At 34.7% G+C, this 118,262-nt stretch overlaps 4 protein-coding genes across 5 annotated transcripts; all 4 read right to left on the bottom strand.

Annotated features, from left to right (window-relative positions):
• Positions 1-8,912: 8,912 nt before the first annotated feature.
• On the bottom strand, positions 8,913-11,956 carry LOC126690910 (pyruvate kinase, cytosolic isozyme-like). The gene is made up of 3 exons (XM_050386022.1): positions 11,667-11,956; positions 10,230-10,691; positions 8,913-9,909 (listed from the first exon to the last, which is right to left on the bottom strand). The coding sequence occupies exons 1-3, from the start codon at positions 11,901-11,903 to the stop codon at positions 9,118-9,120; spliced, it is 1,491 nt and encodes a 496-aa protein (XP_050241979.1). The 5' UTR covers positions 11,904-11,956; the 3' UTR covers positions 8,913-9,117.
• A 35,691-nt stretch (positions 11,957-47,647) lies between these two features.
• LOC126693298 (G2/mitotic-specific cyclin S13-7-like) lies at positions 47,648-50,651 on the bottom strand. The gene is made up of 9 exons (XM_050389222.1): positions 50,478-50,651; positions 49,672-49,813; positions 49,525-49,585; positions 49,191-49,430; positions 48,979-49,104; positions 48,623-48,871; positions 48,382-48,540; positions 48,090-48,262; positions 47,648-47,988 (listed from the first exon to the last, which is right to left on the bottom strand). The coding sequence occupies exons 1-9, from the start codon at positions 50,512-50,514 to the stop codon at positions 47,856-47,858; spliced, it is 1,320 nt and encodes a 439-aa protein (XP_050245179.1). The 5' UTR covers positions 50,515-50,651; the 3' UTR covers positions 47,648-47,855.
• A 4,993-nt stretch (positions 50,652-55,644) lies between these two features.
• Positions 55,645-67,167, bottom strand: LOC126693299 (stomatal closure-related actin-binding protein 3-like). 2 transcript variants are annotated; one of them, XM_050389224.1, is made up of 14 exons: positions 66,884-67,167; positions 66,167-66,214; positions 64,770-65,072; positions 64,134-64,262; positions 62,298-62,390; positions 61,483-61,623; positions 61,250-61,318; positions 60,281-60,364; positions 59,265-59,445; positions 57,899-58,015; positions 57,657-57,715; positions 56,675-56,809; positions 56,316-56,465; positions 55,645-55,917 (listed from the first exon to the last, which is right to left on the bottom strand). In XM_050389224.1, exons 3-14 carry the CDS (start codon positions 65,052-65,054, stop codon positions 55,885-55,887), a joined length of 1,476 nt encoding a protein of 491 aa, XP_050245181.1. In that variant the 5' UTR covers positions 65,055-65,072; positions 66,167-66,214; positions 66,884-67,167; the 3' UTR covers positions 55,645-55,884. The 2 variants fall into 2 exon arrangements, with proteins under 2 accessions (XP_050245181.1, XP_050245180.1); XM_050389223.1 differs by lacking the exon at positions 66,167-66,214.
• Positions 67,168-78,673: 11,506 nt separating this feature from the next.
• On the bottom strand, positions 78,674-85,767 carry LOC126693300 (dihydroxy-acid dehydratase, chloroplastic-like). The gene is made up of 14 exons (XM_050389225.1): positions 85,152-85,767; positions 84,467-84,538; positions 83,881-83,928; positions 82,327-82,481; positions 82,039-82,233; positions 81,842-81,953; positions 81,604-81,673; positions 81,456-81,514; positions 81,164-81,287; positions 80,984-81,054; positions 80,045-80,146; positions 79,436-79,516; positions 79,112-79,270; positions 78,674-79,026 (listed from the first exon to the last, which is right to left on the bottom strand). Exons 1-14 carry the CDS (start codon positions 85,683-85,685, stop codon positions 78,976-78,978), a joined length of 1,833 nt encoding a protein of 610 aa, XP_050245182.1. The 5' UTR covers positions 85,686-85,767; the 3' UTR covers positions 78,674-78,975.
• Between the last annotated feature and the right edge of the window lie 32,495 nt (positions 85,768-118,262).

Raw genomic sequence — 118,262 nt, forward strand, 5'->3', positions numbered from 1 at the left:
AACTTGATTTGTTAATAACTTTTAATCTGATGCTCCGATTAAGGCTTATGATCAGTTACTTTAATCGTTACAATATGAAAATCATTTTCATGAAATGAAATTAAAGATCTAGTGGCCACAATTAAGATTCCTATTTCCAAGGAGAAATTACCATTTTACCCTCCATGTGAGGTTAAATGTGGATTGCAAAATTGGATGTCAACAATTCTTTATTTTTCTCCCAAAATGATAGTTGCTCCCTCACTAATCTAATAATAATTATAAAAAAAAAAAAAAAAAGGCCAGTCCTATGGTATTGTTCAATCTCAGGACAAAGTATCAATTTTAATAAGTTTGACCTCTTTTGCTATCCTAATATACCTCCTAATATACAAGAATTCCTAGCTCAGACCCTTTAGGTAAACATGGTGCAGAATCCTAGTATGTATTTGGGAATCAATTTTAAACTTAGAGGGAGGAAAATTGCAAATTTCCAGAATATAATTGATAGAGTTTATGCTAAACTCCAAGGTTGGAAAGCCAAGCTTTTATACTAAGCTGGTGGGACTACTCTTATTTCCTCAGTTTTATAGGCCATGCCTCTGTATACTTTCTTCTACTTTAGAGTTCTTGAAACAGTTTGTAACAAGCTAAACTCTATCACCAGAGCCTTCTGGTGGGGCCATGAGCCTGGAGTTAAGAAATTACATTTGACCAATTGGGATACAATATGTCAACCAAAAAATATGGGTGGACTTGGACTCAAAAAATTCAGTCTTATTAATCAAGCTATGATTTCTAAGCAATATTGGAGAATCCAAAACTCCCCCACTTCCCTATTAGCAAAAACTTTCAGGGCCAAATATTTCCCTAGATCTTCCTTTCAGGATTATAAACCAAAATCCCATCATTCTTGGATTTGGAAAAATGTTACAACACCACAGTTTTCTTCTTTAAACCATGGTCAATGGCTAATAGGAAATGGACATCAAATCCCTCTCACTCACCCATCTTGGTTCCATTATCCAAACCAGTGGAGAATGGACTCCCTGAAGGCACAGTGGATGACCTCATTGATGCAAATACAAAATCCTAGAAGTATGACCTCGTTCAAAAACTATACCCATACCCCATATGTATGGAAATCTTGCATCTTCCAATCTCAAAAACTAATGGCATTTTTAACAGAATCTTATGGAAGCATTCATCTTCAGGAGAATACAACGTTAGTGCAGCCTACTTTCTACTTCACCAAAATCATAGCTCCACTCAGTGGTGACTCCATGAATTTTTTCCAAGGTGTTCCTTAAGAAGCATAATTTTTCCCAATGGAGGCTCCAGGAATTTTTCCCAAATGCATTGTTGTTTAGTTGTTTCATTAATTTGTTTGTCTTTTATAAACCATAATTTGTTATATTGTTGTTTCATTAATTATAAAATTATTAATTGTTGTTTAGCCTAATATAATTTAATTTATTTGTCTTTTATAATGTATTGGTTAATTAAATTATTAATTATTGTTTATTAGTTGCTTTCCCCAATTAATTATTGGTTGATTAATATCCCAAACAAACAAAATTAATTAGTTTAACTAATTACCATGGTTGTTTGATACTTGGAATATCACACTATTACTTAACAAAAAAAAAAAAAAAGTCAATAAATTGTGCAACACAAAAATTTGTAGGCCGTATAGCTTAAGTCCAAGTCTAAAAAAGAGTGATTCATTATATATTTTATGACCATTAGTTGAACTAATTATTATTAGTTGCACACAACCATATTTATTAATTATTAGTTGCACACTAGCACTAGCACACAACACACTTGCACTAACCTGCCCCAATGCTCCATGGCCCCAATCACAAGACTAGAGTCAATCAGATAAAGCCAATTTATTGTATCTAACCAAAAGACACCAACACCAACACTAAAAGACAATTAATAATCTCACCAACACCTTACACCATCAATCTATCACCAACACCGGATAATTCAGCCAAAAAAAAAAAAAAAAAAACACCAACACTGGATAAAGCCAAAAACAGGGTAAATATTAATAAAAAGACCATCAGTCCATCACCAACACTGGATAATTCAGCCAAAAAAAAAAAACACCAACACCGGATAAAGCCAAAAACATTAAAACAGGGTAAATATTAATAAAGAGAAATTGAGATGAAGAGAGAGCGAGAGACTGAGAGACTGAGACAGAGAGAGAGAGACTAAGAAGTCTAAGAATGAAGAGAGAGAGATTGAGATAGAGATGAAATACTTGAGGTTGAGGGAGCAGGGAGGCCTAAGGCTGAGGGGCAGCGCCATTGGGACTCGGGCAGCACATCGAGGTGAGGAAGACCGATCCGATCTCCGATCTCCTTCTCCGATCTGGCGATCTCCTTCTTCGATCCGTTGGTTCTGTCGTTCTGGAGCTCAATATATTAGGTTTATGGGTTAGGTTTTTTTCTTTAGACTTTAGGTTAGGACTCTTTTTTTCTTTCAAGCACCGTTCGTTGGTTTCTGAGAATCTGATCAGTATATTGGGATTTGGTTTTTTTTTTTTTTTTTTTTTTTTTTAATTTTTTTATGAGAATCTGTGGGTTTGCTATTGTAATCTGTTGGGTTTGCTTTGTTTTTTTCTTTAGATTGGGTTTGCTTTACTGATTGATATTGGGCTTTTTTTCCTGATGGGCTTGCTCTGTTACAATTTTTTTTTTTTTTAGATTTTAGTTCAAATTTTTTTTGGGGCTTTTTTTTTTTTTTTTTTGGCTGCTTGAAAGTAGAACAAATAATTTTTTTTTTTGGTTTATTTGAGGGTTCCTAATTTTGATTGAGGGTGTTCCTATTTTTTTTTTTTTAAGGGTAAACAAATAAAAAAAAATTAATTATTATATATATATATATATATATATATATTTTCCACTCACTTGCTAAATCAGAGAATCTCTAATATCCCTCAAGTAGTTTGGAAGCTGATTTGGAAAGTCAAGCTACCTCTGAAAATAATCACTTTCATTTGGAAAATTTTATATGACAATATTCCTATTTTTGTAATCTTAAATAGCAGAGGAATCTCAGCTACTAACTAATGTCTTATGTGTAATGAGGTAGAAGAAACAATCACTCATCTTTTCTTTCATTGTCCCTTTGCAAGAGTTGTTTGGCATGGTTTTATCTTGGAAATTAGAACCTCTGATCTAAATCAGATTTCAGCTAAGCAATGGATAGTAGATTGTATCATTGCAAACAAATTCATGCAACAAAACAAGGTGAGTTTTCTACAATCCCTCTTTACCATTTTTTGGTCAATGTGGAACCACAGAAATCTAGTTCTACACCAAGGGAAACTACCTAACCCTATGGAAGTTATCCTCACCTCTTAAACTCTCATTTGCAGTTACCAAGAAGCCTCCCAAGAAAATCAAAAGCAGGATCACAACTCTAGACATCAACCATCGTAACTTCTTACTCACCATGACTGGCAAATTCTTATCAAGGTGGCAGCTTACAAGAATAGAAGATCCAAAAGAAGTGGCTATGCATATGAAGCTATAAAGCTGGATGGGAGAACTCTCCTCAAAGGAGGAGCTAGTTGTCGAAGGAAACTTTACTACCTTGCAGTCCAGGATGCTCTAGTTGAGGCCATCCTCAAGGCCAAAGAATTAGGATTCAGCAGAATACTAACTCCTAGCAATAGCAGAAGATTAGAGCATGTTTGCAATCACCTATGAACTCCCTCGTGGCAGGAACAAACCTTCACATTTGACCTTAATCAACTGCAACAACAAGGATTGGTCATGCACTCCATTTTTGTACCCAAAACAGTGGTCTCACGGCACGCAAAAAAAACAGTGGTCTCACATGTAATAAAACTATCTACTTTGACCACTAGTTTCCATGTTCACCACTGTAGACTAAATCCAGACCATATGTAAGTTAACTGGCTATATTTGGTACTCTCCTTTTATGAATATATGTTTATTTGGCATTAAAAAAAAAAAAAAACAAAAAAAGTAAAGGACTGTATGAGGATAGGTTTTTGGCTTTTTCCCCGCCAGTTTGGTTATACTAGAAATGCTTTCTTAAAAAAAAAAATTTCTCATGTTAAGAGGGTCAAGACCTTTACTTGCTCTTCATTGGTAAGAATTTAAAAGATTTTTAAGGGGGTGGGGGGGACTTGCCCCTCTCTTGCCCGCCTTGACTCTGCAAATAAATAAATATAAAAGTTGAGGCACCAAATTAGAAGGAAAAAAAAAAAAAAAATCAAAACTTTAGGGATGAAAAAAAAAAAAAAAAAAAAAAAAAACTTAGAGGGTGTAACTTGTAATTAAGCTTCTTTTTTTAATTAATCTAATTATTTCTTAAACCTGTTTCCAACAATTGGTTGAAATCATGTAATGATTTTCCTTTCTATCATGCAATAGTGTTATCATTTATCATGTAAGTTTGGCCTATCTTATTTTAACCATTTATCCTATAAAAAGTTAAGGGGATTTTTTGATTGAAAATTTTATGTATAGATAGGAAAAGAAAGAAGCATTATTTTGTTATCTCAAACGCATCACTTATATTGTAGATTAATTAGATGTTATATGTTTTTTTTTTTTTTTTTCCAAAATTAATTATTAAAAAATTGTGATATTGGTGGAAACTATATACATTATATATTGGATCCAAAAATCTTGGATCGGGTAGGGTTAGAATTCTTGAAATCATGAACAGTTCTTGTCATGTGAAATAGATTTAATTTTTCTAAGGTGTACAAGAAATGAGCAAGAGAAATAGTGACATATAAAAAGTACCCAAAAAAAAAAAAAAACATTTATCTTCAAATATAAGAATAAATAAAATAGTGAAGTTGTATGATAACATACAGACATTTTTCTTTTCATAATTTATTAGTGTTGTAAGTTATGATTGAATAACATTATTTTTACATGTGTATACCAATTATAATGAATATAAATTTTCCGTTATCACTTTTTTGTGTTTCATTTTATATTCCACTAATTATGGTATGTGATATGTTTAATTATTATTGTTCTCTTCTAAAAAAAAGTTATTATTACTATTATTATTATTATGATTATTTCCCATTTTAGAATTTATTTATATTAATAATGCAATGTTATTATTAAAAAAGATTAATGCAATATTGGTCTCTTTCAGATACAAGGCCAAGACATTTTTCTTGACATAGGTGAATTTAAATTAATGCATTTTGCACTAAACAATTTGTGGTAAAACTTTTCAAATACATGTTTTCAAAAAAAAAAAATATATATATATATATATATATATGAAAAAATGTACGTCGACCCACCGTCCTGATCTGTTTGTTGTGTCTAGCTGACATGTCAGCTCCTTAAAATCCATTTGTGTACTTGTTAAGCCATTTCTACCTTTATTTCGTATTTAAATTTCATGGACTTCTCAAATATATCTGCCTGTTTGGATTTTTAATTTTGGTAACTCAATTCTCAGTTTTCATAACTCATAACTCAAAAATGGTAGGACCTATAACTCAATATCCGTTTGGTAAATGATAACTCTGTTTCTATCACTCAATTCTATGATTTTTGAGTTATGAGTTATGAAAACTGAAAACACACAAAATGATGTGTTTTCAGTTTCCATAACTCATAACTCAATGACATTTCCATAAATAAACACACATTGAGAGATCTACAGTTGTAACTTTTGACCTTTTTTTTTTCCTTTCTTCTCCACTTTTCTTTCTTCTTTCAGTGCTGTCTCCGTTGGCTTTCTTCTTTCTTTCTTTTTCTTTTTTCTTTCTTCTTCTTTCACGTTGGCTGGGTTCTTTTTTTCTTTTCTTTTTTCTTCTTCTTTCACGTTGGATGGGTTCTTTTTTTCTTTTCTTTTTCTTCTTCTTTCACTGGTCTCCATTGGCTGTGTTTTTTTGTTTTTTTTTTTGTTTTTCCTTCTTCTTTCACTGGGTTCAGTTCTTTCTTTCTTTCTTTTTTTTTTTTTTTTTTTTGGTTTCGATTTCTGGGGTTTTTTTTTTTGGGTGCAGTTGTTCTTTCACTGGTTTTGATTTCTGGGTTCAGTTCTTCTTCTTTTTTTTTTTTTCTTTTTTTTTTTTATGGATTCGGTGAGTTTGGGTACTGAAAAAAAAAAAAAAAATCTGACAAAGTGACAGGTGTGGGGCTCATAAATAGTGTGAAAAATATTGAGTGATGGAAATTGGGTGATGATGCCAAACGGGTGTGAAAAATTGAGTGATGAGTGATGAGTGATCGGTGATGGGTGATGAGTGATAAGTGAGGGAAATTGAGTGAGGAGTGATAAGTGATTAAAAAAAAAATCCAAAAAATGCCTATATATTCATAGACTTGGGCCATGACTAATGAGCTACATTTTGTGTAAAGCAGTTTAAAGTGTCTGTTAGGTTGGTAGCACTAACAAATTAAGCATTCAGATGACCCATTGAGCTTTTGGGCATATAAGATAGTAAATGTAGTCTTGTAAATAGAGGCCCAATGTGGTTCGGCCCCAAAAATCATAAGATTCTTGAGCAATGCCAGTTACGATTGGCTCAATTTTATAACCCTTTTTTTCTTGTTCTTTCTATCCTTTTAGGCAATATGTTCTGTCAACTTGCTTTTTTCCAATTTTGAAGTCTAAGAGAAGTTTTGCAAAGATAGGTTAAATTTGAAAGAGATTTCTCATACTGGTACAGATTATTAAAGATTTTAAGTTCTCAAATCCCTGAGTTTATACTTCATAGCAGCCCATTCTTCTATCCATGCAATAGATATGTTAAAATTTTAATTAGTAATTAAATTGGGGTCAATGAGTAAAATTTTAAAATTTTAGACAATCCTATTGTATAATGTTAGTTAACTTTTTATATTAGCCTCATTTGCACGTAAGCACAAACCCAAATTTCTTAAGGGAATAATATTCAGGTAGAAACTTTAGAGTCAAGATCAATTAAAGCATCCTTAATATAATAAATATTTGGCTAAATTACAATGGCTAGAGTGCAAACTACACATCTAAAGTTATATCCCGTTTGCATCAATAAAACCCATTCGTCCACATTTTTCGTAAAAGACCACATAAGTTTGCTACGTGTGTTTAGTTTTTCTAATAAAATGATGCCACATGGCATAATGAAAATGATGTGACATCATCTTATTGGACGCACTAAACACATGCGTTAAGTTTATGTAGTACTTAGGCTATGTTTGTTTCGGGTGTAAAAAAAATATGGAAAATATTTTACACCATGATAAGTGTTTGGGTTGGCTAAAAAACTCAGTCAAACAGAAAATCTTTTTTGTTGACTGTAAAATATTAGCCCTTGAGATGTAAAATAAATTACGCTTCTAATTTACCTTCAAACCATTTACACCCATTTCCTCTTCTACCCAAACCGAGAGAGAGAGAGAGAGAGAGAGAGAGAGAGAGAGAGAGAGAGAGAGAGAGAGAGAGAGAGAGAGAGAGAGAGAGAGAGAGAGAGAGAGAGAGAGAGAGAGAGAGAGAGAGAGAGAGAGAGAGAGAGCACGGAGTAGGAGCCCCCAAAAAATGGATCGGACCACCATGTCGACCCAGTGAATGACTCACCCTGGAGCCAATCGAACCACCGTGAGCAACCCACTCTTGAGTTGATTTGACCACTGTGTGAACGACCCACTCCTAGATTGAACCACCGGGGGCGACCCACCCCTAAATTGAGCCGTAACCTTTAGATCGACCCACCATGTCCATGTCGCCACTACCGCCACCACTACCAAGTCACCCATGAATCGATCTCTCTCTATCACTCAGTCTCTCTCTCTCACAATCGGTCATGAGATTTTGATTCTTTTGTTTTGATTTTTGTTTCTTTTTGTGCTTATATATTGAGATTTTCTATAATAATATTTGTTTGGATCTTAGGAAATGTGAGAAACCTAATAAAAATGTCTTTTCTAGAGCATTTTCAAGAACACAACCAAATACCATAAAATATTTTTCAAAGCATTTTTTAGAATGCAACCAAACACCTGAAAATATTTTCCTTTTTAAAAAATATCTTACACTCGAAAAATATTTTAAATATTGCCAAACGCAGTCTTAATAGAAAATATAAATGGGGGGACTATAACTTTAGGGGGGTAAAATCTAAACTCTAAAATTTCAAGATATAATATCTAAGTACCCTCAAACTTTAGTGGTCTAGTTTGCACTTTAGCCAACTACAAACTACACTCTCAAATTTTGAGATGTTTTCTATTCAGTGTTTAACTTTATATGTTTTGTAATTTAGTCATTCCATATAGTCCCATCCAATTTCACCATTGGTGCAGTAATTTTCAACGTCCAAAATGACGTTGATTTGGTGGACCTAACAGTGCCGTTTAGATACAATGACTATATAGATTAAAAATAAAAAATAAAAAATTAATATAATGAGTTGAAATCAAATCAAACTTACATGGTGTAATTTGTAAATTTTCCCTAAAGTTTTTCAAATATTTTCAATAATTTCAAAATTTCATAACCCAGGGTTTTGAAATTTGGGAATTTTTTATAATTAGAAGGATTTAAGCCAATTGAATGTGTATAACTTCATACTTTGAGGAAATTTTGGGTTTTAGGATTAGACTATTGATTATAAGAGGTAAAAATATTTTCGGTTCCCTGTGTGTTTGTTAACTTTTCATGAGTCTTGAGAACCCAAAAAAGGATCATTAGAAAGAGATGGATGTCACCTGTTGCAAGTGACACCTAAATCTCACTGGTTTTGTGCTGAAAGAGGAAAATGTAAGTTATAACCTAGATAACCACAAATATACAAGCCTGGTTATTTAATCAATTCAAAAAAAAAAAAATTTTTTGAATGGCATGCACCTACACAAAGAAAATATTTATTGCACTTAAAATAAGGTTCATAGCATTGACAAAAATTATGTGACACTGCATTTGAAATCAGTTACACATTAATTCATCTCTAAAGTTCTCACCGAAATTCAATTACCATGTATGTCAAACTGTTTTTCTAACACAGGGAAGGAAAACCATAAAATGCCCAACAATAAAGATAACCAGAAGTAAAATAAAAAGAAACTTGGATAGAAATTCTACTGCTGCAAAATTTTAGTACCCTTAACCTGCAGACTTGCCTCCGAAACATCACTTAACAGTGCAGATCTTGATCATGGAATCAGTGTCAAGTCCATGCAACACAACAACCGAGTCTCCAGTCTTGCAAAGTGCCTGACCCTTTGCATTTTGAATGGCCAATTCTATAGCTTCTTTGTCTGCCAATTCTGGGCATAAATCAGGCACCAGACCCCTATAAATAAGGCTATGTGTTAGTGGAGCATTAACAGACCATGACAAGTCAATTACGTCCCTTGTTATCTGTGGAACCACCAGAGAAATTATTGGCACACTTGGCCTGTACTTAGCTACCAGCTTTGCTGTGTTTCCACCCTTGCTAATGACCAAAATCAGAGCTGCTTTCATTGAATGGGCTGTGTGCACTGCTGAAGCAGCCAAATTCTCTAATGAACTCATAAGCATTGGTGCAGCTTCCACTGTTCTCTTAAAAAGGTCTCCATAATTTATGAAATTCTCTGCTTCTGCACAGATTTTGGCCATAGTTTGAACAGCAATTTCAGGATAGGCACCAGCGGCAGTTTCTCCACTGAGCATCACACAGTCAGTTCCATCAAGAACAGCATTGGCAACATCAGTGGCTTCAGCACGCGTAGGCCTGGGAGATTTGGTCATGGACTCCAGCATCTGAGTGGCTGTTATTACCGGCTTTCCTTGTGTGTTGGCGCTTTGGATCATCATTTTCTGAGCCCAGAATATCTTTTCAATTGGAATTTCCATTCCTAGGTCACCCCTTGCCACCATGAATCCATCCGAGTTTGCAAGAATTTCATCAAAATTATCAATCCCTTCTTGATTTTCAACCTACCAGAATGCCAAAAATTAGTCAGTAGAAAGTTCAGAACTACCAAAAAATGCCTACTTGAAGTATTTGTCTTTGTCAAACAATGCCAGACTTGCAATTCAGCTTATATATGTGTGTGTCTGTGTGTGTGTCGAAGACATGATCAATCTCCAGAAAAGAAGTCATCCAGCTTATACAAAATCATGGGACAATTATAAAAGAAAACTAATTTTTTGTTTTGCTAACTTCAACAATTGACATAATATTATATGGGAAGACGAGTTTGTATTTAATTGGAGAACCTAATATGTACTAAGTTCTTTCATATCGGATAACATACCTTTGAAATGAGAAGGATATTGTTTGCATGCTTTCCCAGCAGTTTCCGAACCTCAACAAGGTCTGAACCTTTTCGAACGAAAGACAAAGCAATCATGTCAATCTTATTTGGAATTCCCCAGTTCAGTATATCATCTACATCCTTGTCTGTTAAGGTTGGGAGATCAACAACAACCCCAGGGAGATTGACATTCTTCTTTTCACCAAGAACTGCAGAGTTTTCACAACGACACCTAACCAAACCCGATTCCTTGTCACAATCAAGAACTGTGAGACTAATTGACCCATCAGCGCACAGAATAACGCTTTGTGGCTTCAAATCTTTAGCTAGCTTCTCATAGCTCATAGAGATCATAGTTTCATCACGCTTTATGTTGTAGTCTGTTGTGATGAGAATCTCCTGACCCTGCTGGAGTTCAATGGGCTTTGAATCTTTTAGAAACCCAGTTCGAATCTCTGGCCCCTGTTACATAATTCGTAATTTCCAAAATACAATTATCACTTATCAGTCAAAATCCTTATAATAGAGTAACATTCAAAACACTAAAAACTGATGACTTATTGAAGTGGGACTGGAGCTAATATATGGAATCATCATCATCAAACACAAATAAATTGGTGGGGAATTTTTGTTGCAGAATGAGAACTTTCAAGTGGAACCAAATAAAATTTGTTTATAGAATCCTGAAGAGCTTTTCTGCGCAACTCTCTATGATGTATCTTTATCAAAATAAAATTTGAGTGGTACTAGTACCACATCGGTTTTCATTTGAATTTCAGGTATTAAATTTGCTAGTGCATCTTGTTTCACTAATCTAGAAAAATTAATGATTTTGATTCATAAGAAAATATATATGATTTTGATCCAAAAGACAAGATCTATGAAAGCTTTTTGAAATTGAATTTTTTTTTTTTTTGGACAATCAAACCCTTTGTTTTTCTCAGAACCCATACAGTTGCTCTCCAAAGACCAGAAAAGTAGATAACTCGCCAAGAAGTAACAACCAACACTTTTTTTTTTTGGTCTGCTTCTCTTTCTCACAAAAAAAGCCAAGGTATCAATTGGTTTTGGAATAGGTGAAATTCAATTCAAGTCTCTTGTTCAAGAAGAAGGAACTCTAGCTAACAACCCAATTCTAAAACCAATATAAAACCCAACCTACTTTTACATGACATCGTTATTGAGCACAATCTACGTCAAGAAATTAAAAAGATCCAACCCTAGCACCAAGCACCAAATTACCTATTCCTAAACGCTAGTTTAAGATAAGAGATGACCGGAACAAAGACACAAACACACACAAAACACAGACTAAAGAACTAAGAAGAGTATAAGCTTCAATAAATAAAACCCTGCAAGATTTAGCCATAAAAAACTCAAAGACACAAACATTGTTGAACAAATAAGAAAGGTATATAGTGGTAGTCATGTATGTACCTTAGTGTCCAACATGACAGCACAGGGAATGCCAGTGTTGTGCATGGCAATCCTGAGATTATCAAGGGTACGTTGATGGTAAACATGAGTGCCATGAGAGAAGTTGAAGCGAGCAACATTCATCCCTGCCCTTAAAAGCTTCTCTAGCATGTCCACTGACCGTGATGATGGTCCCAAAGTGCACACAATCTTTGTCTTTGGCCTGCCCTGGGCTGCAACACCAAGTATCTTCTCCATTGCGCTGTTATACTACTGTTTTCACGTAACAGAAACAGAAAAACACACAGAGAGAGAATAGACTGGTTGAGAGTTGAGACAATGAAGCCGCTTGACCTATTGGGCTTTTATAGGGTTTTGAAAGTGTTATTTGTATTTTTATTTTCTCGTAAATTCAACCCTTTTCAACTTGTACTAGGAATACCACGTTCGGTGGTTTTCTACTTTTCTTGACACCCAAACGACAATTCGGAGTATCATGCAAGAAATTTGGCTCAGCCGTTGATCTAGGTGACCTATTGATAAAAGACTCACTTGATTAATTCAATCAGTCCTAGACTCCTAGTTGTCCTTGGCCAACATTATTGTTTTTTTTTTTTTTTTTGAAAAAACATTATTGTTATTCTTATTTGAGGAAGTGAATAAATAAATAAAAATAAGCACCAACAACAATGATAATATAAAAATATTAAATCATTCATATTATATTATGATATTATTTTTAAAATTAATCATAACTTTAGGTGATTACTGTTTTATAGCAATTTTAAATAAATGCTCTGAAAAGAATATTCCCTTAAAAGTATTTTTCCCCTTGTTTATCTAAGAATTGTACTTTTAAACCCACAACATCAGATCATCAAAGAATCCAAGTTAGGTTTTAATTGTACTCAAATTTCCTGCCTAGTGTCCTTTTAATTCTGTTATAATTTGATGTTTAAGTTCCTTTATATTCTAAATACTCTAATATTATGCTTCCTAATTGTATTATAATGTTGTATCAATTATATTTATATGCAAATTTATGCACCTAAGTTTATATTATTATTTTTTTTTAAAAAGTTAATTTTAATTTTTTTTTTTTTGAAGGGAAGTTAATTTTAATTGTGGTTCTTCTTACTTGCATCATGTGTATATGCAAGAGTTATTAGGTAGTTATCATTTATTTTGGAATTAGATACGTTGCACTTCTTAGAATTTAGAAAAATACTAGTTACTTAAGAAACTTTATTGCTTGACAAGCTTTAGCTTAAATCTGTATTATTGCTGCATGATTTTGGAGACTTCAATCATGCAGCAATACATTGTGAATGATAGGTTGAGCTTCATGCTTTATCCGTGGACCAATTCCTTTATGCTTCATGCTCGTCTAATCTTTGGTTAGTCCAATTGTGAGTGACTTAGGAACAAATGCTAGAGCCGTTGATGAAGAAGACCACTTTTTTTTTTTTTAATACAATATAGGTCTACTCTAGTTTAATTTAAGTGTACATATGTATGAAGTTCCCTCCTAGAAACTTAAACTCCAATCTTTGTCCCACCCCAACCCACAAGAATTTTGTAATTGTGAAGTAACCGTTATGCCAAGGATGTACGATGATCGAAGAAGAAGAAAACTACCTAGAACTAGGGCAACCAGTTTTCTTACTTTGCTCCCTATTAAATAAATAAATATGTATGTATGTATGTATGTATGTATAAACTTGGTATAACTTCATAAGAGTTATACATTTTTTAGACCATTGATTATTATTAGATTTAAGGGTGAAAAAACGTTTATGGTAATATTATTAATATTCTCTAGAAATTACCCAATTAGGCATTAACTCTTCTTAATAAAGGGGAATAAAACACTACTCCACCCTCCTCTTCTTCCTAGCTCTCTTCCTCTCTCACATCATCTATTTGCTCTCGTGCAAACAAATCGTAATTCATAAGGGAGCAAGACAGATGTTGGCTGTATTTTTAGCTACTTAGGTTTGCTGTGACTTTCACTGTAGAGCTTAGCAATTAAATTGTTATTTTGGAGTGTGTCAAGCATTGGAGGAGACTGTTGGGCCATATCATGAAGGACATTAAGCTTCAACTCCAAGGTAGTGGTCCTTGGAATGTTGCTACTGATTATCCAAAGACAAATAACGCCACGAAAGTACTAGTCTATTTTGCCATAAACCATGATGCTTTGCATATATTGATTGAAGAGAGCCCATCTTTTTAAAGATCTTTTAAAGACCATGGTGGGTGATGATGACATGGCTGAGAGATAACGTTATTATTGCACTAATTTTTTAAATGACTTTGGCCAGGGCGAAGCCATTAAAATTTTGAATTTTCATATATATATAATTATTTTAATGTTTTCAAATTTTAGTCTTCAAAAATAAGAGTTGGCTCTTCCAAATATTTGAATTAGTCCAATAATGATCTTAAAAAAAATATTTGGTATAATAGTTATAGAGATATAACTTTATTTTTCGCAATTTTATTTTTTATTGTAAAATGTGCTCTTATATCTATTAAATACTTGATAAAATTTGACACCAAACATGTTTAGATCTATTTTTTTCAACAAGTTATTGACTCATTAAAAAATTCTTATCACTAAAACTACATATGAAATGTCTCTTTAATTGCCACATGATGGATTAGAGTTAGATAGCTTCAAATATTTTTGAAGCCTAACTTATTCCTAAGTTTTGGATCATTTATGTTTTTGAAAATTTCATTAGTTCAATTGAAATATTTTTACGTACTTTAGTATAAAATTTGATAATTTGTATTGAAAATGAAACTTTTAGAGAATTTCACTATGAAATGGTAAAAATGTATTTTATTCTATGAAAGATCGCTATGAAACATAATTTTGATTGAAAATACTAAATTCTTTTTTTTGTTGGGTGTGTGTATATAATAAAAAAGTGTGTGTGTGTGTGTGTGTGTGTATATATATGTGTGTGTGGAGAGGGGTTGTCTTGATAAATATGTTAGTGCTTAGCCCCTCCAAATAAAAATTCATGGCTCCACCCTTGACTTTGGCCGTGAGTGTTTTTTATCTTTAGAAATACTCAACCTCAACAATCATTCTCTAAAAAAATTGTGACTTTGGCCATGTATTTCTAAAATTTTCCAGTACTTTAAAACAATATTATAAAAAAATCAATGGTGGGCCTAAATGTACATAGTGCAAAAAGAAAGATGCAAGTGAGGATGAGTGGAAGAAGACGATGACACATAGGAGAGTGGAGAGTTAATGCCGTATTTTCCCCCCTTTAATAAGAAGAGTTAATGCCTAAATCACTCGTTTCTAGAGAACAATAGTGACATTACTATAAAGGTTTTTTTACCCTTAAATCTAATAGTAATTGCTTTTGTATTTTTCACTTAGTCCTGTATAAGGGCTATTTATTGAGTAAAAGTATCATAAATGTGTACTCCCCCATTTCACATAATTATGAGTCCCACTAATTAAATTTATGGTGGAATTTACAATTCATGTGAGAGGGAAGAGTACACATTTATAGTACTTAGAATATACAATAATTTTCCCTGTATAAGAGCACACCCATGCATTCCCATGCAAAAGAACATATTGTCAGGTTTTGATTTGTGCCTTGTCACAAAATCTCCCAAACTTTACTTCCTAAGAAATTTTAGAAACTCAAAACATGTGACAATAAAATGTTTATTCCAACACAGATCTTATAAAGAAATTAGATCTTAGAATATAAAATAAAAATAAACTTTACGATGAATAAAATGAATATATGCATTGGTTTAGTGAGTTTTGAGAAACTTTTGCCAATTTGAATTGAGTTCTTTCTGAGTTATGAAATGATAGTTTTAGGATGCTGGGTTTTGAGAAAATTTTGGTGTATTTGTGGATTTCGATTGGTCAAATGATATTGCCTCAGTTAAAATTATAGGGTTTTTATTTATTTATTTATTTATATAAGATAGAATTTCTACTCTAGTCTAATCAAAGTGTATATGTGTGTGAAACTCCTTCCTAGAGACTTGAATTCCAGCCCTTACCCCCCACACCCCACAAGCATTCATATTTGTGAAATGACCACCGCACTAAGCGGTGACTAAAATTATAGGGTTGAAAATTAGTTAATGTGGTTACATTTGTTGTGGGGTTTGCCGAATTAGTGTCGTGGAGAAGCTTTGACCTAATTTTTTTTTTTTTTTGGGTATCTTGGGGTGGTTGATAGGTGCTCGATGCTTGAGTTTGAATCGAAGACATCACTAGTGATGAAAAAAAAAAAAAATATATATATATATATATATATATATATTTGACTGTAAAATGGAAAAGAAAAATAATAATTGGTTTAAGGAAAATTCACTAGATAAAAGTTAACGAAAGGACCACATTGAAACCAAAATAAAAGTTGAGGCACCAAATTGGAAGAAAAAAAAAATACTTTAGGGGTGAAAATGTAAACAACATAAACTTAGAACGTGTAATTTGTAACTAAGCCTCTTTTATTTTTTAATTAATCTAATTATTTATAAATTTGTCTCCAAGTTCCTGTTGGTTGAAATCATGTAATGATTTTCCTTTCTATCATGCAATAGTGGTATCAATTATCATGTAATTTTGGCCTATCTTATTTTTACAACGTACCTTATATAAAAAGTTAGGGATTTTGTGATTGAACATTATATGCAGAGAGGAAAAGAAATAAGCATTATTTTGATAGCCCAAAATTATCACTTATATTGTAGATTAGATGTTATATTTAATTTTTTTTTCTTCCAAAAACAATTAATAAAAAAATTGTGATATTGGTGGAAACTAAATTCATTATATAGAAGAGGGGTGGGTGCTTGCCAATTTAGTTGATAACCAGCAGTAGTGAAGTGTTAGGAATTTTATCAATTGGATTTTGGCGTCAAAAATTTTGTCTCGAACTCTCGGAATCACTAACAGTTCTGCTGTTTATATTCAGGGAAATAATAAAGAGATGTAGATTGAGAAAATAGAGATATGCAGATGCTACGGATGTATGCTAGTATTCGCCTTAACAATCATATTAAGAATAATTACATATCCTTATCTTGAAAAGATAAAAAAGATGTCTACAAATCTGACACATGTCTATTAATTCCCAAATTTATGCATTTTATTTTAGGATTGAGATCCTGTGCAATACCTAGAGTATTGCACGGTGTGCAATAGTACAAATCCCAGCCATCCATTTAATCCAATGACTCATTATTTTGACACCTCACCAGAACACGCTGGCAATCCATGTGCTCACTCAAGATTTCATTTCAGCTTCCCATTTTTGAATTTCACTAAAACTCTCTCTCCTCTCTCTCACTTCAACTGAGCTCTCTCTGTCAGTCTCCCTAACGCTCCACTCTCTCAACCCCGACTATGCCTCCACCACTCTCTCAACATCCACACTTGCTCTCTGCCTCTCCCTCAACCCTGTCGTCACCGCTTCCTACATACCCAACTCAAACCCATAAGCAAAAACAAAGAAAAAACGACAACTCACCATCTGAGATCCCAACCCCCAAACACTTGCACCCTTTTTAGACCCAGATTAGAGAGAGAGTAAGGGTTGGGGTTTAGAGAGAATCGAGTGTTTAAGTGAAAATTTGATCCTTTTCAAACCCAAATCAGAGAAAGTAAGGGTTTGGGTTTGGAGAGAATCAGACAAGAGAGAAGTTGATGCCTTTTTAGGTTTGATCTATGAGGGATATGAGATTGAGAGAGAAAGAAAGGGAGTTTGGTCGAAGGAAAGAAGAAGCCACCATCAGAGGTGGTGGTTGTGATGAAAATTATCCTTGCCAATTTGGGCTTGTTTCAGAGAGAGACCACCACTCGATATGGTTTTCTTTTATCTCTATTTTTTTTTAATAAACTTTGTTTGGTTGCTAGGAAAGGAAGGAAAGTAAATAATGGTGTCACAATTTTGTTGATTGATTTATTGGGGCCGAATTTAATTCTGTTTTCTCTCTTTTTGGTTTTTAGCTTAGGAATTGAAATCAAGTCCTATATTGCTTGCATTTTTGTCAATTGTTTAAAAATGCTTTATACAAAAATAGTGATTGTGGAATTAAACATGCTTTCCCTGGCATTAAAAATCTACCAACGTGATACAAAAACAGTATATTAGAACTGTACATCTTCCAAAAATAGTGATTGTGGTTGCTCAACTTAAGGACTCTGGAGGAATTTAGTGTAGATTTTACATAGCTTTATTATGCTTGATGAAAATTGTCGTGGATATTGAAAATATTCAAAGGTCAAACTCTTTTTCTCATTGGGGTTGAATTTAATTATGTTTTCTCTTTTTTGGGTTTTTAGCTTAGGAATTGAAATCAAGTCTTATATTGCTTGCATTTTTGTCAATTGTTTAAAAATGCTTGAATCCTTGTAATTTGTATTCAATGGGCTTATTATCAGGTTCCTAATGATGAAAGTTTGAACCTTTATGAGCTATTTAACCAAAGCTTGAATGTTCAATACACTAAAAGGCTTTCATAGAAAATTTTTGACAACACATAATTTCATTTGGAGTTAATTACATAAAATTGAATTTAAGGACTTCTTGTAGATGTGTTGTTAAAAAGGCATGCTTTTATTGTGTTGAATGATTCATATCAAGTGTCACTCCTTAGATATAGAAGAAACTAAATGGGTAGCAAATTCTTAATTATACAAATTTTACTTTTTCAGATTTTCAATTTTCCTGGCATCCTCAGAAATTGCTACAGATGCAGATCATTAGCCATGAAGTTTGTTAGTTATAATATCTATAATGAAATTGGTTCTTTAATCTTAGTCTTTTTGGATTTAAATTGGTTCTATAATGGCTAAATATGTTGTGATTGAATTTTTGTTTGATGGTGAAGTGTCACTCCTTAGATATAGAAGAAACTAAATGGGTAGCAAATTCTTAATTATACAAATTTTACTTTTTTAGATTTTCAATTTTCCTGGCATCCTCAGAAATTGCTACAGATGCAGATCATTAGCCATGAAGTTTGTTAGTTATAATATCTATAATGAAATTGGTTCTTTAATCTTAGTCTTTTTGGATTTAAATTGGTTCTATAATGGCTAAATATGTTGTGATTGAATTTTTGTTTGATGGTGAGCCTGTGTGTCCTTGGTGTAATGGTTATAGCTTTTGTTTGGATTTGAAACCAATGAATGGTGGTTGGATGGGCTTTGCATGTATTAGTATAAAAAAGTTGCAATGGGTGAGTGTATTAATCTTCTTGATGTTTTTTCCCTTTGCTTTGATTTTGTTATTCCCTTGCTTCTTGTGGTTGTTGTTATTGTTGTTGTTGTTGTTACCTCTTGAGCAATTTTAGGAGTTTTTCTTCTTCTTTGATTTAAACTAGAAATTCTATTGCTTGGTCATAAGCTATTCTAAAAATCCTTATGACATTTTTCTTTTTTTGTCCTAATTTTTCTTAAGTGCGTGTTATTTTCCTAAATTTGGATTGACCATGTATTATGCCGCAATGTATTATTCTGGAAGGATAATATGTTTGGCTAGTTGTAGTTCATTTTATACATTAAATCTATGGCTGTTGAAAGATGAACTTGAGAGGAATTTTTTTGCTATCTTGAATTGTTACTAGTTATACTTTATAAGTTCAACTCAAATTTTAGGTAATGAATTACACATTTTTATATGTTTGTTAGTGCATGCCCAAAATATTCTGGGTTCTTAGTTCAAAATCATCTTCCAAAATTTGGTGATTTTATTATTGACTGTAATGATTGTAACAAAAAAAAAATAGAAATAAAAATTCTATGGTTATTGAACTACTTGAAATTTGTTTTTCAACACTGCGAGATGACATAGAAGCCAAGTGGCCCAAGCCCCTACCATGAAGCCTATTCAACCTACTGTGAAGCTGGCTTTGTTCATGATTTTTATTTTTATTTTTCATATTTTTATTGTATCATCTTTCTATAGTTTTTAGTGTTTTGAGTGAGTTTTAAATGGGGAAAACACTTAGCTAGCTAAGTTTTTTGCTCTGTCAATCAGATCCTTTTTAGCTATTTAGATGGTTCTTAATGGAAATTTCAGTTCATGCATTTCCTTTTGTGGATAGAATAGTTCCGTCTAATAAACTACTACTTGATTGTAGTCAGATAATTTTCTCTCTACTTTAGAGATGGTTCTGTTTCTTAGTGCCTCAAATAATTAGTAGCAAACTTCATTTTGCCACAGTGATGAAAATGTGGTTTATTGCATGTCATCCCATATTGCTACTCTTTCTATTGTTAGAATTAAAAATCTACCAACATGATACAAAAACAATATATTAGAATTGTACATCTTCCAAAAATAGTGATAGTGGATTAAATCAAATATGTTTACAACAGGAATCTAAACTTGCTTAGTAGTACTTTAATGCCAGAGAAAGCATTCTTGCTAAAAAAAATTTATATATATCATATAGGGCTATAGATAATAAAAATTGAAAATAATAATATAATACTATTTTGGTCATCTATTATCTATGTCCTTGAATTTCTTTTCTATGCTAAATCGATGTACATTCAAAGAGTAATGTATAGATTCCCTGCCATATTCAGAGTTAGGAACTATCAAGTCCTGGATCAAACTTCTCCTATTATAGTTCTAGAGCTATGTTAGTTTATTTAACCAGCTTTGCCCTCAATAGCACCAGATCTAATATGAAATTGGAAATCTCTCATTCATTCTACCATGTACTAACAAATTTAGGGAACAAAAGTTAGGGTATGAAGAGATGCTGCATTCCACTGAGTAAGAGCATGTAAAAGAAATTGGTTATCCATCTCCTAAACAAGTTCTCTTCAAGGAGCTTCTAGAATCAAGCATGTATATGTGATGAAGCATAAAAATATTAATTACTTGCATTTAAAAAAATGAACAAGATTTAGTACATAACTGTTGGGTTCTAAGAATTTAGGTTTAAATGTATTAGAACTTCAATTTGTAATGTTGGCAAACCATGATCAAAACATTTAGTCTTATTTTAAACTTGCTCAAAGTGTGTTTAAGTGTAAAGTTGGAATCAAGTGTTCTGCAGGATTTACTGTGTAAATCTGCCTAGCTCAATCAATCAAGAATTAGATTCAATCGATCGAAGTTCATGCAAATTGTTTTTCTGCAAAATTTTCCAACTCAGCCCAAGCTCGTTTGACGTATAGGGTTTTATGTTTTGCCTTAAGTATAAAAGGGAAAACCCTAACCACGTTTTGAGGTTGCTCTTTATGCTGTGTATGTAAATCTTTTGTGAGATCTAGAGGTGTTTGCCTTCACATACACTTAGGGTTTCCAATCTCAAGATTGATGTCAAGAGTTTGGTGATCAATTCAATTGCTGATTCAAGAGCTTAAAGATACACAAGCAGGAGTGCTTGTACTTGCTGTGAATCTAAGAAAGAAGTAGTCCGTAGACTCAGAGCTGTCACGTGGTCATGGTAGTAAGTTTCCTACTCAAGGTAACAATAGGATGTTAATGGTCTAAGTCGCTATTGTGTAAACTTCAATTCTTTCATAGTGGATTTGTTTTACCTTGAAGATAACTAGGTTACATCCTCCACAGGTTTTTTACCGATTTGGTTTTCTTGAGTCATCATATCATTGTGTTCTTTATATTTTCGCTGCTTTGCATGATATGATATATTTGTGTTAACCTAGATCTAATAATTTGACTAAGTAATCACTTGGTTAATTAATTAGGTTAACCTGATTGTGTTTTAAGGGGTCTAAAAATGATCAATAAAATTGCATTTAAAAATATTAATCACTTGCATAGATAATTAATGTTTAACTAGAAGTTACTCAAACATTCACTTGTAAAATCTAACATATTTAACATGTTTGACTAACTTCTTTAGTTACAAAAAATTATCCAAAAAAATTGCTTCATGTGCAATCAGTTGTCTAAATAGTCAAATTGTTATCCAAAAAACTGTCGAAGACAAAGTTGTCCAAAAATGTTGTCCACTGTGCAATATACTATCAAACAAACTGTTCAAAAAATGTTATCCATCATACTGCAAAATCAATATTAGCCTAAAAATATGTCAAAAAAATCAAGTTACATTTTACTTAAACAAACATGAGAAAATTTCACTATAATTGAACTTACCATTTATTAGTTTTTTTACATACCAAAAAAGTGTTATGTTTGCAGGCAAGCATTTGTATTTACAACACATGGAGTTAGTCCATAATTGAACCTAACTTCATATCCTTGTGTGTATATATAAACAAATAAGTTTATTCATTTGGTGAGTAAAGAGGATATAAACACATGTATTTAATTTTTACTTGACCAATATTCATTTGATGAGTAAGAATTAAAACTAAATATTTTAAATTTGAGGGACCAAAGCCAAACTAGCTTCAACCAAAAATATAAGTCACTCACCAAATTGTTATAGGTGGAACTCACACAAAAGGCCAGTTAGGAATGACCTTTTAAAAAAGTCACTCACCACAGGCCAAGCCAAAACCCAAATCACCAATTGCTAGGTATGCATGGCCAAGAGACGATCAATAGTCAATCACACCTAAATCATCCATCACTATCAACCATCAAAGAGCCAACCCAAATCACTAGTCAACAAGACAACACACAGCCAAGTCATAACAATATCCCAACCCATCAACTACCTGACTGGCAACCAAGACCTACTTAAATCTTACGCATAAAGCCACTTCAACAGAAACTTTGTAATACAAATCAATCAGAAAAACAAACTTCAAATCCACCAATTCAAAAGTTTCTAGATAGTCACTTAAAACATGAATATACATCACACAAATCTACAAGTTCATGAAAAAAAAAGTAGGGAAGATTGGCAGAGCTTAACTAAGGGAAGATAGTCACTTAAAGCAATGTTTACATTTTACCTGACAAACAACTGCATCATTTGATACTTGAGACAATGATGGAGTTAATGGTGCCTATGTAATCACAATGATTATAAGAGAAATAATTTACGAAATTATCTAATTACTTATAATTGCAAAATAAGTAAACATGTAAGTTTTTTCAAAATTTCATGTATGAAAACATTTACATTTTACCTGACTAACATCCGCAGGATTTGATACTTGAGACAATAATGGTGCCTATGTAATCACAATAATTATAAAAGATTTTAAGAAATCATCTAATTACTTATAAGTGCAAAACATGTAAACAAGTATGTTTACCCTTAAGAATGACATGAAACTAGTTTGATAACTATGGATTGGTCCTAATTCAAATGTCATCATTGGTGTGGAAAAAGTGACAGGATAAGTCTGCTATATCACTAAAAGAAAACCTTATTAATAAATTCACAAATGAAAAGGCAAGTGTAATACGACCTCCAACTTCACAAATGATTAAGTTATTCCACTACGAATAAAAAAAATCTCTTACTTGATGCGAATAATGTTCTCCATGTGAGCCATAATTATTGTATTGTATGTTAGGAGCAAAACCAAGTTCCTATATGAGAATATATATATATATATATATATATATATAAATTTATATTATTAGTGATGACAACATAAAAGTTTACAAACAATGGAAACTTAGTAAGGGATAAAAATAAATAAATAAAATTTACTTTGGAAAACTATTGGCTAACCTCATCATTTAATTCAACTCTACCCCCCCCCCCTTTATTTTTTGCTTCTCAACCCAACTTTTCTTTCGTTTTTCACTCTTGCGAACTTCTGTTTTCTTAAGACCTTTTGCTCTTTCAACCAAATCTTCCAAATGTTGGTTAGGATCAAGATTTTATGCACCACTACATAATGGCATTTGATGGGGCAATTGATGACCAGCCACATTTTTTACTGCAATGTCTTCAACCTTTTTTTCATATTCCTCTATCATCTTCTCTATTAAAGCAAATGCCTCTTCATTGTCTACCGCTCAAGAAGCTAATCATACCAACTTGGGACATAATCTTCTATATCACTGTGTAACACTCAAGTTGACATCATTTTCCACATTTGTTCTCCTATTGTCCAAGATACATCCACTTTTTGCCTCTCTTGTCCATCTTTTCAAAATGTACATATCAAGAATTGTCTTCATATCAAGGAAGTTGAAGACTTCATGGTAACATAAATTCCCAACAATTTCAAACTTTCTACAACTAGATGAAAATGTCTTATTTGCAGTGTCATAAGAGACTATGAACTCACCAGGCTTATGTATAAACTCAATAGTGTATGTATGCACTAACAAATCCTCTTGGCAATTTGTTATCCTTGCTGTTGATGCAAGGTCATTTTGATCGTGAAGTATTCGAAATATTATAGGTGTGTACACTTGTACTGCTTGCTTCAACAATGGAGAATTTTTCAAGCCCAACTGGGGAAATTTTTGCCTAGCATTAAATTCAGCTTGTAACTCTCTTTCTCATTTTTGCTCAATCACCCGATCAAAATGTTCAAAAAATTCTGCCACATCCAAATCAGATTTCAAGTAATCTTTCAAATCTCCATTCAAACTTTCACTGAGTTGGGTATTTCATATTCCCAATGTAAATTCATTCTTCATGTAACATTTTACCCATTTTCCTTTCAATTTGTAGATAGTATCCAACCAACTACGATCATGTATGGCATATGTGTCAATCATGTCCTCCCAAGTTTTTTCAAATTTAATTTCATCATTAAACTCAAACATACAAGTTTTAAAAACTTGAAGAAAAGAAGACCATCCTTCATCAAATTCCCCAAATGTTTTATCCCATTTTGCATTATGTGTCAAGAACATAATCCATGGTAAGTGTTAGGCATTAACTCACTCAATGCCTTTGCCATTGCAGGATCTTGATCCATAAAAATTGTTTTAGGTCTTTTACCTGTATGTGCAACTAAGAAGCATTCAAACAACCACTTAAATGATTCTGCCGTTTCATCATATAAAAGAGTAGCCCCAAAAACCGTTAACCCTTTATGGTGATTGAAACCGGTAAACACCCCTAATGGTCTTAGCTCTTTATTAGTACCATATGTAGTGTCAAATGTCACCACATCACCAAAATTAGCATAATCAATAACCATTCTAGCATCAGCCCAAAAAATGTTAGTTATTTGCTCAATGTTATCTAATTGTACTCCATATTGAGATGATGGATTTTTAGTCAATCATTCCTGAAAAGTACCCTAATAAACATGCAGCTTGACCATATATCAAGTTTTTTTACCGTCTTGTTCTAAGGTAATTTTTCTGATCAAGCTCAGTGAATCCAAGATTAGCTCTCGCATCAGCCTCTCTATTCATCAACTCATGTATTGCTTTTGGCTTGATTCCAAAAGAGAATGCTAACTTAATCAATCCCGCATGAACTTCTAAAATTTTTTGTTGAGATCTCATCATATAAACTGTTTCTGATAGATGAAGAGTGTGATTATGTTCTCCAACAAAATCAAATGGTTTAAACTTTCCACTTTCTCGCACTAATGAAACATATAACCTTACAGGAAAATTAGTCCTTGTATCATCTTGGTTACGAGTGCAAATCATATATTCTTTTTCTTTACCTCGAATGCCCTGCTTTGCACATACAAATCCCCTTGATGTTACCTTACCATCATTCTTACTTTTATTTATGTAGTGTTTTCTAACATCAAAGCCCACTTGCCTTACATATTTTACCCAAAATTCTCATGCATCTTTTAATGTATCAAATTTCATACCAACTCTAGGATTCAAATTTGCATTGGCATCCATGTTTTGAGAGAATTCTCTCACCACACTATGCAATGAATTAAAGAATACTCCTGTAATTAACAAATGTACAAAATTATATACTATTATAAATATAGAAGAATGAATGTTTTTCATTGAAAATAAAAGCTGAAATTTTTTGTACCAGCATTGTGCTTATCATATATAAGAATTACAACAAACCAATATATGATCATGAGAGATGATGACCTAATTGATAAAGGACTGTTTCAAGCTAAAATTTCATAAGAAACTGTTTAAGATTATCATACCTAAAACACTACAGTTTAAACACGTCCAAGACCTAAAAGCATAGAATTCAACCAATGTAACATCTAACTAAGTAAAATAGGGATTTTAGCTATATCCCCTGTATCACTGACCATCCATTTCTATAATTTTGCTAGACCATATTTCACATATCCATTTGAAAATGTACAATATTTAAGTTGCAGCAAAAAAACTACCCAAAAATATTCGTCAAAATATAAACTAAATAATGATTCCATGGTGAAATATATATCACTAGTTGAACTAAAATCAAACCCCAACTATCCTGACCCTGGACCCAACTCTCTACTTACCCAAAAAAATAATTTTATTTTGATTCAATGTATACAAAAGAGAGAACTCACCTCCTTGAGTCATTTGATGTTGGAAGCAACCTAGGAATCAAAGATGGACCCGCGGTGACTTGGGGGATTTTCCAACGATACAATGGCCAAGAATCGTTGGAACCACCAATATGGCCATTGGTTGCGTTGCTTCAGAGAGAGCTTCATTCCTTGAGAGTTGAGACACTTGGGGACAAAGAAAGAGGGAGAGTGTGAGTGTGACTGTTTGGAGGTTAAGAAATTTCAAATGGTAAGATGCAGTATTTTCTTTGTTTTGGCTGATGGGTCTGAGTTAGGTGATGCTAGCAGCAGTGACGGCGGGTTGAGACACTTGGAGACAGAGAAAGAGGGAGTGTGAGTGTGAGTGTGAGTGTTTGGGGGTCAAAAAATTTCAGATGGTAAGATGCAATATTTTCTTTGTTTTGGCTAATGGGTCTGAGTTGGGTGATGCTGGCAGCAGTGACAACGGGTTGAGGGAGAGGCAGAGGAGCTCAAATGCAAGAGAGTGAGAAATTTGATTTTATCAAATATGAACACAGCTCACATGCATCAACAACGGTGGGACTCCAAAAAATTTTAAGGGTAAAAGCGACTTTTTAATTTTGGTGAGGTGTAAAAATAATGAGTCATTAGATTAAATGGATGATTGGGATTTATGCTATTGCACACCATGCAATACCTAGAGTATTGCACGGGATCTCAAACCTTTTATTTTACTTACCCTAAAAAAAAAGAAAAAAAAAAAAAAGAAAAAGAAAAGAAGGTTAAACTTGTCATCTACGCCACTACCAATCTCCGCCACACACTCTAAAAAAAAAAAAAAAGGTTAAACTTGTCATCTACGCCACTACCAATCTCCGCCACACACTCTCTCTTATTTAATATTTAATTTTTGAAACATATGCAAAAGATTGAAGATTGAAGCAGTTAGGTATACATCCTCTGGTTCTATCAAAAGCCGGGCCAAAAGCATTCGCAATCAAAGCAAAAAATTAGTCCAATTCTGCTCTATCACTTTTTCAAACTCTACATTAGATCTGGCAACATCGAATCCTTCTAAACTCTAGGCAAGGTCGGTATTTAGTAACAAACTATTCTTATTACTATAAAATATTATTAAATATTAAATTTTATTTTTTACCTAAACAAATATTTAATTTTATTTCTTTTTTTTTTTTTTTTTTTTTTTTTGGATATAGATCCCATTTTATTGTTTAAGGTTTTGTTGGAAGTTTGATTAGTCTAAGGTTGAACGTATTATTCGAACAACTTTTGAATCATCTCATAGTGCTGGTGAGGTTGGTGGTCGTCTCCTGTCAATGGCAATGGCAAATTAAGGTTGGTGTGGTGGTATTTGGCTAGTGATAAAGATAGAGGTTGGCAAATGGTATGAAAGATTTTGATTCCGTATAGCCCTTTGAAAGGGTACATTATGCATTCATGCAAGTTGGAAAAAGAATATATATATATATATATATAGAGAGAGAGAGACACTTCGCGTAAGTACAGTGTGTGTATATATATATATATATATATATATATGTAAATTTTATGATATTTAAAAATAATTATGATATAAAACCAAAATAAGTAAAATAAATACTAAATTTAGTTTACATTATTTGAAAGTTTTGGAAATAAAATTTTAATTGAAGTAGAATTTCAAATTTCTTAAAATTTAGGTAATACAATGTTTTAATAAGAGTCTAAACACTTGTTATAAAGTAAAGATGGTCACATAGCTTAACCACAAATTTTAGAACTCAACTTTTATTATATAGTATATGGTTTTTTTTTTTTTTTAAGATTCCTTCGTATATTATATATTCTTTATTATAGTGCATGTTAGGAGAAGAAGTATAAGGAAAGTCTTCAATCAATCTATTAATACTGTACATTGGTCAAGATTTAGTCTCCAATTAATCAATCTTTTTCGTACAAGGATCAATTAATCTAGAAGAATAGGGTATTTCTCAAAGTTTTCTCACTTGTCATTGTTATTTGAGAATCTCTTAATCCTTAATGCGAGATAGGTGAGGCGTGCAACTACCGTCGAATGGAGCAATGGAAAGATATGGGAAATAGGAATCAACCTTATGACTCAACTCCTATTTTTGTAGATTGTCAATCCATGAGAAGATGTTAGAGGTCAAAACTCAAAAGTGTATCCGATAACCAAAAGTTTTTTTTTAATATTGACAAACAACGATCCTTCCCAAATCCAATAAGTTTTTTTCATTTTACTTTATTTGGTTAATTAAAATTATCATCTCGACAGTAGCAGAGATGCCATATCCAGCTGTGCCAAGAATTTATATGTTCTTCAGTTTTCTAAAGAACATAAATTATATTGACCAGGACATCTAAGTAAAGTATTATGAATTTATTATTCATTTTGCTTGTTGGGAGAAATCGCCTTCCTACATATATTTGGATTTATATGTTCTCTTCACAATTAAACTATAAGCCATAATTTTCTTTTATAATATTCTAGATTTGTGTTCCTATTACTGCAATCCAAACTACCCATTGCTAACTAGAGCAATCCAAACTCATTGACTATCATATATTTCAATCCCTATATTTAAAGGCTGTTTGTTGAAAAAAAAAATGATGAGTAAAATTCTTTGAATTTGTGCTAGATTTCCCATGTTCTTGTGTAGGGGTTTATTTTGCTTTATGTTGGTCTTTGTGAAAATTGATACCATTTCGGTTAATCAGGAGAAGAAAGGCCTAAAGCTTTCAGATTGCTTTTTGAAAGTGTTGTCTGTGGATCTTGAATGTTTTGATAGTTAGGATGCAAATATGATAAGGCTTTTGGTAGATAGCTACAACAAGCCAATTTCTAGTTATTATGGAGATTCCTTCCAAAGACCATCCTTATGATCATGCACATAATTTTTTTCTTTTAGGAGTAAATTACATATTCTCTGTATAATCAATGGCATCTATGAGGTACTAGTCACAGATATTTGCTTGATGCATCACTGTCACATCATGTTTTATCCCTCTTCCTAAGTTGTACATTAAGATGTTGTCTTGAGTTACACCATGCCAATTATAAAATTTCAATTTACATTTCTAATAATTTGGATGCATGTTGTGATGCTTGTTCTAATAAATGATATTTTTTAAAAATTAGGAAGGGAGAGTTCTGTTTGTGTAAAGTCTAGAATGCTTATCATGATCAGATGTTCAATAAAAGGTACTTAAATGAAATGGACAAGATGGAATGCTAGTATGACTTTTAGGCCTGTCATTATTTTTAATGACGTGAAGCCTTGCCAAGGCAGTGTTTTGGACCCACCATTCCCTAATTTTAACCTTAATATGTTGCATTGCAAAATTGACACAATAAATATAAGGAATTAATAGTATTCATACTATGTAGCTTTTTGGCTACAAAATTAGCCCTCTTGTGCAGCGTTTTTCCTCTCAGTAGTTGATGTGCAAAACGACTGTTTTTCTATGCTTTGGTGATATTTCAGTCCTTTTAGAGATTTTTTTAGGGGTATTGTAGCCATTTTATATGTTTTTTTTTTTTTTTTTTTTTTTTGAGAAACCTCCCTACTCAAGGAAGGGAGAGAAAAACATAACTACTGCAAATCTTTTACAACAAAGCTGAGAATATTTGGAGGCACTTCCTCCATCCAATCTCTTAAAGGAAAAGAAAACCTAGCATCCCTAGCTAGCGCATGGGCAACATGATTACCCTGCCGCCTTACATGGATGATAGAGGAGGACTGAAAATACCCCCTTATAGACATAAAGTCTTTAACTAAGTGGCCTGTCACAGCATTTGAAACCGACCCCGACTGCAAGCATTTCACCACTAGCTCCGCATCCCCTTCAAAACAAACCCGGCTAAAACCAAGTTCCCTTGCAAACAGAGCTGCTCTTCGTGCCGCCAACATCTCAAGGACCTCAACTGATGCTGGCAGCCTCACCTTTTCCGACAATGCTGCCAGCACCTGCCCTTCACTGTCGCGTAGCACCACCCCGATACCGGCTGCCTGCTCCTCCCCGAAAACCGCACCGTCGAAGTTAGCTTTAATGGAGTTCTCTGCCGGAGGCTGCCATCGCACCAGGCCAACTTGCTTCTCTGCAACCCGCCCCTGTTTTCCTTGCTGAAACTCAGTCAACAGGGATGAGGCTAGCTGAGCGATTTTTGAACATGGCTGAGTAGCTTCATTTGAGCGCAACTTGTTTCTCCGCATCCAAATAAGCCAAGCCGACATCACGAACACCTCTATATTTTTACCTTCAGCCTTCATAATACTTACGAGGTCCCACATATTCTTCACAGACTGGTATTTGTTCCTCACATCAGCCCAGGAATGCTCCCACACCTCACGGACCTGCACACAGTCCCAAATGGCGTGGACCTCATCTTCATTCAAACATCCACACTGATCACACACTGGGGAATCTACCACTTTCCTCTTTTTCAGATTTTCCTTTGTTGGGAGACCTCTTGAACAAGCCCGCCAAGTGAACACCTTCACCTTGTTAGGAACCTTCAAATGCCAGATAAATTTCCAAAAACCTCTTACCCCATCAGAATCGAAGCAAGAAGGCAGTGAGCTCATTTCCTTTTCGCACAGCAGCTGGTAACCTGTTTTGACAGAGTATGACCCCGACCTGCACCTTGGCCATGATAAGCAGTCCTCTTGGTCTGTAACACACAAAGGAATGCTCTTAATTCTTTGAGCTTCAAAGGGCAGAAAAAGGGCATCCACAAGCTGCTCATTCCAACCTCCTCCCTCCGACTCAAGCAGATTTGCAACTACCCAATTTTTCGCCTCCTCAATTTTTGGAGAAACAACACAAGCCGAAGCCTCCCCAGGCAGCCACCTATCATTGTAGATACTGATCTTTGTGCCATTCCCCACTCGCCAAAGCAATCCCGATTGGACAAGCTTACTAGCCTTAACAATGCTTTACCACGCATACGACCCCGAAGCTACCTTTGCCTCGAAAATTGACCCACTTGGGAAGTACTTGGCACTAAAAACCCGGTAAAAGAGGGAAGAGTGGTCTACTAATAGCCTCCACACTTGCTTTGCGAGCATAGCCTCATTAAATTTTTCCAAATCCTTGAAGCCCATACCTCCTAACGCCTTTGGTTTGCACAAAGTTTCCCAATTCTTCCAATGAATCTTACGTTGGTTTCCCCGTTGACCCCACCAAAATTTCCTAATCATCATCTCTAGATCATTTAGGAGACCGGATGGGAGTTTGAAGCAACCCATCGCAAAGGTGGGTATAGCTTGAACTACCGCTTTTAGGAGCACCTCCCTACTCGCTTGAGAAAGGAGTTTTTCCTTCCAACCTTGAAGCTTATTCCAAACTCTCTCTTTGATGAAATTGAGGCTCGCCTTTTTATTTCTTCCAACAACCGCCGGAAGACCAAGATACTTCTCATATTCCTTCACTTCGCTTACCCCCAAAGCTTCGATTATCTCAAGCCTCTTCTCCTCCGAAGTAGCCTTACTAAAGAACACGGAGGTTTTTTCTCTATTAAGCTTTTGACCGGAGGCTTTCTCATAGAACACCAAAATACCTTGAATAACATCCAAATCACCCTTATTTGCTCGGCAAAATAGTAGCGTGTCGTCGGCAAAGAATAAATGAGAAACCTTTGAGCCATTTTTACATAGAGAGAATCCCCTAATGGCTTCGGACCTGGCTACCTGCTGCAATTGGCAATTTAAAGCTTCAGAACAAATTAAGAATAGGTAAGGAGAGAGAGGATCTCCTTGCCTAATACCCCTAGTCGGCCGGATATCACCCTTAGGGACTCCATTTACTAGGATTGAGTAGGACGCCGAAGTTATGCAACTCATTATCAAAGCCACCCAACTCGCATTAAAGCCCATCTTCAACATTGTTGCCTCCAAGAAATTCCACTCCACCCTATCATAAGCCTTGCTCATGTCGAGCTTCAAGGCCATGAAACCCCTTTTTTTTGATTTTTGGTTCTTCATGTGATGTAAACTCTCAAAAGCAACAAGTATGTTATCGGAGATTGCCTTGTCCGATTGGAAGGCACTTTGAGATTCCGAGATAATTGCTGGTAACGCCCTTTTAAGCCTGTTTGCTATCACCTTTGATGCAAGCTTATAGATTATATTACATAAAGAAATAGGACGATATTCAGAGACTTTTGTAGGACTTTTTACCTTTGGGATAAGGGTGATGAAAGTTCGGTTTATAGATGAGGGAATAGCACCCGAGGTAAGGCAGCCCAATACCGCTTCAGTCACATCTTCACCCACCGACGACCAATAATGCTGGAAAAAGAGGGGGGGGAGACCATCCGGTCCTGGAGCCTTCAAAGGGGCCATTTGATTTAAGGCCGTAACCACTTCTTCCTTGGAGAATTCGCCCAATAGCACATTATTCATCTCCTCAGTTATCGAACAAGGCACATCCGACACTACTTCCTCAATCCTACTCGGAATAGAAGAGGTAAAAAGGAGTTGGTAATAACTTACCAATGTTTGAGAGATCCCTTCCTCATCCGTGCACATCTCCCCCATAGAATCCTCAATGGCATCAATTCGATTTCTTCTAAACCTATGAGAGGCTCTACTATGAAAGTACTTTGTGTTGTTGTCTCCCTCTTGAAGCCATAGGGTTCGAGATCGTTGCTTCCACATTTGCTCTTCTGACACCAATAGCTTTGAAATCTCTTTTTTCAATCTTTGAACACAAGAAAAACTTCCACCCCTTATTGCCTCTACCTCGGCTAACCTTAGTAACTCCTTCTTCTTCCTAAGGTTTCGGGTCACATTACCAAAAGCCACTTTGCTCCACCACTTCAACCCTTTTCGGCACCTATCCACTTTCCCTTCCACTCTACTCATCGGGCTGCCATGATGAACATAGGACCATGCGTCCTCAATTACTTCTCTACAACCCTCATCCTTCATCCACATTTGTTCGAACCTCCAAGGTTTATTTATTCGCTTTGGTATCCCTAATAAGTGAATCATAATCGGCTTGTGATCCGATGTGCCACACTCCAAATGAACAACTTTTGTGGCCGGGAACATGGAGAGCCACTCTGCCGTACCAACCGCTCTATCGAGTCTTTCCCACACCGTATGCCCCTCCTCATGCCCATTGCACCAAGTGAATTTGTTCCCACAATAGCCTAAGTCTTGGAACCCACATTCATCCAATACATCCCTAAACTCCTCCATTTGCCTATTTGGTCTATGCTGCCCCCCCAATTTCTCATGGGCTCGAATAATTTCATTGAAATCACCCGCACATAACCAAGGTAATGAAAATTTAGAATTTAGTCTTCTCAAAGTAGCCCAAGAGATGCAATGGTTGTTTGTTTCGGGTTCCCCGTAGAAACCCGTAAATCTCCACACACCCTCCTGACCTTTATTAATGACCTCATCAATATGATTTGGCGAATAAGTATCCACCGCGAAATCCACTTCTTCTTTCCAAAAAACCACCACCCCTCCACCCCTCCCCTCTCTAGAGAATTCAATCATCCCATCAAACTTCCACTTGTCACGTAAGTAAATTAGCCTAGCTTTTTTCAACCATGTTTCGGCCACAAACACGATTGAGGGAGAATGAGCTCGTAATAAATCCCCAAGCTCCTGCTCTGTCTGAGGGTTCCCAAGTCCTCGACAGTTCCAACTTAAGATATTCATTGCTGTTGGCGGGGCTGCACCACAGCCTCCACCATTAAATAATCGTGTTCCTGACCAGAGTATGAAACCAATCTCTTTTTATTTGGTAACTCACTGTGATCCCCCTCAGATGCTAGCCGTTTAGCATTTTTTTTAACTACCCCAGGAGTAACATTCTCAACTAGCCGTGCACTATCTTTTTTCCTAATTCTTTTGACTTTTTCCACCCTAGCACAACTTTTCCTAGAGCTAATAACATTAGAAATGTCACATAAAGCAGATTGGGTGATAGGTACACTTACCAAGTTGCCCTCCTCTTCACGTGCATGTGTGGTCACCATCTCCTCTACTACTTTAGCTTCTACACTTTCCACTGCCCCTTGTGTAAATTCGGCCTTCCCTACTATACTAGCTTCCTTATTTCCCTCATACTTTCCTTCTATAGAAGCTCCTTCAGTCACGCCACTCTTCTTGTTAAATCTCGCCAGCTCCTTGTCAATCTCACCTAGCCTGTCCTCAAAGCTTTTCCCTGACACACGGCTTTCCATCACAACCCCATCAGAGTTCAAGTCTTCCCCTCCTGACACCATGTGAATCGCATTTAATGCACCCTGGAAAGAACCTCCTTCCTCTGTCTGCACCAGCTCCGCCACAGGAGGTTGATCATTGGCCTGAACAACCACCGGCTCCACCCCACTCTCACCGCTAACATCCTGTTTTTTCTGGGCTTTCTTTGCTGCATAGAACGCTGGCACTTTTAAGACTGAACTTCTTCCCTTCCTAACGGATGTTGCACGAATCCATGCACCGTAGGCTTGATTCTCCTTTGTAAGCTTCCCTTCGCTTTCTATCCACAAGTCACAGTCTCTATCCACATGATTCAGACACCCACACCAGTAACATATGTTAGGAAGTCTTTCATATATTGAAAGACACCCAACTTTGCTCGCCTTGTGACAGAGAAATCCTTCTTCCCCTGCACAGAGGTTTGCTTATATCTATAATGACCTTCATTCTTAAAAAACTCCCTCCATCCGTCTCACCCTCATCAATGTTCTTGCACACCTCCCCTACAACTTCGCAGAGCTTCTCCGCCACTGTTTTGTTCATAAATCTGATCGGAACATCATGTATTTGGACCCATATCGGAGTCTTGTTGAACTCAAGGGCCCGAAGAGAAACTTCCTTATCATACCACTGAAGCACAACAAGATGCTTATCAAAACTCCAGGGGGAATTGCTCATTATCCTCTCCACCTCTTCCTTTTTTTCAAACGTAAATAGCATAACATGGTCACTGATTTTTCGAACCTCAAACCCCTTAACCGATCGCCACAACGGACTGAAAGTTTTGGTCACTGCCTCCACATTTATTGCCCTTTTAGTAAGAAATTTTGCTGCTATTGTAAAGTTTTTGGTTGAGAGCTCATCGTCCAACCCCAGTTCTTCACCTTCCCTGGCATTCAGTGACAGACTTTGCCAATGTTTAGTAAGGTTTTCCATGTTCTAAGCCACCTCAAAGAGATTGCTCTCGTATCTCTCCAACCCCAAGGAACTAAGGGATTACAGTAATAAAATTTCAACAGAGTACCAACGTCAAACAACTCCAAGCAAAATAAATTTTACTTGAGATACAGTGACTCCCCACAACAGGAACAAACTATTCTACAGACAAAAGGGAGTTTTCCTGGAACCCTAGAGAAACTTCCTTAGGACAGAGAAACTTTTTTGGTGTCTACTTGGTTAAAGATTTTAGCTAAGTAGCCATTTTATATGTTAACGAGGGTATTTTGGTCATTTTTGAAGTTTTGTGGTATTTTCTCATTATATAGATTTTAAATATCATTTTTGGAGATCCTTAATTTTTCATGGTTATTTTCTTAATTTTCACGTTTTGACTATTTTGGGAGAATTTATTATTAAAATTATAATTATTACGAAGATTGTTCTAAATTAACTAATTATTATAATTATTTTATAAATAAATAAACAAATATTAGAATGATAGATTATAGGAATGGAATCTGATAAGAATGTGACTTACAAACCAATTACGCAGTAATTTTGTATCTTGCATTATTAGGGGATCATCAAATGTGATGTAAGTAATAAATTTGCATTACTAATGTGATATTAGTACTATTGAATGTGACAATAATATGAAGGGACCATTAAATGTGACAAAAGAACCTATCATTAAGTGTTATTTGTACTATCATTCAAAAAAAAAAAAAAATAGTACAAAATTTAATTGTTTAATTTAGGCTTAAAGTAGCATCCAGTAGACATCTGGATGAATATCAAATTTAATTGGATATCAAAATTATAGTCACGTAATACACAAGTTAATTAATAAAGAGTACCAAAAATCTTCAATTCAAGGAGTAACTAGATAATAGAAATCTTCTATCTTATCTTTATTTATTGTTTTGAATGCATCTTTTCAAATTGTAATAAAAATTCTGCAAAACTCTCTAAATAAAAATCTTTCTCTTATCGATTGAGAAAATTGGAATTCTGAGCAGTTGAAACTTGATTTCCCACACTACAAAAGCTTGTATCAATTTGTATAAATATATATCAAATAGAATCCCAAAATTTGTAGTGTGGGAAAAACCAAACAATTCCAAGTTTTTTTTTTTTTTTTGTTAACCTTCAATTATGAGAGATAATCCTTGAGATATGTTGGTTTCCCAATATTTCGCTTTTAACTTATGCCACGAATTGCCATCACTCAATTTATTCTCGTTGATTGCCAAATTTCCTCAGGCTTGCTACCGCAGAACACGTATTTCTTATGAGATGTCCCTACATCACCCTTACTAACTTTATGAATGTAAACTTGTTTATGAAACTAAAGTAACCAAACCCTAACTTAAATCCTACTCGGTGACAGCCTGAGGAATGGAGATTGTAAAGAAAAAAAAAATCAATTTGGCTTATTTTGGAAACATAGGTTTTTTTTTTTTTTTTTTTTTTTTTTTTTTTTTTTTTTTTTTTGGTGAAAGAGAGGTGTTTAGTGAGGGTGAATGGGAATGTAAGGAAGGTTAATCTATTTATAGGGTTTAAGTGTGGTTTTGGCGGGAGAGAAGTTTTTGTATAGAAATGAGTAAATGTTACCACATTCACACCACAGTATGTTACCAATTCATACTATAGAGTAACTAAATTTCCCAACCAATGTTGTTACCTAATGAGACATCTGATAAAATAACATGTGAAATAAGTAATGCAAAAATGGTGGATTTGAGATCAAGACTTAAAGGTAGATTCGCAAGATCAAGTCCAAGCATTCCACCTCTGTCTAGCTCTATGCAATTTGTTGCCCCATAATAATTACCAGGGCGGAGAAGAGAGCATTTTTCTTCCTCTTTGTTTCAAAAATGGGGAGTGATGAATAAGAAGGGCTTCTTATGCAAGTCTGAGTTTTTATTTTTACTATTATATATATACATACATACATACACACATATATAAATATATATATATATATATATATATATATATATATAATTAAAGCCAAAACTGAGAGAAAATCTAATTAGATTCTAAATTGGATTCCAATTGTTGTCTAATTAATTTTGCGCTACATGTCCTATTTAATTTTTTTTTTTTTTTAGGTTAGTTAAAGTTGTGCAAAAAATGAATTGTGTAATATAAATAAACCATCAAAAACTCAATAAATAAAAAAGAGTAAACTCATGTGTATATCAAAAAAACTAAATAAAAATGAGAGAGAGAGAGAGAGAGAGAGAGAGAGAGAGTAAAACTCATCTATAACTTAAAAAATGTGTAATTCTTACATGAGCAAGACTTAGGTACACTACTTAGGTGCGATTCTTTAGGTTCCCCTTTTAAGATTTTAGCACATGGATTTTTTCTTATGGGAAGAAAATGTATTTTTTAATTAAATAGCCACATGACTAAATCCTAAGAGAGGAACTTAAGGAACAACACCTAAAATACTGTATTTAAGTTTTGTCATTCTTACATTAAGTATAATTTGAACCCAGATATGTGTGTAATTGTAATTTTTTTAATTATAATGTGCATATACATGAGTTATACAATAATTGATATAATATATTACCATCTCAATTCTCAAGGAGCACTTTTTTTTTTTTTTTTTCTCTCTTATTATCGGAATTCTCAAGGAGTACTTGATTTGCCCCACTCCAAATATTTTTTAAATGAATTTAAAATCATCATGTTGTTAATGTTTTGTGACAGTGGTCAATTTGATTGAAAAAAAATTAGTTCTTCTTTCTTTCAGGATTCTTTGGTCTTGGTCCTTGAAAATTGGAAATCCAACATCAAGTTTTATCAGGGTTTGTTATAGTGGAGATATTTGTTTCAACAATGTATTTGGACAATTAAAATGGTCTTAAGTATTTGTTTGTTTACGATCGTATTTGGAAAATTTAAATAAATAAATAAATAAATAAAAATTCTACTAGAGACCCATCATAAATGTTTTGTTAGAAAATTTGCAAAAAAAATGTATGTTTGTTGGTATTTGGTTGTGTTTTTGAAAATGCTCTAAAAAAACACTTTTTGACATTTTGCTCGAATGAAAAATCACAAATTTTATTATATTTGTATATAGATATGAAACAAAACTTTAATTCACAACTTTAAAATATTAATACAAAATAATGAAAATCAACTTAGAAAGATAAGCAAATTAAGCCTCGCTAGTACTTACAAAGATTAGGCCTTTTTGTAAGTGCTAGTGTGGTAAGTCTTGTCTTCCCATTCCCTCCTTCCTCATTCCCTATATCTTTTGTCTATATTATCTCAAAAAAAAAAAAAAAAAAAAAAAAAAAAAAAAAAAAAAAAACTTAAAATGATAAGCACAATCAAAGTAAAATTATTGAAAATTACAATAATAAGCCTAATGAAAATAACAGTGAAATGACAAAAAGAATAAATAAGTTTTAAAAAAAAACTATTGTAAAGTGGTGGGCTATGCTAGTGGTGTTGGGCTACTTTCTATGGCACTAGGCCCAAGTTTTCTGGATAAGGGAGTTGGGACCGGTCCAGCTGCAACTCAAGTTGGTCCGGTTTGTGCGCAAATTAGGCCGGCTTTGCCAGGAACGTGTTTACAGCAGGCAGAACTGTTTCAGACAAGTTGTGACAGACAGACATAATAATAATAAAATAAATAAAATATCTGGCCACTCAGTGGGAAATGACCAAACAACCCTTGAACACAATTACAGCAGCAATAATAATCATTTTTACGGAAGGAAGAGAACAGAACAGAAGTGAACAAGTATTAATATGTATGGGTTGATCAGAATGTTAGGAAATCAACTAAAGTCCGGTCCGCAGGAGCAAAGCCAGAGAGGAAAGAACGTTCCTTCTCAATGCAATTAATCTCTCAGGGAAAAGCCTTGCCGTGGAGATTAACTCCCCTGAGGGAAACGGACCTGAGTGGTTTATGCATAGAGGCTCCTTGTGGTTTTCACAGAGAGCAGGACTTCATGAGGGAGAGAGGGAATCAATCTACCGGTGCATGCCTGTAGTTCTAATTCTCACTTTGTTTTCTTTCTGATTGTTTTCTTTCTTTCTTTCCCACTCTTTTTCTATTTCTTGGTTTCTCTTTTCAAATTCCTATTTCTTAGTCAAGGTCCCGTTGTTGCTCTGTTTTTCTGTTCACGGCAAGACCCTTTTTTTATAGTGCCTGCCATGATCGGATTTTATAGTTTTAGCCCTTAACCTCCTTTGTCTGGTCTGGGTGTACTGGCCAACCATCACTGTTCCGTCTGTATACCACCTCCCATCACCAGACAAAAAAGAGTATTTTGTTTGCTTATCTGCCGTGACACCCTTTTCCTGCTACGGTCTGAGTTCTTTCTCTCTCCCTATCCCTTATGGCATGCACCTAGTGGTTCCAACTCAACTTGACTCTTTTGGGTAGTAAGTCATCCCAGCAGGACACCTCCCCAAAAGAGCCTGAGTCGAAACCTCAAAAATAGATTTTTCCCCTCTCCCCACCACCAAACCATGCCCTCTGAATCTCTGACCCCCGACCTCACCATACTCTGTATTGGCGGGGTACAGGCTAGTGGTGCCTGGGCCTTATGCGTGCCTTCCCTCCATATGTGTCCAAAATCTGTCTGCTGCCCATTCGTCTGCCGTGGTTTGGAGGCTTGCCTGCATAGCTTGCAATCCGTTTTCTTTGACCTTTTATGTGGGCTGCCTTTTGATTTCCCACTCCTCTTAGGAGCTGGGCCTTATTTGATGATAGACCTTATATTTTTTTGGCCCACTTCTTGATTTCCCTCTGAATCTCTGACCCCCGACCTCACCATACTTTGTATTGGCTGGGTACAGGCTGGTGGTGCCTAAGCTTTGCGCGTGCCTTCCCTCCATATGTGTCCAAAATCTACCTGCTGCCCATTCGTCTGTCGTGGTCTGGAGGCTTGCCTGCATAGCCTGCCGTCCATTTTCTTTGACCTTTTATGTGGGCTGCTTTTTGATTTCCTGCTCCTCTTAGGAGCTAGGTCTTATTTGATGATGAACCTTATATTTCTTTGGCCCACTTCTTGATTTCCCTCATTTCCTACTATATTGTTCTGTTATTCCTGCTGTAATGACTCAATCCTGCTGGGCCTCTTTAGGCCAACTGTTTACTCTTTCCCCCAATGGCTTGGTATGGCCACTGGTTTTTTCTTACTTATGGGCTCATGTGTCCCTTTTGTCTTTCTCTTGGGCATCCTTGGCCCACTTGCTTTCTTTGGGTTTCTTTGGCCCTTTTACTAATTCAGCATTCTCATGGGCTTTTACTAACTTTATTGGGCTTACTTGGCCCAATTACCTTATTCTCATCTTTGGGGTTCATGGGTTTGTCACAAACTCCTTATTTTCTTAGTTTACATTACTTTGGACCTGCGGCAGCCCTTTCTCACTTTTCTACATCATACACTGCCCATGGGATGCTATTTCTCTCTTTCCGGGCTTCTTTAAGCCCACTTGCCTCTTCAAGACCCATTTGTTTATTTCATGGGCCTGTGACCCATTATCCCTGCCGCTTGGACCTAATGGTTTTGCTATCTGCTTGCCAATTCTTTGCTGCCTTTGTTATTGGGCTTTTCTTCTTTCTACCTTGATTCTCACAAATGACCCTCAACAACTATCAATTAAACTTATAAATTCACTTTTATACTTTTAAACACCCAAAACCTCCAAAATAAACCTTGAAAGTTTGTGTGCATGTGTGTGACTTTTAAAAGTTTTAAGGTGATTCCCGAAATTTTGAGGCATATTGTGGTTATTTAGAGATTTCAAGGATAATTTTCTACATTTTAATGCATTTGAGGTATTAATGTCATTTTTGTGGTTTTAGAGGGTATTTCAATCGTATTAGAGATTTTGAAGATATTTTTGTCGTTTTGGAGGTTAAGATGGTAATGTGATATTTTTTTAGATTTTAGGGTATTCTATCATTTTAGATTTATTACCTCCTTAATTGATTGTCTATAGATATAGTCATCCTTTTATTTTTATATAGGATTGGATTTGAATCTATTACATGTCTTACATGATGATTGCTCCTTATTAATATATATCTTAGTGGTGGAGAGATTCAATTCCAAATCCCTTATTAGAGGATAAAAAACTTAATCAGTTGAACTTACCGAAACCCACGTAGTAAGGTCAATTTTATTCCATTATTTTAACCAACAATTCAAACATAAACCTTATTATGAGAATTTTCTTCCCATATGATCTTGTACATTAGAGTTTTGCGAGGTAGTTGATGTCAAATGGATAAGCATCAATTGGGGACTGAGCTCCGTATGCCTTTCCCACTTAGAACTCATATTGGATGGGTTGCATCCCAAAAAATATATTGGCTCATGTTATTACATCCATTTCTGAAAGGAAAGCATTGGAACTGTCCAATTCCTGACAATTCACAGCAAGAAGCATCAGTAACCATGGAACATGTCACAAAATTCCATCTCAATCTCATAAGGAAAAGAAGAAAATCTATACCAATTGCAAAAGAGATGCAAAGACTGTTAGTATTTTACACAATCAACCTTAAAATCAAGAACATGTGTATCCAATACTAGTAGTATTTATGAAATTATTGAAATATGAAGATAAAATTAGCTTTCAATAGATTTTTGTTGAGGTCAGCCACTAGTGATATGAGCATATCATTGAATAGTTGGACCACTTTTTTTTTTTTTTTTTATTGGAAAATGATGTGATTTCATTCAACCAAGAAAAGGAATGCAACAAAGAGGATTACAAGTTTCGCAAGGAGTAGATTAGCTACAGTCAGCTTGAACAAGATGTTGCACAACAGGGGGAGAAATACCCTTCCAAACTTGTGAAACTCCAGCTTGCCTAGCAAATTGGGCTAGCTCATGCACGACTCTGTTGTAGTCCCTATTCAAGTGCTTAAACTTCCAGCTTTTGAATGAAATAAGGAGACCAAGGATGCTTTGAATCAAATGGCCAAGATAGCCTTTTGTTTCCATGGAGTTGATTCTTTGAATGACTAAAAGAGCATCAGACTCAACTATCACATTTGTCAACTTCAAGTCTTAGGCCTACAAGATACCACACTCAACAGCCAAGGCTTCTACCTCCAGAACAAAAAATTTACCTTGAAGGTATTTGCAACAAGCAGCTATAACTTCCCCAAAAGGGTCCCTTATTGCCACACTAGAGTTTCTTTCTCCTTCCGAAGTGGCCTTGTCTACATAGATTTTAAATACTCCGGGAGGGGGCACATTCCATTTCTTTCAGACACGAGCTGGTTTGGGGAGAAGAGGACTAAAGCTTCCTTTAGTCTTGTACATATCTTCTAACAAAGTTCCAAATTTTGGTAGGGAATTGGCAAGTGGATTCGAACACAGCGAGTTTCCTATTATACTAGATTGACCATGTTGTCCCAAAGAATATCTCTAGATCTTGGGAGGTTCCTTTTGCAAGGATCATTAGGGTCGTGTCAGCTATATCGAAAGGTTCAGGTTGAAAGACCACTAGGCATTCTATCCAATACTCCCAAACTTTCTTAGCAATGTCACATCTGAGAATCGTATGGGAGACGGACTCTGCTTTCCTACCACAACTGGGGCATGTTTCACAACAATTCACTCCTGTTCTTTGTAGGTTTAGCATTGTTGGTAATTCATTCATACATGTCCTCCAAGAAAAAATACGCATCTTCACTAGTATGGTTAGGTGCCACATTCACTTCCATAGTGGAGTTCTACAGTCTCCCGAAGAACTTTCTCCCTCCTCAGTAGATTCTACCACTTTAAGAGCTATATAATATGCGCTTTTCACAGTAAATACTCCTCTTGTATTGCCTACCCAAATAAGTTTATCCTCTGGAAGGTTATAACTAAGTAGAATATTGAGGATCGTGGATGCTTCAAAAGGGAGGAACAACGACCTGATCAAATTTGCTTTCCATCTTCTAGTATCACTGTCTATGAGTGCTAAGACTACTGGAAAATCATCAAAAGTGAAAGGAGGGGAGATAACTTTGTATGTTGTGGGGGTGGGCAACCATTTATTTTCCCAAATATGGATCAATCTTCCATTCCCAATTCTCCATCGGGTTCCTCTTTTAATTACCTCAAGTCCACTCATTATGCTCCTCGAAGTGTAGGAAGGACTGGATCCAAGATTGGCCTTGAGGACATCTCCATGGGGATTGTATCTAGCCCTATAAATTTGAGCTACTAAGGAGTGTGGATTCATCAGCAATCTCTAGCTAGGGGTGTGTATGGGTCGAGTTAAGAGGATTTTTTGACCCAACCCACCATGGTGGGTCAAAAAAAATTCAACCCATCACATAAGTCCAACCCAACCCACATGGGTCGGGTTGAACCCATGGGTTGGACAAATTTATTATTATTATTATTATTATTAAATTGAATAGAAAAAAATGTAAATATAAATATATTAAAAAAACTCAAAGATTAGTATCAATGTAACTCCTTAAAAGCAAACAACACTAATGACTAAATAACAATAGTAATTTACTAGGGTTTGTGTGAACTAATTGACTTTTATATAGAATAGGAAGAGCTAGTTATTTAAAAAAAATTATTAATTATATAATATATTTTAAATATATATATTAAATATATGGGTAGGTCAGGTTGGGTTGGGTTAGGTTTGGCGGGTTTGAAATTTTATGACCAAAACCAAACCCGACCCACTATCAAAAAAATTTTGTAATCCAACCCAACCCACCAAGCCTTAAAAACCGACCCAGCCCGATAGGTTGGGTTGGTTTTGGTGGGATGGCAGGTTGACTGCACACCCCTATCTCTAGCCTTGTTTAGCCATCATAGCCAAATTGAAGGCTTGGAGGTTTCGAAAACCCATACCACCCTTAAGCTTTGATTTGCACATTTTCTTCAAGCTGACTCAAGCAATCTTCGATTCCTCCCTTCATTGTCCCCACCAAAATCTTCTCATCATCCCCTCAATTTCTTCACACAAGCCCTTAAGGAGTTGGAAGCAGCTCATGGTGTAGGTTGGGATCATCTGAGCAACTGCCTTAATAAGCACCTCTTTTCCCCAATTGACAGCATATTTTCCTTCCACTCGGATAATTTTTTTCCCAACTCTTTCTTTAACCTCGGCATATACTTCAATTTTAGATCGACCAATAATGGATGGGAAATCAAGATATTTATTGTGTCGAGAGTCCTGCATGGGCCCTATGATACTTAGAACCTCATTCTTTTTTTCTTCTGGAGTATTAAGACTAAAGAAAACAAAAGACTTGTCCGCATTAATCTTTTGTCTCGATGCAACTTCATATAGATTAAGGATTTCAACCAGTTTTTAACCTTCTTGGTTTTTGGCCTTGCAAAATAAAATGCTATCATCAGCGAAGAAGAGATATGTGACCATGGGGCAGCCTCTGCAAATGGACATCTCATTGATCATATGGTTCCTGGCAACTTCATTTATGAGAGAGAAGAAGCCATCTGCACATAGTAAGAAGAGATAGGATGATAAGGGATCGCCTTGACGAAGACCCCTAGTTGGAATAACGCTATCATGTGCAACACCATTGATAATAATAGAATAAGAGACTGTGGTAATACAATGCATGATAAGATTTATCCACTTTTCATGGAAACCCATTTTTTCCATAACTTGTTCAATGAAGCCACATTCTACTATGTCATAGGCCTTGCTCATATCTAATTTTACTACCATATAACAATCCTTCCCATCTCTTTTATGTTCCAAATAGTGCATGAGTTCATAAGCAACTAGTACATTATCTATTATTAATCTCTTAGATAAAAAGGCACTCTAATTTTCTGTTATGATTTGAGGAAGAATCACCTTGAGGCGATTGGCCAAGACCTTTAAGATGAGCTTATAGACCACATTGCTTAGGCTTATTGGCCTAAACTTTGACATTTTGGTAGGACTGTTATTTTTTAGGACAAGGTGATATATGTTTTGTTGATTTCAAGCATAGACATATTAGAATTTAAAACATTTAATACCATTCGAGTAACATCACTACCATCCACATCCCAATACCTTTGGGAAAAAAGGGCAAACATACCATCGGGTCCTGGCGATTTTGTCAGGTGCATTTGCTTTAAGGCTTTTTCAACTTCCTCTATAGTGAACTTTTTGATCTTCCTCCTTAGTGAACTCTTTGATAAGGTCTTGGTTCATCTCCTCAGATACTCTAGTCAGAATTGCATTAGTGACTTCTGTTATGCGACTTAGGTGGGAGGTAGTATAGAGCTTTGTGAAATAAGAAACAGCCACATTTGCAACGCCTTCATTAGAATCACACCAGTTTCCATTCCCATCCATAATTCTAGAAATATTGTTCTTCTTTTTTCTTTGAGAGGCTTTTGAATGGAAATTTTTTGTATTTCGGTCCCCCAAGCCCATCCATTGCACCTTAGATCGCTGATGCCACATAATTTCCTTACTGTCCATAAGGTCATTGATCTCACTGCCCAAGCTCCCATCTCTATCTCTGAGCACCAAATTATTGAGGGCATTTTTTTTGCTCTGAATTTTCTTTGGGACTTGACTAAAAACAGCTTTGTTCCACCTTGATATATCATCAGCATAGTTCTTCAGTCTTGCAACTATATCATTCAGAGTTTTTAGGCCCGTACCTTCACCCCAGGCTGCTTTGATAATTTCTCTGCACTCTTCCCTTCTCGTCCACATGGCTTCAAAGTAAAATCTTCGCTTTCTAGGATGTTGCATAGCTATAGAATCAGCCACCAGGAAAGCACAATAGTCGGAAGTAGAATCTACCAGGTGGTGCACTCTCATATCCTTGTAGTGATTAGTCCATTCAGGGGTTACGAGAGCTCGGTCTAACCTTAGGTACACTCTGTTTTCCTCTCTTGCATATTGCACCATATGTAGTCAGGACCACAGTACCCAAGGTCTCTGAATTTGCAATGGTGAATGGCATCTCTAAAATCTTCCATTTACCTTTAGGGTCTTCGGGCTCCTCCCCACTTTTGTTCTACTGATAGGATTTCATTAAAGTCCCCAAAGCATAGCCAAGGGAGCTGATACTGCCTATTCAAGGCTCTGAGAAGGTCCCATGATTCCTTCCTCCAATGGGTCATAGGCTGCCCATAGAATCCAATAATACGCCATTTAGTCAGTTACAATCGCATCAATATGGCTACCAGAATAGCCTTGTACCTCCACTGTTATATCTCTGTTCCACATCAAAATTAACCCACCACTTCTACCTGAACTAGGGACAATCAAACCATTTGAGAAACCAACTTTTTCCTTTTCTTTCTTCATTGCTTTCAACTTCAACTTTGTTTCCAATAAGAAAACAATTTTGGGATCCCATCATTGCACAAATTGACACAACACTCTAACTGTTCGAAGGTTCCCAAGCCCTTAGCAGTTCCATCCTAGGGCGATCATTACTCTTGGCGGTGCTGCTTAACAACCACCGCCATTTCATCAATTGAGATTGTATCTCCATGGGTACCTTCCTCACACATACGTTTCTGAGCCTTACCTTCAGTCTTCAAAAGGGCTTCCATATTACCTGTTTGTGTATTCCACTCTCTAGGTCTTGGACTGCCTTATTCACATATCCTGGGCCTTCCTCTTTCACGAGCTATTTTCTTCCATTTGCCTCTTTTTTCTTTTTTTTTTGGGATAGATAAGCGTGCTTTTGGGCTTCATTGGGCTACCTCCATCTTCTTTATTGAGCCCATTTGTCTTACCAACTACTGATTGGGCATCCTGGTTCCATTGGACCACATAAAGAGAGTACAGCTGGAATACTACCTAAGATATATCCTGCAGCATGGTGGAATTGAAACATATGTTCAGCTAAAAAAAATATTAAAATAAGTTGTGGGGTGCAGTTGCTTTTTTTTTTTTCAATTTTTTTATCAAATGGGACCTATTAGTGCAACATTAACCAGCACAGTTCCCAAATCTCTGGTTTTTAAAAAACTGACCAAAAAAAAGGTCCAATCAAGAAAGAAAAATTAACATGTAAGAAGTCACCGATGTACTCTCGTCAAAATTATGAAATTCCAAATTTTAAATACAAGAGATCTCTGCAATGTATGATTAACTCTGCCTCCCGTGAATCAGATAACATAAGCAAAAAAAATTGCACAGGACGACGTTGGTTTCGATTAGGATATCAAAAACTCAGGAATTTTCATCTAGCGTTAGAGATTTCGATTAGGATATCAAAACTCAGGAATTGAGAAAGAGAGATTTTCATCTAGCGTTTGAGATGGGGTTAAAAACAGTTCATTTAATTAAGGACTAATTGGATTTTTTTGATCAGTGGAGACCATACATTTTAGAGGAAAACAATTTTGTTTCTTTCATTTCCAATTATCCAGTTCAGCTAACAATCAATTGAGAAAGAGATTTTCATCTAGCGTTTGAGATGGGGTTAAAAACAGTTCATTTAATTAAGGACTAATTGGATTTTTTTGATCAGTGGAGACCATACATTTTAGAGGAAAACAATTTTGTTTCTTTCATTTCCAATTATCCAGTTCAGCTAACAATCAATAAACTCTAGTAACTTGAAAGTCATAAACGAATGAATCTTTCTTTGGGCCTTTACAATGAGAGAATCTAAGAATCCAATACAATTTTGCAAAGTGAATGGTGCGACATCTCACATAAAGCAATGTGATTGATGAAACAATGTTCTGTTTACAGCAAAAGAGCAGCAGGTGGAAGCAACGAAACAGCTCCTCTTTCCGGATTTGAGTACTTCCTATACACAGCTTGAAGCTTGCTTTTCCCAGCCATCGCATGGAAGCTCACTAGTTGTTTAGCACAATCCCTGGTTTTAGAAACAAAATGGAAAGCCATATATAAATCATGAGCACACAAACTAGAAGGGACAAAGCAAAAATAAGTAAGGCATAGGCAAATTTAACTTACATCAATTGTGGTTCAGAGAAGCCAGTGTAAAGTTTAAGGGTCTCGTTCCAAGGAGTCTTCTTTAGAGTGCAACGAGCCGCATAGACTGCCGAGGCAGCAATCATCGAGGGGCAATACATTATGGTATAATGCATGATACCCAACTCAGCAAGAAAATAGACCATGCTTTCCAACTATACATACAATTGAAACAATAACATTTTTTAGCAAAATATAAGAAAACAAAGAAACAAACTTTTTAGGTTCACACAAAATTCAGAAGCATGTGCTAGAATTAGAAAAGAGTACTAACTTCTTTATCAGGAATGGATGCCTTGATGAAACGGGCAAGGAAAACATATGGTGTAGGCACAGTCAAGGTCCATTCTAGCTTGCCAAGAATAGTTTTCTCCATAGTCAGAACCTGTTCATGAGTGTAAGCTCTATCTGAAAGGTGTACAAAGTCATTGACCTGCACAAAACACAAGTATCAATTTACAGTCAAGCTTGACAATTTATATGCACATCTTATGAGTAATGAAATCCATTATTACCTCAGGGGGCCAGATTTCTTCATACTTAGAGGCCATGAGCATGGCACTGATGCCCACCAACTGCAATTCCCTCCTTGACACAATCTTAATTGCGAGGAACCGGTCAACTATATTGATGGTCAGATAAAGAGTTTCTGGCGAAAGTTCAAACTTTCTATGCACATCTATCAGCCAATCCACCAATATTGCTCTCATACTTTCATTAATCTCAGGCTGCGAGTCGATATAGTCATGAGGGCGATTCTCATTCTGCATTACATACATAATATATTAGAGGTTACGTACAATCAAACCAAATTGAGAGACATAGAATGAATTTAATTAAATGGGAAAATATGTATATAATTTATATATACCTCAACTAGTTTATAGAACTTGTAAATGTCCTCAATGTATTCCACAGCAGCCAAGTCATTACCAGCATCTTCTGCATCAATATCAATAATCTTCTCCTTCGGTTTGTTAGTCAGACCACAAGCAGCCTAACAAAATAGGATCAGATTTTTTTAGTACCCCAAATTTGAAGAACAGTCAAACAACAAAATAGAAAGAGGAATTGAAATTTCACCTTACTGCGGGCAGTGAGGACTGAAGAAAAAGCATGTGCTTTCTTTCCAGATCTTGCTTCTCCATCCTTTTTCTTGATGACAGGATTATTCTCTTGCTTAGGCTTAGCATCATCCTCCTGTGTATCCGGGCTTACATCAATCACTTCCACTGGCTTTGGTTTAACGGTGGCTTTCTTTTGAGGCGGCTTAGGTGCCCCACCAGCTTTTTTACCCGCATCCACATTCACACAAACCTGTTTCTGCAAATTCAGACAGACACAATATTCGAAATCAGATATTCTCTCAATTTCCAAAAAAGAAAACGAAGAAAGAAACGATGAATGGGAATGGGACCTTGTTGTTTTCAGCAGCTGCTGCAGCTTGTGCATTTGCAAGTAATTGGGCGCAGAAACTCCTGAAAAGGGCAACAGAAAAATTCAACAAGAAGAAAAGAAAAACAACAGCAATATTAAATTAAGAGAGATGAAGAGCGAGAGAAACCTTGTGATTGGACGATTAGGCTTGCCCTCAATTCCTCTAACTGTTGCCAAATTCCCAATATCTCCAAGTGCTCTACGGTTTCTTGCTTCGCCTGCAACATTCTTCTTCGGTTGTTGCTTAGCCCCTCCAACTCCTGCCTCTCCTATAAAAATTGAAAGGAAATTTCAATAAGAAAGAACATAACTTTCAACCTGGAAAGCAATTTGGTTATATCAGATAGCAAAAGATTGGTGATAGGAGTAGAGGAAAGAGACCCATCAGTCTTTTAATTGGTGATAGGAGTAGAGGAAAGAGACCCATCAGTCTTTTAATTTGTTCCTGAGTTAATTTTTTTTTTTTTTTTTTTAATTCCTGTCAGGTTTCTCAGCAGCCAAACAAAAATTTTAACAAACAACCATTAAAAAATGAAAAACGTTCCCTTTGGATCAAGATCAACAATTGGGAATAAAACTCAGTGAACCCAGATAAATCTGAATAAAAAGGCGAAAGAAAAACAAAGAAAGATGAATAAATATTTAAAAATCAAATCAAAGATTAGCCAACTCCCCAAAAAAAAAAAAAAATCAAAATCAAAACGGATAAATAAAGAAAATACTTTTAGATAGAAAGAAACCCACCGAGAATAATCAAATCCGTACTATTTTCCCCATAAGAGTTCGAATTAACAAATGGGTATCAAACAAAAATGAACTATACTACTAATCAAAAGACAAACCTTTAATCGAAAACCCAAAAAGAGTCTCATATTCACATAAGAAAAATCATTACCAATCTTCAAGAAAAAGAGAAAGAGAGCAAAGGAATACCTCTGGGTTGTTGTGGAACAATGGGTCTTGAAGCCATTTCAAAGTGCTTGAGAAATTATGTGTGTGTGTGTGTGTGTCTCTCTCTCTCTCTCTCTACGATCTTCTTTCTGGGTCACTTTTCTCTCTCTGACGAGTACAGAATGAGAAGAACCTCGAATGAATGAAACGGTTGCCTTTTTGTATTGTAAAGTGGAGGAGAGCTATGCCCAACGGTCGAATTTATTTTTGAATTATGACCGTTCGATCTGTTTTTAATCCAACGGCTGTAGATGGGGTATGGAATTTCTAGCCGTTGGAGGCTCATCGCTTTTCTTTATTTTACCGTTGGCGTGTTAGGGTTAAAATAAGGCGTGCGTCTTTGGGAGACGGGGTGGTATAAAAAATTATGTGCAATTAGTGTCAAATGGAGACACGTGGATTGGTGGAGCGGTATTTAATCTTGTAGGGTTATGTGGCAGGTTTGGAAAAGGATAGTATAGTGGTGTTATAACATTTTGACAGGGTTGGTGGGGTGAGCTTCGCTGGCATTGCCAATTCAATGTGAATATTATTTTTCCTATTAATAGAACATAGGCATGTGAAATTGGTCTATTCATGCTTAGCCAAATGGGCAAAATACTCTTATCAAAAAAAAAAAAAAAAAAAAAAAAGGGCAAAATACTATTTTATTCAAGAGGATTGGTGGGTCAAAACTTAGGATGGGTTTGAAAAGGGATTGAGTCATTGGGTTGAATATTTTAATAAAAAACCAGACCATTTAATTTGTAGAAAAATTGTTGGCCAATGGTATAAATAAGTTTAGAGCATTTAAAAAAAATTAGTGCATTTTCATTATGGTCTATTAATAAGTTTATTTATTTTTCAACTTGTTTACATACAACTTTTAGACAAAAAAAATAGGTATAATGTTTAAAACCCCAATTATTAAAATAAATTGGACTTAAAAAAAAATATTACTTTATAAACATTTACAAACGAACATATAATAAAATTTATTATCATCTCGTAAAAAATTTAAGATCATATCTTACCTATGCTAAAAATGTGAGAGTTTAAGAGAATAAACATCAACTCCCCTTCTCCCAATTGTTCTAATAATTAAATTATTATAAATAAATAAATAAAAACATTTTAGACATCAAAACAACCCTAACAAAAATTATAACAATGTTATATATACATAACAATTTTCATAATTTGTGTGGAGGTGACAAATTATGATTAGTGTACCACTTTCATATAGGAACATTATTGACATCACTTTTATTATCGAATAATAACAAAATGCCAACTTACCAGTTGTGAAAAATAGTATAAAATTTTATATATCGAAACTTACTTAAAAGATTAATAATAACAACAAAATTTCATTCAAGTTTTAGGATGACTTCTTATTCATTATAGCACAAGAAGAATGTAAGCAAGCTTTAACCTCCAAGGTATTTCTGTGAGTCCTCAAAAAGGATGATATTGGAAAGAATTTTTATACAAACATTAAACACATGAGAAGATTAGATCTTCTAAAGTTTTTGGAGTAACTCCACTATGAAATATCTAAAATCTTATCCATCCATTTCTAAAATAAGTGGATTGGATTAAATAAATACCAAAATGGTGATTGTCGATATTTGTTTAAATATTGATGAAGTGTCAAAATCAAATCCCCTTATTTCAATATGAATGAATAAAATTTTAGAAACTCCATGATAAAATTATTCTAAAATTTTTTTAGAATTTTAATCTCATAAGAGACATCCTAGGACCCACAAGACTATCAATTGGGTGTCTAATATATATATATTTGTTGAATACTCTAATTAGGTGTCTAATAATTTAACTTGTGTTCGTTATATGTTTCTCTAGAAAAAGCAACTAGGTGTTGGAAATTTAGACAATTGATAGCTGGATTTTACTGCATGTGCTAGGTGGACTTTGCTGTGAACACGTACCAATTTCAGCTTTGTATTATATAAATTTTAGCAGTAAAACTTCAACTCTTTTTTTATTTTTTGCTAAACAGTAAAACTTCAACCCTTAGTGCCACCAAAGTGATCCAATGATATTCCACTTGATTTAGTAAATATTTTAAAATCAACCGCATGCAAAAGGCTATAAATAAGAATTAAGAACATTGTTGTAAAGAAGGGTACTTAGGGTGTTTGGTCATTGATTTCAAAACATATTGTTTAGTGTTTAAACACTAAACAATATTGTTCAAAAACAAAAAAAATATGTTTGGTCATTGATTTCAAAAAGTATTGTTTAAAAAATATTGCTCAAAACATATGTTTCAAACAATAGTTTTTGAAACATGCTTGGGACTGATTTTGAACAATAAAAACCATTGCTGAGTGGCATTTTCGTAATTATGTTGAACAGTACCGGTCAGCTTTTTCACCCACAGTGAACAGTACCGGCAGCTTTTAAACAATATTTTATATTTTTTTTGTACTTTGCTGATTTAAAAAATATTTATTTTGTACTTTATTCAGCTTTTTTTTACCATCTAACACACACATACCAAACATATATTTTATGTTTTTGAACACTGAAACATGTTATTTAAACCATGATACCAAACACATTTTTTTGTTTTATAAACACTAAAAACATATATTTCAATAACACTTTTTAAACTACAATTTTCACATCTTTTTAAACAATAATTTTTGAACTCTATAACCAAACGGGCCTAACCTTCAAGAGAACAACTACTCATTGTACTTTCGGCAATAAAAAAGGAAAGTAGATGGCTACTTAAATACAAAAATCCTATTACTCCTTAATTTTATTTCTTGCAACTACTAGGTTCCATCTGAATGGGAGACTTCCCTTACAATTTAGAATACCCTCCAAAACCCAATATTTTCCGACCAATTACATGGGCTGAAAATCATCTGAATGGGAGCATATCATATGCAATCTCTTAATGTGCAAATCCTAAAATTATGTATAAGTTGGTTCAATCACACAAGGCTATGTCAATTAAAATGCCAACTAAACAATTAAAAAGTTGATTCAACAATTATTTTAATTTATTTTTTATTTTGTTAGAAAGAGGGGGTTTTATTTATGTAAAGAGATTTGTATGTCAATTTTGTCCAAAGACCATCCCAATCACCGCAGTTGACAACAATAGTTACCATTCCCTTAGCACCACAGTCATTCAATGCTTTAGGATCCCCTCTTAAGAAGGGAACCAAGATTTGAACTTGAGACAATGGCAAAGTATGAATCGAAAAAATTGGAAAAAATGCCCTAACATCTTCTAAACTTTCAACTACTGGCCAAGATACCCCTGAACTTTTATATTGGCTAATTTACTTCATAAACTATTCATAGTTGCCAAATCAATACATTAGTTAGTTTCTCATTAGAATACTAACAGAACAGTCATGTAAGACTCATGTTGACTTCAAAAAAACAAATCTAATCCATGAATCGGATGGTTGAGGAGAGAGAAACCTTAGGGTCAGGTTTAGAGAGAGAGAAACCAGCCATTTGTTGTCTCACCAGAGTTAAAGCCCATTGAACCAAACCAAATTTTAGTACACTCAACTCAACTCACCTCAAATACCAGCTTTGTTTAGTTGTTTTTATGAAAAACAAGTTCAATTAAAGAAGGGTTTGATAATATGGGTCATCCAAAAAAGATCTAATTATTTTCCTAATAATGAGTTGGATGGGAAAGTAGGGAAGAAGGGTTTGATAAGACACGGATGGGCACCACAGTTGTTGATACTGAGTCATCCATCAACAGGTGGATTTGTATCTCATTGTGGTTTGAACTCTACTGTAGAGCAATTGTGTGTGGGTCCCACTCTTGGCATGGCCCATTAGGGGTGACCAATACTATAATGCCATGTTAGTGGTGAATCATCTTAAGGTGAGGGCCATGGTCTTAGAGAAGTACCCAGTTGATATGGTAAACAATGATGAGATCAGAAGGTAGTCTAAGATACTTGGTGCCAAGTTTGAGCAAGGCTTTCCAGCAAGCTCATTGGCCTCCTTGGATGCTTTCAATGATTCTAGCATTGGATGCTTTCAATGATTCTAGCATTTGCAATTGAGCATTTCTTTTTTTCTTTTTCCTTTTTTTTTGGTGGCAAGACTTGGGTTTAATTGGTTGTAAGCTCTAAAGGAGACATTTATGTCGATTAGGGATTTGGTGTTTGATTTTTTTGTATTTTATTTGGAATTTCAAATATTACGTTAGATCTATGTTTGCTTCAATCATTACCTCTATTATGGTTTTCTTTCCTTTTAATTTTTTTCACTTTTTATTAGGTTTCTACTATTTAGTTGATGTTGTTTTGAATATGCAGATGGCTGATTTGATTATGCAAATGGGTGTGTTTTGTGTTGATATTGATTTGATTTTGCATTTTGTGTTGTGAGTTTTCTACTCTGGCCTAATTGACTTGCATGTTGTGAGTTTTCTACTCTGGCCTAATTGACTTGCATGGGAGTTGGACGGGGTGGGAAACAAACTCCAGCTCCGGTGAGACAAATGACTGGTCTAGTTTAATGGGCTTTCTCTCTCTCTCTAAACCTTATCTGACCCCAAGGTAACTAATGTATTGATTTGGCAATTGTGAATAGTTTATATAGTAAATTGACTAATTTAAAGGTCCAAGGGATGTCTTCACAAGTAATCGAAAGTTCAGGAGGTATGAGGCATTTTTCCCAAAAAAATTCATTGATTTATCACATTGATTAACATGGTAATCCCATATTTGTAGATGCAATTCTAGATCACACTTCAACGAACTAATATCAAGTTCAGTAATTTCAATTTAAATTTTAAAAAAATTGTTTTGAGAATTTTCAAATTTGGGATATCAACATCAGGAGTTCGCAATGCCGCCTTATCAACATTGGCTTCTGAATTATTTGCATTTTTTCTTTTGAAAAATCAAATAATGTAGTTGACTTTCTATTAATCTACAAATCAAATAAAAGTCATTTTCTCAATATATGTCCAATATTCATCTAATTAAAAAATTAATTACTGTTGCCAAATAAAAACGAGAAGGTAAAAAATTAAAAATAAAACAAAAAACAAAAACGAATTGATTAGGGGCTGTCAGACACCTAAACAGTTATTCTTCAAAAGAAATTGCCATCTCATGGTGCAAATGTGCCAACATATACACAACTGCCAATATATGCAAATCAGCCACAACGCACAAATGAAACCATTAATATTGAAATGGTAAATTGGTTACAACAAATGATTAGGCAAACAAAAAACCATGCCTAAAATGATTCAACCCTATTAGTGCAAGCCCAATTACTATAACAAAGATGGATCTTCTGACAAGACAAATGCACACATCTTACTCTCACACAGTGAAAATCTGATTGTACTTGCATATAAAAAAAACTCAGTCAGTAATGTTAACTTCTATACTTGATCATCCGGTCCAGCAAGCATGACCTGTCATCATTAAAGGTTTTCCCATTTCAAACTCCATATGAAGAAAAAAAACATAGCAGGACACTGGCAAATAATTTCCACTGAGCCCTTTTTTGAATTTGGTGATGCATACAGAAACGCAAAATATATAGGGCTAAGCACTTGATTGATCATGGTGATTAAAATCTGTAAAAATTCACAAGATATGATAACCTAAGCTAGAAGCACATCTTTTGGGTAGAACTTTTGGGGTGAAAGGGGGTGGGGCATAAACTTCAGCCAATCTTTCTGTGGGCTCTCAGTGGGGGCTTAAATTTCTCATGTCCTACTAAGTTTCACTTTCACATGTAAGAAATAGTTGACAACACCAATTATGAAAGTAGACATTAGTAAAACGCAAAAAGGAAAAAGATACATACATTGCAATCAAAAGCATATTTCCTGGCAAGCATAACAGCTGCATTTCTGTCTCGCTCTGATTCAAATGTTAATACATACGAGAGGCCCTTCCTTGCTTGCCAAAACAATGCCTTGGCTGAATTATTAATATCACCTCTACCTCCACATAGCTAGAGGTCAGGAAAGAATTAGTTTAAGATATTCCTCTACGCGAGAATACTTCATACAAATTACAATGGAAAGAAATAATGGTAAAAAGTTTCAATGGAAAATCTCAGTCTTAAAGGAAAGACCGTTAATAGTAGATCATTTCTCTAGCCAGCTATAAGGACTAGAAAATCCAGTGAAGACAAAAATAATTGCCAGCTATAAAGATTACCTGCATTGACGAGGAATAATTTTCTCTAGCCTTTGTAATCCATCCTCTACTGAGCTTTATTCTCATCTTTCCCACATGAAATACATGAACAGAGTGTGATGCGTGATCTTGTCCATTCATCTGGGAAATAACTACCTATAAAACAACAAATGTCAAAACTTGATAAGAACTAAATTGTGCAGACCAGTCCTAGCTGCGATACCATGGTTCTCTTTGTCCACATTTTCATGAATTAATTAGAACTAAAACAATGTACTCTGAAGAATTCATGGACAAATTTCTGTACAGTTTATGTTCAAGTTTTGATCATCCAAAAGGTGTTACAGAACCACATAATTCCAAGCAAATAACAATAGAGATGTCACATTATATACGTGACAGTCTTTGAGCCAAGATCTACTTTGCATCAGTTATGGTCCTGGAGCAGAACTCAGCATTCTAAATAACTTAACTACACAGAGACAATAATTTCCCCTTGCCAATTAATATCACAAATGGGAATAGAGTATCCCTAATCAAATCTGATTTTTTATATCTATGTGGAGATAACACTCCAAATAAGGGAGTGAAAACCACCTGTTGGGACCATGATTGGCCCCAAAATATATAGTACTGTCAAAGAAACTCCCCTTTCTTTTGGAGCAATTTCTGATGGGGAAGAGAGAGAGAGAGAGAGAGAGAGTCTTCAAATCTCCATCTTAAAAAACTGTCTTTAAAGAAATGAACACACATGCATGACATGAAACATAGAGATCAGAATATTACCATTGGCTCAATCACTAGCATACAAATCATAAGCATAAAAAGGATTAAAGGTGTGTAGTGGACAAATCAATTAGAAAGTAATTGAACAAGACACCATTGTTTTAGATTTTTTGGCATATTTTGTTTTTGTAGTAAACAATAAATACTCATTATTAGCTCAATAAGAATCATCACATATAAGGCACTAGAAGTAACTAAAAAGAGTAGGACAACATACATTGAATTCAGTGTTAGATTTTCGTAAAAGCGTCTCTACATAACTTCCAAGTCCTGCAGCTGTTAAAGGAAATTTTAGTTAGCCTCATTTTTCTCAACATCTCTAAGCATCAAATAGGATGTACCAAGCCAAAACCTATAAGAGCCCCTAATCAGACAATTTGATCCAGGTTACAAAATTAATACCAGAAATAAGTAAAAATATTTGCAGAAATTACATGAAGATTTATGATCAAAACCAACCTGGATCAATGGGACCAGAAGTTGTGACTGTCAATTTTTGGCCATTTGAAACAATTTCAGCTTGTAAGATTCGTCCAACATCAAAGGGTTCTGGAGCATAGATGGATTTGTTGGCACCTGATGAAGTGGAAAGATGAACCACTTAAGACAGAAAGATGTAAACCAACAAATATACAATCTATAGAACAAATCAAATTTGTGGAACCCAAATACCCAATTAACTGAAACTAAACTTTACCAGTTAGAAGTTGCAACTAGCATGCTGTGTCATTTGGTTTTTGCACTTTATTTTGTTTGTTTCTTTACCTCGTGATCAAATTAAGTGAATTTTAATTTTTACCCCTATTTCTGGTAATTTCTTCAATTCTACATTTGCATGGCCCATTATAGTTCAGGGTTATTTGGTGGGTTTGCACATGAGAAGCAGTGTTAGTGTATGTTTGTTATACATTTTTGGCTCACTTATTAATAATCTAAGTATTTGGGGCAAATGTTCCACCAATGGAGACATTTGATAAACATTTTCTCATAAAATTCACCTTTAACTCGTATAATTGGCCCATTATGCCATGGTATCATATTGAGATTGATTATTTCACAAGATTTGGTTCACTAGAAAAAGTTCTACTCTTTCATTTAAATGGTTACAGGTAATTAAGGGGGATGAGCTCATATCATAAAATATTGTGTTCTTTTATGGTAAACAGTCAACTTTACGAGTTATGAATAAACATTAGAATAACATCTACAAAATAATAAATGGTGTTATGAGCTCCAATAGATATTTAGAAAATTAGTAGCATAACTTACTAGCTGGATGCTAGAAACATTGGTGTGATATTATAATATGATACATATATAGCCTAGTTTGAGTTTTCAAATGAGAAGAATTGGATAAGACATTCCATAATAGATGGCTTTTAATTATAGGATCGTATTAGCAGCTGTGCAAATGAAATCTTCCTCCTTAAAGGGACAAGGAAATCCTAGATCTGTTAACACTTTGGATTATTTTTTTAATGCTGAAAATGGTAATGGGGTACTACCGGTGAAAGAATTTTTTTTTTTTTTTTTTCTTTCATTTTATAACGAGGGTGAGAAGGTCCAAACCCACAATTTTAGACAAATTGGTTTTTTCATTAAACCTTAACTCAAGCCACTATAAAGTGAATGTCAAAAGGAACAACATGCACTACATTATAATCATACAGATAACTAAAGCAGGAATAATTTACAGACAGGTAAGGATGTACCACAATGCTAAATATGTCAAATGTTTAATCATATGAACTGATTCTACTGAGAAAAATTCACATTGAGCACATGAGGTCAATCACAAGTTGGAGAAAAATTATTGCATAAATACCTGAAATAATTTCCCTCCAGGTGCCTTCAGATGACAGGCGGTACCACTGAATTGAACAATTTGGAAGTTGTGGAGCCTTGTCTGAGCAAGGCTTTAGTTTTAGATATGAACCTAAATTTTCAGAACCTTCTAAGACATATAAACGGAATTTGTTCTCCTCATCCCTCTTGCGTATTGCCAACTGGAAATGGAAAGGATATGAGATCTTTCATAAAACTATCTTGAAAAAATTTTCTTGCATTCCTAATTATTAAATAATATATTATGATTAAACAATTGAAAAAAGAGATCAGATGTCAAATGTAGTCATAATTGCACTCAGATTGACAAAATTAATCAGATGTCAAAACATAGTCTGGAACTACACAGCTAGAAAAATATACAGCTAGCATAATTTTCCTTCCCAATAATTAAGAAAAGAAGTTTTATATACATAATGACAGAGGTCTCACTCATATACTCCAACTCAATAATACCTAAAATATATAATTGGCCAACATGTAACTAAACTTAGGGTGAGAAAAGCTGGTAGGGAGGACCTGAACCCATTAGTTACATGTCAGTGTTTGATGTATGTAATGTTAGCACTAAGCTAGGTGACACTATTTTGTAAATTTTATTATCATTTTCTCCTCTGGTGTACAGTTTCCCAAAGCAAAAAAAAATTAGTCATTATCAGACCAAGTTCAATGTAACCAGTTGAAGTTGGGTCCATTACTCTTGTTGATCATAAGTTTGTTAGAACAATTAGACAAGACATTAGCAAAGCAGTACAGAACCATGTCATGAACTGAAGGTTTAGGAATTTATTTTTGAAAAAAAAATTCAGATAAATCTGAAAATAACTCAATTTGAACAAATACTATTCACCTTCATTTCAGCTTCAAGAAGCAAAAGAGGTGTTTGGATATATTAACCAAGTCAGTGATATAGCCAAACATAAACTCTCTTAGTTAAGGCTAGGAAAAAATATCAAATAAAATTTGTGAAAAGTAAAAACAAGATAGTTAACAAACCTCTTTTTGAAGCTTAACCGAAAATACAGATTTCTCCCAAACTTGAGCCCTTAGTGCACGAAGCTCATATTCCATGTCAACCACCTGCAAACATAACGCATTTCTTCATAATTTGAAAAGGTAAAATCTATCTCAAACTACATAAGTGAACCACAGATGAGTAACTAAAAAATTTCAGAAATTATGCAGAGTAAGGCATATCCTTATTATGTCAACAATAATGAAATATGTATAGAATAAAATTATTGCTAAGGAATGTGTAAAAAAATTTCAGTTAACAGCATACATCGTTATTACCTATTTAGTGTAAAATCATAATAAATGGTAGATATTGAGGGGAGCAAAATGCAGAAAATAAATTTTTTAAAATAAATAAATAAGCATTTGCACAAGCACTGACATTAGCCTGGAAGTAGCCACAATTTTTTGAAGGCAAACCTACAAACTCTGGAAGAAAAAGAGTAGGTTTATACTATTAATATAAAGTAACTAAGTTATAATACAATTATGATAACGAAATATATAAACTATTAAATAATTCTAACTTAATCAAATATATTAATGAATGAAAAATTCACTAATGTCAGTGTTTGTGCAAATGTTTTCATCCAATTGTGCGTTACTATGACAAAATCTGACCCTAATTGTGAGCATCAGCCAAAACCAAATCCAGTGTCTCTCAATTGTTAGAAGAGAGAGAGAGAGAGAGAGAGAAGGTCTGCAGACTAGTACATAATTGAGATGAGCATGCAAATGTTTTATTTCAAAACAAAACCACTTCTACCCTTTAGCACAATATCTTATGAAGAACATTGCACAAACTCTTGAAAAGTTTATTGTTTCACTCCTTAAGTAGACTTGCTATCAACTAAGTGTATAAATTAAGAAGTTGAACCATGATATTTGACTATATGTGTGTGCAAGCGTGCGTGCACGCAAAAACATAGCTTAGTAGAAAAAGTATTGCACCTTGCTTGGCTGATGCAACAATTTTATTCTTCTTGCCTCTTGAACCTCCTCTATTAGTTCCTCCACATCCTGATGGTATGGAAAAGAAAATACAAAACAAAATTATCCTCATCAAATCTAAACAACACGTTGTTGATTTGTCACCAATGTCCCTTTCATTATTAGAAATTTAGAATACATAAAAGGTAAGCAAAATTGAAGATACATATAAGTTTAAAACGACCCATTCAAACCTGCTTTTTAGAAGCCTGGGAGTTTCTTTCTTGTTCTTCAAGGGCCTCTCCAATTCTCTGCACTACGGACCTTGCACTCTCAATTTCAGCACAAGCAAAAGATTTCTCTTGATTAACTAACTTTTTTGCATCTTCAGAAGCCTGTAGAAGAAGGAATGAACTGAATTCAAGGACAAATATAAAATATCATATACATAAAAGAAAATAAAAATGAATAAGAAAAGCTATATTAAAAGTGTGCATCTGCGAAAAACTGTTCCATGAATAACAGTTATAATAACTTAGTAAAGTAAAAGGATGATGGTTGTTAAAGTCAATCCCTGAAGTATTCAATTCCTTTCTTGCCAATGGAAAAAGCTAGATGGAAAAGGAATCATTTGTAGAAGCTAACAATAGCATACTATTAAAGGAACACAAAAGATAGATGAACAAAAAAAATTGAATAAGAACTTTACATATTAAAATTTGATATTATGTCATAAAGATGGCTTCAGCAAATAGAAAATCATAATCTAAGATGGCTTCAGCAAATAGAAAATCAAATTTGGACCTAAGCAAAATTGGTTTTCTCAGACCATTGGGCATGGGTTGACTATCGACGCAACGTGCTCAAGTTATATCCAAGTCCACATGCACCAACCAACAAGTCTGAGTGTAATATCATATGAATATAAGACACTAACCAATCAGTAATTATTATCCTTATAGGCTCTAAATTCAATAAGATGAATCGCAGTAGAAACATAGGTTACGAAAAAGGATGGAGCTGTAATAACTATTATTCTATATGCATATATGGAACGTCATTAATTAACCTGTTTGAGGTAGCTTGCTAGCTTTTTTACTTCAAACTTCTCTTGAATCAATTCTCCTTCTTTCTGAGTCAACTTAACTGCTAAAGCTTCCACCTGCACAATGAGACTACAGTTGAAGACAATACCAGATTTTAATTATAGCATACACAATAATTGAGGATTACATCCTCATGTGCCAAAGGCACTCAGGAGCATGTCATTAGAAGAGGGGGGGGGGGGGGGGGAGGGAGAGAGAGAGAGAGAGAGAGAAGAAAAGAGAGTTTTTTTTTGGGGTTGGGAGGTGTGACATAGGACAGATTCAGGGAATCTACATACGCTTGTGGTGGCTTTAAGATAGGAAAAGTTATGATTTTGAGGTGCACAATTTTGCGACTGTTTAGGGGCTGTGTGAACAATTACAAAACATTAACAGGGGCAACAAAGCAGAAAAGAAAAAGAAATGGAGAGAAAACATTATAGGCACCAAAGCCTTCAAAAACACGAAACACTCATAATTCCATTATCAACATTCCTATTATTTGAGTACGTTGATCACACACACACATATATACAAGAACTATGTTTCTTTTACTAGGATTATAACTTCTAATTTGACTGCTAAGCTAAAATTAATAAAATCCAGATGAAAACAAACTTGCACTTGAAGAAAATAAACCCAAGACACTTAGAAACTCCTACAAAGTTCTAGGCTCAACTCAATTACCAAAAAAACACTTTCCTCATATGATTCATTTGGATAGAAGTATTTAAAAAGAGGGGTTGGTATTTCAATTTTTATTTTAAATGAAATGAATAAAGTACAAAAAAATAATTTTTTTACTTTTGATGAAATTTATAAAAGGATTTGAGCTTTCTTAATATGAGAATTTGAAATGATTAGATGTAAAATATCATGTCAAATTTATAACATCGCTAGTTTTTATTATTAAAGTCAAATTACCAAAGCTCAAATAATCTTTTGTTGTTAAATTTATATCATGCAATATATACTAGCAATTGTTCTTTAAATCCCTTGATTTTAAATCCTTATATTATGCAATCATATTGAAAATTGTTTGAATCCTAGACTCCTAATGACTTACTTTCAAAACCATATAAGACTCGACCTAATATGATGTAGCATGTGAGCCACAAAATAAATCTTGGAATCAATGAAGGTGCAAAGTAATAGCAAATGAATCTTCCATGCCTGCATCAAGGAGTCTGGTTATTTGAGCACTATGCTGACCCTCAAATAAACACAATATTCTCATTTCACACACATTAGTTAAAGTGACCGAATAAGTACTTGTTCCACTTGAACTGTCATGTGTCAGTAAGAATGACTGAAAAAGCACGAATATAATGTATAATTTAGGAATTTAGAAACACACACACTTTTAGTCTACTTAATCAACGTTATTGCGAATATGCATAAGAGCAAGCACTATATGGTTGAGATTTTAAGAATTCTAAGACGAATTTACTCTAGGAACTCTAGAGGATCTCAATCCCATAGGTTTGAGCCTTCAGAGTAGTCCCTTTACATTAAAATGTCAAAGGTCCAAAAAGTATCTAGCTCAACCCTTCCAAATGGAACCACCACTATGTATTGCTTGCTAGAATTTTAATAATGAAGAGACAATTAATATATCAATCAAACAAAATGGAAGGGCAAGCCCCATATATATCTACCATATACATCATTCAAAAACACACAAACAGATTGAACCAGAAAAATTTATCAATTATATCCAAGTTGAACCTCCAGGACAAATCACACAAAGCACCAATCTGAGTAAGAAAAAGTTCTTTTCTTAATAAGTAAAACAAACAGAGGAAAAAGTATGAACTAACCATAGAGATAGCTTTCTCCACATCCTCCTTGTTTCGTCCTGCCAAACGGCCTCTTAGAGACTCTAATGCATCTCTAAGCTTCTTCAAAAGAACATGTCCCTCCAAAGAAGCCACCTCCCTAAGCTTTGCCTGAATTTCATTAAAACCCATTGCAATTTATTTAGTATTATCAGAAGTTCATACTCTTCCACACCAGGGGAAAAGAGAACAAATGGACAAAGATATAAACTAGGCTTGAGTTGTGAGACTGAGGAAAAAAACAACACACATGCACAAAGCAAAACAAAATACAGTTCAAGAATATAATTGCAATTGATTATTCATCTTGCATTATCAGAAGTTGATATTCCACAAGAGAAATAGAAAGCTAAATGAACAAATACATAAACTAGAACAGATGCTTGATAGTTTAACATGCCGAAAAAAAAAAGGAAGGATGAAAGAAAGCCGGCCTTTGCCTTAACTCAGGAAAGGTCCGATATGGAGCTGAATGGGGCAAATTGAGTAGCTAATCACAAGAAGTTGGAAACAAGCTATGTTGAATGTCAGACTGATTATTATTTAATGTGCATATGTGTGTGGAAAGAAGCTTAAGATTACAATAAAACCCATAGTCAAGTGGCAAAGTTTGGGAACCTCATCAGACAACTTAGCAGCAGCAGACAAGTTTTTGTCAAATTTACTTGCAAGGTCACGAACTGAGAGACGCTTATGCTGCTCTGACAGACTGACAGTTTCCTGTTCAACAACCTCCTTCAAGGATGGACCATGGTTGTCCTCTTTCGGCTCTTCCAAAATTTGATTGTCAGCTCCTAATTTATACTTTGGAAAATGATTAGAAGCAAAGCTCACATCAACTGAAACCTGAAGGACTTCTTCTGTCTGCATCTCCTCTTCAAACTCAGGACTGATCTTCGTCATTGTTTCAGTTTAGATTCTCTGTTCATCAGAGCAAAATAAACAACAATATCATATGTCAGACTGTCAATTAAATTTGGAATCATCAAATGCTCTTAATCTAAAGTAAGAGCACATTCACACACACATACATGTTAAATTGTGAATGACAACATTACATTCTGCACCAAAATTTAACCACAAAAGTTATGCAAATGCCCATTTTTTCTAAACATGAAAATTTGAATCAGACATTAATTCATCACACATGGTCTCTCCTTTTTTTCTTTTTTTTTTTGAATGAGTCATGATTGGTTGATTTTGAATGACCAATGCTTACATACTAGTAACGGACCAATGCATGCATGATTCAAGAGATTTGGTCTTACAACAAAGGAATGATTCAAATGGCAGCAATACTTTCCATCCAAGTGAAAGCCAGAATCGTGATTTAAGGGATTTAACTTCACAAATAAGGAATGACTCTAGCAATAATACTTTCCATTCAAGTGAAGGCCAAATTCATGATCTAAGCTCTTTCCATTTTTTATGATTATTATAACCTTACTGTTCTACCCTTTATGTGTTGCATCATCAGTTTGCCTAAGACCCATTATTGTAATTATGTACATCATAGGGAGAATGGCAGACCAAACCGTACTGTTACTGGTGCTAGTGCATCTATTTCGTTTGCATACAAAACAAGAAAGAATATCACATCATGCTAATATGGAAAAGAACAAAGGCTATAAGAAACCAAGGAATTGAACAGAAAGAGAACTAGATAACTAAGAAGAAGGTCATATTGATAATTGAATAAGGAAGCTCACTCAACTTGGAGATAAATTAGTGAAAAAGAACATCGTGATGCAGTGAACTAACTGGTATTCATGATGGGGGTTGGAACCAAATAAAATTTCAATTAAACTGTTACCAGTAAAAAAATTTTATTTTTTTATTTTTTTTGGAAATTACAAAATTCTAAATCACGATATATATTACTTTTAGAACTAGAATGTTCATTAGATTAGAAAATTCATCAGAAAAATCACCCGTTCAAAACTTCAAAATCACTAATAATCTTAAATTTTATATTAAAAAAAAATTAAGAAGAAAATGAAAAGAAAAACACTGACCTTGGAGCTTCTTGGTAACAAGAAAATCCTAGAGCTCAAAATCACATCCTAATATAAACAAAGGAACCACAAATATACTTTTTTTTTTTTTTTAAAAAAGCTTATAATTACACCCCAATTAAAATTTATAAGAAATCAAATTAAAACCATTAGATGTTCACCCAATAAAAAGAAATAACAAAACAATGGTAAAAGCATTAATTGAAGTGATATCAGCATGAATGTGAAATACTAACAAGAAAGAGAATTTGGTACCCTCAACAAATTCTTACTTCTTACTCATGCATGCAACTATCAAATTTCATTTTCTCAACTACATTTCACCAAAATTACAAGTTTCTCCACACAACAAATTTTTAATCCATCTACAAAAATTTCATCAGTAGGAAAAAATGAAATAAAAAAAGGAGGAGGAGGAGAAGAAGAAGAAGAAGAAACCAGAGTTATTATCATAATTCTTTGATAAAGCATAACATAAATTTATTCAAAAGAACAACAACCCAGCACTAAAAAGTGAAAACAGAGAGAGAAAAACAAACAAAAAACAAACAAGAGTAAACAGAAAATCATAAAAAGAAGTTAAGCACAGATTCAAAAACCCCACTTTGACACCCCAAATGCTTCAAAGTTTTATGTACTAAACAAATGCTGAAAACCCAGATGAACAAAGGAAAAAATAAACACAATGCAATCAAAGAAAAAAGAAATAACACTTACCAAGATTATAAATAAAACAATGTTTCACAAGAACATAGAAATATATGTTAATGCTGGTCCATTGCTAACAAAGATTCTCCAAGCAGTCAGATAAGTAAGTATATATGTGAGAGAGAGAGAGTAAAGAGATAATAAGGTTGTAGTAGTAGTAGGACAAGTTGAAGAAGCAGCAGAAGAATCTAAAAGGGGTTGTTTCTTAACTTTGCTTTTTCAAAAGGAAAAGAAAAGCAAAGCAAAGGCCTTCTCGTCTCTGTCTCTGACCTCTCTGTCTCCTCTCCAACAACTTGAGGACAATGTCTCTTTTTTTTTTTTCTTGCTTTTTTTCTTTTATGGGTTTTACCTCATCATGCTCACTCTGTAAAAAGTTGCTGGTGAAACAGTAAAAAGCAAAAGCCTGTCATGCCCACGCGCTGTCCCCACCTCCCTCACTTGATTTTTTTTTTTTTTTTTTTGGTTAATGGGAATTCGATGGTTTATTGGTTTATACTTTATAGTAATGCTTAATATTTTTGGTAATAAATTTGGTTGGTTGAGATGATATGTTATTAATGTTTTTTTTTTTTTTTTGAGAGTTTCAACGTATAGTTTTCACTCTTGATAATCAAATCAAGACAACAATCAATTTTTGGTGTAAACAGAAATTGAACCTCAAATTTCTTATTTAATTATTAGAACTTTACCAATTAAACTAATTGAAACCTACTAATTCTTATCTAGACTCACGGAGTAACATGACTTTATTATTAAAAATTATTAACTTGCCACCTTAATTCTTGTGAAAAAATTATGGCAAATGATTCTTATTTAAATCTACCATCAATAGAAGTCATTTGAATTTTAATTAATCCTATAATATTTTGAGGCCTTATAGATATTAGATATTCTAATGTTGAATTTAAATTTCATTCTATATTTAAAACCTTTATTAGAATCTTAATACATCATTTTTTTTTTTTTTGGAAATAGTAGACCATATAGTTCCATATACTAGCAGGTCCAAGTCCAACATAATTATAATAAATGTATAATACTAAAATATATAATTTTTTTTTAAGAAAAAAAATTTTTTTTTTAAATAAGAAAGTTTCAACCTATGACGTCCAACACAATTATAATAAATGTATAATATTAGAATATATAATTCTTTTTTTAAGAGAGTTACAACATATATCATCAAACCAAGATACCAATCGGTTTTTGATGTAAGTGAGAATTGAACTTCAGATCTCTTATTCAATCATTAGAGATTTTATCGGTTGAACTAACTGGCAATTATCAAATTGTTTCTATAAAAAGAAAAAGAAAAAGATAATTATTAAATTTTAAATTTAGAAAAAAAGTTTAAAAAAATCATATTATGTTGAACTTTTTCCTACATTGTATGGATTTTTGACTAAACAGCACAATCATAATAAATGCTTAATACTAAAGTTTTTTTTTTTTTTTTTTTTGAGAAAGGTATAATCTTAATAAATTTTTATTAACAATCATCATAATTATTGAATTTCATATTTTAAAAAATAAATATTTTTATTTTATTTTATTTTCATGTGCATGCACCAATTATCAATTAGTTATAAAAAAAAAAATAGTCTCATTGATAATTACCCTTAAAGCATTTATTAATGAACTATTTTGAAAAAAAAATTGATACTACTTTTATGATAATTATTTGTTTATTTATTTATGAAAAGTATTTAAAAGTATTTCTTTTTTTTTTAGAAACAAACGCACACACAAAAGAGAAGAAAATAGGTTCTAACATAAAGGTACATCACAATTCCACTCAAAAATCATGATAATTTTTAATAGAAAGTAGGACAAGTTATACTACACATAACACACTTTCTTAAGTAATGTGGGACAATTACCCGTATATACAAGATAAAGGAAAATGGGTTCAAATACAGAGACATACCAATATTTCTCAAGAAAATGGTAACGAATGCCCTTAAAGTATTGATTAATAATCCATTTAAAAAAAATTATGGGAAATGAAAAGAAAAATAATATTTTAACAATTTTTTCATTTCTTATAAAAATAGTGTCAAAATTTTCTTAAAATTAATTATTAATTAATACTTTAAGTGCATTTATTAACATGACCATGTTTCTTAAACCAATATAGCGGTTAACTTTTTTAAATAAGAATGAGTGACTATAGTGGGCGCGTGCGGTAGTGCGCGTGGGTCAAGTAATTGGAAGGGTTTGGCGGAGCGTGCCCTTGGTTAAAGTGCGGTGTTTTATGTTACAACCCATAGTTATGTCGGAATTTACGAAAACAACATTTTGCATTGATTTGGATAGTCACAGTGTTATCAAATTGTTTGTTTTGTAGTCAGGTTATAAAAGAGTTTTGGTTGGACCAGAAAGAAAGAAAGAGATACGTGGGAATTTTACAGGCTACCTAACACTACAGCTATTAAACTATCTGATGGGTCCAAGGTAACATGCTCATAAGGTTCAGAAATTGCATGGAATTTTGTGGCATGTGGATATAGAGTATAAAGAGAGTAGTAACACAGCCTGTCTCTCTCAATCGGTGTAATTGGTCAATTCTTACAAAGTTTATTCCTTTTACTTTCTTGGAGAATATTAAAATGAGCTGTGATAAACTGATAATCACAAATGGTATATACGAAATAGGCAGCTGAAATTATGTTTTGAAAATACTATAATTTTTAGTAAAAATTGTGAAATTGTGTTTAGTATATACAGCTGTTTATAACTTAGCATGTGCAATAATAATTAGTGTATTAAAATTGATTGTGTCAAAGTCCATCACCAAGATTTATTGTTATTTGAGATTATACATATGATGACAAATGACGTACTTTGCCAAGGAATTGGAGGAAAAAAAATGGTTGTAAGCGCCGTTTGGATCCACGTTTGACGTTTGCGTTTTGCTCCTCTCTCTTTCTTTTTTTTCTTTTTTTTTTTTTTTCTCATGCGTTCAACTTTTAGAGACAAATTTTACTGTTCATGTATTGTTCATCATTGTTCACGTACTGTTCATGCATTTAAAAATATTAAAAAAATGTCTCACGGTACTATTCGCACATTTAAAAATTATTTTGCTACAGTATTTTCAGTTTTTAATTTCAGTAAAAATAAGTTATATCCAAACAGACCCATAGATTGAATAATGTGACAAAATAATTAGTTTACGGTTTGGACTTAGAGCATTAGTATTGGTGGAGGCAAATTGCTAAAATGCTAAATTTACTAATCAAATATGATAAAATGCTCTTGCATCAGTGGAGAAAAAACCACAATTTCTAGCTATTGAGCTGTAGTGCACAGCCATATTTGCAAGTACGTGCACTGTAGCTCAAATGCTAAACAAAAAAATAATATTATATTAGGTTCTCCATTGTGCACAACAATCTTTGTGTTGTTTATATAACTTTATTGTGTTGCATACTAAAATAAAACCACTAATGTTGAATGTTTTATAAAGTGGTATGGTAAAATAGATAAAATAATTTTTTTTTAGAAAATAAATAAAGTAGCTTTTTGTAGTGCCAAATTGCTAAAATTTTGCCACCACCAATGTTAACGCTCTAAGTGGTTGTTGGATTTTGGTGCTTCCTAATCTATTTCCTATCCAATAAAATGCTTTTGGAAAATATGAAAAGATGAAATATGCTTTCTTTGCCAGCTTGCTTCTTCATAGACTCGTATACCTTATTATGAGGAACCAATATGGTTTCCATGACTTTATTAGGAAAACGTTCCTGTCGATGTTGAAAATGTTGGGTAGAGAAACTTTGTAAATGTGAATCATCTCATTCATTATTCATGCATGAGGACAGTGGTAAGAACACCAACTTTGGAAATTAGAAAGTTTTCCAATTCTCAAATCAAGCAACCCCTATACTCTAGAAAAGATAAAAGGATGGCTACCTAAAAAATCATCGGGGTGAATGAACTTAAAACTGTCATATAAAATTATATATGTTTACATTCATCAAGATTTGTTTTGACGTTAACATTTTTTTAAAAATAAATCATTTTTCAAAAAGCATGTTTTAGAAAACTATGTCATTTTCTTATATTTAGTAATGGCCTTAAAAATGAGTTGAAAAACTGTCTCTTGTCTTCTTTTATTTAACTTTGTGTGAAATATAGTTTTTTTTTTTTTAAAAAAAATTTTAGTTCAAACAAATTATATCTCACACCAAGCTAAATAAGGGAAGTTAAAAGATAATTTTCCTTTGACTTTTTATATATATATATATATACTCTAACGCAGAAAAATGTGAAAAAATATCTTCATATAAAGTTTTTCATTGAAACAAATAGAGCGCAAATCATATTGTTAATTTTGTATGAGATAATTAGAATCACAATATGGTTATACAAGTCAGATTACAAGATAAAAATGATTAGGATTCCATCCTTAAAATACTTTCATTTAGAGGTGTTCATCAAACCGCACCAAAACCACCCGCAAAATGGCATAATCGCACTGCATTGCAAGTAATAGTGCAACGCACCACACCCTCTCTATATATTAATATATTTATTTATGTTTAACATTAAATATATTATTAATATATTTAATAACAGTGCAACGCACCGCATCCTCTCTATATAGTAATATATTTATTTATTTTTAACATTAAATATATTATTAATAGTTTAATAACCCTAGTTTTCAAAAAAAAAAAAAAAAGTTTGATAACCCTAGTAAGTGTTGACTAGAAAAGCTAGCCCCTAAAGAAAAACTAGCTCAATAGTTAAAAACTTGGCCCAAGGGAAAAATTAGTTTTGAGCTGGATAGGAAAAACCTAAAATTTGAAAAATATACTAAGTTCAAACCGTTCAAACCGCATTTTATACACCACATCCTATATATGACCACAAAAATAAAATGCAGTGCAATTATAAATTTAGCTAAACTGCACCGTAAAATATGGTGCTAAAAATGACCCAAACTCGCACCAAACGCACCACCCCTACTTTCATTTCATCCGAAAATGAACATGCGCTGGTCAAAGTTGATATCCTCTTTAATTTTACAATTTTTTTTTTTTTAAACTTGTTTTGTGGAAACGGTGTGAAAAGGTAAGCGAAGCGAAGCGTTTTTTCTTATACGTTAGCCTCTTCTAGAATCCAAATCTGACCAAATAAGTGTGACCTTACCAGATTCTCAAAAAAAATAAGTGTGACCTTACCATATCATGGTTAAAAAAAAATAGGTACATCGAAAGGATTAGCAAAGATCAAAGAATATTAGAAGAACGAAAAAAAAAAAAAATATATATATATATATATATATATATACATATAAAGGAGCTTTTGAAACAAGTTAACACAATATAATAATACAAGAGGGCTGTAAAGTTTTTTTTTCTTTGATACTTTCATATACGCAATTGATCATAGAATACAAAGAGAATTTGCATGAAGCATGGATTCCCAGCAATTGGCTAGAGTCCATTTTGCCAATTATGATTTTTACAATTGGATTTCTTTTTCCTTTTTTTTTTTTTCTTATAGCTATTCTTGTCACTAATAAGAAACTTGTAACTAAACCAAAACTTTTCTATTTTTCAACGGAAATATCCAAATTTAAGCTCTCATTTCCGAACTATCCAACTATAGAAAAAAATAATATATATATACTCTTGCGTTGTAATATTTTGACCCGTAAGTCAAGTCAAAATTGGAAATGAAAAGAAAAAAGAAAGTAATCATATTGAGGATAGATTCCTCAATAAAACTTAGACATTTTTCTAACAAAAGTAAGAAAAAATTAGGTACATAATCACTAATTATTAGAATAAGCAACTTAAGCCATAAACTTCCATAAATCAAAAAAAGTTGGCTTCAAGATTAAAAGATTATCATCAATGTTTGTAGAAAAAATTAGGTACATAATCATCAATAAAACTTGGCACCTTCTTGTCAATTTCTTAGCTTAATTAACTTGGGTCCGAAATAAATAAATAAATAAAAGCACGAAAAGGACTTTTCATAGACTCCAGCTGTTCCATTTTCTTTCTTCTTTCTTACACCTTTTTGCAGGCTCCGGAATACATGAAGACAGACAGAACCAATAATACGCTATAAACTGGGTTCAAAAGGCAGTGGTGTTCCTGTAATTATGCTAATCAAGTAATTTTCATATATATATATATATATATATATATATATATATATATTAATTGGAGAACAACCACCCGAATTAGTAATTACATTCAATTGAGTATATACCCACTAATACGAAAAACCATGGTGGTGGTAATGAAAATTCTTACACTTTGTGACCGCGTGATATGTACCCTCCAATCATAAGATAACAGGTGACTCAACTTTGTTATTTTGGGATAACAAGTCGGCTTACGGTAAAACCTTTTTCTTGTGGATTCTATAGTCCAATATATGACTGGCTCCACGATTAAAGGTACCACCTGTTTAATTAGTGCATAAAGTCATTTTTTCTTATTTTTTATTTTTTTGGGTATGATCCAAGTTATTCTCCAACTTAATCAATAGAATGGGCCTCTTCTTAAGATTACTTTTCAAATCATTCTTAACACCATCAATCGTGGAATAACAAAAATGTCTCATCCGTCCAACCTGCTTCATTTCACGCGAGTTTTTCCTTGCTTTAAAGAGATGTTGCCATGAGAACGGATTTTACTTGTTTTATTTTGTCTAGTCACACACCATTCCAAGTGTGGATATATATTTTTAATTAATAAGTTTAGTTCTTTTATATAAAATTTTATTTATTTTTATAAAAAATAAAAAATAAAAAAAACTTATTCCTCTCTCTTGCAAAGTCGGTCCTCTCTTGTTTCTCACATCTCAATCTCATTAATACTAGAGTCACCTTCTAAGAGAAAGCAAAACATCTCCAACCCACCCCACCAATGACCTATATCACTCTCGCTCCAAAGAGGTGACAAGCCAATGATGATGCATCTATGATCCAATCCCATCTTGTAGCTTCACTCTATTGCTATCCCTATCGACGCCTTATAATATAATTTTTCTGCATACAATAAGTGGGATTTGAATTGAAAGAATTAAATAATATCCACAACAAGATTCTTAGTCATAATCTTTTATTTGAAAAAATATGGAAGCTGTCAATTAATTCGTAGGCCATGCATACATAAACGTAGATGAAAGTATAATACTCTATTTTTAAAAAAAAAACCATAACATCATATGTATTATATGTATTATTGACAATCTCAACCATTCATAATATCTCATCCCCTCCCTTATGTGTGCTTGTTTTTCAATAAATTTTTTATTTTTTAAAGCTATTAATATATCTCAAGCCCACATTGATAATTTTAGAGGGCGCGTGACCTTAAGGAAGTAAGGTATCTAATTGAAATGATTGTTGTAATAGATATAATAACGGCAAAAGTGACATAGATAGATAGATGCTTTAGGGTTAAGGATAAAAGATTGTTTAATTAAATCCTCATTATTTATTATAATGAGAGTTGTGGCGGGGGGAACATTTGGTTGGTGATAAAAATAGAAATAACTTAACTTATTGTTCCTAATCATGAGTATCTAACAGTAGGGGGGTTTGCATCCATAATTAGCGCTAGCAATGGTGCGCCCACCCCCCCCAGGAATCCCAGGTTCATACCCAAATGCCCCTAAACCCGCCAAAATTTGTTGCCGCGGGCCCCTGCTTCTCACGTTTTATCAACCCCGTGTGCCCTCTTTTGTTTTGTATCTATGCTGCGACCTTTTTGCTAATCTAGGATTTTTAGGCTGCATATTTTTCACTAATTTTTTTGTCTTTGTCCTAAATAAATTGAACCAAATCACGGGGTTGATATAATAGTTGTTAAGGTCTCATGAGATCTATGAGATCCCGTGTTTGAAATTTCTTAGTTAGTATCTTGAGAATAGGAATTTAAATCGTGATGTTTCCGTTAAAAATATTATAAAATATTAGTTTGGTTATAAGTCTCTTTACATATGAAATCATATGTTAGGTCAATGTCAATTTGAGTTTCAAATTCTCAACCAAATTTCAATTTTGTTCATTTTTTTCAAACTAGTCTTTATGATTATTGACTTATGATAAGTTGATAACATATTAATTACCCTAACTTCTAAAAAATATGACTTTTCATTGAAATTTTCCATTGTTTTAAACAGATATAAGTTGATGCTCCAATTTTTCTTCGTGTAATCTTGTTCCCACTTTTTTGGATCTTCAAAGCATTTGTACTTTTGTAAGATAATTTTGACGAGTCTTGGGAATAATTATAGTATGGTGTAATTACCTAATGGTATAGACTATAGACTATAGAATTGACAAATTGGATATGGCCTATGGACCTATAGATTAGGATTAAGGAATTTGGATTTAGAACTGACCAAAAATCCCCAAGCATGCCCAAATGCCAGCTCAAAGTCTGTGGCAATCTAGAAGTCCCTATCTTCTTTCTTTTTTCTTGATTTAACGTCCTAAAAGCAATTATGGGGTTTAGAGGTCAGTTGGGTCTATAAACCTTTTTCTCCATAACGGGAATGCTTTATCTTATGGTAAAACACATTAGGTGGTGGCAATGTTCAACACAAGCACATGGTAGGGTCCTATGACTCCAACCCCAAGCTGCAATATTTTAGGTCCCAACCCATGAAAATGCAGGTCCCATCCCTATGGTGGTACCGAGTTGCTGGTCCATGATGTACATCTGAAACCCGAGTTTTAGTGAAGTCTCTCATGGCGTAGAGTCGTAGACACCTGATAAATTTTAAACACATATTTGCATCGTATAAGATTCAGTGCACTGGAGTATTGAACCCAAGCAATTTCTTTTCATCATGTAATGGAGCAACCTTGTTCAAGGGATCAAGTCAAGTAATGTCACACTCTGCTAAAAATGTCTGGTAATGTCACATGCACATCTGAGCCTCTAAATACTTCCAATTGAAATATGTACGCAAAAGAAAATATGTATGTACCAATTAATATGTGGCCCCTGGCCGAATTTTTAGCCCCCAATGCATTAAAAGAGAGAAATTGACAATTGTAGCTTATTTTAGTTGTGTGTATAGCTTCGAGAAAATGGGCCCTGAAAGCTGAGTTTGCTGGAAAAGGAAAGCAAATCACACTCTTTACCTCGAGGCGATTAAATGCTTCGAAGGAGGACTGTGTGTCTATCTCCTTGAAGGTTGAACCTTGTTTTATACTTTGATTTACTTTATACTCTTTGTTGTTTACTATTATTCAAGGTGCTTTAGCTTTGAGAAACTATAATGGGGTAACGCCAAATCAAAAGTAATGGGTTCTAAACTGTTGGTCCATCTTGATGTTTTTTTTTTTTGAGAACCCGGACCATGAGGTCCAGGGAAGAAAACTTTTATTAAGGAAATGAAAAGATGTGGGAGTTTTGTTATGTTAATGGAGAGTTTCCAATATTTAATTCTAGAAGCTCCCACCATCAGTCTTTTTTTCTTTTGATAAACACCATCATAGTCTTTATATAAATAAATGTGATATTATATAATATCTATTAATTTTGAGTAAGACCTATGAACCTATATTCCAACATCATTTTTGCACACGCTATAACAAGGCCAAACTCAAAAGAAGCCCAAATTATGTGGACTCTTAAGAGGGACAAGGTCCAAACTAAGACATTTGCCAACAAGGCCTAAGTATCAAAAGGCGAAATATAAGCAGATACCCATGGTGGGCTAAGCCTATGAATCCAAAGCCGCAGGTCCAATAAAACTTGGGGAAGCCAATCCTGGTCATGCCACAGGAAAAATACTCATTGGGAGGTCTAATTAGCAACCCAAGTGTGCAAAGGGACCTAAACATTGAATCCTAGGAGATACAGTTTGGTAGTGAAGGGAGGAGAAATTTGAAGAGGTGGTATTCTGCCACACCTTTCGAGTGTTGTGTTTGCATGCACACCAAAAGTAGTAGCATTCAATGGTGAAGTATTTCAAATTAAAATAATAGCAAAGTAACTGCATTCAACAGTGAAGTGATGGTGAAATAACTTATATTCAGCATTTTAAAACAATTGCAAATTCGGAGATAGAGAACAACTAACTTATCATGAATCTAGTGATAAATGATATAGTTAGGGATTTTTTTTATTATGTGATTGATTATAGGTTTTTAACATATTTTAGGATAAAACCATAAAATTTGAAAAATAATTGACTTTATCTAAGTACCAAGATTTGTAATAACTGAGATGTTAACTTGCAACCACTCAACTAGGGTTTGGTAATTAGTTTGTATTAGCTTCTGTTTGATTTCTGAACCTGATCTCTTAAACAAATTCAAATATTTTTCAGAAAAATTCATAATCCATCAAAAATAATTCATATAAGTAATGTTATTTTCATTTAGGCCTTTAATTTCTAGTATTAGGTTCTTGACATTGGGTAACGTAAGATAATGGCAAAAGTGAAATAAAAATCGATTCTCATGCATTATAAATATGTCATATATACAATGTAGAATAGGATCATGTATTCATCTCACATAAAATGATGAAAATCAGTAATCATGAAACAAAATCGGTACATGTGCAACATGGGTTACATGAAATAATTGTTCTAAAAGGTTTTCACATGTTTTTTTCATTATATATAATAATTTATATTTAAAACTGCCATGTATCATATAGAATTAACATTTAAGCTTGCATTTTGGTATTTTCACATAATCAGCATTATAGCTATCCTCATACCCTTTATGTTTAGATAGTTTGTTTACTAAAATTATGGTTAGCTTACCATTTGTTTCAACAATGGTTGTGAATTTCGTTATGTTTTGCTTTAGGATTATAATTTTTATTATTATTGTTAATTATAATTTCACACCATATTTTTATGTTCTCTTTTATGGGTGTATGTAAATTAATTGAATAAAATTGTTTGGATTGACCGTTGTAGCCTTTGAAAAATATAGATTAGGTGACATATCATGTAACTATTCCTTTATAATTTTATTTAGTTAGATTGTAACTAGGATCATAACAATTTAATTTATATTTCTTTCTTTGGATATAATGCCACATGTTTTCATTTTTGGACCAATATAGTTTATCTTTAATTTAATAAACCTCATATTTTCTTATGAAAAATTAAGTGATACCTTCTTGCAAGTCCCTTAATGTAGGAATATTTATCCACAATTGATATTCCATGAGATTTGTTACCAAGAAGAAGAAGGCCGAATATATATATATATATATATATATATATATATTTTTTTTTTTTTTTTTTTTTGAGAAAGGAATAATTTTTGTTTGCTTAGGATGCAATTCTCACAAGAGTAGGTCTTGAAGTCTAAAAGTCCCTAATCACCAATCAAATATCAAATTTCCAACAAATTCAAGCACATCTTGCCTATCACCATCCCTCCTAAACCTCATCATCACCCCTCTCCTCACCATTCAGTGGCATTCTTCCCAATCTCTATTAGATTTAGTGGAGATCTAATTTTCTTGTGAAAAATTAAAAGACAAGTTTGGAATAGGTAGAAAATGTGAATTGCATCTATGTGTTCCGCCTGGTGCCAAGGAACTTACCATATCACTTGTCGAATTTTGTTAATAAAAATATGTTTCAACTTCCAAGGATTTTCATGAGCCAATGATTTCCATCTCAATTGACCAATGAAATTGTGCCAACCTGATTTTTTTTTTTTTTTTTGTTGGGGGGCCAGATCTAGCTTGTGTTGGGAAGGGGATGGTATCTCTTGCTCCCGGCATATGGAGGAAAAAAAAAAAACCAGAAATGGTAGAGCAGTGAAGGAAGAGAAAAACAAAATTCACAAAGCAATGAAATTGATCAGCTTCAAAGCAAGTGAATACAAAATCCATACTTAGGGGAAAAAACCATAAACGCAATAAGCAAAAACCACACAAAAATAAAACTCCTCAACTGCCCGGAAAAAGGGGGAGAATAACTAGTTCTCAAGACAATTAAAAAACACAATGAAATTGACAACCTAGAGCTAGATAGATACCCTAAAGAAGCCGCAATATGGTACCTGATGCAGTTTTATGGCACCGTACTAATTCAAGCTTGCTGTGCACACTCTATATGGCATCGATCATATGTCCTCTCTACTACTCATCAGTCACACATCCCCTTGAAGCTGGCTGTACATTCTTGATGTACTGGAAAGAAACAATATGTTATTTCTTTAAAATATGCAACAAGAAGTCACAAAAATATGGATGTCAATGCAGAAATCTCTTATACCTTGTAGAGAACTCCACTCTTGGCCTTGTAAGCAGGCGGAGTCCATTGCTTTCTTCGCCTCTCCATCTCCTCATCTGTTATCTGAACATCTATTCTCCTATTCTGAACATCAACGTTGATGATGTCTCCATTTTCAATTAAACCAATTGGACCACCTTCCTGTAAACAATTCGCAATGAATTCTAGTATTGTAGGTCATCCTTTTTCTTTTTTAAAGAAGAAAAATTGTTGGTTTTTATTTCCTCAAAAAGGGAAAAAAAAAATTGAACTCTGTTATTTATTTTCTGTTGTTATCTTTCTAGTATGAATAAAAAGATAGTGCACCTGTGCTTCAGGGCATATGTGGCCAACAACAAATCCATGTGAACCTCCTGAAAACCTACCATCCGTCAACAAAGCAACATCCTGTAGCATTCAAAAGCAGAATCCAAAGAAACATCATTCTCAGGAGACAACACTTATCTCAAGTTGCATAATTTATAAAATGATCATAACAACAGATGAGAGAGAAGGTTATATTTATATCTAAAAGTAACGAATTCATAGGGATTGAAGCAGATTCAGGACCTTGAAGTCACTTTATTGATTAAGATCACTATAATTCGAACACAACAAAGTAATGTTTATTTTAAGAAGTCTCACGATCTGGAAAAGTTTAGGCTAATGATTTGACACAGTTTATGACAAGAACTGAAGAACAGAATAAGCCAGGGACAGTTTTCCCCCAAATGATGATCATCCAAGTGCATTTTTATCACATGGCCTATTAAGTCATTTGAACAAGGCACATGACTATTAAGCAAGTGATGTGATTAAAAACATACACGAATCGTTATTTGAGTTGCTACGTATTAGTTTGGAGGAATGCTCCTCCTAACTGTTTGGAGGAAAATTCGGTCCATAAGGCAAAACTGAGATTTAATAAAACCATACCTTCCCAAGACCTGCTCCCATTATTGCACTTGTTGGTGTTAGCATTTCAAGCATGCCCGGTCCCCCCTTAGGCCCCTCTCCTCTAATAACAACTACCTTTCCCTGGAATATGACAAACATAAACAATAAATTAGGTATCCCATCATGACATCTGAGTTCCAACTTCCATGGTAACATCTTGTTACTGCACAAATGAAAAACCAGAACAGATAATCCTAGAAAGTCCATGAAGAATGCAGCTAACTTATATTTGGATGTAATGGACAATCGCCAATAAGTTAACTGCAGAATAAATAATAGTATCACAGGAAAAAGCATCACATGTGGTGCAATTAAATAATTTTCAAAATTTGCAGAATGTAGATGAGCAAAACCTAGGACCCAAATGATTAAATGAATAATAATATTAGTCCTTTGGGCATAATAAGCCTTTAGCAGATGTCTAAAATTCAGACAATTCAAGAGAACTTTAATATACTTATCACTTTAATGGATATCCTTACGCAAAAGATCAGTTGGGAGAATCATATTTCTGGGAGAACAGTGCTCAGCTATGATGCTCTTTTTTCACTAAGAAACAAGCCTAATAATCCAAGTCTTTTCTTTCTTTTTTTAGTTAAGTCATGTCATTGAAAATATACAAAAGGTGGTGCAACTCATGTATACAAGAAGGTTTTTTTCCCCCCCTCTTTCCTCTTACTTTTGATAAAAGGGGCAAAAATTTTCATAACCAAGTTAACTATGAGGTATAACAGAGACCCAGTTTTCTCCAAACCTTTGCATTCAATCAAGTAACTTTGGTTTCTGACCTTTTTTTATTGGTATGTTATATGTGTACCCCGTGGACCTTAAAGCCACGATCTTACCCTCCACCTTGCTCTTGCAAGGGAATCAGGTGCCATTTGAGCATTATACAACAATATTGACCAGAACACATACCTTAAAACTCAAAGGATCCTTTGAGATAGCTGCGATCATAGATTCCTCTCCTTCAAAGATAAGAGCAGGGCCTGGAGAGCATTTTTGTGATAAATATTTTTGCACACCAAACAGTAAACTTGAATTATATAACATACAACTTCAAGAATAACAGACCAAAAGTAGAACATAAAATAATACCAGAGAAATAAAGCCCCTCTTTTCCAGTGATTTTTGCTACGGAACCATCTGGTGCAAGATTTCCATATAATATTTGGATATGGCCTGTTTTCTTTATGGGGTTTTCCACAGGTCTTATTATATCCTGCATAAAAAAATATATAAAAAATAAATAAAAAAGAAAAGCAAAGGAATAACAGCATAAAATGTTTTTCTTCAAAATTCAAATGCATTTCATTTATCAATAGTAAAAGCAACAAGTCATTGCAATCATTAGCTCTCATAAATAAATAAAATATCAAAGCCATCAAACCTGCCCTGTGGCCAAGGGAGGGAAACTTGCTGCATTTTCAGCCAGAGTCTTCCCAGTAACTAGAAAAAGAAAATAACTTTATGTTAATAATAAGATCACTACAACAAAGTAAATATTCTCATGACTGCAAAAACCCAAATATATGTACCAGTCAGACAATCCCCATCTAAAAATCCAAGCTCCAAAAGGTAGCGAATGACTCCAGGTGTTCCTCCAATCTATCAATACAATCATTAAACCAAACATAGATAAACTAATTAAACCAAAACGTATATTAAAAAAAAATTATCCACACAAAAAACCAAAAAAGAAGAAGTGTCTTCTGCCATCTTTAATAGAAGCAGTGAATTAAAAGCACAAGACAAGATATTTTTTGAAAAGCCAACCTTGTGTACATCCTCCATGACATATTTTCCACTAGGCTTAAGATCTGCAAGAAATGGAACCTCATCGCTGACCTTCTGAAAATCATCAAGAGTTAAGTCCAGACCAACAGACCTGCCAAGAATATTGCCATGAGAAACTTCAATGTCATGCAATCAATAGTATGCACTGGAAAGTTGGTACCAAAGACTCTCCTCACCTTGCAATAGCAATCAAGTGTAAAACAGCATTTGTAGAGCCACCTAGTGCCATGACAATAACCATTGCATTACGTAAGGATTTTGGAGTGATAATATCTCGTGGTTTCAAGTCCATTTTTAGTAATTCCAAAAGGTATTTTCCAGCTAAACGGCATTCATCCAACTTCAATGGATCTTCAGCAGGTGTCGAAGAGCTTTCAGGGGAAAATAAATAAATAAATAAGAAGATAAGAACAACTATGCTAACTGATGCCAATTCAAGTGATCAGGCAGAGACAAATTTCCACCTGTAAGGAATAGACATCCCCATAGCTTCAATAGCAGAGGCCATGGTATTGGCTGTATACATACCACCGCAAGCACCTGCCCCAGGGCAGGAGTTACGGATTACATTCTTCCTCTGCTCTTCAGTTATGGATCCACTTACATATTCTCCATAGCACTACAGAAATTAAGATGAGAAATGAACAAGTTGCATTATTTGGATAACAGAAGAACGAGTTACAGCCTTTACATGTCACATGTTATTTTTATTTTTCATAAGCTATGGCTATACATATCCGCACAATCACAAAGTACAAATGGATATACGTATTTAACAAATTAATTAAATGACCTCAAAATCTGATCAAATAGTGCATAAAGCTACTTAAGCCATCAATATTTAATTATTAAGTTGTAGATTTCCAAAGAAGCTTTTGATAATGGAGCAGCATATGTCATGCATTACAAAGGCACCTTTCTAAGCATGGACATGTATATCACACATATACACCCAGTCCACCACAGCTACATGAGTTACAGTCCCTCCCTCCCAATGCAATAACAGTCAGTGATTTGTATCTCTTATAAGATTTTGCATTGAGTTTAGAACTGAAGGTACAAAAATATGATTCCAAGTTCCCAACATACCACATTCACATTGCTAAAGTCAAACATTATATCTCCTATCAACTATTTCACAACCCATATGTTGTCATAACATAACCTATGAAGTGTAAATGCAAAAGCAAGCAGTTCCATAAACTGAATTATTTTTATTTATTCTAATTATTCATTTTTTAAAATTTTTTAGACTAAGTTTCCATATAACTTATCATGCAAGAAGCCACTCCTATACCTAATGTAATGAAACATCAAATGTAACATGGGAAAGACACATCAAGCTAAATGCCCAGCCCTATTTTCCATGTCTATTTCTTTCTATTATACATCTGCATAGCTTGAATATACGCAATCTTAATATATTATCTTTAGATGTTAAAGAAGTGCTTACAACACAGTTCAGTACTAGTTTGTACAGGTGCAGTGCCTTTTTCACAAAACAAAATGAAAAAGGACTATTACATTTTGGTGCATTTCTCCGACTCACTTAACTAGTTGTGGAAACAGGATTGTGACTCACAAAATCCTACAGAATGTAGCATAAAAGTAGCATTTCCTCTACTGAAGTTTTGCGAACTTAATTGCCCTAAGCTGGGCTGACAATTGGCAACTATCAGATTACACTAGAGAATCCAAAAAAGGTCAAACCTGTCCCTTCATATGGCTAAAGTTATAATACCCAGATTAATCAACACAATAAAATAAATTACGTTTATGTTTCAAAATACTGTGCAGACAAAAGAATAAAACATTCCGGTTATCTATTGGACCTAAAGAGAAAATTTTAACACTCTTAGCTGCTTCAACTCGAGACAAAAAAGGCTTCACACAAGAGGCAGAATAAGAAGAATAAATAATGGTAAAAAAAGAAAAAAAATAAAATTAATGTCTGTGTTATACACATCATTGAACCATTTATAACTTGAACCTAGAAACCTGAAAATTAGCGTGCTTACCTGAAATGCAGACACTATATCATAAGTATTGCCTTGAAAATGACCAGGCTGCAATAGAAACAATCAAAGGAAGATACTTTATTAGCAACTTAAAATCCATCCACTCTCCAACCAGCTACAATTTGAATAAGGATAAATGAACAAAAAGGTCAAACATTTCTAGTAAATAGTTAACAATAACAGAAACTATGTGATCAAGTATACAGTATATGATCATCATATCTCATTCATTAAAACACTAATACAGAAACAGACAAATCTTAAACATTTCCCATCAAGTGTATTCTTTTCTATGTTTTATTAGTAGAATTCCCATTTATGCTCAAAGATAATTGATACTTCTACTTGATTATTAAGTAGTCAAAAGTGAACCCCAAGGGGTCGGTCTAATGGTTCCCAAGGCCTCATGACATCTGTGAGGTCTTGATTTCAAAATTCCTAACCAGCATATTGGGGCCACCCCCAAGCAATTCTTCCCTGTAATTAACTGGTACAAACTCGGGAGAATAGTCATTTGCTCCCAAAAAAAAAACTGCACACCAATATTAGCAAAATCAAAAAAATTGTGAAAAGTGAAGTCCCAAACCTTGATAGTTCCACCATAAACCATGATACTTGGTCGATTAAGCCGACCCATTGCCATAATTGTACCAGGCATCTGCAAAAAAAAAAAAAAAAAATTACATTAAAAATGTAAAATGAGACAAGAAACAACTAATCCAGTCCATGCCCAACAAGCCTTCAATTTAGTCCCTTGACAATTTAGTTTCTCACTTCATCAAATCGAGTCAATTTGATCATTTTGTCCAAATATATTAGCAAATGAATACAGTTAAATTTTTTTTCTTTTAGAATAATAATCATCAAACAAAAAGATATATTAAATGACACGTCTCATGAATGTTACAGGCAAAATATTAATATAAAAAAAATAAATAAATAAAAAAGATGCTAAGTCTACAATATTTTTACAACAAATCACATATGATTAGTTGTTATTGGTTCAAATTTCAAACTAACGCTAAGATTACTTTTTTGCTTCAATAATAACAACTAGTAATAACTTGCTACTTAGGATTTGTTGTAAAAATATTGTAAACATATCATTTCTCTTCAAAAAAAATGTTTAGACTGCATTATTTGCTAACAGACAAAAATAAAAATTGAACTAAATTTGACGATTGAAATAAAAGTTAAAGGATAAAATTGAATTCTAACTTAATAATGCAATAATGTTAGAAGAAATGCGATTAGTGAAGTTTGAAACTCACGTTCTTGTCACAACCAGGAATGGAGATATTGGCATCGTACCACTGTGCACTCATCACAGTCTCAATACTATCAGCAATGAGGTCTCTGGACTGAAGGCTAAACGACATGCCTCTGGTCCCCATGGAGATACCATCACTGACACCAATGGTGTTGAACCTGAAAGGTACCAACCCAACTTGTCGTACACCTTCTTTGACAGCTTCGGAGAGTTTAAGGAGATGCATGTTACAAGTGTTACCCTCGTACCACACGGAGGAGATACCCACTTGAGGTTTGGACAGGTCCTCTTCGGAGAGACCCACGCCTAAGAGCATGGCTTGGGACGCACCTTGGGACTTGGGTTCTGTGATGCGACCACTGTACTTGTTCAGCTTCATAGTCTTCTTCACCTCCTGATCCAGCTGCTGCTGTTGGGTTAAGGTGGCTCGGATGGTGAAGAGTCTTCTATGGTGGTTGTGGGGGACATTTTTGGTGGTGGGTCTGGGGATGAGGAAGGCGGCGCGTGGGGTTTGGGGTTTGAGTGTGGCCTGCATTGTGGGCGAGTGGAGTTGGGGGTTTAGGGAGGGGATTAGGGTGTTTGAAGAGGCGTGCGGGGTTTTGATTCGTTTTGTTTTGTTTGTTTGACTGTGTTTTATATATGAGGGGGAAATGGAACTGTTGAAGAAGCTTCTTTTTTTCTTTTTTTTCTTTTTTTTTTTCGTGAAAATGTATTATGAGATTTAAAAAGGTATATCTAAAAAGTAGAAAGTGGGTAAAAAAAAAAAAAAATGAATGTTATGTTCACAATATTTTCATAACAAATTCTAAGTGATAGGTTATTATTAGTTGTTATTATTGGAAAAAAAAAAAAAGTAACCCCAGTGATAAGTTCAAATTTGAACTAATAACAATTAATACAAGGACGGGAACGAGGTGGAATCTACGTCGAAGGGGCTGGTGGACAACCCAGGGAGGGTGGTGACGACGGATGTCTTGCATAGTCCACATGGGTTTGGTGACGTGGCAACAGGTAGGGCAGAGGTGTATACATCAGAGGGGCCAGAAAGGTACGGAGAACTAAATATCCCGTGCAATCCGCAAGGTCCAGGATTTGAGGCGCAGTTGAAGGAAATTGATGACGCCATATTTGGGGATGGTTTAAAACAGGAAACAAGCACAAAACGAGTGGCGGGAGAGAAGGAAGCGGTGTTGGGGTTGCACCAGCTGGAAAGTACAAATGTAAGTCAAACCGTGGATATGGCAAATAGCATTGGGCTATCTCTAAGGCCCAGGTGTACCAAGGATGATATATTCACAATGGGTTTGAGCTCTCAAAAATCGAAGGGGGATATTAAAACAAGGAAGAGCAAAACGTCGGCCCAGAAAAAAGCTAAACCGAGTGATAATTTGGTGGATAAGGAAAATAAGAAGGAGGATGTTGGTAACGGTATACAGGAAGAGGATAATGAGATGGATATCGTGGAGGGGTTTGATACTGAAGAAGTGGGAAGGAAAAGAAGGATAAGAACTCCACTGCAGGAGATACCAGACAATGGGGTGACAGGGAAGAAGATAAAAGTGGAAGGAGAGGTTCTGACTTTCAGCAAGTTACTTGTACAACAACTTGGAGCGGCGGCGGCTGTTGGAGAGCCCCGCCGGGAGCCATGAGTTCAATATGCTGGAACTGTCGGGGGCTTGGGAACCCCTGCACAGTTAATATTCTCCAAAAAAAAGTTTTAGAGGAAGATCCCATTTTGGTCTTCCTAATAGAGACCAAATTTGAAGTATCGGAGATGACGAGTATCAAAAGGAAGTTGGAACGGCAGCAGGGCTTGGTGGTGCCGAGTGTTCAACGAGGGGGAGGTTTGGCGCTTCTATGGAAAAGCTCTACGAAAGTTGATGTCCAGACATACTCTCCGCGTCATATTGACGCCATTGTAACTGAAGAACAGGGGAAAAAGAAGTGGAGGTTTACTGGATTCTATGGCAACCCGGAGACAAACAAAAGAGAGGAGTTGTGGAAGTTGTTGGAACAACTGAGCAAGTCTTGTGATCTTCCATGGGTGTGCATGGGGGATTTTAATGAGATAATGCATTCTAGTGAAAAAGAAGGAGGTAGTGCACGGCTAGAAGGGCAGATGAGAATTTTTTGTGAGACGGTAAATAGGTGTAATCTGAGGGATATGGGATATAGTGGTCTAGATTTCACGTGGAGTAGGCGTTTGGGATCGCGAGGTTGGGTTCGAGAGAGGCTTGATAGAGCTTTTGTGTCCACAAACTGGACTTCGAGTTTTCCACGAGCACGGCTTTTCCATGTGACAACGTCTGCATCAGACCACTGCATGCTAGTTCTCAAGGCAGACAGTACGAGACGACGAAACTTGCGGCGACCAAAACTCTTCCGGTTCGAAGCTACGTGGTTGAGAGATGATCGGTGTGATGAGATAGTTACAACGGCATGGGAGAGAGGAGTGTATGGGGGGTCGGAATGGCCGTTTTCAAAGTGCATGGAGGAGTGCCGTACCTCCCTTGTGTCTTGGAACAAAAACACATTTGGGAATGTAGGGAGGAAAATATCATCTTTACAGAGAAAGATCCAATACTTGGAAGAGAAAGGTGGTAACAATGCAGCCATAGAGGATATTCACAAAACAAAGATGGAGTTGAACAAAATGATAAGGGCAGAGGAGGACATGTGGCACCAAAGGTCGAGAAATTGCTGGCTGAAATCTGGGGATAGTAATACATCCTTCTTTCATACCAAAGCATCAAACAGAAACCAAAGAAACACGATTTCAAAAATCATGGATTCTAATGGTGTTTGGCAAGATGAAGACGTGAGGATAGGCAGTGTCTTTGTGGAATATTTTGAGAAGTTATTCACATCGTCACAACCTGTGGTAAGTGATGAGATGCTTGATGCACTACATCCCAAAGTGTCAGACAGAATGAACTCTATGCTCATCCAAGAGTTTCAAGCTCATGAAATGGTGAGAGCATTAAAACAAATGCACCCAATGAAGGCGCCTGGACCAGACGGTATGCCTCCCTTATTTTATCAGCATTTTTGGTCTACTATAAATCCTATAGTTATACAAACTGTTCTTGGCTTCCTTAACCATGGTGTAGCACCTCCTAAATTTCATGATACGCACATCGTTCTCATTCCGAAAACTAAAAACCTGACAAGTGTGACGGACTACAGACCGATAAGCCTATGTAACGTGGTTTATAAACTAGCTTCAAAGGCAGTAGCCAACAGGTTAAGGGTGGTGGTACAGGACATTGTAGGCGAAAACCAGAGTGCTTTTGTTGCAGAGCGACTCATCACGGACAATGTGCTGGTAGCTCATGAACTAATGAACCATATCAACCGAAAGCGGAAGGGGAAGACAGGTGAGGTGGCGTTGAAGCTAGACATGAGCAAAGCATACGACAGGGTGGAGTGGGAATGCCTGCAACTAATAATGAGGAAGCTTGGCTTTCATGAGAAGTGGATCCGTCTGGTCATGAGTTGTGTGTCTTCGGTAACATATGCAGTGCGAGTCAACGGGGTCCCCTACGGGCATATTTCGCCTACACGTGGATTGCGTCAAGGGGACCCCCTGTCACCATACTTGTTTATTATTGTAGCTGAAGGTTTGTCTGCATTACTACATAAAGCTGTTCGAGAAAAGAAGCTGAAGGGTGTGGCAGCTTCGGCAAGAGGCCCAAGAATATCACACTTATTCTTCACCGACGATAGTCTCATATTTGGAAGGGCTACTACAATGGAGTGTACTGAGATACAGAGGTTACTCAAAGTTTACGAGTCATCCTTTGGACAACAACTGAATCGGAGCAAGACATCGATGTTTTTCAGCCCTAACACGGACATGAACATGAAGGAGTCACTTAAAGCTATGTTCGGTGCACAGGTTATTCGAACTCATGAGTCATATCTCGGGCTCCCTTCATTGGTAGGCAAGTCAAAAAGGAATACGTTCGCTCAATTGAAACAACGGGTAGCAAATAAAGTCTCGGGCTGGAAAGAAAAACTTCTCTCTAGTGTTGGGAAGGAAATATTGATCAAGGCAGTGGCTCAAGCGATGCCATCATACACCATGAGTTGCTTTAAACTTCCTAATAAACTGTGCGAGGAGCTAACAAGTATGGTGAGACAATTCTGGCGGGGACAGGTGAAAGATGAAAGGAAACTAGCTTGGATGAGCTGGGAGAAGATGTGCTTGCCCAAGGAGAGAGGTGGGATGGGGTTTCGGGACCTAAAAACATTCAACCTTGCTCTCCTAGCAAAGCAAGGGTGGAGGCTGCAGACAAATTCATCCTCACTGTTTTATCGGGTATACAAAGCCAAGTACTTTCCTCGTTGTGATTTTGTGGATGCGGAGTTGGGTGGACAGCCATCTTATGCCTGGAGAAGTATTCATGCAGCTCAAGCACTGGTAAGAAGAGGTCTAAGGTGGCAGGTGGGTAATGGGGAAGATATCAGAATATGGGGGGATAAATGGCTCCCTACGCCAAAAACATACAAAGTGGTAACACCCGAGAGAGGAAACTCACAGGTAACAATGGTAAGTGACCTCATAGATGCTGAGAGCAACGAATGGAAAATCGATGTGGTGCATCAGAATTTCCTATCTCAGGACGTGGAGGCAATTTTAAGTATCCCGTTGTGCGCTAGTGGTGCGCGGGATAAGATAGTTTGGGTAGAGGATAAGAATGGGAGGTTTTCGGTAAGGAGCGCATACAAGGTGGCTATGGAGGATGGTGTGGATGGTGGAAGATCGAGTTGCTCCAGTCAAATTGAGTTGAGGAAGGTATGGAAGGGTTTATGGGGCATGAACCTACCAAACAAAGTAAAACACTTTGCATGGAAAGCTTGCGGGAATATTCTGGCCACGAAAGAAAATTTATGCAAGAGGAAAATCACGTCCAATGATATTTGTGATTGTTGTGGGACCCATACTAAGACTGTCAGTCACCTTTTCTGGTTTTGTGAACATGCTAAAACAATTTGGTTGTCAAGTAAATTGATTATACCTTTCCAGGTGTTGCCATCATGGGACTTTATGGAGGTCATGTGTCAGGCACAACAATGGAGCGTCTCTTTGCCGGGTTTGGTGGAGCGGACTGTATGGTTTGTTGGGGAATATGGAAAAATCGGAATGAGTTACATCATGGAGGAAAGGGTAGGACTGGTAGCGCTGTTGTTCGAGGTGCTTTATTGCTCCTTGAGGAGTATCAGAGAGCAAATGAGAGTTCCGAGGTCGCTGGGGAAAGGACGTCTCTGACTGTGCAGTGGAGCCCACCGGCGCAGGGGCGTTACAAGGTCAACGTTGATTGCGCCGTGTTCACCAAACGCCAGCAAATGGGTATAGGCGTGATCATTAGAAATGACAGAGGGGAGGTGATCGCTGCGATGTCCAAGAGGATGGCGGTTCCGTTAGGTGCGTTGGAGACGGAAGCGAAGGCGATGGAGACAGCAGTTCGTTTTGCCGCAGATGTAGGAATAAGGGACGCGATATTTGAAGGTGACTCGCTTACGATCTACAACGCACTCCATGGTCTGAGCTCGCCGTCGGCAGCCATCTAGAATATTGTCACCGGTATACTCCGACAAGCCCAAAGCTTCAGGACCTTCGCCTTTTCACATATCAAGCGGCAGGGGAATGTCTCAGCCCATGTACTGGCCCAACATGCTTGTAACATAGATGACTATGTCACTTGGCTAGAGGAATGTCCTAGCCAAATCGTTTCTGCGTGTGCTCAAGATGTACGTGTTTCTCATGCTTCAGAATAAAACGTTTTGGTTTCTTATCAAAAAAAAATAATAATAACAATTAACTACTTATAATTTATTGTGAAAAATATCTTAAAAAAATGCCCTTTGAACTTTTGGGCAATTGGGGCTGCAATTCTTTTGTATCCATCAAATTGAAGACTCGTCAGGTGATTCACGTCAATAGTTACGTGATGATCATATAATTTTTCTGTCTATAAGAGCTAATGAAAATTAATTCCATGAGTCAATTTAGCGAAAATGAAAATCTTATAAAAAAAATGGCAAATAAAATTATGGATTTGGGGGATTTGGTAAAATTTATGTGGGCTCATGTAAAATATTTAAAAACTTTATTTTTATTTTTTTAGTGTAGTTGTATTTTTGTCAAACTTAATCACCAATGAATTTATGAGTGATTGGACAAAATATTGTTTGTAGATAAGTTTTTTTTTAATATTATATTATATGACGTGATGTTATTATTATTTATTTTTATTGTAGTTGTATTATTTATGTGGGCTCATGTAAAATATTTAAAAACTTTATTTTTATTTTTTTAGTGTAGTAATATTTTTGTCAAACCTAATCACCAATGAATTTATGAGTGATTGGAAAAAATATTGTTTGTAGGTAAGTTTTTTTAATATTATATTATATGACATGATGATATTATTATTTTTTTTAGAGAAAATTTTAACATGTGGCGTCTGCTCCTAATGATAATTTTTTTATCATCAGACCAAGATATCAGTTGGTTTTTGGTGTAAACAGGGATTGAACCCTAGATCTTTTATTCAACCATCAGAGATTTTACCTAACTGAAACCCAAAACGTGATGTTATTTAATTACTGAGAAAAGATAAGTAATTGGGCAATGAAAAGGTTGAAATGAGTAATTTTTCATTTATTTTGTTGAAGCAAGCACAAAAAGGCTAGATTCGGCAAAATTGGACCTGTACGGACCAGGTTTAGGCTTCTAGCCCAACAGATGTATGGACTTAAGCCCAAAACAGCCCAAAACAAAAAATTTGTAAAGAATGGATTGGAAAACTGGGCTCGCATGAACCAGGTAACAGAAAAACAAATTTTAATGCTAAAAAGAGAAGATAATAGAAGCTTGTTAAGGAATAATGCTCTCAGATTGATCCGAGGACGCTGATTCTTAAATATTTTCTGCTTAAAGCTCTATTACAGATTTGTTTATAGTTTTTTCCGTCACCCTTTTCCATGGAAGGTCTTTCACATTATATAGCCCTCCTGAGCCATCTTGATCCTACACTTATTGTTCATCTGATCCCTTACTTATATCTGTCTCGTCAAACACCCTCTTTGGCTTTCTGTGAGTTGCGTTCGCCGAGGTAACACTGTTCAGAGGTCTTCTCCACATAAATGCGGTTAGAAAAGTAGCTGTAGTGCATTTAATGCGGTGGTAGCAGCTTTCCCTTAGATATTTTTGAGTTCCCTTCCTTCTTGCACGTTCATTAGACACATTCCTGTTGCTAGAGCTTCTTGGAGGGTTGCCTAAGTTGCTGGAATATGTGCTTGAGCTATCTTTATCATATTCGAGGAGGAGCCTCTCCTCGGATCACATTCCGTTCGTCCCTCATTTGTATGTTTCTCAATGGGAAATCCTAATAACAACTTGCTTCTCCTCGGACAATTCAGCTGTTCTGAACAAAGACCCAAGGCCTAACATGTCATTCTGGGCCTTTATCCCTACAGGACCCGAATCTAATAACCCAACCAAACCTAAAATAAAATCAAGTCAACATATACCCAACCTGCTTAATAAGTCAAGTTGGGTCAGCCCATATTTGACCCAAACTCGACACATTTTTAAAGTGATGTTTTTCCCCACATATCAATATATTGTTTACAATATTTAGTTTTCATGGTTTCACATGCACATTGAGTATCTATAGTCTATAGTGGTGAATTACTGAAGCTAAAAGAAAGAAAAAAATTTATGTTCCACAATATTTAGTTTTTTTTTTCTTTCATCTTTTGTAACATAATATCATTAGTGAATTATAAATTGTGTAAACTTAAAAATTTATGTATTATTTAAATTTTATTTTTGAGTAATTTGCTATTTGTTCTCTTATTGAATTGAAAGAAAGATGAAGATTTTTTTTTTTTTCTGAATGTGAAAAAATACCCGATCAACCCAACTTGTAACCCAACCCACTTGCAAGTTGTAACTCATTTTGGACAATCCATTTTCTTTATTTAATCACATTCTCTTTATGTTGATACTTACAAATGATTTCCTTAATTTCATTTAGATAATGAATTAAGTGTTTAAGGAAGTGTTTGGAAGGTTGCTGGAATTTATATGATTTTAGGATATAAAAGTACTTTATGATTTAAATTCTTATTTATAGATTTCAAAATCATTTAATCAATTTAAAAAATAAAATTTACTTTTAACAATAAATATTATAATATGTTATAGTCCTATAGTGTTATACATTTTTTTAAAAATAAAAATGAATTAAGAAAATCAAGTTTCAAAGTATTCAACAATATTGTGGGCAAACATAAATATTATACAACAAAATAAATATTATATACAAGTCTTAATATATATATATATATATATATATATATATATATATTTTCAAATAAAATTGTAAATTACTCCACGTATCGTACGGGACATCACCTAGTTGTACTAAAAAGGGAGCCCACTAAAGTTGTTGCCCGTATGGTCGTATCTAGCAACGCCAAGCACCCATCGCATTTTAGGATAAGAATGAAGAACTGAAGAAGTAGAATTTGACACTTGTGGCACATGGGCTCTCCTACGCTCTCAACAGAAGAGAAAGAAGAGCTGGTACGAAGCAACAAGAAAGTGAAGTGTCCTACTCATGAGCAAGAAACAAGGACTGATTCAGGCTCCTTCAGGGATAAACTCATTGGGGATATTCCAAGTGCATACACTCAGGCGTTTTGTTTTTATGATAGCATGGAGGATGAAGATGGATCCGATGAGGAGGTTGAAAACCTTCATGAAGGTCTAGTAGCTGTTAAGTTTTCTAAAGATTTTAAACAGAGAATCCGCAACCCATGGACCAAAGCTCTTATTGTGAAGGTTTATGGAAGGGCTATTGGGTTAAGTTTTTTACAAAATAAGCTGCTTTCTATGTGGAAACCTACTAGTAGACTGGATTGTGTGGATTTGGAAGAGGGTTTCTTCCTAACCCGTTTTTACTTGAAGGAAGATTATGAAGCAATTCTCAAGAGGGGACCTTGGTTTATTGGAGAGCATTTTCTCTCCATCAGACCATGGGAATCGAATTTCCAACCTACAACGATGAATGTCACTTCGGTGGCTGTTTGGATAAGATTAAATACACTACCTATTGAATATTACAATTCAGAAGCCCTTTAGCAGATTGGAAAATCCATTGGTAATGTGTTTAGAGTTGACACATATGCTACGAATGAAGCGACAGGTAGATTTGCAAGACTTTGTGTTTAGGTAGACGTGGATAAGCCTTTGGTGACAGCCGTGTTGATTGGGAAGTTTGAACAACCGGTCTGCTATGAGGGCATCCAAAAACTTTGTTTCTCATGCGAAAGAATGTGGCATAGGAGGGGAAACTGTCCATACACGATCTGCCAAGCCTTGCCATCGAAAGACATGAGAGAGGTGGCATCGGAGAGTGACGGGCAGCCAGGGATGGCTCATGTGTTAAGCATGTCTCTGAGGGATTGTACATAGGAGCGAAGCAAACCAAGAACGTGTATGGGAATGAGCTTGAGGAGGGGCAGGAAAGGATGTATGGTCCGTGGATTGTAGTAGAACATAGAAGGCATACGCAGAAAAATCAGAGAAGTGGTGGGTCCCAGGTTGTGATGGATAACAATAGGCTACAACAAGAGCAAAGAAAGGCTGAAAGTGAGGCCAAGTTCAAGTTCACAGCAGGTAATCCAAGCATTGGGGTTGAGTCGAATAGAGAAGTCAAAAGGAAGTTATCTCCACCAAAGCAGTTAAGCCAAGCCCAAGTTGCTAATTCAATCAGGAGTCTAAGGCCAAGTGGCTTCCAATAGGCCCACAAGTCATTAACTAAAAGCCCAGAAGTGTCTAAATGGACCAATGAGCAACTGCAGGCTGAACTTGAGGTAAGGCCTACCAAGCTAAAGCATAATGCCTCTGTTAAGGACAAAAAGGCCATTGCACGTACAAGGGCTTCACAAGGTTCTTCCTCAAATGCCGCAAGGGAGGAGTTAGTTCAGTTCACACCTCAAAAGCTTGAGAAAGCAAACAAGTTGCAGACAACTCCTAAACCGAGTTGTGATGGAGTTTCAAAGCAAGAAGGGGAGGCAATGGCAAGGCCGAGAACTACTAATGAACTTCAGCTTTCAAGTTTGTCCAAGTCAACGATGGGTAATCAACGTGCAAGTGATGGTTGTGGAGTTAACGGAGGTAGTGATAGCTGTAATCCGTGCAAAACTGACTCAGGTGAGGGACTGGTCCAACGAGAAGCTTTGAAGGCTTGGAGAGATATATTATCGCTAATAGAAACGTGTGTAAGGGAGGGAAGACAAGCTCTAACAGTCCTAGCGTGGAAGAAGGCGATGATTCCATGGTGGCAGGTCCTAACTGATAGACCTTCACCAGAAGAGGAGCGTTGTGTGGTGTGGGAAATGAGGAAGAGGATAGGATGGAATTTGAGGGAGGAGGTGAAGTCCCTGCCCCTTTTGATGAATGTCCCACCCCACATCATCGAATCCTAATGAATATTATCATTTGGAATTGCAGAGGTTCTCTGAAGCCTTCTTTTCAAAGTCATGTCGGAAAGCTGGTTCAAAATCATGATCCAGTGATTTTAGTGTTGATGGAAACCAAAATTAGGGGTGATAGGCCTAAAGATATTTCGAGTAGACTCCCATTTGATGAGGCCTTTCATACTGACACTATCGGTTATGCTGGTGGGCTCTGGATGCTATAGAACTCTGATAGGGTGGAGGTCTCTATTTTATCCAGCACCGAGCAGGAAATTCATGCCGTTGTTAAGGTATTAAACTCTAACTTAAGTTGGTTATTTACTGCTGTTTATGCTAGTCCTAGGACTGCTGAAAGACACATTCTTTGGGAAAATTTAAATAAAGTAGCTGAGCTGCATAATATGCCTTGGGTTTTAGCGGGTGATTTTAATGAACCTCTCATTAATGAAGATAAATTTGGGGGAAGAGCGGTGAGTGTGAATAGGTTTCTTCTTTTTAAGGAATGCCTTGATAATTGTGGGATGATTGACATTGGGTTTTCTGGTCCTCGGTTCACTTGGACTAACAAAAGAGAAGTTCAAGCCCTCATCCAAGAAAGAATTGATAGATTCTTTGTTAATGCTTAATGCTAGCTGGTGCACTTTGTATCCTGAAGCTAGGGTTGTTCGCCGTACAAGATGTCACTCAGATCACTATCCTGTTATGCTTGATATGTTACCTATTAACTGCATGGGTAGGAAGAGGCCTTTTAAGTTTCAGAACTGCTGGTTGACAGATCCCACCTTTGCTAGGATTGTATCCCATGCATGGAGACATCATAACATTCTTGAGGAGGCTATAGAAAGTTTCTCGAAGGAAGCGTTGATTTGGAATAAGGTGCAGTTTGGGAATATCTTTGCAAAGAAAAAGAAAATCAAGGCTAGACTTAATGGCATTCAAAAGGTTGTTGGAGTTAGACCTTCTGCCTTTCTTCTTAAGCTTGAGAACGAGCTCCTTGGAAAGTTAGATACCATTTTAAGGCAGGAAGAGGAGTTGTGGGCTTTAAAATCCCAAGTTAATTGGCTGATCCAAGGTGACCGTAATACTGCTTTTTACCATGTCTCCACTTTGGTGAGAAGGAAACGAAATAAAATGTTAGCTATTAAAGATAATATGGGGGAATGGTTGCATGAAGAAAATGAGGTCAAGGAGTTTATTAGGGAAGGTTTTAGCATTATATATACAACTTCCTTGTTCAGTGCCTCCCGGTTAAACCCCTCTATATTGCCATGGCAAGCTAAGCTTTCGGAAGAGGAGAAGGAAAGTACTAATGGGGAAGTGACGGAGGAGGAGATTAAGGCAGCCCTGTGATCGCTTAAGGCTTTTAAAGCGCCGAGGTCGGATGGGTTGCATGTGGGTTTCTTCCAAAGATTTTGGTTGGTGGTGGGTAGATTGGTCATTGATGAAGTGCAGAAGGTCTTTGTTGAGAGGAAAGTGCCTAACTACTTGAACAAAACTCACATTACTCTCATCCCTAAAATTCAAGGCCTAGAGACTTTGGGCAATTATAGACCCATTAGTTTATGCAACATCATCTATAAGATTGTCACTAAGGTTATAGTTGCTAGATTGAGACTGCACTTGGACAAGCTTATATCTCCGGTTCAGGCAGCCTTTGTTCATGGTAGGAAGGGATTAGATAATGCAATTATAGTCCAAGAAGTTATCCATTCTATCACCAAGAAGAGGGGGGAAGTTGGGTATATGGCTTTAAAGATTGATTTGGAGAAGTAATGTGACATCATTTGGTTCAAATTTTTAAAAGAACAGGGTGGAAAACACATCGAGAAGACTTATGTACTTAGAAGTGAGAAAGAAAAAAAAAAGTATAGAGGAGGTGTTTTCTCTTTCCTTTACTTTTTTTAAGCCATCTTTTCTTTTCATTTAACTCTCTTATATAAATTTACTAGGTACTAACTAATTAGCAATTTAGCATAATGACTTATTAAAAAATGTATTTAGTAAATAAAAGCAGTATATGAAACAGGTTAGATTTAAGTTTCAAACCCACCCTAAAAGCTTATCAAAAATATTATAAAGAAAAACCCAAACTAATGGCCTGTTTGGATGTTTAAAAAAGGAGGGGAAGTAGGGTAGAGGGAGGGAGAGTAATTTAATTACTTTGTTTGGAAGTTTTTTAAGGAATGAGGGGGAGGGGTTTGGAGGGGTTTCAACTACCTCTAACCCCTCATTTTTAATTCCCCCAAATTGGAGAGATTTGGAGGGAGAGTAGAGTAGATAAATTATTGACCAAATGAATTCTCTCATTTACCCTTTTTAAATTAACAAAATTACAAATTATTGTTTTCCTAAACTTATTATAAATGATCGTATGGTATATAATATCAGTAAGGACTTTTTATTTTTATTTTTTACCTTTAGGAATAAATGAGTGGCGTGGGAAACAAATGCATTGCCATAATTATCGTGTTCTTGAGCCTTTACAAGACCAAGTACGTACCAAATATCTGAATCTAAGGGTCAAAAAAGTTAATATCAGCTTTTGCAGTTGATTTTTAAAATCAAAAGATTTATAAAAATATTAAAAATAATAATAATAAATGAAAGAAACACTCAAACTTCAATATTTTGTTGATTTTTTCAGTAAACAAACAAACCAAATATTTTTTTCTTATTTTAATTATTATCAATTAAGAATGGTTTTTTTTAGTATAATAAAAAAAAAACAGAAAAAATATTTAATCATAGACCAATGTTGATTATTTAATTCACATTAGAAAAAAAAAAAATTGCATGTTATAGTCATAATTATTTAATCTAACAAATTAATCATAAACCAATGTTGCAAGTCCATTTTCAAATAGGAGTAAATTTGTCTATTTAAATAATTTCCTCTTCTCTCCCTCCTAATTTTTAAAACATTCAAATAAGAGGAAAGACTAATTGCTCCCTTCCCCCTTACTAATTTAAAAAACATCCAAATAAGGTGGAGGATAACCATTCCTCTCTACTCTCCTCCCCATTACTCTCCTCCCCTTTACTCCCCTCTACTCTCCTCTCACTCTAAACTTCCAAACAAGCCATAAAAGAAATAATTAGTTCTTCTTACCCATGCTACTTAGCTTGCAGATAGTAAAATACTAAAATGTGATTGCCTTTAAACTTCCAAACAAGATAATAATTCCCAAACTAGAGTGGTTCTGAAATTTTTTATTTTATTTAATTGTAATTGTTGCTTGTGATTGCATTTTTGTTGGTCTTTCATATTTGCAATGGCTTAATTTAAAAATTAGTTAGTCTTTGAGCCAAAATCACATCGGTAGTTTGAAATTGCCACTCTTTAGGCTCTTGGTAAAATTTTGAAATCAGGCCTTTCAGTTTTGTAAACATGATTTAAGTGCTTTTCACGTTACATTCTTTGAGTAGCAATTGCAAATCCCTACTTTTACAAAAAGCCCAAAATCAAAGAGCTGAACCAAACTCACCTTTCCGTTTGTTTTGATGATAAATCTTATGTAAAGATTGTTTCCTGTGTTATCCCGTGTTTGGTAATATTAGAAAAAAATTGGTCAAAGAAAAATTAGCTCTTAATTTTCCTTATATATTTAGCTTGGAGGAAAATAAAGTTGTTTTCCATTAAAATTTTAGAGAAGTGCTACGTCTACAATATTTCACAATATTTTCACAATAAATCACATGTGGTAAGTTATTATTGGTTCAAATTTTAATTCACAATTTAAATTACTTTTTTGTCCACCCATAGTAACCAATAACAACCTACCACTTAGAATTTGTTGTGAAAGTATTAGGGACATAGTATTTCTCAAAATTTTATGGAAAACAATTCTATCTCACACTAAGCTAAGTAACGAAAGTCAAAAAATCGCTTTCCAACTTATTTTAAGGTAGCTATCAAACATTTAAAAAAAGAAAAAGAAAAAAAAGAAGAAGATAGTTTTCTAAAAAATACTTTTTGAAATATAATTCATTTTTCAGAAAATATTAATGTCCAAACAAATGGAAAATTGACTTATTTTTTAGGTATAATTTTTTAAAATCTCAATTTTGTTTTAAAAATACAACTTAATCAAACCAAACTTATGGATTTGAGGAATTATTATTTATTAAGGTTTGGTTACTTCTGTTTGGGCTTGGCTATGAGAAATGTGGAAAATGAATACCAATTATCAATAGTGGATCTCATGGCATATGATATGGGTTTTGGTCCCAAATGAAACTCAGCGGCCAGCCCACATTGAATAGTTATCGAGTGTTGTGAGAGATTGTCAAAGTAATGGTGCGTTTAGATTGAGGGAGAAGGAGAAAAAGTATAGTAGATTTGGCCCAAAATTAGTCTATTTTTAGCCAACTCTACTCTACTGATCTACTCCCCTCCACTCCCTCTCTTTCCCCCCTCAATCTAAACAGGCCTTAATGCTCATCCCTTTGAAATTTTCGTAACAGTACTTGTCAAGTAAAACTATTAGTGGATCATTTATTTAAAAGGAAATGAAGAACGTTGGTGCTGCTTTAAAATATTTTGGGTAAAATAGATATTTAGTCCCTATTTTATATACTATATTTCAATTTAGTCCCTAACTTTTTAATTGTGTCAATTTGGTCCCTATACACTAAAATTTTATTTTGGCCGTTTGTCATATCATCAATTTTTATCAAAAAGATAACGACAGAGACTAAATTGACACAATACTAAAAGGTTATGAACCAAATTGACACAATTAAAAGGTTAAGGACCAAATTAAAATATGTTGTATAGGATAGAGACCAAATACGTACTTTATCCAAATATTTTTTAAATATTTTAATCAAAGCTACTCCATTAGTAATTCATATGGCCATCTCTATCCAACTTCTAATATGTTCCTCAAAATTATAATTGTCTTAGTTTATTAATGCCATTTCAAAGTCCCCTTAAAAGCAATATGCAACACTGATGCAGAGGAACCAAAAGAAGAATTAGGAAGAACAAAAGAAAAGGAACCATGCCCCACTGTTCGGTTATGGGCACATATTAATATTCATCAATGTCTACTTAAATTTCAAATGCATTGTATTTTTAGTTCAACAAAAAAAAAAAAAAAAATGCTCTGTCTTTTAAGGAAGTACATGACAAGTGGTTTTCAAACCCAGATCATTCAAAGAACTAGAGAAGGGAAGATTCAAGATTTTTAAGATCAGACCAAGATTCAACTGAGGTCGAACTGTGATAACGTCAAAATTAATTTAATATTAGTTAAAATACAAATAAATGTATTAATTGAATGTGTAAAAATATGGAAATTTACCCTTAAAAAAATACAAAGCAATTAAAATAACTTTCAAATGAATTTTTGTTATTTTTATAAAGTAAATAGAAAATAATAAATATAAACAAGCTTTAAAAATTGTGTTTAATCTTTCAAATAAAAAGTATTTTAATTTTAAAATAAAATCATTTTTAACATAAATTTACAAATTTCATATTCATATTTATTGATGTAAAATCATAGTTCTAGAACAAAAATAAATTTAGAAAATACTATTAAGTAATAGTGATAAAATTAAATGCAAAACTATTAATCTTTTAAAATTAAAATAAATAAAATATAAATTTCAAGCTTGCACAAGGAATGCAATCAGTTCAGTGGTTATTGTCACTAGTAACCAGGTTGGACCGGTCCGGTCCGGATTTGACAACCTTGGACTGACAACTAACAAGAGTTGGGTCTAGTGCACTGAATCCATTAAAATGTGTACACATGGCAAATCCGCCAAGCTACTCAAGTCTTTTTATGGTTAAGTACTTAAGTCTTTGTGTAGTCAATAACTAAGGTAGCCCCAAGCCACAAAGCTCTAGACATAGTTCACAACTATAGCTTCATGAGAATATATTCAAGGCAATGGTGCTTTTTTTGAAGCCTATATAACAAGCTACTCCAAGTTCAAGCGCAAGGAGGAGTTCCCTTACCAGAGGCAGAGAATTCAAATAGCATTCCTTGTGTTCCATCCTCAAGTCAAGTGTATTCTCTTCACTTTTTTAAGTGTTATTTTCGTAGAACCGAGTGAAGTGTAATCTTTTTCAAGCAATGAAATCCAAGTGTTTCAAGTAAGTTAATTCTTTAATATTCTGAAATTTGATTGTTTTAATCTTATAGTTTATGTTTATCTTGTTATTATGCCTTTCAATTTCATCACTTTCACCATTTTTCACGATATCCTTGCCTCGGTCATACTAATACCAGTCATTAGAGCTAAAGGTGGTGAAGTTAAGAAATACAGAGTATTAAAAAGTTAATTTTCTAGTCCACGTTGTCATGGGTGACCATGCACCAATTCCAGTCCAAAAGAAGATTAAGTTAATTAATGAGCTTGTCCATCAAATTATGTCATCAAGATTGTGTCTTGTTTCTTGGCCTAGAGATTAGTACCTTTGGAATATAGCGACTTATTACTTACCCCTCTTACATAAATAATGTGATTAATGGATCATATTAATTAAATTCATAGTGAAATCCATAGTTGTGATTGGGAAATGTGGACTTAAGTCATATGGATACAAAATGGGATGTTAACGATTGCCCTTCTTTTAATTATGCTTGTGGAATAAGTAGAATCAAATCCCAAAGAGACAGTCCACCCATGCACACATCATGAAAATTACACATACATGGGGTAGAAATTAACCCAATTCTCGAATTGAACAGAGTATAACTCCTGGGTTCCGTGGGTTAATACTTACTTCCTGGGTAGGAGCAACAAATTTTAAGTTTGGTTGTCTGGTGTCTTAAAACCTGATAATGGAATTGTGAACTATCCCAAACGTAAAAGGGGAAAGTATTTTTTTTCCCCCTTTTTCTTAATAATAAATTTGAGTTTTTTTTTTCCATCTCTCTCTCTCTCTCTCTCCTTTTTTTTTTTTTTTTTTTGAGTCCTAATCTACACATAGCTTAGGAGTCGCCTAAACTACTTATAACTTAGGCTAACCCCTAAGTAAGTGGGATATTATGTACCTAACTCATTTTTAATTGGTATGGATAAATAATGATAAATATATATTTTATTGATTCAAATAAATTGGTTTGAATTGAGGTTAGTTTGGATTATAATGAACTATGATATTTATATCAATAGACTAGTCAATAACCTATGCAATACACGGGAAGTTCAGTAAAATATGATATTTTCTTTATTTTATATTTTTCTAAATAAAGAATTCAATAATTATGACACTATCAATGGGCATCTATTATAATTGTGTTTGTATACAGAATTATTTATTCTACCATTTAAAGAAAATGTATTTTGTAATATTTTAATGGAGGATGTTAATATAGAAAGTTTTATACAAAAATTTACACTTAATTAAAAAATATATATATATTAAAATGATGTCTTGAAAAATTATGCGCTTCTAAAAGAGTATGTGTCAACATTAGAAGAGATTAACAAAAAGTCAATAACAATTTATAATTATTATAGATGATAGGAAGTTAGTATTATACATATACATATATATATATATATATATATAACCAGTTTCATTTCCCCCCTCATGTATAAAACACAACCAAACAAAACAAAACGAATCAAAACCCCCCCCACGCCTCTTCAAACACCCTAATCCCCTCCCTAAACCCCCAACTCCACTCGCCCGCAATGCAGGCCATACTCAAAACCCAAACCCCAAACTCCACGCGCCACCTTCCTCATCCCCAGACCCACCACCAAAAATGTCCCCCACTACCACCATAGAAGACTCTTCACCATCTGAGCCACCTTAACCCAACAGCAGCTGGATCAGGAGGTGAAGAAGACTATTAAGCTGAACAAGTACAGTGGTCGCATCACAGAACCCAAGTCCCAAGGTGCGTCCCAAGCCATGCTCTTAGGCGTGGGTCTCTCCGAAGAGGACCTGTCCAAACCTCAAGTGGGTATCTCCTCCGTGTGGTACGAGGGTAACACTTGTAACATGCATCTCCTTAAACTCTCCGAAGCTGTCAAAGAAGGTGTACGACAAGTTGGGTTGGTACCTTTCAGGTTCAACACCATTGGTGTCAGTGACGGTATCTCCATGGGGACCAGAGGCATGTCGTTTAGCCTTCAGTCTAGAGACCTTATTGCTGATAGTATTGAAACTGTGATGAGTGCACAGTGGCACGATGCCAATATCTGCAAAAAAAAAAAAAAAAAAAAAAAATTACGTTAAAAATGTAAAATGGGACAAGAAACAACTAATCCAGTCCATGCCCAACAAGCCTTCAATTTAGTCCCTTGACAATTTAGTTTCTCACTTCATCAAACCGAGTCAATTTGATCATTTTGTCCAAATATATTAGCAAATGAATATAGTTAAATTTTTTTCTTTTAAAATAATAATCATCAAACAAAAAGATATATTAAATGACACGTCTCATGAATGTTTCGATCAAAATATTAATATAAAAAAAAAAATACTAAGTCTATAACATTTTTATAATAAATCACAGGTGGTTAGTTGTTATTGGTTCAAATTTCAAACTAACGTTAAGATTACTTTTTTACCTCAACAATAACAACTAGTAATAACTTGCTACTTAGGATTTGTTATAAAAATGTTGTAAATATATCATTTCTATAAAAAAAAAAAAAAAATGTTTAGATTGCATTATTTGCCACCAGACAAAAATAAAAATTGAACTAAATTTGACCATTGAAATAAAAGTTAAAGGACAAAATTGAATTCTAACTTAGTAACGCAATAATGTTAGAAGAAATGCGATTAGTGAAGTTTGAAACTCACGTTCTTGTCACAACCAGGAATGGAGATATTGGCATCGTACCACTGTGCACTCATCACAGTCTCAATACTATCAGCAATGAGGTCTCTAGACTGAAGGCTAAACGACATGCCTCTGGTCCCCATGGAGATACTATCACTGACACCAATGGTGTTGAACCTGAAAGGTACCAACCCAACTTGTCGTACACCTTCTTTGACAGCTTCGGAGAGTTTAAGGAGATGCATGTTACAAGTGTTACCCTCGTACCACACGGAGGAGATACCCACTTGAGGTTTGGACAGGTCCTCTTCGGAGAGACCCACGCCTAAGAGCATGGCTTGGGACGCACCTTGGGACTTGGGTTCTGTGATGCGACCACTGTATTTGTTCAGCTTCTCATAGTCTTCTTCACCTCCTGATCCAGCTGCTGCTGTTGGGTTAAGGTGGCTCGGATGGTGAAGAGTCTTCTATGGTGGTTGTGGGGGACATTTTTGGTGGTGGGTCTGGGGATGAGGAAGGTGGCGCGTGGGGTTTGGGGTTTGAGTGTGGCCTGCCTGCATTGCGGGCGAGTGGAGTTGGGGGTTTAGGGTGTTTGAAGAGGCGTGGGGGTTTTGATCTGTTTGTTTGGCTGTGTTTTATAGACGAGGGGGGAAATGGAACTGTTGAAGAAGCTTGGTTTCCTTTTCTTTTTTTTCTTTTTTTTTTAATATACCCTTTGGACTTTTGGGCAATTGGGGCTGCAATTCTTTTGTATCCAACAAATTGAAGACTCGCCAATTGATTCACTTCAACAATTACGTGATGATTCTTCTGTCCATAAAAACTAATGGGAATTAATCCCATAAGTCAATTTAGCGAAAAATGAAAATCTCATAAAAAATAAAATAAAATAATGGATTTGGTGGATTAGGTAAAATTTATGTGGGTTCATGTAAAATATTTAAAAAAACAAGAATTTATGGAAATAGTTGAGCCTAGGTTTCCTATTCCTTATCACACTACCATTGCAAGGGTTTGTATGAATATTTATTCTAGTAAGGTGGATGTTTTGAGAAGGGCTTTTGTGAGGCAACGAGTTTGTGTGACAACGGATACTTGGACATCCATACAAAACTTAAACTACATGGTAGTCACCGCATACTTCATTGATGGGGATTGGACTTACCAAAAGAAAATTTTGAACTTTTGCCCTATAGCTAATCACAAAGGGACACCATAGGTAGAGCGGTTGAGTCATGTTTGTTGAAGTGGGGTATAGACCGGTTGTTTACAATTATCGCGGACAATGCTAGTTCTAATGAAGTGGCAATTGATTATGTGAAGAAGAAAACAAAAGAAAGAGATAGTAGTATATTGGGTGGTGAGTTCATGCATATGCGTTGTTGTACGCATATCTTGAATTTGATAGTGCAAAGTGGGTTGAAGTCCATTCATGAATCAATTGCCAAAGTTCGGAATGCGGTGCGATATGTGAGAGCCTCTCCCACAAGGTTTGAGAAGTTTCAAGAATGTGTTGAAAATGAGAAAATTGAAGCCAAATGTTTGTTATCCCTTGATGTGCCAACAAGGTGGAATTCCACTTATCTCATGTTAGATTGTGTTTTGAAATTTGTGAGAGCATTTGATAGGTTGGAAGAGGAGGATGGCCATTATAAACTTTATTTTTGTGAAGCGGATGGGAATGGGAAAAAGCCCATTGGTCCTCCTAACTATCTTGATTGGGAAAATGTCAAGACCTTTGTGAAATTTCTTGGCATATTTTATGAGGCGACACTTAGATTTTCTCGGTCATTGTTTGTCACTTCTAATACATACTTCCATGAGTTAATTAGCATTGAAGATCAATTGCAACAATTGTGTGGTGTTGATGGGGATCCACTTTTGAAGAGTATGGCGGTAGAAATGAAAAAAAATATATGATAAGTATTGGGGAAGCATAGATAATATCAATTGATGCATTTTGTTGCTGTTGTTCTTGACCCAAGGTATAGATTGAAATATGTAAAGTTTTGGTTTAGGGAGTGATATGGAAAGGACAAGGGGGGATGCGATGAGTTCTAAGGTTTGGGATGCATTAAAAAGGTTGTATGTGGAGAGAGTAGGTCAAAATGGAGCTTTGAGTTCTAGTGGTAGTGGTGCTTCATTGTCTAGGGACTCTAGGCCAAGTGTTGGTAATGCTTCATTGTTTGATCGCATTAAAAGTTATAATAATAGGTTTAAGCAAACACTTGGCGGATGAGGACACTATGGAAAACAAATCTGAGTTGGATAGGTATTTTTTGGAATCTTCTGAGGACCTTGATGTGGAAGATTTTGACATCTTGATGTGGTGGAAAATAAATTCTTCTAGATATCAAGTCCTTTCCCAAATTGCCCGTGATGTGTTGGCTATTCCTGTCTCTACAGTTGCATCCGAGTCTGCTTTTAGTACGAGGAGGAGTGTTCTGGATTCGTTCTGTAGTTCACTATCTCCTAATACAGTTGAAGCCCTTATTTGTACCCAAAATTGGTTGAAGGATGCAAAGAGAAAAAGACCACTAAAGCTTCGGGAGTGCATGGATAATGTGGAGGATATGGATGATTTTGAGATTGACACTGGTAAAAAAAAAAAAATATATATATATATATATATATATGTTCATTTTGTTTGTTGTATAAATCAATTGTTTATTTATTTGCTCAATGCTTACGAGTCATTTTATTTTGAATGGGATTGTAGAAATTACATCGATTTGCCCAATGCCTATGGAGGAGGATCCAAGCATCATTGTGTTGGATGATGATGAGTGATGTGTTACTCTTTGCTTAGAGTTAATTAGTAGTTAGTATTATGTAAGTATACTTGCTATTATCATTCGTTTGTGTTAATTATAAATATTTTATTGTTCATAAATTTTTTATTGTTATTAACACGTATTTATTTTGTTTTGTTTAGTATTTTGTAGGAGTTCTAGAATGATGCATAGTGCAGACTTACTGGACAAAGGACTTACAAGAATTAGCATTCTTTTGCCTATATGCTAATTATATTTGTACATGTTATTAGTAGTGGACTTTTCACTAATGGTAGTTATTTAGGTATACATGAGTGGGATTATCATTGGGGATACAAGCAATTAGCATTCTTTTGCCTAAATGCTAATTTAATTTGTATATCTTTCTTTTGGCATTTGTGGATAGTGACAAATGGTTCTGTAATACATTATTAAGTGGATACATTAACGCTTATTGTTATTGTTATTGACATTGACACACACAGTGACACTAATAATATTATTATATGCTACATGATAGTATTTTGGGAGTTGAACTCTTATTGAGACAATTTCAAAATATTTTTGCATGGTAAATGAAATGAAAAAATTTGGATAGTTTGGATCATTACTATTTGGGTGAACAGGTATTTTTATGTGAACAGATTTTTTTATGTGGAACAGTTTTTTTTTATGTGAACAAATTTGTTGAACAATTTTTTTTTATTTTTTTTTATTATATTTTTTTATGTTGAACAGATTTTATGTGAACAGATTTTTTGCACAAGTTTTACACAGATTTTTTGCACAGATGGCTTGCTAAATAAAAAACTTGTTTGTATTTACTTAAAATCTTGAACAGGTTGATATATTGATATTGGGCTTGAAAGCCCAATTTTTTTATTATTAAAAAAAACGGTTTTTTTTTTTTAATATTTCAAACCGACCCCAAAAAACCGCACCACTATAGGTTGGAAAACTGACCTTAGGCGGTGTGCATCAGTTTCAATTATAAAAAAACCGATCTCTATCGGTTCGGTAATAAATTTGGAATCTGAGGAGGTCTAAGGTGACCATGAAACTTCAAAGCCTCATCCTTAAGAAGCAAATTATAAGCATTTTTTTACTACAAACTCCCCAGATGAGGAGTGTTTCCAAAGAAGTTTGTCTTCTACAGTCCCAGTCTTTGGTAAAGGAATGCTTAGGATTTCAGACCATTGAGGCTCAGGGTATACAGATCTAACCAAATCAGTTTTCCAAGCTCCAGTAGTGTGATCAATGAGATCAACAACAGTACCTGAAACTAAGTTAGGATTTAGGAGGTTTTGGGCAAGGCATTGAAACCAGTGAGGGTATTGAAGAGGTATATGCCAACCACTTCCCACCCACCATCTTCCTTCTTTTAGGATTGAACCATCTTGCTTAACTATGCTTCTCCAAAACCAAGAGTGGTGAGGCTTAGGAACACAATCATGGATGGAACTTCTTGGGAAGTACTTGGCTTTGAAGGTTCTAGCCAAAAGGGATTGTCGGTTATGTTCAATTCTCCAAAATTGTTTAGCAAGTGTTGTGCAGATAGCACCCCAGGACTCAAATTAATAACAGTAAATAAGTGGAAATTAAATAACAAGCACACACAAAAAACACAAGAATTTGTGTGGTTTAGCAAACTACCTACCTCCATGGCGACGACAGAGAAATTTCACTATAAAAAATTTAGGAGATACAATAGTGCACAAGAACACTCTCAAAAAACCCAAATCCCTATTACACCCTACACTTTCTCACAAGAAAACACAAGACTGAATAACCCACAACTTTTTCTCTGATGTGGCTGTACTTCTCTTCTTATTTTTCTTCTTATATAGTGTAAGGTTGAATTTAATCAACCATCTTGTTGACTTTATTCTGTGCCAAATTTGTTTGTAATTCAACATTTAGAACCCTTGTATTTAGGTGGGAATCATGTAAGGATAGTGTGTAAGAGAGTGTGAAAAAAAGCTCAAGAGTGTGCATTCAAGTAGGGCCTCGTGACTGGATCTCGAGACTGGCTTGTGGCTAGCAAGTTGGCAAAGTTGGCACACGTGTGAAGCATGCAAGGGAGCTAAAGGGTCACGCCAACTATTGCAACTATAGGATAAATCTTCTAGACTGGCTAGGCAGTTAGCTCGCGACTCGAACTTGCAACTCAATCAAGTCGTGAGGCCAAGTCGCCAGAACACCCTGTTTGTTACAAAACTGACTTTTCGCATTCCATACACACCCTACTATATATAGACCCTTATACCCACGAAATATAGAGAGCTTCTAGAGAGAATTTTAAGCGAGAAACCCTAGAGAAAAACAAGATTGACTCATCCATAATTTTCATCATTTGATTCTCCAAATTCCTCTACTCTCACCCTCTCCATTGTTACATCCTTGAGAGGTACATTGCCAAAACCTTTTCTCACCATACCTATATCTGTGAGAAGGCTGTTTGGTGCTTGGAAAGCAGTTAGGAAGGGACCAATTGATATTGGTTGATGTTATAGGCTATAGCAGAATTCGGTAAGCTAGAAAAAACAAAGGTTCGACGTAACCTCGTTGAAGTAAGAAGCTTGGAGGGCTTAGGTACACTAGGTAGATTAGGCTTTGAGGGTCTTTTATTGTTCATGTATCCCAACTTCGTTCTCTAGTGGATTATTGACCACTTGGAGGGCGGCGGAAATGTTTTACACCAAGGATTTTGGTTTCCTCTTCGATAACACATCGATGTGTTGTCTTTGTGTTTGCATCTCTTCTCCCTTAATCTTTGCCATTTAATTTCTGTTGTGGTTGTGATTTTATTTGGTTTAGATTGTTTTATCAATTCTGTTTTAAGCTTATGTTTATATTCCATACATACATTGTTTGATAATAAGCTTGAATTGGTAATTTGTAATTTGGGAGTCTAAACATTCAAGGTGTTTTATATACTATTTGAACATTCATATAGCACCAGGTCTTTTGGAATTACTCTACTCACATGGCTACACTTATATAGAAGAAAAATAAGAAGAGAAGTATAGCCGCATCAGAGAAAAAGTTGTGGGTTATTCAGTCTTGTGTTTTCTTGAGAGAAAGTGCTAAGGTGTAATTGAGATTTGGGTTTCTTGAGAGTGTTCTTGTGCACTATTGTATCTCCTCAATTTTTATAGTGAAATTTCTCCGTCATCGCTGTGGAGGTAGATAGTTTGCCAAACCATGTAAATTCTTGTGTTCTTTGTGTGTGCTTATTATTTAATTTTCGCTTATTTACTGTTATTGATTTGAGTCCTGGGGTGCTATCTGCACAACAAGTGGTATCAGAGCCAGGTTAGGATTCAATCCTTTTGAATACAGTAAAGATGTCAACCACAAAGTATGATGTAGAGAAGTTTTGTGGTAAGGGAAATTTTTCTCTTTGGCAAAGGCAGATGAAGGATCTCCTAATTCAACAAGGAGTTCATAAGGCTTTGCTTGGGAAGGAGAAGAAACCAGAAACGATGAAGGATGTAAAATGGGTAGAGATGGATGAGAAAGCAGCTAGCACTATTTGTCTCAACCTAGGTGATGAGGTCATTCACAACATCCTAGAAGCAAAGATTGTAAAGGAGATTTAGGAAAAACTAGAAGGTCTTTATATGAGAAAGAATCTGACGAACAAATTGTACGTGAAGAAGCAACTATATAATTTGCATATGAAGGAGGGTTCAGATCTGTTGGAGCATGTCAACACGTTTAACATGCTGAATACCCAATTGTCAAGTTTTGGGGTGAACTATGAGGACGAAGATAAAGCGTTACTCGAGGAGGTGAATAATGTTCTCTTATCACATATAAAGATGAAGAAAGATGGTGATGGTTCTCAGGCCGATGGATTTATTGTAAAGTCTGAGTCAAGCAATAGGGGTAGAAGCAGGTCAAGAGGATGGTATTCCAACAGGAACAGATCACAGTCTAAATCATGTGCAAAGAAAGATGTAGAGTGCTTTTATTGTCACAAGAAAAGGCACTACAAGAATTAGTGTAAAGAGTTGAAAGAGTATTTAGTGGAGAAGAAGAATGGAAAGAAGCTCTTAGAATCAGCTAGTGTTGCTAAAGAAACATCAAATAACAGTGAAGTTGGTGCATATTTACTTTCAGTTTCGTCAGGTAACAATGTTCTATTGGAATCTTGGGTTTTAGATTCAGCATGCTCATATCATATGACTCCAAAGAAAGATTGGCATGTTAAAGTCGGCTAGTGAGGTTTCCTAATATAACAAGAATTCGGTCAACTTGTGTTGACTTGGGCTTGGCAATACAAGCCACACAGCCCACATCAACAGCAAGCATTACTTGGTTCATGAGGTTGAATTTCTTGAAGCCAATACCACCATTCTTCCTATTTTGGCATAACTTATCCCAGTGAACCATATGCAATTTTTTAACTCCTTGGTCATGTCCCCACCAAAAATTCCTCACAATAGAGTCTAAATTCCTACATGTAGAATCAAGGACTTTGAAGTAAGAGAAGGTGTACATGGGAATAGATTGGAGGACAGATTTAATAAGAGTACTCCTTCCTGCTTGGAAAGCAGCCTTGCTTTCCAACCTTGGAGCTTAGAGAGCAGTTTATCCTCCAAAAACTTTAAATCAGACGCCCTTTTCCCTTTTAATTTGAAGTCCAAGCCTAAATATTTACTTGGGGCTTGGACCAATTTTACTTGGAGAAGCCTGGCCAGGTTACTTTGATCTTCACTAGGCATGTTAGGAGAACAAAAAAGGTCTGATTTGGTAAAGTTAATACTCTGCTCAGACAAGGAACAATACCATTGGAGTGTATGTTGCAAAGTGAGTATAGACTTGTTATCATTTTTGAAGAAGAAGAGGGAGTCATCAGAAAATAGAAGGTGAGTAAAAGAACAACCATTTCTTCCCACCTTAATCCCTTGCAAATCCTTGTTTTGTTCAACTTTCAAAAGAGCAATGGATAGCACATTAGCACACATAAGAAACAGATATGGGGATATAGGATCCCCTTGCCTAAGCCTTTTTGAAGGTGTGAAGGACTGAGTCATGCAACCATTGACTAACAGGGTATACTCAACAAATGACACACATTCCATTATCCAACCAATCCACCTAGTGCTAAAATTCATAGCAACTAGGACAACTTTCAAAAATCTCCAGTCTACCCTGTCATAAGTTTTGCTCATATCAATTTTTAAAGCTCCAAAACTACATTTCCTTCCTTTCTTCCTACCCATGAGGTCAAAAATTTCATAAGCAATCAAGATATTATCTGAAATGTTTCTTCCTCTTATGAAAGCATTCTAATGGGGGGTAATAAGCTGATCCATGTGGGGTTTAAACCTATTAACCAATATCTTGGCAATAATCTTGTAAACCACATTGCACAAACTAATAGGCCTAAACTAATGAACATTCTTAGGAAAGGAAGTTTTAGGAACTAGGGTGATGAAGGTATGGTTAAGGGCTTTGAGTAAAGACCCTGAATGGAAGAAAGCATGAACAGTGTTGAAAATATCATGCTTCACAGTCTCCCAATAGTTCTGGTAGAAAAAAGCAAGGATTCCATCAGGTCCAGGGGCTTTGTGGGATCCCAATTGAAAGACAATGGATTCTATCTCCCAGTTTGTGATAGGCCTGTTTAGATCTAGATTCTATTGTGAAGACAGATGGGGTATGGGAAGGCTATGTAGTTCACTTAACATGCAATCAATGAGGTAGAGACCGTTCCTTCATAAGATTTTTTGAAATGTTCAACCAATAACTTCTCTATGGTCCCCTAATCCTCCACATAATTACCATCCTCTGTTTTTAGATGAAGAATTCGGGCTCTTGCCCTTGTTTGCTTCACTACTATCTGAAAAAATTTGGTATTCCTATCTCCAAGAATAATCCAATTGCATCTGGCTTTCTGGGACCTCGTCACTTCCTCCCTATTCATGAGAGCTTCCAGATCTTCCCTTAGTTCCTTCTCCTTTCTAACATAATCCAAGTTGTGAATGGAATTTTGTAACCGCTTAGGCTGTTCCTTTTTATGGTTTATATCCTGTTCCACTCTCCCAAAAACTTCCTTATTCTAGATTAAGAAGGTTTTCCTCACATTTGATAACTTGTTCCTCAACTGGTAACCCTTAAACTTGAATTTATTTATTTTTAATACTTACAACAAAAAAGGAAGAGGCATTCAGAGCTATGATTTTTTTTTTTTTTGAGAAGACATTCAAGGCTAAGTTACTCATGTAGAAAGAACCAAATAATCAAATATGTAATGTAGCTCCATCTTCTTTTGATCAAATACATGATATCAAATTTTTGCAAATAACAACTCAACCGGAGTTGGAGTCATTATTCGGGATCATGATGGGAGTGTTGAAGCAGCAATTAATAAATCCCTTCCATTACCATTGGGGCCGCTGGAGGCTGAAGCTAAGGCATTGGAGGAGAGCTTACTGTTTGCTTGGAATGTGGGTGTTCAAGATGTCCTATTTGAATGCGACTTCAAGGTTGTTTGTGATGCTGTGACTGGATGTAGTGATCCACTTTCGGTGATAGGCAAGGTTGTTTGGATAGAGGAAACACCTTCTATGGTTGAGTCTGCTGTGGCTCATGATGTAGCAATGTTATCTTCGTTTTAATAAAAGTTGCCAATTTCTTATCAAAAACAAAATTTGTTCAACTTTTAAACTAACTTACTACCAATTCAGTTGGTTTAATCTTTAATGACAGTGTACATGAAAGTACTTAACTTAATGAGAGTTCGCAACAAGGCTTACGAGAATAATTTCATATTCTTGCTCTACAGAATATAGAGATCTAGACCAGTACATTCTTAGGTTTCCTTATATTACATGTATATTTACAACTTCATGACTATCTAAAACGGTCAATAATTTAAGAGCAATCTAAATTTTTAATCTATTTACGATGTATGATTTGTTTGGCAGCTACCATCTTACCGTTTACAAGAATCTACCAAGGTTGGATACATAGTTATTAAGTAATGTGACACCATTTGGTTCAAACTTTTAAAAGAACATGATGGAAAACACACCGAGAAGGCTTATGTACTTAGAAGAGAAAAAAAAAAGTATAGAGGAGGTGTTTTCTCTTTCCTTTACTCTTTTTAAGCCCTCTTTTCTTTTCATTTGACTCTGTTATATAAATTTACTAGGTAACTAATTAGCAATTTAGCATAATGATTTATTAAAAAAACTATTTAGTAAATTAAAGCAGTATATGAAACACGTTAGATTTAAGTTTCAAATTCATCCTAAAAGCTTATCAAAAATATTATAAAGAAAAACCCAAACTAAAAGAAATAATTAGTTCTTCTTACCCATGCTGCTTAGCTTGCAGATAGTAAAATACTAATATGTGATTGCCTTTAACTTCCAAACAAGATAATAATTCCCAAACTAGAGTGGTTCTGAATTATTTTATTTTATTTTATTGTAATTGTTGCTTGTAATTGCATTTTTGTTGGTCTTTCATATTTGCAATGGCTTAATTTAAAAATTAGTTAGTCTTTGGGCCAAAATCACGTCGGTAGTTTGAAATTGCCACTTTTTAGGCTATTGGTAAAATTTTGAAATCGTGCCTTTCAATTTTGTAAACATGATTTAAGTGCTTTTCGCGTTACATTCCCTAAGCAGCAATTGCAAATTGCCACTTTTACAAAAAAACCCAAAATCAAAAAGCTGAATCAAACTCATCATTCCGTTTATTTTGATGATAAATCTTATGTAAAGATAGTTTTCTGCGTTATCCCGTATTTGATAGTATTAGAAAAAAATTGGTCAAAGAAAAATTATCTCTTAACTTTTCTTATATATATAGCTTGAAGGGAAATAAAGTTGTTTTCTATTAAAATTTTAGAAAAATGTTACATCTACAATATTTTCATAATAAATTACATGTGATAAGTTGTTATTGGTTCAAATTGGAATTTCAAATTTAAATTACTTTTTTGACCACCCATAACAACTAATAACAACCAATCACTTAGAATTTGTTGTGAAAATATTGTGGACATAGCATTTCTCAAAATTTTATGGAAAACAGTTCTGTAGGGGCAAAGGCCTAAGATCATACAATGGGCCTTGGGCCCCATATGGGAAGATCGACCACATCCGAGGAGAAGACGTGGGTGCCAAAAGAGCTCCCGGCCCAGTTCTTGTGGGCTTAAAGATGTTTAAAAGGCGGTTCGAGGAGAAATGTCTCCTCAGACGTAACAAATATGGCTCAAACATGCACTCTGCCTGCTAGAAGGACCCACCCCAACGGGCATTAGTAACAAGGATGAGTTTCACAGACCCGTAGGAAGGAAGGAAGTGTAGGGTGTTGAAGGAGAGGCTGCAGCTGCCACATTAAATGCATTGCAGCTACTTTTCTGGCAGCATTAATGTGGAGAGGACCTGTGAACAGTGCTGCCTTGGCTATTACAACTCACAGAAAGATGGGGGGAGATGTCCAATGGGACAAGCACTCAAGTGAGGGTCCAGATGATCAACAAGTGTAAGGCCCTGATGACTTCAAGAAGACTATATAAGAAAGGGGAGTCCCCATGAAGAAGGGGACGAAAAAGAAGGAAGTTAGAACAGAAGAACAGTGCAAGAACCATAGTCTCTGAACTGGGACCCGTATACATTCCCCACGTCTCCTTGGACTGAGAATCTATTGACGTGAAGGGGATTTTCTTACCTTCAATTGTTGTATGGCCCATCTTTAGCTAGAATATACTTCGTTAAGGCCTAGTTCTATAGCCAACTCTCTACAAATTCATTGTTTCTGGGCTCCTTGGACTAGAACCCCATACTTGTTGGGTCTGGGCTCCAAATTGTGACCTTACAAGTTCTATCTCACACTAAGCTAAATAAAGAAAATCAAAAAATAGTTTTTCGACTTATTTTAAGGTAATTACCAAACATAGAAAAATAAGATAGTTTTCTAGAAAATGTTTTTTGAAAAATGATTCATTTTCCAAAAAATATTAATGTTTTAACAAATGGAAAATTGACTTATTTTTAGGTATAATTTTTCAATATCTCAATTTTGTTTTAATAAGTACAACTTAATCAAACCAAACTTATGGATTGGAGGGATTATTAAGGTTTGCTTACTTCTGTTTGGGCTTGGCTATGAGAAATGTGGAAAATGAATACGAATTATCTATAGCGGATCTCATGGCATATGATATGGGTTTTGGTCCCAAATGAAATTCATGGCATATGATATGAGTAGTTATCGAGTGTTGTACTGTTGTGAGAGATTGTCATGGTAATTCTCATCCCTTTGGAATTTACGTAATAGTACTTGTCAACTAAAACTATTTTTGAAAGGAAATGAAGAAAGTTGGTGCTGCTTTAGAATATTTTTTGAATATTTTAATCAAAGCTACTCCATTAGTAATTCATATATAAAGGCCATCTCTATCCAACATCTAATATGTTGGTTCCTCAAAATTATAATTGTCTCAGTTTATTAATGCCATTTCAAAGTCCCCTTAAAAGCAATATGCAACACTGGTGCAGAGGAACCAAAAGAAAAATTAGGAAGAACAAAAGAAAAGGAAACATGCTCCACTGTTCGCTTATGGGCACATATTAATATTCATCAATGTATATTTAAATTTCAAATGCATTGTATTTTTAGTTCATAAAAAAAGCATTGTCTTTTAAAGAAGTACGAAGTACGTGACAACTGACAAGGGTTGAGTCCAATGCACTAAATCCATTAAAATATGTACAAGTGGCAAATCCGTCAAGCTACAAGTCTTTTTATGGTTAAAGTCTTTGTGTAGTCAGTAACTATGGTAGCCCCAAGCCACAAGGCTCTAATCATAATTCACAACAATAGCTTCATGAGAATATATTCAAGGCAATGGTGCTTTTTTTGAGGTCTATATAATAAGCTCCTCCAAATTCAAGTGGAAGCTGGAGTTCCCTCACCAGAGAATTCAAATAGCATTCCTTGTGTTCCATCCTCAAGTCAAGTGTATTCTCTTCACTTTTTTAAGTGTTATTTTCGTAGAACCCCGTGAAGTGTAATCTTCATTTTTTTTTTATTGTTTTAATCTTATAGTTTATCAGTTTATATTTGTCTTGTTATTATGCCTTTCAATTTCATCACTTGCCTTGGTCATACCGGTACCAGTCATTAGAGCTAAAGGCAGGGGCGGCTTGATGTATTTGGGGGCCTAAGGCAAAAATTGATTATCTTATTTTAAATGCAAAATTATTACTAATTAACATAAACTACGTAGAATTTTTTTTTTTTTAAATTTTATAAACAGAAAAAATTTGACAACATTTTTCATACTTATTGATATGGTAGATTGATAATAGTAAGTAAAATAGTGGTATTAGTGGTGGACTTAGACGAGAACTAGTAAAAGTTTACTAACTAAACTCTTATTATTATTCTTACTTTTTTTAGAAGTACAACATTCACAATATTTTTTTACAACAAATCCTAAGTTTTAAGTTACTTTTTTTTTTTCTCTCTTTGAAAATATCACTATAATTATTTTTTTGCCATCAATAACAGGTTGTAACAACCTGCTACTTAGCATAATTGTAAAAGTGTTGTAAAAAATATTATGGACGTTGTATTTTTCTCTATTTTTTATTTGCTTTTCATTTGGTAAAAAAATATTATTTTATTTATTGATTATAAATAACCCTATTGGTTAAAATTTGGAGGCATTTTTTTACTTGGGGCCTTAGGCGACTGCCTCTCTTGCTCCACTTTTCAGCCGGCACTGGCTAAAGGTGGTAAGGTTAAGAAATATTAAAAAGTTAATTTTCTAGTCCACGTTGTCTTGGGTGAACATGCACCAATTCCAGTCCAAAAGAAGATTAAGTTAATTAATGACCTTTTCCATCAAATTATGTCATCAAGACTGAGTCTGGTTTCTTAACCTAGAGATTAGTACTTTTAGAATATAGTGATGTAGTACTTTCTCCTCTCACATAAATAGTGTGATTAATGAATCATACTAATTAAATTCATAGTGAAACCCATAGTTGTGATTGAGAAATGTGGACTTAAATGGATACAAAATGGGATATTTATAGTTGCCTTTCTTTT

This window comes from Quercus robur, chromosome 7, assembly GCF_932294415.1.
Source record: "Quercus robur chromosome 7, dhQueRobu3.1, whole genome shotgun sequence".
NCBI lineage: Eukaryota > Viridiplantae > Streptophyta > Magnoliopsida > Fagales > Fagaceae > Quercus > Quercus robur.

Bases quoted from the DNA above. Each gene is read 5' to 3' on its own strand.
- LOC126690910 (XM_050386022.1), bottom strand. From the start codon at position 11,903: ATGGAGAAGATACTTGGTGTTGCAGCCCAGGGCAGGCCAAAGACAAAG. The intron at 10,692-11,666 runs GTACATACATGA...ATTATGTAACAG, and splicing joins CTGTCATGTTGGACACTAAG to GGGCCAGAGATTCGAACTGG. The intron at 9,910-10,229 runs GTATGTTATCCG...GCATTCTGGTAG, and splicing joins ATATCCTTCTCATTTCAAAG to GTTGAAAATCAAGAAGGGAT.
- LOC126693298 (XM_050389222.1), bottom strand. From the start codon at position 50,514: ATGGCTTCAAGACCCATTGTTCCACAACAACCCAGAG. The intron at 49,586-49,671 runs GTTTCTCTCGCT...TGCCCTTTTCAG, and splicing joins CCTAATCGTCCAATCACAAG to GAGTTTCTGCGCCCAATTAC. The intron at 48,263-48,381 runs GTTAGTACTCTT...TTGTATGTATAG, and splicing joins CATCCATTCCTGATAAAGAA to TTGGAAAGCATGGTCTATTT.
- LOC126693299 (XM_050389223.1), bottom strand. From the start codon at position 65,054: ATGACGAAGATCAGTCCTGAGTTTGAAGAGGAGATGCAGACAGAAGAA. The intron at 61,319-61,482 runs GTTTGAATGGGT...CCATACCATCAG, and splicing joins CCCAGGCTTCTAAAAAGCAG to GATGTGGAGGAACTAATAGA. The intron at 60,365-61,249 runs GTGCAATACTTT...TTATGTTTGCAG, and splicing joins TGTTGCATCAGCCAAGCAAG to GTGGTTGACATGGAATATGA.
- LOC126693300 (XM_050389225.1), bottom strand. From the start codon at position 85,685: ATGCAGGCCACACTCAAACCCCAAACCCCACGCGCCGCCTTCCTCATC. The intron at 81,515-81,603 runs GTACATATATTT...TTCTTTTTCTAG, and splicing joins AGATGGGGATTGTCTGACTG to TTACTGGGAAGACTCTGGCT. The intron at 79,271-79,435 runs GTGCACTATCTT...AATTGTTTACAG, and splicing joins ACATATGCCCTGAAGCACAG to GAAGGTGGTCCAATTGGTTT.